Raw genomic sequence first — 139,967 nt, forward strand, 5'->3', positions numbered from 1 at the left:
TGGTTTTGTAGAATTGGTTTACTATCATGCTACCGGAAGACGGCAGTGAAACAAACATTATGGGAAGAAGCAAGGGAAAAAAGAATTGATTTAGTAGAGGGTTGACGGATCACTTGTCCACCAACATTTGAATGTCAGTGTTCTTGATATCCTAAAAGACCTCCCTGGTTCTACTGGATATTACGCCTATCCGGTGTAGACATATGGGCATGTTACAGACGTTTCATATTAGCTTTATCTTTTATATTTTCTTCATTTTCACATTGATTGTTTAATTTCCCCCCTGTTTATTTGGTGCAAATGTTTCATATTGCAATTACTTCATTATCAGCTCCACCCTTTGAGTGCAAGGGACGAGGTGTGGATTTTAAAGTTAAATTGTAATCCTGAGGACTCTCTTTGGAATTTTATTGCATAAGCTATATGAGGACCATGGCTAAAATAATATTTCTCTCTTTTAAGCTGCTTGTTGATGATTGATCAAGTCATGTCTAGGGATAAATAAGGTGTTAATTCTCCTCTTTATGTAATAGCAGACTCAATTGATTATTAAACAGTGTGATTTTGCTTAAAAAATATTACGACTTTATCTTTATTTTAATTCTTTTCGTGACAGCGCAAAGCGCGAGTAAGTACACTAGTAAGTGATACGATATGAGTTTGGGGGTAACTATGCATACAAAGCAACGTGCGTATACATCGGAATCATGATACTATATGAAGGTTTTGGTATCAGTTCAAAATTATGACTTATGTGCATGATTTGGTACATGCTTAATTCAGTAATTGTTCTTAATGTTTATGCTAGTACGGTGTCACCGTTATACACATGTTATGATGCATGTTTAGTGAGAATTCACATATTATAATATGTATGTATGTAAGTGTTTATATATATATATATATATATATATATATATATATATATATATATATATATATATATATATATATATGTCACAAAAGCATTATCAGTTGATTGTGGATGACCAGCATCGCACCTAGTCCAATTACAATAACATATGTGATGGTATAGATGTCCATCCCGATCAATTTATTCAGTGTCATACATGTAGATTGAGTCATTTGACTATCAGATTTGTGTGTGGACTTATGAGTCGCTAAACAATCAACCCTCGAATAGTGTATTGTGTGTACATACAGTACGTACGCAAGATTCAGAGCATTGCATTGCCTTGACATATGTTGGATTCTCCCCCTAAAAAGAATTACTCTCCGCCCTATAATAAGTGTCACCTTAGCCAAAAAAAAATTGTCTCATAATAAGTGTCACCTTAGGAAACCAAGACATAGATTTACTAGTTTTTTTAAACTCTACCCTTAGATAAAAACTGACAAATTTCTGTATTCAAGACAAAAAGCACACTGAAACTTGTTATTATTGGATTCTCAGTGTCAAAAAGATTATTTCTCATGCATGCTCTAATCAAAAGGGAAAAATAATTTATTTTATTATATAGGGGTAGTTTAGTAAACTTAACATTGCATTTTTGATTTCTTAATATGCGTGTTTTCTGCTAAAATAACACTCATTATGGGACGAAGGGAGTACATTTCTCAAATGAATTGATCAAAAATATTTTATCTTCAAAAAGATTTTAAAAAAATTATTTTATGACAAACAGGCTCTAAAACTTATTGTATACGGTGTAAACCGGGGTTCAAGATTTCGGCCTGTTGGCCGAAGTGGTAACACAGCAACAAGTCAGTTTGCGCTCCCGAACCTAGTTATTCGGACGCAGCAGGATCCAAAGAGTTTTTATGCTTCAATTGATAAGTCCGAGAAATTCGGCCCATTGCGGATTCTCCTCCGCACGTCACGCTACATGACGCGTCAACTGCTGTATCCGAGATTTTAGGAATCATTATCCCCATGATTGATTTAGTTATCTTGTATGACACAAACACTTGTACTATAAATAGGGAGGTAAAACCTCATCAGGAACTATCTCATTCACTGCATACAAACGATAAACCCTAGTTCTTCAGCTCTGTAAATGTTATACCCCGCGTTTTCAAGAGCATAAGTATGACATGTACCTCATCGTAGAAATGGAGTGTCGGAGACGTCCCATGATGTTTTGAAAGGCACAAGCCATGGAAAGTACGCAACAACGAAGAAAAAGGGTGAATTACGACCTCGTAAGTCGTAATCGGGAAAGAGTATTTTGAAACACGAGAACATGGCCATTATTAGTATAATGAATGACAAATACCATTTATGGAGAGTTTCGGAATATTTCGAGGTCGAGTAAATTGAAGAGAAATAAGTTCGACGAAAATTTGAGAAATGTTGGCGGATTTTTAGTCAACTTTGGAGGCCCATATCTCCTAGTATATTTGGAGTTTTAAGGTGAAACAAAAGCCTAAAATGAAGTTCGTCGAGTCTAGTTTGTAATGCAACAAACCGTTTGTCGATAGGACATCAGAGTAGAGAATTATAGACGTTACAAACTGAGCTGTCGCGCAGAAACAACACTCACATAAAGTACTGATGCCAACTACGGTACCACTACGATGCGTAGCTACAGTATGCCGACTTAACTGTTATAAAAAGGGCCAAAAATCTCATTTTTCAGCATCAAAATGGTCCAAAATGTTCCAGAATTTTCAGCACACAAAAGGGCTCTTAATCTCACATAAAAGTGAAGATTTTGGGCAAAATTTCAAGCTACGGAATATCAATCGAGGTCCGGCCAACGCGTAGTCGCGAATATAATTTCGTGTGATGTTGGAGTGGCTTGGGAACAAGAAAATAGTGAAGAATTTGCTACCTTCATAAAAATAAGGTATGAATTGTTGAATCTCTTTCTCTATCACTATGAATTAAGGAATAATTTCAAGAATAGTGGTTATGGTGTGTTGTGTTGATGTTGTTGATTTATGGATTGAGGATTGAAGAGAAATTTGGATGAAAATACATATATTTGTCTTGTACGATGTTGAGGATGTTGTTATTGATGTTGTTAGTATTAATTTCGACTTCTTTACGGAAATAAAGTTATTAATTAGTCGTATTCCAAGTTGGTTGGTTGGAAAATTTAGAAAACAGTGTGTGGGCTGTTTTATGGCATACGTTGGTGTTGGAAATGATGTTATTACTGTTGGTTTTGTTGTTGATGTTGTTGGTTGTTGAATTGGAATTTCGGGCTAGGCACATAAACAGGGGAAATGCTGCCCGAATTTCGACAGAATTTAAAAGGACTTTCATTAAGTGTTTAAGACGAGCGTATGACGATAATCCTAACGATATTATGGGTGGTTCTATATGTAGATTACGAGGCTACGAATAATTCTTAAGCGAATTGCAAGACAGGAAATAGGTCGAAAGTCGAGAATTTGTTTTCCAGGTATGTAAAGCTTATCCTTTCTTTCTTTTGGCATGTCTTAGATGTAAGTAAGATACGATACGAGCCTCGGGGTAACTCTATTCATAAGATCCGAGCATGTCTACGATTCTTATTCATTTCTTGATGTTAGCATTCCTAATATAGTCGAGCTATTGCCCTCAAGTCTTTTGTATGATTGGATATTGAATGATGCATAAAGAGCTCCTATTCCTAAAGGATTCTATGTTGAACAATGTCCGTAACTTTCATAGACGACCTCGGATTGCTTTGATACGTTCGTAAAGGATTCTATAATGAATAATGCCCGTAACTTTCATGGGCGGGCTCGGATTGGTTTGATACATGTCTACGATCCCTAAGATTCTCTTTAACGTAGTCCTAATGGCATTTAGAACGGATTTAATATGACTATCGTTTTAATGCTCGAGCGTGATTACTTACTTATCTATCGAGTCTGAAATGATGATTTATATGCATATGGTTTCTCACTACTCTGCTCGTGCTAGTTGTTATTACTTCTTTCACTGCGTCCCGGGCCAGGGCATGTATTCGTGCACAACTCCACTACATTATTCACCGCGTCCCTCGGCTGGGGGCCGGGGCACGTTATATGTATATGATGATATTCACCGCGTCCCTCACTAGAGGGCCGGGGCACGTTATATGATATGATGATGATATGGGGATGGCGGCCAGGATGGCATATGATGATTTCATTCACCGCGTCCCTCACTAGAGGGCCGGGCCACGTTGTATGTACATGTATATGATGATTTTACTTACCGCGTCCCTCACTTGAGGGCCGGGGCACGTTATACATGCATATGTACATGATGATTATTTACTTATGTTCTAAGTCCCATAATGAATTGGATATGATATTGACATGCATGAGTTACATTTCAAAGGCAAGCCTTATGATTTTCTGTACTCCTTGTTTCAGTATGATCCGTTTATCGTATTTCATGCTTTACATGCTCGGACATATTCCGTATCGACCCCTTTCTTCGGGGGAGCTACGTTTCGTGCCACGCGGTATATACAGATGAGTAGAAGATGTTCCAGCTGGATTGGCGAGCTCCATTTCCTCCGGAGTGCTGCCGAGTCAGAGTATCTATGTCATGGTATCTTGGTTCATGTTAGAGACTTTGCAGACAGAGTCACGTGTATAACATGTCAGTCCTGTAAGCGGCTCTGTAATATAATTCTCTATACTTTGGCTCGGGTTCGAAGCTCTAAAAGCTCCAGTCCGGTCCAATCATTGTGTTGTTTCTCCAAATCATTTGAGTTTGTTTCTTTACTTGCTTATCATTAACCTTTATTCATTGTCGCTATTTCTTTACGTAATTAATGAATCAAACTGCATATCCTTTAAACCACATACAAATTGAATTGTTACCTTTTTAAGGGGTAAACAGTTTGGGACCCACCGTGGGGCAAAGGATAATAGTGGTGATTTGTTTATGACCCTACTTTCCCTTGTCCTATTGAGATTTGTAATTTCAGGTCAGCTTCACAATGGCAAGCAACAGCCAGTCGATTCATTTGAACAACAACGGTGAACTAGATCACCACGGCGAGAACAACAACGCGTTACTGGCCAACAATTTGCCCCAAGATCAAAATGGCAATGGTGGTCACCCTGTTGACCCCAATGTTGTCAACAAAAATGATGTTGTCGACCAGAACGTGGGCGTAACCACCAACCTGCAAACCCTGTCAACAGCAACAACCCTGTGATTTCACCTCGGGTTTCTGTGCGAAAGACACCGGGTGATATTGGAGAAGAAATTGACTTACGCTTGATATTTGAAATGTTGCAGGAACAGAGGGCGGCTATTGCCAAGCTCGAAAAGAAGGACGCCGGAATCAGCACGGTGGAACCCAATCGAGTACCGGAGCCAGCCCGTAGAAGAGTTGAGATGAGTGATGATCGTGAGCGGTCGGTTCCCAACGAATCATCCGAGGTGATAAAGATGCTGGAAGCACTGGCTAAACGGATTGACTCCAACGAAAAGAAAGTGGAGGATTATAACTCCCGAGTGGACCAGATCCTAGGGGCACCCCGGGTTCTGACCGGGCCGTAAACCAAGTATATTGTGTGGAGGCCTCCCACCAAGTGCAGCTCCAACTTGATCCCGGAGAGATTTAAAATGTTGGATATCCCGAAATATGATAGGACGAGAGATCCACAAGAACAAATAACTGCTTACACTCGCGCCATAACTGGCAACGATCTGGAAGATAATGAGATTGAATCGGTAATGTTGAAGAAGTTCGGTGAGACATTGACTAAGGGAGCTATGCAATGGTATTGTACGCTGCCCCAACACTCTATTCCATCCTTCGAACTGCTGGCAGATGCTTTCATAAAGGCTCATGCTGGGGCTCGGAAGGTGCAAGCAAGAAAGGCCGACATATTCAAAATCTTCCAAAGGGACAACGAACTGCTTAGAGAGTTCGTGACGAGGTTCCAAAAGGAAACAATGTTGCTACCTCCAGTTCCTGACGAATGGCGGCCCAAGCTTTCACGAAGGGGCTTAATCCCCGAAGTTCTAACGCTTCCCTCAAACTAAAAGAAAATTTATTGGAGTTTGGACCAATTACATGGGCGGATGTCCATAACAGGTATGAATCCAAAATATGAGTGGAGATGATCAGCTCGGGTAGTGGAAACAAAGTTTAAACCATCAAGATATAGATATCATCCATACCACCAATCCAAGAGGTCCGGCTTCAGGCCAGATAAAGGAAGGGGTGGTCCTGGCCTCAGTACAACTAGAAGTGACCGGCGAAGTAATCGCTGCTCGGGAAGCAGGGGTTTACAGTTCAAGAACAACACCGTTGGGACCTCCGACGCCGGTGAAAGCCCGAGGTCGTCTGAATACCTTTCAATGTTGACTGGGCAGCTATTATGGCTGCTATCGGACACATTAAAGACGCAAGATGGCCGAGGCCACTTCAAACCGACTCTTCACAACGGGATCCAAATATGATATGCGACTTACCATGGTACTCATGGACATCGGACCGACTACTGTAGAAGGCTCAAGGATGAAGTGGCACGGTTGTTAAAGAACGGTAATCTCCGAGAATTTCTAAGTGAACGAGCAAAGAATCATTTTAAGAACAGGGAAACTAACAAGAAAGTTGAACCAGAAGAACCCCAACATGTGATCAACATGATCATCGGTGGGTAGAAATACCCCGAGGTCCGATGATGAAGAAGACAAAATTTTCAATCACTCGAGAGAATAGGACCAGGGACTATGTACCGGAGGGATTCATCTCCTTCAGCGATGAAGACGCGGAGGGCATTATTCAACCACACAATGATGCTTTGGCAATCTCTGTCCTTATAAATAAAACTCATGTCAAACATATTTTGATTGATCCAGTACGGTAGGGATACATATTCTATACAACAATGATACATTTTTTATATGTATGATACATTTTTTATATGTATGATACATTTGCGATACATTTTCTATACATAGTTGATCTTCAGTGGCTTTTAAAAAAAAAAAAAAAAGATTGATCTTTTAGTGGCGACTAAAGTCGCCAATAGTCCTTTTTGTTTTTTGCGACGGACTAAAGTCGCCACAAAAAGTCTGTTTTTTATTTTTTTTTATTTTTTTTAAAGAAAGCATTTGGGCTGCTGGGCCGGCCGGCCAGCTGATAGTATTAGGCCCAAATGTGGGATTACTTTGGCCTGTTGGCCACTGTAGTCTTTTTCCCAAAAGAAAAGGGAGCTACTTATAAGGAGTTGGATACTCTTAATGATGTGAGGCCTCTTGAGGAAAACCTTACGGGCTTGGTCCAAAGCGGACAATATCACATCATGTTAAGAGTATCTTTGGACTGTTTAGCCCAACAATCCCCATATTTTGCTAGCTTACATATAAAAGCTTTTGGAATATTATTTTTTACTTACTTACCAAACACTAGAAAATAAGCAAGAAACCCACTTATTTTCCAAGAAAATATTTTATACGAATATTTCCTTCATGCCAAACATACCCTTAAAAAAAGACTCTCGAAGGCATGATATAAATTAAGGAAAAATAACACTCTATGTCTATTTGGAGAAAATATTTATCCTAAATGACTCATATTTTTAACATTACCCGAAATGACCTTTTTATACATTATTATACACTTTTATACAAGGTTTATATATTATCTACAGTAAGGGTCGTTTGTAGGGTGTATAAGAATAATGCTGAATAAGGTGTATTAGTAATGTTGGTATTAGCAATGATGATATTAGTAATGCTGAAATTAGTTATGCTGGAATTATTTCTTATCCGTTGTTTGATATGGTGTATTATAATTAACATGCATTGCATAATGTTTTTTAAAAAATAATTATTTATAAAAATATCCTTCACATTCTTTAGCTTTGTAAAGAAAGGGGATTTGATTGAACCACATACAGCGGAGGCATACATTGGGGAAGAGGACCTTCAAATTTCATTACTGCCACATTTTTAAAGAAAGTCCAAATTTTAATTTGTTGTTCATCTCTCTTCTACATTCCAATTTTCGTTTTCAAGTTATTTGGGCAACAAATCTTATATGCCCCATTGGAAGAATACATCGCCATCTCAGAATGTTGTCAACATATCACTGCTCGAAAAAGAAAAAAAATATTGTCAAGATTCTGAAAAACATAACATTTGTCTCAAGTTTGGATAAATTAAAGTAGGTCCAACTTAATAATTGGGAAAAGGTTTTAAGTGATTTTAGGGTCAATTGTGTCTTTAGACATGCTTATGCATGTATTAGAAACCCTTACATCACTAATATCATGATTTTCTATGCATTAATAATGCATAGGATAATACCAAGTATGGTGTATAATATAACTAATGCTTGTATTAGTTATACATACGTTGAAAAAGAGGACCAAATAAGGTATTAGTAATACACATAGCTAATGCATGCATTATTTCTCTAATAGCTCCTACCAAACCACCCCTTGTATAATGTTGTATATCGTGTGTATAAGTGTTGTTGCAAGGGAAAAAATTGACTATGCTGATATAAATTAAAAAAATGGCTACACGAATGTAATATTTTGTGCTGGAAGTCAGCAGCTTCCTTTGAAGATAGGGCATTTACATAAACTCCGAAATCGTCCCAGGGAGCTTACATCAGGAAACTCCCAAGCTTGCCGAGGAAGGAACAAAACAAAGAAAGTTTTTCTATTTGGAATCGTGTTAGGTCTAATTCCTATTACTTTGGCTAGATTATTCGTAACTGCATATTTACAATATAGGTGTGGTGATCAGTTGGACCTTTGATTAAGTAACATCTCTTTTTTATTCTCTTTCACTACTCTGGTTATCCCGAAGCTGCTAACCTGTCCCCTTCGACTGAACCACGAAATTCTTTCACCGTGCTCTACTTCCTTAATTCGATCAGAATAGTGGAATGGAAGGCAGTAAAAGAATTGTTTACTCCTTTCTATTCCAATCGCCCTGTGAAGAGTATATTATTGAAAATTATCCCCAAAAAAAAAGGGAAAATTTCAGAAATATACAAGTTGATCACTTACATTGCAAAAAAATAGCCCAAAACTTACATTACGAAAAATAGCCCAAAATATACAAACATATACAGGCATATACAAACATATATAGACACTTATACCAACATATACAGACACTTATACCAACATATATCAATATATACAAACATATATACAAAGGCAGAGAGAGAGAGCGAGAGAGAGTGAGAGAGAGAAAAATTTGGGTTATTTTTTGTAAGAATTTTAAAAATAAGTCAATTTTAATAAGATTGTTCCTTGATGAACATACAAATGTAATTTTAAAAAAAAAAAAAAAAAAAAAAAAAAAAAAAAAACTCTCAAAAGGGCATGATATAAATTAAAGCATACACTCCTTCTTTCTTTTCTTTTTTAATCGACATAACTGTAGTACTAGCTCAAATTTACGGTTACACCCACGACATCGTCGAATAAATATCAAACCTACCCAACCAAGCGCCACTACTTGCAAACTGCAAAAACCGCCTCTTTCTTTCTTTCAGTGAAACAACAAGAAGCAGCAGTAGCGATGGGGAAAAGTGACGATTCAATTCAAAGAAGGAAGAATAAAAAGAGTAGAAAGAAACAAGATGATAAGCTCTCTAATCGTATTGCTGGCATTATTGCTGCCAAGAAACGTCGCCTTTCCGGTAAACGCCGTATGTGCGAGGTATAATGAACTAATTTTCCTTTTCGGAATGCTATATTGACAACTGGTTAATGGGTATGACTAAAAGATTCTGAAAGTAGTTTTTTTTAAGGAAATAGGTATTCTTTATTTTCGGTAACAGCCTCTCTGCGTACACTCTACCCTCCTCCCCAGACACCACTTTGTGGGATTACACTTGTTGTTGTATGCGAAAGTTGTTGTGTTGGTTGGTTAGGAACTGAGAAATGATTTAAATTTTAATTTACTTAGTCTGATTATGTTGATGATATATCTCATGGAAGTGCTGGTTGTTAATGAACACATTTTCTTTTTTGGGTTCTGGATTTGTTGATTTCTAATGCGATATTTCGTCGCATATCCGGGAATGTTATATTGACAACTGGATATGAATAAAGATTCTGAAACTAGCGTGTCTTTGAGTACTTTGAGGAAGATTTAGGCTTTGGTAAGGAACTGAGTATTCTTTATTTGTATGCAAAAGTAGTGTCTCGTGAGTAGCTGTTTTTGCGAAACTGTTAAGAGAGGACTTTGAGGAGGAAAGATTAGTGGAGTTTTAAGGAACTGAGTATTCTTTATTTGTATGCAAAAGTAGTGTCTCGTGAGTAGCTGTTTTTGCGAAACTGTTAAGAGAGGACTTTGAGGAGGAAAGACTAGTGGAGTTTTAAGGAACTGGGTATTCTTTATTTGTATGAAAAAGTTGTTTTGTTGGTTTGTTTAGGAACTGAGAAATGTTTTTGAGTTTAATTTACTTAGTTTGATTTTGTTGGCGATGTATCTTATGGAAGTGCATTTGTTTGATTATTGAACTAATCCAATTCTCTTTCCCACTGACTATTTGCTCATGTAAATTCATGTTCAGTTACCATCAAATTTTTGCCCTTGTTTTTAAATCATGTGATACCGCTCAAGGGGAAATGCTGGATTTAGATATGTAGAAGTATTTATATTTTTCCTGCCTGTGTATATTATATACATGGTAACAACTGGCCTAATGGTGTTAACTTATGTGGTGTTGACCTTGGTGTTTTTTTTCTTACCTATCCATTGACAGGGAATGTGCTTTAGCCTGCCTACACTTGAGGATCCGTTCAATGAGAGGCATGGAAAAGCTGATCTTTTGAAGAATAAGAAGAAGAAGATCAAGTCAAAAAAGGACAAGAACCCTGTTAAAAAGACTAGCGTCAGTTCGAAAATCCGAGCTACCGGTCGAGAAGAAGATCAAGTCGATAATCACATGGATGCTCCAACTAAGTTTTTAATTCTGTGCTTGAAAAACATTCAGGATGGCCTTCAGCAGGATGGAGCGTTCAATGATGGAGAGGACAAACCTTTCTTCGTCCATACATGGGGAATTGAATTCTGGAAAAATTTTACCTGTGGCAAAGATATAATTGGTACAAATCAAGCTCATGCTACAACTGAGCAAATTGCTTGGGTTGCAGCAATGGCTGCTGATGCGATCTCACGAAAGGAGAAAGAAGGCCTGTCAATTAACAATCCCTTCCTATTATTCCTTGTTCCTTCCCAAGAGAAAGCTACCAAGGTCTGGTACAATATTATCAAAAATTTCGTTGCTTCCATTTATGTTATATGCTTAACACAAATTGCTGAAATTAGAGCTGTATGGTAAAATTGATTTCTAATGGTTGCTAAGTAGATACTTCCTCTGGTGCAAAAAGAATGTCACTTCCTATATTAGTAACTCTTTACACTCAACATCCTACAGGGCATATTTAAGACCATAAGATTCAAAGGGAATTTTGGTACATAACACATTTTTAGTTTAAGACCACAATATTCAAAAGTCTTCTTTATTTTCTTAAACTCCGTGCCCAGTCAAACTAAGACAAATATATTGAAACGGAGGGAGTATTTTCTTAAGCTAGTTGGACTTTTGAGAGCAAGTATTTCAGCTGAAAGTCTTGATTATTGGATAAAGGTCTATAGAAAATCCTGTGTTGTACAGAATTTCTTTGTGCATCTCCTACTTTTTGTAAAATGATTAAGATTCATTATCTAGAGCAGTCTATCCTTCTCTATGTATGTAAATTTATGTAGATGTACATTGTGTTGTAAATTTACATATTCAAATCTTATATAGATATCTATATGTATCCTTCTGTGTCTTCTTGTATCTTAATAAGCATTTGAATTGTTCCTTAGGTGCGGAAAATATGCAAGCCTTTGAAAGCTCTTGGAATACATACAGTGAGTCTGCATCCTGGTGCTTCTATAGACCACCAGATTCAGGGGTATAATTTCCTTGTTGGTCTTCTCCCCCCCCCCCCCCCCCCCCTCCCCTCCTATCTCCCTCGTTTCTGTTATTTCTTTCGGTGAATATGTTGTAACTTCTCTATAGTTGAGGCTATATTAGCTTTTCAAGATGCAGATGATTTTTTTTCCAGAACCTTGAGTTATGCATTTGATTTGTCTAACTGCATTCATGTGCCATTAGCCCTCGTTGCAACTTCTGGTTGTGTGAATTTACATGTGGCTATGTGTTTCTACTTGCTTGAACTGGTCATGTATTTTATTGGTGTTTGCTTGACATGTGAAAGTAACCTCTCTTGGCTCCCAAGTTTCTTTTCCTTACTGAATTGGCTGTAGTTGCAATTAGTAACAGCGGCTTACTGCTTTGCTTCCATGCATCGCCTTTTATTCCCATTTGCTTTCACACATGCTGAATTTTGTACTTGTGTGCTTTCCAGCTTTCTATTTTTTTTTTTTTTTTGAAGTAAGAAGTTCAGAATCTTCCTTGTTTTTATTTGATTACACTTTATTATTGACAGCCTGAAGAACTGTGAGCCCGAGTTTCTTATATCCACTCCTGAAAGACTTCAAGAGCTCCTCTCATGTGGTGCCATTGAAACTTCTGATGTTTCTTTCCTGGTAATTTTGGCTATCTTGTATTTTACTTATTTATTGATTTTGTCTTGGATCTTTTGTCCTTCCTATCATTGTTTTCGGATGTAGGTAGTAGGAGTAGGAGTGAAACTAGATTACTGTGCTCTCTAGTTAACACAAAGTTTCTAATTTCAAACTTTTGTTTTGTCATTTTTGGCAAAAGTTAGTTAGACAGTGGGAAAATTGCTAGCCATTCTAACTAACTTTTGCCAACAACATACCCAAAGGAAATCTCACAAAGTGGGGTCTGGGGAGGTAAGGTCTGTGTACACTCTACCCTCCCCAGACCCCACTTTATGGGTTTTCACTGGGTATGTTGTTGTTGGCAAAAGTTAGTTAAGAGTGGCTAGCAATTTTCGCATTGTCTTACAGTTTCAAAGAAAAACAAAATTCCTTATTGTCTTCTCTGTAAGGGGAAGAAAGAGAAATATCTATTCTCACAACGGTAAGCTGAGAAAGCAAAAGGAATTGCAGTAACAAGTAAAAATAAGAAGAGCAGGTATCATTAGGTGGAATAATATGCTCCATGTTTACATTTTGTGCTGAAAACGTGGAAACATCTATCAGGTGGTTTCCAGTTTACTCAAATTACGAATTGCTTTGTGGAAAACATGTAAAGGAAACTAAAATATAAGTATACAATACATATTTTCCCTTTTTAATGCAACATATAAGATTTAAGGGCCTCTTTGATTTGGTATGTCTGCCACATTTTCAGTTAACCACATATTTTCTTTGGTGAAAGTAATTGATTTTAAATTAGTTATTCAACAATTACTTGTTTCAATAATCAGAATCGATTTTACATGCAAACCAAACATGCACTTCATTAGGGACTTAATCATGCAAACCAAACATGCACATCATTAGGAACTTAATCAAACGATGGGCGTAGGTTCGACTCCCACCATCCCCCTTCCCTTTCTTCTTTCCAGTCCCCAGGTCTCTCTCTCTTCTCTCATTTGGTTTTATTTCCAATTCTACGGTCGGAATTACTTTGTTTTCCCCCCTCCTTTTCCTCTTTCTTTGTAACTTGGACGTTTTCTGGCTATGATCCATTCAGTTGGGTTTTCAACATTTTCCCTTGTTTTTTTTTTTTCCTTTTCCAATTGTGGACAGAGCATTTGGGTCTTGCCTGTGTACTGATCTATAAAAAAGAATGAGTCTTCCCTTGTAATTTGAGATTGTTATTCATTACCTCTGGTAGAGAGATATAGGATTTTATAGGTCACTAGTACGTATTCTCTTATTTGATTATTGGTGCAGTCAGATGTCAGACTGTTTTTTGGAACTTATACCATGCAAGATATATATAACCATATATAAGAAATTAAGAGAATAACCATATATATATATATATATATATATATATATATGGCATTTACATCACTAGCATTACATGTTCCCATTTGGAGATTACTCACAGTAGTCTTTGTATTTCAGGTTATTGATGGACCTCTTACTGAAGCTGGTTATGTTGATGCGGTTGAATCCATTGCAAAATCTATTTCTGGAAAGCCACAAATACTGGCTTTCAGTGACTGCTCAAATTCTTCGTCCAATTTTCTTATAAAGAAGAGTTCTGGAGAATCAATCTGTAGAATACCGCTTGATGATCCAATAAATGGTCATAGCATGGCTTTAGATATTTGTGCTTCTAAGTTGTCAAAGGTATGTCTTTATCAGTGAAACGTAAACCTTGCACTTCACATTTTAGAGTGGTAGAGACTAGAGATATTAATATTTAGGTCCATCTCTCAGTTACGATGTGTGTTTTAGCTCAGCCTAATAATGGATCTTTTTACCTGGAACTCTTGAATAATTGTTGTCGGCTACAACTCTCATTTTGTCTGGCTCTATTTGTGTTTACCATGATCTTTTGTGCAACAGGTTCTCTACTTCTGATTTCTCACTTAATGAGATTGAATTTGGATTAACTTAATAGTCCTATATGCCCATCTAACTTCACAGAACTAGGAAAGATTGAGTTTGCTCTCTGTTGTTCCTAGAGCTGCCTAACTACCTAAGTTAGCTGTCTGAATAAATGACTTGTGATATCGGTTCAGTACGAGTTATATAGGAACTTTAACAGAGGATAGGCGGTGAGAAAAATGGAACAAAAGAAAGAAGGAAAGGGGAAAATGCCAAAAAAGGATATTTTTTTCAAGGAAAGGAGCAAGACTTGGAAAAAAATCATACCTATGAAAAAAAATTGTCAACTTGCTTCGTTTTTCTAGCTACCAGATAAGCAATGTTGATCTTTTGGCTTAAGAATACATTAGCTCCTGTTGCTCCAAAAGTAGTCTAGTTCAAGGTGGAAGTTAGCTTAAGAGACTAGTGTAATCTATTTTACTATCGTGTTTTGCAAGCAGAACAAAAATATGCTATTGGATCGACAAAATAGTAGTGTAGGTATTTACCAGTTATCTATTAGATCTTTCTTGTGGTTCAAAGCACCTTGAGCTAGAGCGAATTTTCCATACTTTGACGTATGCGTTCCTTTTTATGTTTTAACTTCTCGTTCATATAATCTGATATTTTGCTCCCACTTCATTCCACAGACAAATGGGGCCTGCTGTCCATGCAGTTGATTTGCCACAACTCCATCCTTCCTTGCCAAGGTTGAATTCTCCTGGCTGTAGTTCAAACTAATTACAATTTCAGATCCTCTGGCGTCATTCAGCCTAATAGAAGGTAGTTCTATAATTGTAAGCTTCCATATCACTGGTGCTGCTTCTTCACATTCGTCTGCATAATTCTTTGTTATAGATGTACTCAAGATATCTTTTGATTTAGATGGTAGGTTCTTTAAAAGAATGCTACTGTTTCAATTTTGTTATTGTTGTGTTAGCCAGTGATATGAGCAGAAGTCAATTGTAACAAGAGTGTGTTCTGGGATTGGCAAGAGCTACTTCACAAATTGAAATCTTTTACTAGTTTCTAATAGCGTCACTTTTTTCCTTTATTATTATTTGCCTGAGAGCTTGCTTATGAGGGAATGGAGGATATTTTTCACGGACACTGTTTTACTCTGGGAAATCATTTTCCGGTTTATCGTCTAGTGTTAGGTTGTAAAAAGAAATCTGTGGCATATGTTAATCCTACGAGGCGTAGTATTAGGTTAGTATGAGAATACTGTTTTGACGATCTCTCTCTCTCTCTCTCTCTCTCTCTCTCTCTCTCTCTCTCTCGGTGCATCTAGTGCCAACTATATACTTGTAGTATCTTTTTCAGTTATATTTGTAATGACTACTGCACACTGTAAATGGTAAAAGAATCGATCGAGCTGCCTACATAAAACTGAGGGGAAACGTTCTGTAATATATAATTTGGACATAACCCCAAACTTCAATGGATTAGAACCTAATTTTTTTATTTCTTGCATTTCCTCCTTAAAGATGCTAATTGATAGTTCACCAGAGATATATCCACAATCCAAAAGTCAAATTATTTTACAACTTACGTGCTACGAGGGCAAGATCGTTGATAAAAGCGTATTGTATAGTGTTGAGGCCTTCTAAATATGAGACGTGACTGGTTTTGATGATTGATAATACCTAGTGTGAGCAAGGTCCGAGACAACAAGTTCTGGTTCTGATTCCTCTGGAAGCCAGTTTTTATTATAAAGAATATATATTGAGCGAAAAAAAAAAGTCACCCCAACAAGCCAGCTTTTATGAGGGTGAAGTGCACATACAGTCGTTTTTAGACCTCTATTCAAAAAACAATCGAAGTTCATAGACGTTGGGGTCTGCCAAAACCTAACTTTCAAGGGGTCATTTGCACTTTTGACCTTGTTTTGTGCTGGTCTTTGATTTTTTTCCCCTCATAACAAACAATTTTCACCGGGCATAAGTTTACTTTTTTGTGTCATAATATCTCATATTTCATTCTTGAAGGACAAACCATGCAATTTCTTCACTTTCAAGGCTTTGGTATGCCCCTATTTCATTCTTGAAGATTTGAATTTTTGCTTCTTAAACTTCAGATTTTCGGGGTATGAAGTTAAGACTCTGACAAAGCCAATTTTAGACCCGAAGATCTAAAGAGCAAGCAGCAAGAGCAAGAGTTCTGATATGAAGTTTGGCTAACTTTTAAATACATTTTGAAAATTGATTATATTTTGAATAGAGGTGCGAAGCGCGTACGTAGTGTCATGTCTACCTGTAAGATATGATAGATATTAATTTCTGTTAGAAGTGGCAGGTCATTTATTAGTAATCCATCTAGTTCTTTCAAGTTAATACAGATTAAGTCACGTCTGTTAACTTGAGCTAACTGGTCGAAACTGAGATGACACATCAAACTATTAGGCTAAAACATGCAAAAGAGTGTAACCCGATTAGTTAATATGCAGTCCAAATTCAAATGTAAAAAATCAGATTGGAGATGGAATAATGTGTGTAAATTTAGAAGAATTTAAGCTAATAATAATTTAATAAAACAGCTTTCACCATTTTTTCCAAAAGAAAAAGTAGAAAACGAGAATTTGTGTCATTTTGGATGGATTGGTTATGACCTGTTATTTGGGGGCGAAGCGCTCAAATATTCGATTAGTCTGAAGTTAGGCTTTGTCAGATTAACTTTAGACATCGTATATATATCCGAAGTTCAACCATTTCTGCCTAAAGTTCAAACAGTTTTGTCTGACTTCAGCCATTTCTACATGAACTTCAGATATTTTTGCCTGGAGTTCAACCTTTTTTTTTTTTTTTTTTTTTAATTTATTTACAGAACTTCATGCATAAATGCCTAAACTTTAAACATTTCTTTTGTCCTGTGACATTTTTACATTGTTTGTCTTGTTTTGATCCAAACAAACTTCGGACGACTCATGATCCACATATTAATTCTAACATTTGACGTCCATTTCCACATGTGATTCGCGTCATAATTAGTTTCTTAATGCTAGGCAAATAATGTATTTTCCATTCCATTCCGTAACGAAACTTGATGTAACAACACAGAAAATAAAAGTTGCAAAAACGAATTGCTAAAGGTACCACCTTTTTGATAAGTAAAACTATTTTGAGTATTGACTATAAAAAAAAAGTTTGGTGCAATGAATCTCGTGACAATATGTGCATAAATATGTGTCACTATTTGTGGCATGAAACACTCCAAAGCGCATCCAAAAATATTACTCCCACGTTAATATTTTACTGAACATGAAATTTTAATTTTTTTTTTTTAATTTGCAACTTACAACTAGTTTTAGATATTTATGTGGTGATAAATTATTCTATTACAGCTAAAAATTAATATTGTTTTTTAGAATATATACTAGAAATGTAATATTTTTTAAGTACATACTACTGGTTACATGTCTGGAAGATATTCTCAAGATTTTGGAGCTTGTCATTTAAATTCTTTACGTTTTGTACAGTGTTTTTCACATTTTTCGCGTTATTTTTAGGTAATAGGAGTACTATCATATTTTAGTATCTCTGACGAACTTTTCAGCTAAAATACTTGTACAAATGACGATTAGTGGGTAGTAAATTGGAAAAAAATTTATTCTTGGGCTAGACGACGAGAGTCATAATTGTCATTTCTCATCATCAACTATTTAGAGTTTTCCCTCATAGTTTTTAATGAGGTTGTTTTTCTATTAAATTGGTTAGACCTTTATATATATATATATATATATATATATATATATATATATATATATATATATATATATATATATATATATATATATATATATATATATATATATATATTACTATTAGTATTTTCTTTGTTTTCATTATAATTTTGTTAGATATTTCTAGTTTTAAAGTTTTTACAAGAGGGAGATCTCGTGACCATTGTTTAGCAAGAATCTCGTGAAAGAAAATATCAAACGAAATAAAAAGACCAAGACTTTTACTTTTACATACCTTTGAAGTGTTAATGGTTATCTGCAGAGACAAGAAATCTAAAATGTATGTAATAAATTAACAATCAGAGAGTGTAGCACCACCATAGAATGTGGTGCGACGGATGAGCTGCTCTTCCCTTAATCAGAGGTCTCAGATTCGAGCCTTTGGTATGAAATAATCTTTGGTAGAGAGCGCTTCCCCCGAATCGGCCTACGTGGCGCTAATTCGGATATAATCATGTTTTTAATGAGGATACCGAACACCAAATGGAAAACCAAAAAGAAAAAATAACAATAACATCAAGTAAAAAAACACAAAAGCTAAAAAAAACATAGATTCACCATAGGATTTTCACTTGTGTTACGTGCAAATGTGTTCAGTTCCTTCAATAGCGAATCCAGACTTTTTAAGGCTGTAAATCTACTTTAAATCTAAAGTTACTATTAATCACAGAAGGGTGAGTATTTTTGTATGTACTATGTATTATTAAGTTCAAGGTTCCATCAATCAGTGAGAATTTTATAGTTGACATATGCTCCCTCCGTTTTCATATCATTGTCATATATACTAAAAATAGTTGTTCAATTTCCAAATACTTGTTATTTTAAAAAATTAATTGGAAGAATTCTTAATTTGGCAAGAACAAGCTAAGTTCTTTCTTTGACCTACTCACAAGCTTATTCTAACTTGTCTAGAAGTCGGAATTGGTATTTGAATACTTTTTTGTATTAATGATCATACAAAGTATCGATGATTCATTCTTAGAATTTCTAGGATTTTCTAAATGATGTAGAAGAGATTAAAAAAAATTAACTATCTTGAAATGCTGATTCTAATAGTAATAAGAGATAATAAAAAAAAGTGATCTAATCCAACCAATCTTGCTTGTACAATAAAGAAGGCCATTGATTTATATTTCTCCAACGAATCATACTGTTCAAAGGTATGCATTCGTGAGCCTATGCTAAACTTTGTCTTTTGAAGCATCAGTTGTTGTAGTTTTGACCACTTCAACCCTTTCGTTGTTATGCTCCGGATTCGGATCTATATTGACCTCCGTGCAGTGCAAAGTAAACCTCTTCCGTAGAAGCTTGTAACCATTTTAAACTTTATCATTTAATACTAATTGTTCTAGATTTAAGAGGCACGTAAATAGACAAAAATTAAAGAATATATAAGGGGTAGATTGATCAAATTACTTTATTTATTTCTACTAATTTTTTAGTAGATGTGTAACACTAGAACCTTATCGTGACAACTCCATGGGACATAGGGGAGTATGTATTAATCAGTGCGTTTTTTTTCCCACCCCAGTCCCCACCTTATCAGGAGGATCAATAGTGTTCCTCTTATCCTCCCATGTGACTCGTACACTCAACCAACTGATTGTTGGTGGAGGTGCTCAACCACTTGAGCAAACCTTTAGTTCAAAGTTACAATTTTTATTTGGATGACAAGGGAACGACCGCTACCCTTTAGGTACTCACTGGGTAAATCTTGCTTTAGTGTAATACCGCAAATCGCACAGAGAGGTAAATCGCACTAGGTAGATCCGTGCGATGAGTACGATCGAGAAAGCATGCAGGAAATTTCGAACATGAGACTCCCAATTTGAGAGATTCCCTACTCAATCAATTTGGCAACCCCTGCAGATCAATAGTTGATATATATGTATTAATCAATGTATATTTTCAATTCGTCACATTCCTTTAGGAAAAAGGTCTGAACCAACATAGAATAGAAATTAATGATGCACGTAATATCTCATTTTCGATGATAAACTATTAATATATAGACAAAAATTAGCAAGTGGGTGCATTATTATTTCCATTGTTCTTAATTTTTATTTGGGCTTACTATCCCAACTAAGCTGTATTTTATAACCTCTTGTTTTTGAAGACGGTACAATACTTTTGATTAAGTTATTAATAATACTCTTTTGATTTAAAGATTGATACAAAATTCAACTCTTCAAAACTATACTTTAAGCTAAACAAGGTGATTTTTCTCAAGTTTTTGACTTGCTTTTTCCTTTGTTCATACAAAAAGTTATTCACAAGATAACTCTATGACCAATCTTGACGGCTTAAGTACTTAAGATTTTGACGAGTTGAACCTCATTAATAAACAACCAATTGAAAAATGATAAAATTTCTCAATTTTATTCTGTGTCAAAAATTACTAGCTACGTATGTATTAGTTTGATACTTTGATGTACTTTCACACTTCATGCTAATTGGCCATGAATTAGTTATAATCTTTATTTAATTTTCTAATTTCTTTTCTTCAATATTGAGTTTAGCCAGTTTATCCCAGTAGCCTTTTCTGTACTCAAATTAAATTGTTTATGTTTTCTCTTTTGTCTCATTATTTATCTCGTATTATTTTGCTTTATAATTTTTATGTTTGTCTTTAATCAAGTGTACTTCCTGTTAGAACAAGTTAAAATCAGAATTAACCCATCTGATTCCCAGTTATTTAAATTAAGTTCAGAAAAGTACACAAGACTTTTGAAATAAATCATAAATAGTAGAAACTATAAAAATAGTACATCTAAATGTGAATTCTTGCTAATTTTCCTTATATTTGTGAGCAGTTTTGTTTGTTTAAGTTTTGCCAAAATTTAACACTTTTAGTCTCTGTCAAATATTTACCGAATTTTGTTTGTTAGATTTAACAGAAACAGTGAAAAAATAAGTTTCTTTTTTTTTCTTTTTTTCTTTCAATGTTTCCATTTCAAAAACTATTTGGAAAGCAAAATCTCGTATCATGTTCTCTTATCAGAAATTATGTATCATATTTTTAGTTAACTGGAAAATGGAGGAGTCTTAGCCTCAATTTGCATAATTTAGCCCGAAAATATCAATTTGTGCTAAACAAAAAGAAAGTTTTCCAAAATGATAGTTGGATTAAAATAATTAATTTAAATTAAACGTTTAAAAGGAAAAAGAGAACGTTTAATAGACACCTTCAATAGGGGAAAAAACGTTTTATGTATCAGCCTTCTTGCGCTTTAATTAAGCCATTCTTTTTTGTCACTTCATTAACGTATTAACCCAATCATCAATAAGTTCGTAAGAAAAAGAATTGATTTTGTCGAGGAAACTTATAAAATAAGTTTTGGCTCACAGCCATAATAATTACAAACAAACAAAAAAAAATTGGCACATTAAAAATTCCACTGGAATATGACTGTAGATGCTAGTTTTGAGCTCTCCAGTTTGTTCTTTGGCTATTCCTATACGTAACTGAATTTACCTTCTTTTGCACTGAGAATGCACATAATTTTTACTCCATTATAAGGTTATGTTGACTTACAAGGACAAAAACTGTCCTAATCTAGTAACCTAAAAAATGCAGTAAATAATACAAATACTATTAAATTCTGATAGTATAAATTTTGTGTGGGCACTATTTGCTTAGTAGTCCGTTTTTTAAAAAAAAAAAAAAATCTTTTATATTTGAAAACAATTTAAGTTTAAACTTTTCATATTACCTATATTGATCGATAGTCTTTTATACAAGGTTGGAGGTAGGGGACTGACTGACTCCATTTGTTGGGAAATTACACTATACATACAAGATTAAAATTATTTTTATGTGTATATATTACATGTATAATCATTTTGGCTTCTTCCTGTGTTTACTTTTTTAATGTTTTGAATAGTCTTAGTGAAAATCCTGACCCTGTACTTTGTATCCACAAAAATCTCATGCCATGTTTAAAATTATAAATTTTAAAAGTATTTTAAAACTTCGTATCCAATCAATCTACACCACGTATATCGAAATGGAGGGACTAATAAAGAATTTCCCCTTTTTTTTTTTTGCTTATACAATACATGAGGCTTTGAGTCTTTATCCATCAAATTTAAAGAAGAGAGAAAGTTCCTAGCTTTAACAAAACCAATTAGAAGCATACTTGTATATATATTGTTTTAGTTTGGTTGAATGATCATTATAATTCTGCATGTGGGGTTAGTTCTTTCTGAAAGCCTTCATCCAAAGTAAAAAACAGAGATACTAATTTCAAGCTCTTGTTAATTTCTTTCTTCTTAGTCAACTTTTGCTTGGCATAGAAGCAAAAATCAAAGGCTTCTTCCCACTCAAACCTAAAGCACGAATTGCATATTTCATTGGTGTTCTTTCATTAAAGCAAACATTTTATATTCTTACACAAATTAAATTCACTCTCACTCATTTATAGCACCTTCTCCTGGTTCTTAATCTTTGCCGCCTCCGCTGAAAAGCTAGAATTAGCTCAAGTGAAGGTGCACTCAACTAAAAGATCATAAGTTTCATTCTCGACGTTGTTAACTCTTTTATTACCTCTTGCACGACGACAATTCATTTTGGTTCTGTCGACAAATCGTCTTCCTTATGGACGTGGTTTTCTCTTCCTCCCAGGCTTTGTTGAATGCTCATAGTGGCATTACTAGCCATGTTGGGTTCATTTGGCAGCAAACTAGAGCTGCTTTGGTTGTGCCATTGTTAAGAATAGTGTTGTTTGTTTGCTTGGCCTTATCATTTATGTTATTTGTGGAGAGGCTTTACATGGGGATTGCCATAGCTTTTATAAAGTTGTTTAGGAGAAAACCAGAGAAAAATTACAAATGGGAGCCAATGAAGAGTGATTTGGAGCTGGGAAATTCTTCCTATCCTGTGGTCTTAGTGCAAATACCAATGTACAATGAAAAAGAGGTGCTCATTTTATAAGCATATTTTTTAGCTGCACTTTTAGTATATGGCTGGTATTAAAGGGATCTTTACAAAATAGCAGGCCGGATAAAAATACGGTTATACACAAATTATACATCCGTAGAGACTATTTTTAGTGTAAGTGGTTGGATGGGCGGGTATTTAGGTTAATTGCTCTATATTTTAAAATTGCTGAAATCTTATGTGTTCTTTGATGAATTGTTACTCTGCAGGTGTACCAATTGTCCATTGAAGCTGCCTGTAACCTTTCATGGCCAGCAGATAGAATCTTTATCCAAGTCCTTGATGATTCTACTGACCCTGCAATTAAGGTCCAATATTACCTTCTAAATCTACCAACAAAATAAATGTGACTGTCATCATTTCTACTAGTTAAAATTGGAACTTGTACAAGTGGAAAGTCCACAAAATTGTACTAGTAATTACCAAAATTAGCACAGCCTATTACTAGAAAAAGAAGTACTAAACAATGATCTTCTTCTTAATGAAATTACTGGAATGGAAATTTTATGTAACAAATAAAAACAAGATTTTAACTGTTATATACCGACAAAAAAGGCTTTTAAAAAAGGCTCCAGCCTCGGTGCATGAAAGTATCCCTTTTAGTGTGCATGTAGGGTCCAGAAAGGTTGACTGCACCCCAAAGGATATTATGTAAAGTGATTCCTTAAGAAATCGTTATACCGGGCGTCATCATCTATAGTTTACATGAAGACAATTTTACCATTGCCTCCAGGCTTCCATTTTAGTTTCTATATACTGACAGTACCTGACCATAATTACTGAGATTGGAAACACAGAAAATAAAGCACCTAACCTGCTATAACAAGTTAAAACACACTATCAGCGTCGATATTTTTACACTGTATCCTAATTTAATTGTTGAACTTACTGTGATAAAACAACAGGCTTTGGTGCAGCAAGAGTGCAGGAGATGGGCAAGCAAAGGAGTTAACATAAAGTATGAGATAAGAGGCAACAGGAAAGGGTACAAAGCTGGAGCTCTGAGAGAAGGAATGAAGCACAGTTATGTGAAGCTGTGTGAATATGTGGCCATCTTTGATGCTGATTTTCAACCTGAGCCCGATTTCTTGGATCGCGCCATCCCTTTTCTTGTACACAACAAAGAAATCGCACTCGTTCAAGCTCGTTGGGAATTTGGTAAATATCTCTAATTTCCTTTTCTTTATGAGAACGCGAAACAAATAAAAGCAAGAGTGAAGGAGCCAGTGGTGGAGACAGAGATTTCATTAAGAGGATTCAACTTTTTAAAAAATAGACTATATCACGCTTGTGTTTCAAGTCAAGGAGATTCAACCCTTATATTTATCATGCACTTTAGTACTATTTAATTTGACTTGTAATATACATGTATAATAAGTAATTTTTTTTAGCAGCAAGAGTGGGTATCAAATGAAGCCCCTTATGTGAAGCTTCAATATGTGGCCATCTTTGATGCGCCAGCCGATTTCTTGGAGCCTTGGTGCAAACAAAGAAATCGAAGGTAATCGCCTTTTCTTTATGTGTGATCAAGAAATCACAGGTTCAAGCTATAGAAATATCCTCCACTTTAACTATTTATTTTGACTTATAATATTATGGTTACGTACAAATGCATAAACCCAATATGGTCTATTGTACAACCCTTCTCGACCTCGAGCTTAGTCGGAGGCCGTAAAACTTAGTGCACCAAGCTCAGGAGGTAAATTAATTATACTAATCAAATAGGATAACTATCTTTTATGGGTGTATATATATAAATTGTTCAGCCCTTTTGACATGAGAAATGTGTCTGGTGTACCCGCGAAGGCGTTCAAAAATTGCTGTAAGTCATTTGTCCAATTCAAATGTGGCATCTTGGCTTTTTTGAATTTCCATTTTAGAATGCGTGACCTTGATAATTTGTGAAATAGAGAAAAAATAACTGGTTAGTTGCACATAATTAGCTTGGGGGAAATTCAAGACTTGGATGGTCCTTAAAGATTGACATTAGTCAAATTCATCTTTATTACTAAGTTTGACGTTAGTCAAATTCATCTTTAGTAATCATAGACCAAATCAAACTTTCCAGCCATGCCCATATGAAATAACCTACTCAATAACACTTTGGTTTTTCTCTCACAGAAATTTATCAGTTAAAGCTCAGTAAAATTTCATGTAAAAATTGTTAAACAAGAGCTTCTTTCCATAAAAATAATGCTCGTTTTGCAGTGAACGCTGAAGAGTGCTTGTTGACAAAAATGCAAGAAATGTCATTTGGTTATCATTTCACAGTGGAGCAAGAAGTTGGATCTGCAGCCCATACATTTTTTGGCTTCAATGGTAGGGCTATCCACACCCAAAAATACTGGTTTTGTAAAAGAAATCAGCCAAGATATTATTATTATTATTATTATTGATGTTGTTGTTGTCACCGTTGTCACAAGTAGATTATTCCGAGCATAACAATTACAATTAGATACAAATAGCTTAACATTGAGGAATCAACCACTGATAATTGCGTCAGGATAGACTACCTACATCACACCGCCCTGGGATACGACCCTTCCCTGAATGCTGCGTGAACGTGGGATGCTTTGTACATCTGCCTGTCCTTTTACTTCCAATTCTAATGCAATATGAAGTTGCCACATAATAGAGAAATAAATATACGTACAGTTATTAGTATATGTTCAAGGAGACACCAAATGTTAGCACTTCGGTTATGCTACTTTGCAAAGTCTCATTTGCTTGAGAATTTGTTAATAGAAAATGGATAATTTGAATGTTGCAGGCACTGCTGGTGTTTGGAGAATGTCAGCTCTTAATGAGGCAGGAGGATGGAAAGACAGAACAACTGTGGAAGACATGGATCTAGCAGTCCGAGCTGGTCTCAATGGCTGGAAGTTTGTTTATGTTGGGGACGTTAAGGTACAATCACACATATCTGCTAAAAGGATTTAACTTAAAATACACAAACAACGTACATAATTTTTTGTACTATCAATATATTTCAAGGAATAATTACCTTTTTGGATCGCTCAAAAGAATAATAGTCATCAAATGTATAGGTTTTGTATATTAAATACAAATATGCATACCATATACATATATGTAATATACATATAATATACACAGTCAGTGTATATGTTTTGTATATTTTGGCAAACGCCTGTAATTAATTTCGATCAACAGGCCAAAAATGGAAAAAGCCCATATAATCTGTTGTAAAAAGTGACAGTATTAGGTAAACAAAAGATTGGATTTTAAAATTGAAATTGAAGGATAGACGGTAAAGGGTCAAGGGATGTTCTTTTTATCTCATCGATATGAAGAATATCTCAAGATAGTGGAAGTGAAATGATGGTTCTACATCCAACATTGTTGTTACCTATGATGCTCAAACTCTACAAAAATGTCAGATACATGCGTGTCGGATCCTCAAAAAGTAGTGTATTCAGATCGGACACAAGCGCGGCAACATTTTTGGAGAATCCAACTAGCAACATGGGTTAGAATTAAAAATTTCTTCTTCTTTTACCCTGTTAGGTGAAAAGTGAATTGCCAAGCACCTTCAAGGCCTATCGCAATCAGCAACACAGATGGTCTTGTGGACCTGCTAATCTTTTCAGAAAAATGGCAATGGAAATTGCAACTAACATGGTATACTTCAAACAATCCCTTCTTGTTCGAGATTCACTTAACATGACAATGGAAAACTTCTAACAACTAAAAGATGGTTATAATTTGGTTTTTGATCATTGCAGAAAGTTTCTGTATGGAAGAAATTTTATCTGATTTACAGCTTCTTCTTTGTCCGAAAGATCATTGCACACGCCGTGACATTCATCTTGTATTGTGTTGTTATACCTGCCACTGTTTTCTTTCCTGAAGTTCAAGTGCCTAGATGGGGAACTATATATGTTCCATCAGCTATTACTATTCTCAATATACTTGGCTCTGCAAGGTAGAGTAAAAAAGAAAACTTTTATCTTGTATCGGCATGTATTTAGTTCATTCTTTGTTTCTTTCTTATTTATGTGTATTGAGTTTATTCAGATCAATGCAATTGGTGGTTTATTGGATCCTATTTGAGAATGTAATGTCCCTCCATCGGACGAAAGCAACGTTCATTGGCCTGTTTGAGTCAGGAAGAGCCAATGAATGGATTGTGACAGAGAAACTCGGAGATGCTCTTAAGACCAAAAAAGGCTCAAAAGCACCCAAGAAAATTCGTTTTCGAGTTGGAGAAAGGTACAACTTCTCCAAAATCTTTAAGTGAAAAAAAAAGAGAGAGAGGAAATAGAGGTTTTGGAATTGAACTGTTGGTAGAACTAACTTACTATATTGTTTAACATGGCAGGGTACATGTTCTTGAGCTTTGCGTCGGGTTGTACCTACTGTTTTGTGGGTGGTACGACTTTTCTTTTGGGAAGACTAGGTTCCATGTATACCTCTTCCTCCAAGCTATTGCTTTTTTCGTCATTGGTTTTGGCTATGTTGGTGTGTTTGTTCCCAATTCTTAATTCGAATTGGGGACTTCTTTTTTGGTGCAAACTTGGATTGAAGTTAGGAGTATTACTTTGTAAAATTATGAATATTAGCTTGAAATTCTTTTATACCAATGTGTAAAAGCAGCTAAGTGCATGCTTCATTTGTATTTTTCTTTTTCGTTCTTTATGTGTATTAGTCGATGAGTAAGTCATAAGAATTGTGAAGTGCCAAAAGGATTGGTTGTTTTTTTATACAAAAGATATATGGTAAGCATTTTAGTTCCTTCTGTACTATGCTGTAGACTCATCAAATTTTCTTGCTAATGTACATATTAAACTCTAAACAGGAGAATTCCAATAAGTGATTAATTTCATAGAGAGACTATAGACTACAGTCTATTCATACATTTAACTGGTAAAAAGAAATCCAAGGTCCTACTGATAAACGCAAACGCAGTCCCAATCAAAATTCCAGCAGCTATTCAAGCAAAATGCTGAAATGCAGCAGCAATTAGATAGCCACATGTTTATCAGCACTCAAGGAATCTGCAGTTTCAAATACAATCAGACCTGTCTATAACATTCATCGTCTGTAACAACATTAACCATAACAGCCAAGTTTCCTTTGGAAGCGATTTTAAAGTTATGTTATATTATATGTTCTCCATAGTAGCATTTCGCTATAGCATTCAAACAATATCCAGGAAAACGACACCATTATAGAGAAATTTGACTGCATGAAGAACACACCTCTTGCACTTCATTTTTTGGGACTTCTCCAATTCCTCCAGACAATTTTTATCAGCAAAATAAAAGAAAAACATTTCAACAACAGTGAAACAGCATCTCTGGAGGAATTAAGATTAATCTATTGAAGAAAATCAGAACCCTCTATGTCTAGCAAAATGGTTCAATGTCATGAAGTCAAGAGAAACTGCTGGACTCTTATGAGAAAGAGATAAAGAGATGGAACCAATCAAGAAACACAAACTAAACTGAAATTCCGAGCAGTCACGTATAACCAGTGGCGGAGCCAGAAATTCTAACAAGGTGATTTGAAAACCATATAATGTCACAACAGAGATTTAAAATTGTAAAATAAAGTAATTCTTGAACCACCTCTGTCAGTAGGCTAGAATCTTCCTGTATGTCAAGGGGATTCCACGATTTATTCCCTACTTACACAGTATAATTTGTTGACGAAGGAGGTTTAATTGAACCCCTTTGCATCCACCTAATTCCGCCCCTGGATATAGGGAGATCACAAAGGCCATAGACTAGAAACAATGGAACTATTTGGGAGAAGTTTGTTTAAGAGAGAAGCTTAACTAGCCAACAGCTCCCTCCGGAACAAGTCCACTAATGTAAGCAGATCCAGACAGCACACACAAATCCATAATCCATCCAGTGATCACTTGATAAACACGGATTCATTCACAACATTCAGAGAATTCAGTGTCATATTTCCATTGCTGCACATTATTAATAAATCAACATTCAGTCTGGAGCCAAACTCCAAGTACATCCAGAATTATCAGGTAATTAATAAATACTGAGGACTGACTCTAATTTCTTCAACTAACATCCTGGACAAGGCAACAAGAGAATCTACAAAATTAAAACAAGCTTTTTAGGAAAACGTCATCTCAACAAATTGACTGCACCTGAAAGAAGATGTTTGTTAATGGGATAACTGAACTTCTTATCAATTTAAATTGATCGTCGTTGCTAACTACCTTTTATGAAAATTTAATCAAGACTATGTCTCTAAGGGCATCATACCCTGCTTTTATTCTTCTAATTTCTGGTGAACCTTCTTTGAAATTGTCTCCAATATGTCATAGTGACCATAACCATGAAACAGGACATTAATCGGACTCTCCCCCTCCTTCCTATATTCTTCGCCATAATTTGATATATTGATTAAACTGCCAGAGCTTCTATCTACCATATAGACAGAAATCGAGGACCTGCAACCAAAAATTAGGAAATGTATCAACAAAATTGACAACATATTCTAGAATCACAGCCTTAACCAGTGTCATGAAGTGAGAAATTAACATAGTACATTAACAAAATGGTTCCATGAAAGTTCAAGCAATTGTCCTACTTGATTGACTTGAAAGTAACAAGAGTAAAGTGGATGTCAATGGTGATAACTAACAAATCTTAATTACCATAAATGAACCTTCTTTCATTATCCCACAGCAGAAATGAGATTGTTAAGAGCAAACCAGCCATGTGATTCTATCTTATATTATAAACCTTGCCTAGAATCAGAATTTAATGTGCTTTAACTCTTTTCTCCTCCCCGACGAGAGCTTAGTTTCTTTTCCTTGTCAATTTTCTCATAATAGCATTACTGCCTTTCTCGTGAATTTCACAACATCAACACCCAAAAACATATTTAGTTGGTTATATAAATGAATAGTGATGAAATGATCAACCATGAAACAAAAACATCACTCACTTGAGAACATGAGAAGCCATTAGTAGCTCTGGTTCACCTCCCCACACATATGGCTTTTCAATTCTTTTTACGTATGCATCAAAATCCCCTTCAATAAACCTACGTAACATGAAAATAACACATAATCATAAACATTTGGCACTGCATATCGAGAAGGAAACAAATACAAGTATGAAAGCCGTAAACAAAGATATACCATTCAGCTTCTTTTCGCCTCTTTAACAGCTCGTCAACAACCTGTGCAATGGAAAAATTAAATATTTCAAATTGTTTCCAATATCTATATCTTTAATACACAAACCAAAAGGGATAGAAAATGAAAATACCTGAGCTCTTAATTCATCAGCAAGTTCTCTCTGTCGATTCTCATCAGGTGCTTCCTCCCCATTTCTCAAACAAGCCATGTGTGCTATCGCTCTAAATAGACATCTCCCATCCGCCGGAACCCCTGTTACAGTCACCATTCAATTTGTCAATTCTCCAAACAACTTGAAACTTAGGAGTCGTTTAGCCATGAGAGTTATTAACTTCTTCTATTTCGGATACTTTTTCACTTTATTTCAAATCAGTGTTTGGTTATAAAATTTCCAAAATTCCAAATTTGGAAAAGTGCTCCAAACGCGTTTTTCCAACTCCATCTTCATAAATTTCAAATAAAGTAATCTCTTCTCTCCTTTTTAAAAAGTAGAACCAAACACAACTCCAATTTCATAAATTCCAACTTTGTCAAAAATATTTGGAATTTATGACCAAACACCTACTTAGTCACCCGAAAACTGAGCCAAATCCCTAATTTCATTATTCCAAATTAGTTTTTCAATTCAATCCAAATAATGCACTCCTCTAATTCACACTCATCCTCATCAACTTACCTGAAATTTATATCCATTTTTCACACAGAATGATAAATACAAATTCAGCAATTGATATCTTTGAATAATAAAACAAAAATAGTATAATGAACATATGTCATGAAAAAAAAAATTGTACCAGTGACTCTATAGTTAGCAGAGTTCTGATCACCGTCATCTAAATTTACAGACTTCTTATCAGTCGAAACAGCTACATCAGAATTGACGTCCTGCAGATCAATAGATGGCGCTGCTAAACACGAGCAAACACCAAACAATAGCCAAGCAGAATCAGGATTATGTAACCATCTCGCTGGTCTAGAATCCCAAGCCACATTCCAAGACCCTTCACCTTTCTTAGCAAGCTCATAATGATGGTGATGATGAAACACCGTATTATTATTGTTATTATTATTATTACGCCGCTTTACATCCTTATTTCTCCTCCCAGCAGGTAGAATCGCATGCCATATTGAGGCAGCACCACCTCGATTTAAAGATGCTCCAATAACACAATGACTAGAATGATGTCGACTCTGTAACTGATCTAATCCGACTAATACTGATTTTGTAGGACTAGTAATGAGTCTGCTATAGCCCGATGGCGCTGAGCCGTGGGCGTGAGATAAACAGAGTGATGCAAAGAGCCAAGGCTTAGGACGTGCACAGAATACTCCAAGCATCACCGAATTGAATGAATAATTTTTCAGATTATTGGATATAATTTAGCTTTATAAGCTAAATTGGGCGTTCATTTTTGTTGATTTAGGTGACTCTTGTTGAGAAGATAGAGTCGCTGTTTTATTATAGGAGAAGGAGATGAAGAAAATTCATTGTTTTGAGTGGTGACGGCGAAACTTAAACCAACATTTTTAGTGTGAGAAACAATGATAAAAAAAAATGGTACAAATTGCACGAATTGTCCTTCAAATGGGCTGGTATTTAATTTTCGCCTTTAGCAATTAATATTAGGGATAATTTTATCATAAAATACTACATTCATGTTGTTATATTTTTAATTTACATCTATATAGTCAACTTTTATTTTTTTTACAGTGGTATTTGTACACACGATATAAATAATGTTTCAACCTTATATAAAAGTGTATAATAATGTATAAAAGAGTCATTCTGGCTAATATTAAAAATATAAGTCATTTTGGGTAAATATTTTTTCCAAATAGATATAGACTGTTATTTTTCCTTAATCTTATGCATAGTATCCATAAGTTTTTTAATGGTGCGAAATATAACTTGTGAGATATTATGATGTAAAAGTATAAATTTATACCTCACAAAAAAAAAAAATTGACGGACAAAAATTAAACAACACAAAATAAGGGCATAAGTGACAATGACCTCAAAAAAATGAGGGATTTTTAGAGAGAGAAAGTTTTGGTGGGACCCATATAAGCATGCTGCTTGCTGAGGTATCTGCTCACATATGATTCGAGGTTGGTCACCTCGGCCGTGCGGTTTGAGTCTTCTGACCGCTGTTCCCAAAGTACAATAACGAATTGACGATATTAACCTTAAACGGTGACGGTCTACCGTTGATTCCGATTAATGGAAGGGTAAATTGGTCATTTGATAAGGTGGTTGGGTGAAAAGAGTGTATCACGTGCATAGCACGAATATTCGCTGGAGTGAAAAATGCTTTGGGTTGTTGAGTTTATTTTTTAAAGTTGTTGTAGCTTGCAGGGAACTTTCATGCAGCTTCCAATAATTTAATTACACGTGGATTAAGACCATTTTTGTTGTGAGGATATTTTACTGATTTAAAGTATTTTTGAGAAATAACACTAACTTCACTTTATTTTTTTAAAAAAAATATTCTGGTTGTCTTTAATGTTAGGTGGCATGTTTTTTATGAGTTCTTTTGGAATCAACTAAACAACTCAATCACTTTATCTGTTATATCTTCTTGTGTAGCCTAACTAATAGGTCCTTAAAGCAACAAAAAAAGAAAAAGAAAAATGAATGAAGCTTACATTTATTTAGAAAAAAAAAAATGTCATGTCAAACTGTTAATTGAGATGAAAGATGCAATTACGTTTGAATTTGTCATCATTTGTCTGTGAATCTTTGTGATACCACCAAAATTAGTTACTTAAACTTATAACCAATTACATCATATATTGGTTTAACCATTGGATGTTACGGAGAACCCTCCAATACAACACATATATCGTGAAAGCCAATATAATAGTGCACCATCTAGCCAGTTATGAAAGCTCAAACATACCTCACGAGCTAGCTATGACAGAAACTTTTTTTTTTTTTTTTTTTTTTTGTGGTGTGTTCCTCCTTTATTTGTTGTACCGTTGTTGAATAAAAATTATTTAGATAACATCGTTTAGTCTATCACCGTTTTAATAAACTATTTTACTTTCCTGCTTTTATAAAGTTTCTTCGGTTTTCCCAAAAAAAAAAAAAAAAATACCATCATGCATTTGCTACATGTGTGAGATCGATCCAAATAATGTTACGGAGTTTCAACTTTTTTACAATGGAGAGTTTAACTTGATTCATTTATATATAACCTTTTAAAAATATTCAGAGTGATTTCATATTGATATCTTATTTGAAAATGCTACATAACTTTATACGGGTAAAACTGAGGGCATGGATATCCTCGGTTTCCCGACATAGAAGCTAGGTTCGGTTGGGGTCGGACCGATCACATCAGGTCCCGGGTTCCGAGCTCAAATTGGAATGAGATACCGAGACACGATGAGAATGCAGTTAATCACCATAATGGGGAGACCGAAATATCCGCCACCAGCCGGATATTTCGGCACCGATCTCGCCATCAGTTATTGAGGAATTTTGTGTCGTATTTAGATTTGTACTAAAGTCAGGACTCCTCTACGATATAAAGAGGAGGCCCTCATTTATTTTCAGCCACTTTTTGGACACACACCCGTGTACTAAGCAGGCAATATAATCATCAGAGTTCATTCATCTTTTCTAAGTTTTCACCATTGTTCATTGTTCATTATCCGACCGCAGTGGATAGACCTCGGTTCTCAGTGCCCAAGGCCGATTGATACTCATCGCGGTCGGATATGTTATATTTCATTCTATTTCATTGTTTGTCACGTAATTCAATATTGTGTCAAATCAAACCGCATATCCTTAGCACCGCATACAAATTCAATAGTTATCCACTTTAGGGAAAACAATAACTATTTTGTTAGATTTGACTGTTCATGGGGGCATAGAGCAATTATGTTATATTCTACAAATTCAAGTTGGAGTCAAGCCACTATATTTCCTCCTTTTTTTTCTTTTTTTTTCCTCTTTCTGTCGTGGCCTATCACACCCACCAAAATATTTTCGTTTTTGAAAATTAATTAAAGTCAATTAATTTCATGAGGCAAGGAACAAGACTCGTCTAGATGTTTAGCAGAAGGAACAGCTTGGCATTTGACGCATGCCGTTACGGATAGTAATTTTATTAAAAGGAAAATCAGTATCAAAATTGTGTAGCGTTATTATATTTTTTTTTTCCTACACAGTGTCCGGTACTGCGTAACATTATTATACGTTTATGTATTCGAACATAAATTCTTGAACGTTTTTTGAATAAAATTTACATATTTGAAAACTACGTAAAAAGTAATATAAGTCACAATAATTAACAATTAAAAATATTTAAAAGGCATATAAAAAAATTGCAGTCAAGAAAAAAAAAATTGCCTCTTGAAATCCGAATGCTACTACATAAATTATGACGGAAGGAGTATTACTTTTGCCATTACAAATTAAAGAAGTCTTCTTTTGCCCTTTAACCCTAACGCAAGCTTCAATTTAAGGACAAGTTTAAACTATAGTAAAAAATTGACGTATAAATTTGATATGTAATTCACTCATTTCACAATTGGCTTTACCAATGATAAGAACAAATACTAAACGATTTGCTAAGAAAAGAATATATGTACTAAAAGTTAGATGGAGGATAAAACTGATTCGGATAATATATATCGACCAAACTGATTCGGATAATATATATCGACAAATTTGATTCTTTTCTCATTTTATTAATCATACAACTGTCTCTCATTTTTCCCTATAAAAGAATAATAACTTTATGGAGGCTGATAATTAATTAAGGGTCTGACTTTTGAGAAGAGAATATACTACAAAAAATCCAAAAAAGAAAACAAAAGTGAAGGACTATTCAATGGTGGAGAGGGTTTGAACGTGGACATTTAAGAACAGCTAAATATACTTAACGAACATCGGTAGGAAAGAGTAGTAGTAGGTCCAAAACCCTCCAAAGGCAAATAGGTGATGTTGACAAAGATACATTGTTCCAAATATCACCAGGCAAAGTTGAACACCTTCACTAGAAAATTGCTAAATGGTACTTATCTGATTAACTAGCAAAACATGCTCGTGCGATGCACGAACCGAACATGTATATTCACTTTAATTAGTCAGTCTTTAAAATTTGTATTTTATAAATAATTTTTAAAAACATTCTAATTGTTATTATATATAGCAACATATACAAAATGTATTTTATGTACCATCACTTTAGTTATAATTAAAAAATGGAGTTTAAAAATTAAAAACATATGACGGAATTAAGTTTTTGAGATGGAAAGAGTCTGACTTTTTTCTCATTGTCATGACAATGAAAGTTGTTCATCGATGTGAAAAAGAAAATTAATAAGAATATGAGCGAAAATTAATATTTTGATTCTAGATTTTTTCTTTTAAATTCTTTAATATCTTATATGTATACCGACGGGTTGATATCCATCTCAATTAACTAACTGTTCAGATCCAAACATAAGAACCATTGTTGTATATATTGAATTTTTTTTAAAAGCAAAGCTAATAAAATATTTTTATTAAATTAATTAAAAAATATGTTAGTAAGGGGTAAATTAGTTACATTATAATTTTTTATATTAACAATTATAGATCAAAAGAATTGTTACAAAGAAATCAAAATTAGAAAGATTATGTTATATCGTAAATCACCAAATTTCAATTTCGAAATGAAAATATAAAGTAATGCATTTTATAAATGTAAAGAAACAATAATAAGAGAATGCAAAGGAGAGTAAAGTAAGTAAGGTATTCACAAAGAAGGAAAACGGGGATAAAAATCACTCCCTCCCTCCCTTCACTTTTACTTGTCCACGTTAACATATCAAGAAAAAGAAATTTTTCTTCTTAGTATTTTATCCCTCACATTAATTACTCATTTTCAAAGGCTATTGAGACTATACACTAATAAATATGGATATTATGATAAAATATATACTTCATTTATTAATTCTTAAAGAACATGAAAAGTCAAAAGTGGACAAATAAAAGTACATGGAGGGAATAAATATGTGTAGGAGAATTAAAATTGAAGTGCATACATGTATACATGAGAAGCTGCAGCACTATGACATATGTCCAAGTAGGATAAAAAAGTAGTGGGTAAAGTGTACAATTTATATAACTTTTGGTACAAATTTACATTTCTATTGTTCCTCCGTTCTTCACGTTTAAAGTATTGACAAAGAAGGAAAATAAGGATAAAAGCCACTCCCTCCGTTCATTTTTACTTGTCCACGTTAACATATCAAGAGAAAGAAATTTTTCTTCTTATTATTAATTTTACCCTTCACATTAATTACTTATTTTCAAATCATTTTCTAAGGCTATTGACACCTACACAAATAAATATGAATATTATGGTAAAATATATACTCCCTCCTACCCCACTTTCCCTTTTGCACGCCCCTTAAGAAATCATAAATAAAAGATATATTTTATTATCTTACCCCTATCTCTCTCCAATAAATACATTCTAATCAAAATTGACTATTTTCAAGAATATTTATTACTAAGGGTAAGATGGGAAAGATTTAATTAATTTTATCTTGATTTTGTAAATGAACAAGTAATTTGGACATATATTTATAGTAATGTGGCCAAGTAATATAGGACAGAGGGAGTACTTCATTTATTAATTCTTAAAGAATGTGAAAAGTCAAAAGTGAACAAGTAAAAGTGCACGGAGGAAATAAATATGTGTCGGAGAATTAAAATTGAAGTGCATACGTGTATACATGAGAAGAGAATAAATATTCAGTACTATGACATATGTCCACGTAGGGATAAAAAAGTAGTTTAGTAATGTGGCCAAGTAATATGGGACGGAGGGAGTGCTTCATTTATTAATTCTTAAAGAACGTGAAAAGTCAAAAGCGAACAAGTGAAAGTGCACGGAGGAAATAAATGTGTCGGAGAATTAAAATTGAAGTGCATACGTGTATACATGGAAAGAGAATAAATATTCAGTAGCCAAGTAATATGGGACGGAGAGGGTAAGATGAGAAAGATTTAATTAATTTTATCTTGGTTTTGTAAACGAACAAGTAATTTGGACATATATTTTTACTAATATGACCAAATAATATGGGACGGAGGGAGTACTTCATTTATTAATTCTTAAAGAACGTGAAAAGTCAAAAGTGAACAAGTAAAAGTGCACGGAGGAAATAAATGTGTCGGAGAATTAAAATTCAAGTGCATATGTGTATACATGAGAAGAGAATAAATATTCAGTACCATGACATATGTCCACGGGGGATAAAAAAGTAGTTGGTTAAAGTGTACAATTTATATAGCTTTTGGTGCAATGTCTTAAAGAACGTGAAAAGTCTGTCTTAAAGAAAGTGAAAAGTTAAAAAAATGAATAAGTAAAAGTGCACGGAGGAAATAAATGCGTCGGAGAATTAAAATTGAAGTGCATACGTATATACATGAGAAGAGAATAAATATTCAGTACTATAACATATGTCCACATGAGATAAAAAAGTAGTTGTGTTAGTCCCTCTTGGACACTTATATATAGTAGAAATATATATTAGAAAAAGAAAAGTGGAATCTACGTGTCTGTTTAGTAATGAATTGGGCTAAATTCATATCATAGTACAATCTGCAATACTTTTGGTACAAGTCGTTGAAGTTGTGTTCGTAATCCTTAACCACTTATATATAATAGAAATTTGCCATGTTTCCCTTTTCCAGAGAATCAGTTCGATTAATTTTTGAAGTTAGAATTAGATTAATTTAATATTTTAAATTTAAATTTAAATATTCAAAAACTACACAGTAAATACTATAAGTTTTTTTTTTTGGTAAACAGTAAATAGATAAAAATACTATAAGTTGTAATTTTTCTCATATCAATATGGTGAGAAAATACATCTTAAAATATTGATTATAGTTCATGTAAATTGAATTTCGAGAAGCGAAAAGTGACACATATTTTGGAACCAAAGGGGGGAGTTACTTGTATGACTAACAACCTGTTTGGCCAAACTTACTTGTATGACTAACAACCTGTTTGATCAAACTTCTAAAATTTATTTATTTTAAAAATTATTTTGTCATAAGTGTTTTCTGATAGAGTGAAAATAGCAGTTTGTATTTGATCAATTAATTTTAAAATACTTTGTCAATATTAGAGTAATAATTTGTGTTTGGCCAAGGTTCCAATGCTTCTAGAAAATAGCATTTTTTAGTTTTACGAAAAACAACTTATGCTACTACTCAAAAGTACTCATTTTTTTCCTAAATATTTGGTCAAGCATCTCATCTCTCTAAAATAAGCACTTTTTGCTTCTCAAAAGTTTGGCCAAACAAATTATAATTCATATTCGTACTACATATGATTTATTAAAAGAGAATGTGTTCTTCAAAAAAAGTTTCTATATTTTCAAAGGGGTGAAAATGATTTTCAACCCCCAACTATAACAACAACAACAACAAACCCAGTGTGATTCCTAACTTTGCTTTAAAAATCAAACTCCCCCCTCAACTATGAACAATAGACATTCTTCCGCCTTTATCCTATGCAATGTCTATTTTACCCTTGACGTTTTCAATCCTCCATCTATATAACACATTTTTATATTATATAAAATTTATTTCTTTAACCTAGGTATTTATAGATTTTTATTTAAATTCATATTATAAGTAGAATAATACTTTTATGAATTTGTCACAGAGTCTAATATTACTTTTTATGATTGATAGTTTAATACACACACACACACACACACACACATATTACCTTGTTACATCCCGAATTTTCACACGTTAAAGTCGCATTATGAGTTAGTCGACTTTAGTTCGAAAGAAATTATCTTGAGGTTAAAAGGGATTGAGTTTATTAATATAAATGGTTATAAGAGTCTATAAATAAGATTAGTAAGTGGCAGAAGGTTTGGAGGGTGAATGAATCAAAGAAGGATGAGTTTCGTCAAAAGTCGAAAAATTGGGAATACGATAACTTGTACTTTTGGGTGAGATTAGGAGTGCTTCACATTCTAAGCAAGTAATGATATGAAGTATTTGAATTGTATAATGGTCTCTTATTAAGTTTGGAAGTCAAACGATTTGTAATACGAAAGTCGACAAAGGGCGTCGCAAGTTAAGTTTGTAAATTTCACTGAAATTTGGGTCAGATGTTGCGGAGCTTTTCTCTCAATGTACTTGGAGTTATGGGGTAATCCACATACAAAATTGAAGTTCTATGAGTCTAGTTTCCACAGCATTTTATCGTTCATCGATATGACATCGGAGTAGAGAGATATTTGCATTTCCGTCCAAGGGTGCAAACTGCCACGGGAACAGCGAGCATAGTCGGTGGCTTAATTTTTGCCCTTGTATATATATCACCTTTTTCATGATTTTATCTCCATTTCTTCAAACTTCAAAGACCAAGGAAACCCTAATATACTCTCCAAACAAATCCTCCATGAATCCTAACCAATCCAAGTGCAAATCAATCAACTTTAACATAAAGAACAACATGGCGATTACGGAATTGTGATTTCTTCACTATTTTGCTTCTCGGATGAAAACTTCACCTTGAAGTAATTTATAGTTTGAAGTATTCTACATCACTTGAGGTATGTTTTAACCTTCTTTGCATCTCCTTGAACTTTACAAATGTTTAGACCTAGAAAATTGGAGAAATCCCATAAGAATAAGACCTTGTTAACTCTCATGAATATAGCTTAATTATTGGACTGTTTTGTATGGTTATGGTGGGTTGTTTGAAGCTGTGGTGATACGTATGGTATCGTAATGATGAGGAGGATCAGAAAAGTGGGATATGGTATCGTCTTACGGGAGGATTAAGCTACAAATAAGCCTACTTATGCTCACAAGTTGCTCGATTAAATGTCTAAATGAAGAATTCTATGACCTATGAGCTTGATTTTGATCCCGAATGGTTCGTATTATGTAGGAAATCGTTTGTAAGGCCTTCAAGGACTCGGGAAACATATATAACTCCATCGATGAGGTATGTAGGGCTTTCTATTCTCTTTGTGGCATAACTAGATTTCATATGACCTTTCATTGAAAAGTTATTCCGTTAACTTGGATCGATCGCGTTCTCTGATAATTGAGCTAACCCATACTTCATCTATGACTTGTACCAAAGTTTGCTCCACGTTCCATATCTCCTTTTGGTTATCGATTAACAGACTTTCCGTTCAACTTGTGTCGATTATGTTCCAAAATGTTTAAGCTTACCCTTTTCTCATGAATAGCTTGTATTTACCTTTCGCATTTCATATCCCTCTTGTTTATCAAATGAAGAATGATATTCATTACGGTACTCTTCACGACAAAGTTGAGTTGATTGTACTTCCTTTAATTGAGTTAATCCTTATCTTCTTGTCTATAGCTCAAAGGTGACGAACCTCCCGTTGGTATACTTTTTCAGATAAAAGTTGTGTCGATCATATTTCATAAGAGTTTAGCTAACTTTGGCTTCGTGTATAATTCATAATAAGATGTTTCCCTATACTTTTATTTCTTTGGGCCTATTGATTAAAGAATGATGAACGTAGCGACAATAACGATAGTCGGGGGATAAAGATGATAAGTCACTCCGACTATTTATATGTTATCTCTTCTGAGGTCGGTCTTGCATCGCACTTATGTATATGTATTTATTTTTATTACCGAGCCGCGCTATAGTCGACCGGATAGGCACGTAGATGTGCACATAGATGGATTTATTTCTTTACCGAGCCGTGTTGTAGGCGGTCGGGTAGGCACGTAGTTATGCATCACCACTGATCAGTTGGGCAGAGATGATGATATGATGATGAGCTCACCCCACAGAGGGATATATATTATTATACGATATGATATGTTATAAGCCTCCACCGCGAGGAACGATTTTTACAAGCATTCAGTTATATTCATGTTGTGCTTATGATTGCCCTCAGCGGCTTGTTTCAAAGTTCAGGTTGCCTCTATATCTCCGTCTTGTTATTTATATTTCTTATGCTTACACTTACCGCCCCATATATTTCGTACTGATGCCTTTCTGTGTGCTATGATCATGCCCACAGGTATAGATAGACAGGTTGGCATGCCACCCCAGTAGGGTACCAGATGTTCAGCGGTTGGTTGTTGCACTCCATTCACTACTAAAAAAAAAGACATTTTCGACCTAGCTATTTCGACCACATTTTTGGTCTAAAAAAAATCGACCACACGCGGTCGAAAAATCAAGAATTTATTTTTTATAGGATTTCGACCACACGGGGCCAATTTTTTAAAATGAAAATATAATTTCGACCACGTGTGGTCGAAATTAAATTTTGTCGAAAATTGGACCACATTTAGACCAGATCTGGTCTTTAATTTTCGTTTCAGCCTTTCTCTTTCTCTTTCTCTTTCTTTCCTCTCTCCCTCTCCTCTCTCTACCCACACAACCTCTCTCCCTCTCTCTCTCTACCCACTAGCCCCACCGTCCCGGACGCTCAACCCCACCGCCTTTCCGACCCACCGCACAAGCCCACCGTCGGCGATGTTGCATTACCTTATATATTTAGTTTTTCATTTAGTGTACGTTATATTTTCTTTTCTTTTTTTCTTTTTTCCAATGTCATGAACACAAGCCCCAAATTGAACTAGTTCTCAAGCATGCATTTCAATCTCATATTATTAGTTGCATTACCTTATATATTTAGTAGATTTGATAACTTTATTTAGTGTTCAATTTGTTTTAGGGTTTATTTAGTGTTCAATATTTGTTTTAGGGTTTATATTATGTTATTTTCTTTTGAATTTTGAATTGAAATTGAATGTTGTGTTGAAATATTGATATTGAATGAAATCAATGCGATAGACTTGTTTGAATTGGGCATGAGAAAGATCCTTGTTCTAAATTTATTTCCTCCAAAATGCAAGGATTCCGAACACTACTTCCATAGTTCGGATTATACTCAAAATTGTTTCTTATGTTTTGGTCCAATTTTTGGACTATTTTGGTGTATTTTTGGGGCTTTTTTGGTGCATTTTTTTGGACTGTTTTGGTTCATTTTTTTGGGATTGTTTTGGTTCATTTTTTGCGATTGTTTTGGTTCAGATTTTTGGAGATTTAGGGATGGTTCAATTTTGGACGATTTATTTTGGTTCATTTTGTTTGGAATATTTCGTTTTGGTTCGATTTTATTTAAGTTTTTTGGGACTAGTTTTTTATTCATGTTTTTGCTCGGTTTGGCATGGAATCTTAGTTTGAGTAATAGTAAATTCACATTTGAGTTTGAGTAAGTTGTTAATACATATATATAAGGTGGTTATTATGTAGTTATTAATGGAAGTTAAAAAGATTTAGGTACTTTATCTATCGAGTTTCAAAGAAGGTCCTTGTGCATTACAGATAGGAAGGTTATACTTTGAAATAAAATTCTTTTACTAATCATATAAATTAAATATGGTGTAACAAGTTCAAACTTTCTGCAATTTGTGTAGATGGAATCTCGTAGTTGGATGTACGATAGACTAATCCTGTTGTCGATTTGGGTTGAAAAATGAATTTGTTGTCGCTACAATGGCGTTTATGATTTTGTTGACTATGCTAAAACACTTGAGGATTTTACAATTCATGGTGTGATTAGGTGTCCTTGTTCTAAATGTGAATGTATGAAATTCAAGACCCCAGAGATTGTTAGGCTACATCGAATGGATGAAGGTTTTAAAAGTAATTATATAGTTTGGACCTCGGTTCATGGAGAAATGTTGGTAATATGATTGTTGGTATGGTTGTTGTTGATTTGGCGCGTAACAATTTAATGGTGGATTTGAAGCGGAACTTTGTTGTGGGTGAAAGTAGTAGGATGGTAGAACCTAATGTCCGAGGTATTCTAGAATGCACGACATGATTCGTGGTCTTTATGCTTATGACATGCATTGGGGCTTTGAATCGGGTGGCCATATTGAAGAACCTCACAATAAAGAGGCCGGCCACCCGTTTTCATAAAAAGTTAAAAAAAAGCTAGTCGGCCACCCTATGATTACATACGATGGTTCTACCCACTCTCAATTATCTGCAAATCCGATTATTTTGTTAGATTATTGAGTATCAAAGCAGATAATAATGTTTTCCAAGAAGCAATGGATTCTGTGATTGACCTCATGCATAAATTAGTTGACCCGACTCTAGAGATACCCGACAATTACTATAAGGCAAAGAGATTGGTATCTAAGTTGGGACCCTCGTCGGTGAGAATTGATTGATGTGAAAATGGCTGCATGTGTTAATGTGACAATCGATACTATAATGATGACGTCGATCTAGAATCTTGTAAGTTTTGTGGTAGTATATATATATATTCGGTTTAGGGATACACGTAGCGGTAAAAGAGTGGTTGTTAAGGCGACGCATTATTTACCTCTAATATGATCTAAGGTTAAAAAAAAAAAAAAAACTAAGTTGTATGCATCTAATAGCTACTATGCTTTCCTCATATAAGATGGCACGGTATATATAATATAAGGCCACAAGTTATGACTCTCAGGTGTTATGTGTCATCCATCGGATAGTGAGGCCTGGAAGCATATTGATAGAACCTATCCAGACTTTGTAGCTGAACCCCGTAACGTTACGTTGGGTTTATGTTCTGATGGATTCACTAAGCATTTTGTTTGATTTGAAAAGATATAAAGCATGCATTATGCTCCATATTCTTGTTGGCCTGTGTTTATAACCTCGTATAATCTTCCCCCAGAGATGTGCATGACTAATCCATATATATTCCTTAATTGCATTATTCCTGGCCCGTGTAATCAAAAAGTTTTGATTGATGTGTACTTGCAACCTCACTAACTCTTGACAAAGAAATCTTGTGTATACTCATTCCTTCCCTTGTCTCCATTTTGCAATCTCAGGAAGAACTATTATGTAAATGGTGCATGAATCATGGTACATAACATAAAACTAAAACACATTACTTTTTTAGTTGTTAATCTTGATTTGTTTGCAGGAGCTCCAGAGGGGTCAGGCAGTACCTCAAGATAAGATCTTCAAGCTTACTCACACGAGGAAGGAAAAGAACGCCAATGGTACAAACTGATGCGTTGAGCCAAGGGCTGAGTAAACTTGGGTAAGTTGTTAGTTAACAATAATAATATAATTTTTTGTACTAAATTAAACTATTAACATTGTATCCTTCAATTTCAAAATGAATTTCAACAACACTTTGGGGAGTTTCGAGCCACTCAGCCAAGTAGCACGCCGATGACCGACGAGTTAACACAACAATAGTGGATTGAGAAGGTTGCTCCCCTAACAAGGCAAGGGACAGTTTATGGGATGCCTAATCGAGCCTTGCGTCGATACACGTCGGCCTTGGAGCCGTAGGTGTTACTGATGATGGAGCAGTTGATCCTAAGAAGTATGAAGCTATGAAGCATCAAGTTGACCTGCTAACAAGAACACTTAATTCCTCGGAGGCTAGGAAGTTTGGGTATGCAAGCCCAGATTAATAGCTTACTTAATTCGCGACTATTTTTGATTCCCCCGTATCCTGGGGATGTTCGTAGGTCACAGCCCCCTAGCCAACCCCGTCCTTCCCAAGGTAGATGACGTAGGTCACAAGCTGACATAAATCATGCTCTTGTCGATGAGTCTAGTGGGGAGGATACGGATCATGTCTCTAACACCGAACGTTGACCTTTTTTATTAGTGTGCTTTTGGATTCTAATTCTGCTATGTTTAAATGGATATGTATATTATGTTTAAGGGTTTGAATGTAGTTTTAATTTGAACTAAAAGTACTTTTAATTTTAAGATGTTTAAGTGTTTGAATGTAGTTTATGATGTTTAAGTGTGTGAATGTAGTTTATGATGTTTAAGTGTTTGAATTTGATTGTTTATAAGTGTTTGAATGGACAATGTTTAAGTGTTCAAGTGTTTGAACATTATTTATGGTTGTTGTGTTGCATTGTTGATGAATTGGATGGCTGTTTTGGTTGATGAATTTGGTTATTTGGAAATTGGCAGGTGGGCTGCCAAAAGTGGGCAAATGCTGGAAAAAATATTCCTGGTTGAAAATCAGCCCAGATATTTCACAATTTTGACCACAAGAGGTCGAAATTGTACCCAGAAAAATACAATTTCGATCACGTGTGGTCGAAATTTAGCAATAGTGTTTCCAGATTTCGACCACATGTAGTCGAAAATCTGGGCCCAATTTACAATTTCGACCACATGTGGTTGAAATTGTGAAAATAAATTTCTTTTTATATTTAAATATAAATAATGTTTTCGACCACACATAGTCGAAAAAGTCAAATATAATTTAATATAAAAATAATTTTTTTCGACCACATGTGGTCGAAAACAATTTTTCCCTTAATTTCGGTAGAATGTGATTTCGACCAAGTGTGGTCGAAAATTTCGACCAACCTGTTAGCGACCTACGCTTGTGGTAAAAAAAAATTGGTCGAAATACAGGCTTTTCCGACCTCGTGTGGTCGAAATTTTGGTCGAAAATCCCTGCTTTTGTAGTAGTGATTTCTCCGGAGTTGTTGGTCAGAGTCTTGAGTAGGAATGCATGTATGTATGTATGTATATATATATATATATATATATATATATATATATATATAGTATGGCTATGGGTACGTTGGGACCCTGTCCTGACCAGATGATGTATATTAGTGCTCTCTTGAGGCTTACGGACTATCAATCGATGTACGGAGTGTTGTGTTTGGCCTTGCTTGCCCCGACTAATTGTCTTTCTTGGTTGTGGCCTTGTTGGCCCTAGTTATGCATATATGTGTTGTTGGGCCTTTTCTGCTTGCAGGTTGTCATGACATACTTCTTACAGTTGTTATTCAGCGCACTTGTCGGCCTATGATTCATGTTACAAAGTTCAGATATCACAGTTGGTTCGCTCGGCCCTTCCGGTGCCAGGTGCCGGCCACACCCCCCAAGATTGGGGTGTGACATACCTGTTATTTTTACATATATATGTATATGTAGATTTAAGTTTCACTTTCTCCTATTCTGGATTGTCAATTTATAAACGAGTTTTGCTTGTCATTAATGGAATATTTTAAATTATAATATAAAATTCATTTATAATATAAATAGATAATCTTTTAAGAATTTGTTATAGAATATACCTCTATCTTTATTAATTATTTTGCATTACCTGCACTGAAAGATATTTATGAAGTTATTATTACCTGTTATTTTTACTTGTATAAATAGATATCAGAGTTTTGATTGTTATTAATAAAAAGAAATTCTTTTTCTTCTCATTTATTTCATTATAGAACGGCGTTAAGTTATATACTTAACTAGTATTTCTCACTTTTCTTTTTCAATCTCAAAAGTAATATTTTTTTTTATAGGAAATTTGTTACATAGATTAGAGAGATAAAAAAAATCATGATTTAAAGAAGTAAAAGTAAAAAAGACAAGTCGATAATGTAAGGGTAAAATAGGAATTTAAAAAAGTTAATTAGGATAAAGTTAATTAGGATAAAGGGGGGAGAATGACTATTGTTCAAAGTTGAGGGGGAGTTTAATTTTTAAAGCAAAGTTGAGAGTGATAATGATTTTCACCCATTTTCAAAGTTTAAACCCAAAACGTTTAATTTTGAAGAACCTCATCCACCTCAGCTAGTATCTTGATGATGTGTTTCTTCTTTTAATTTGGACTACCACATCTTTCATGACAAATGACATTTATAACTCTTAACCAAATCTCACAAGTCTTAACTTATGTTGTGTTTCTTGGTCTATCTACCTACCCTAATATTTTTTGTCACACAGCTCATTAAATTGAACTTAGACATTAATTATTTTGTCCTTAACTAAACATCCTTTCCGTGGGGAAGGATTCTTGGTGACAATACCCGAAGATATAAAAATGGGAATACTGATATAAATATCGAAAAATCATGTGAATTAAGAATAGCCTGCCAATGGTAAGTCTTCTCCATGCATTCAATTAATCTGTGCAGAATGGAAAATATATTTTGTTGAAACTGTTCTACATAATAGAATGTCTTTTGGTGTTTATTAGTTGAAGTAAGCATTAGTACGCCTTCTTTTAATTATTATTTTTTATTATTATTATTAGAGAAGTTTACTGTTATTTTGGTGTAGTTCTCTATACTTCGCGACCAATATTTGGTTCATGCAGTCAGGAGTGAATTAGACACTCAATTTTTTAATTAGCTACTCCCTCCGTCTTAAATTATTTATCGTGGTTATTAAAAATAATTGTTTCAAATTGTTTGTTGTTTTAGAAATTGAAGGCACAATTAATTGTTTTCTCCTATTTTACCCGTAGTAGAATTTTGTCATTAATTGAGATAACACACAAATAGATTAAATATTTAATGGAGAGAGATTATAACTTAAACATAAATAAAGATAAAATTAGTCAGATACCTTTCCTAATTAATACTCTATTTCTTAAGGGACGTGTAAAATAAAAAAGCGACAAATAATTTGAGACGGAGGGAGTGTTACTAAAGACACCATATATCTTTTTTTTTCATAAAACTATATAAGAACATTTAATTATTCTATTAGCAAAGTTGTTTGGTTTTGATTTTAGAAATTCGTGATATTTTGGTCTGTTCAAGGTCCCGTAATTTGGGTTGGAAAGGCCCAAGTATATGATATGCGCCAGATGGAGACTATCAAACCTTCAATTAATTCGCCAGTTTTCACTAATAACAAGACATTTAATTTGACGCTCTGAGTCAAAGGTCACGTAATTCTTGTCTCAAAGGTCACGTGATTCTAGCTACATCTTTAAGAAAATCAAATAAGACGCTCTGAGTCTGAGTTACACCGATCAAAAACGAGAAATTTATTTGTGACCCTGATGATGTTTGACAAATTAGTGAAATAAATTATATATTTTGCGGGTCCACAAATTTTGGATCCATCATAAAAAATAAAATAAAAAATCAAATAAGTCGTGTCAGTTGTGTTTATGATTTTATACTTTATACCCTTTGGTGTTATTGTTTTAACCGAACAAATTCAGTACAAAATAATAATCTATCACGCCCCTAAACTAGGGTGGGACGTGATTGGCACCCAACCCTTACTATCCGTTGAGCGAACCCTATGCTATCTAACTGAATGTACATATGAACTCAACCTTTACTGAAAAAGCCAACAAACTATTTATTTAATGGTATTTGAAAACTAAATAATAAACTCAATTAAATATTGTCTAAAACGTAACCCAATGACAGTCATGCGCCTCTAAGAAAGCGATATCTAACATAATACATAGCCAACGGGGCATTCCACGGGAATAATATGAAATGTCTAAAATAGGTAAAAGATTGAGAAGGATCCGCTACCGCTGGGATGAATCAACGGAGCCTACTAGCTGATTCTAGAACGTCTGCCTCTAGCCACGGGTTTTGTCACCTGCCCACTCAAAATCTGCCACACGACGTGGCAGGCCCAAACGGGCTAAGTATCACCAAGGGTACCCAATAAGTTTCACAGACTACCGCCTAAGAAGGCGGAGCGAGACCTTCTGCGGTAAACATAACAAGAAGAAAATACCTTTACGGAAAGCATGTAAGCAATTTAAGGTCTGAAAACTTATAGTAGACTGAAGACTGATACTGTAAGATGAACATATAAGCAGATAACTAAAACTTGGAACTTAACGTAATAGTTAAATTGTAACAGAAACTTAATTATACATAGTGGCCCTACGTACGTGTGGTTTAGAAACATTCACGGGGAAGTGTCGGCCTGTCTCCCCAGCAAACACTAGCCACTACGAGCGTGTGGGTAGCTAATCCTTGCCTTCGTGGCACTCACGCAAGAGGAGATCGGCTAGCTCTCCTATCTGTATGTGATCACATTAATGCATGAATGAATGCTGAAACTGAACATAAGTATCACAACAAGGCACATAACAAGTGGTGATACACATAAGCATATAATACTGTCACAATTTCATGTAAAGTTGTACTGAATAAGAATAGCGTGAACTGAGTACTGGAACAGAAGAAGACATGGCTTAGGGATTTATAAAACACATGATGCACGTGGGTTCTAATGAAATTTCGTATTAGAAGAGTAAGTCTTAACTTACCTCAAAAGTACAAATCAATCCCAAGTCAAATATCCCTTAAAATCGAAAGTTGTCCATCAACACTGCTAATTGTGATTAACAACACTTGATAATTCTTCTTGAATAGTAAATAAAATCAATGAGTTTAGAAGATTGCATATTCATAAAATCTGATTCAATAAGCTATATATAAAATATTGCTCGTATAGTGGAGGTCTAAAACATCCCAAAAACGAGATGGAGGATCACTGTTTGTATGAACTGAAGACTAGCTTTTTATATCATGTAAAAATAAAAAATAAAAAATAAAAATAAAAAGACTAGCTTTTTATATCTCTATTTCACATTGCAGCCTTAAAATTTCATTGAAGCAGCATGGTCCTTTGCGCTTTGTTGGCTTAATTACCAAGGAATTACTTGGTTTCCCAATCCCTCTTTAATTTCATAACTTTACTCCTAAAACTCCATTGCCTTCTCTCTTTAAATTTTCATATTTTTCTTACGTTTTTGCCTTTTTGGTAGCTTTTAATAAAGCTATTTGATGCCTACAATTAGCTAATGTTGATAGCCTTAGACGACACGTCATCTTGAACCCTAAACACTTGTTTGTCAGGAAGTGTTTACAATTCATTTGTCTAGTTGCTACCCATGTAAAGCCACCTTTGGCATGTGGGCTTGGCCCAACTCTTGTGCAATCTTGTTCAAATCCCTTTTGGTTCATTCTTTTCTATTCTACTTCATTTATTTAAATTATATTGGTCCTTATAACCCTGACAGATTACATATCCTATTAAATCCGTTATACTCAAAATTGCAAGCCTAAAAATCTGTGGGGCTTTACATTATCACTTTAGAAAATAAAGATGAGTTTTTTTTGTTGTAACATCTGATCTTATTAGTGACCTCAACACAAAATTCAAAGGGCCTAAAATCCCCTCGAACTATTGAAATTGGTGCAAAAATATCCTCCATTCACATTTGAGCCCCCAAATAACCTTACCGTCTACCTATGGGGTCTAAAATACCTTTATTGCTAACAGACCCATTTCATTAAACACGTGGCAGCTTTTAATTAGTTGCCATATATAATTAACTAATCTAATTATTTTTTAATAATGTTGACCGGATCAACCCACTTTCCCCTCAACCCGACCCGACCCCATCAACTAAAACCCCAGAAAAACGATTAGAACCCATTTTATTAAAAAAAACATTCAACGCCGCACAGAACCCTCTAACGTCGTCGTCTTCTTCTTATTAGGGTTCTTAGAAAATTATTCACTTTTCTTCTTAGTTTCCTACCGACACTGGTCTTCAAAGTTTCCATTCACTGCAAAGGCTGCAAAAGAAAAGTCAAGGAACTTCTACAACAAGTACCTGGTATTTATTTATCCCTCTTCTCAAATATATACCCTCTTCTTTCATTTAATTTCTATTCTTGAGCTTCATGACATGGTCTAGTTAATTTGTCTGATGAAAAAAATATTATCTTTAGAAATTTTACGTATTTGGTTAAAATCTTAAATTTTCATGTTTGTGAATCTTGAAAACTTAATTTTGTTTCCTTTTTTAGGAGTCCGGTAAACACGACGAATCAATCGTTGTTTGTTGCATTCTCTTTGTTAAAATTGTCAAGCACATCCTCGTTCGTTTCTTCTCCTCAACAAGTTCAGTCCCGTACTTGTAAGTGCGGATTGATTGGAAGACATTTTACTGCTACGACTCTGGAGAATGGTGGACGTCGATTCTACAAATGTCGTCTTCCTGGGTCAAACTCTTGTGGTTATTGGGATTGGATCGATGGTAAACTTCCACCTCTTGTGGAAAGTGGGTTGACCCAGTCAACATTATTAAAAAATAATTAGATTAGATTATATATGACAATTAATTAAAAGTTGCCACGTGTTTAATGAAATGGGTCTGTTAGCAATAAGGGTATTTTAGACCCCATAGCTAGACCGTCAGGGTATTTGGCGGCTCAAAGGTGGATGGAGGGTATTTTTGCACCAATTTCAATAGTTCGAGGGTATTTTAGGCTCTTTTCCGAAGATGGAAATCTAATCCAACGTCATCTTGAAACTACAACATGAGATTAAAAAGGATCCAAACGAGAAGAAATAGTCTTTGAATATACCGTCCAACATTTTTATAACAATCATCCTTTTATAATAATATTGTACTCTAAAGGCTAAGTTTTATTTGGAGCGAACTATCATATTATGTTATATTATATGTTTCATATAATAACATTTTGCTATAACGATAAAAAAAATATCCGAACAATCAATTTCTATATCAACATCTTGCTATCAAGAAATTTGACTGTATATTCATAGTTATTGGTCATCCTGGGCTAAAGTAACCTAATTAAATGGTCAATAGTTTTGAAGTCATGACACTACAATTCGAATAATATTTACTTTGTTTAGAAAATATATCAAAAGTAACACAAATTACAATTTTCTACACTCAAAAATATTTTCAACGTATCTGAAAGGCCATAGTAAAAGATTGTTTTAACTCTTAAAAAAAAAAAAATAGCGTCATGTAAAAAGGAACAGATAAAATATTATCTTCTCTCTAGGGAGAAGGGATACTAGAGTCTAGATGTCGATGATTGAGGGTTAAGAAATCAAAAAATTGCACGGAATTCCCTTCATATGGACTGGTATTTAATTTTTGTCCCTCAAATCATTGGTCTTTAATTTTTGCATCTACTTCTCATTTAATGAAAATTTGCGGGCCAAAGTATCCTTATTAGGGGCAAAGTTATGCCTTAAGACATAGTTCTTTAGTATAACTTAATTTCTACAGAACTATGTCAGACAAGGAATAGTTTTACATATAACTTAATTTCTACAGAACTATGCCGTACAAGGCATAGTTTCTATATAACTACATAGAAACTATGCCTTGTCCAGTATAGTTCTTTGAAAATTAAGTTATACTATAAATCTATGCCGGAAAATGCATACTACAAAATTAGGCCTTAAGGCATAACTTTGCCTGAATAGGCATAGTTTTTATGAAAATCTTGCTTTGCGTTTTTTTTTTTTAACTCTGCTGGGGTTCGAACTCAGAATGTCAGGGATGTTTTAGGCCACTTTTTTATTACTTAAAGTGCCTAAGGGCAAAAAAAGACCAGCGATTTGAGGGGTAAAAATTAAAGACTACCACCGAAATAGCTCATCTGTCCGAATGACCCATGAGAAATGTTTTTCAAAAAAATTGTTTTTGAACTCAATCATGGGCCTTAGTTAATTCAAATCCAGAGTTTTAGACATTTGTAACATTGTGTATAAGGCCCTATTAAGACTCAACACGACCCTTCAGAAAAATGTTTAAGAGAGGTTCTCGTGAAATTTTCGCTCAAAAGAAAGAAGAAAAATACTAAAATGTTATCTCAAGTTACTACGATGGAATCAGCCTTGGGTTGTTCGTACGACGTGAGACCCTATTTAAGGAGAAAGCATTTCCTAGCAATGATTTCTTCATACATTACTTTTAAATATCAAGTGTGCCCGACATCACCTTTTGTGCAATTTGTACAGGTGCAAGCAGGGGCGGATCTACGTGGGTGGCAGTGTGTTCACCCGAACACCTATAAAAATTATAGGGTAAATTTTACGTGTTTATATACATATATTAACTTTTCGAACATCCTAAATAAATCTGAAAAGGTTACCTCCCAGTGATGCGGAGCGTTCAAAATTTTGTCTCTAATGTCCCGGGTTCGATCCTCATTGACAACATTATTTATTTTTAATATTTAGCTTTTATTATTTTTTTTGACTCCCCTAAATAAAAATTCTAGATCCGCCACTGGATGCAAGACTGCCAAAAATGTTCAACATTGAAAAGATAATTTCAAAAAATTTCAATTGCTTAGCAGGATTGTCAAAAATGAAAGTAATACTATCAAACTGATTATTTATCCACATCATATTTAACATTTCATACCGTGTACATTCATCTGAGGACAAAATAAAAATATGAAACACGTATTTGAAATGACACAACTGGAAGTGAAGACAATGTAGGAATTAAATTGTGGTCCACCTCCCTTTATTCACACGCTACCCAAAACTTGGTCCATGGCGTATTGAGTGGGAAGAAGTAATTTGCCACCAGTCCAGTCAATCTAAATTTTGGTGAAGTGTACGGAGTTATCTATTAAAATTACAAGGAACCTTTTCTATATTTTACACGTCACTTCCATATAGGGCTCTTTACATAAAGCCGAAAAGTCGAACGAAATCGAAAATCGAAGAGAAAAAACAACACCTTGTTGGTTTGGTTTGATTTTGGTTTTGAATTTTAAAAACCAACAAAATTTGATTTAATTTTGATTTGATGAAAAAAATAATCGAAAAAATTTAACCAAACCGACTATATAAAGATCTATTTAAAAATTATAATTTCACACACATATATGTATATTTTTATATAAAAAATTTACGGTACATATTATTTACTTACACTCTTAGCTCGTAATTTAGGTGTTTGTCTTTCTAGTTTCTACTTTAATTTTTTGCCTTTACTTTCTAATTTGATTTATAATTTTTATTTGGATAACTCTGAGAAATTATTGCATGTCCAAAATAACTTGTCTTGCCTTTAATTATACATAATTGTTTAATTCAATTATCGTCAAGATATTTTGATACATAACAACTAGATCTTTAAACTTTTGCATAAAAAATAAATTCATTGTAAGAAATATTATTATGTTTCTTGAAAATGGCTAAATTATGGGATAATGAAGACGGTTCTTTGGAGAAAGCTACATATATATAACTTGATTATATATATAATCGATAAAAAACTAAATAAACCGACAAAAATCGAAGCGATGAAAAAGCAACATTCGACTTAGCTGGTTTAATTTGGTTCCTACATTCGAAAAATGACTTAATTGATTTGGTTATCTTTTATAGAAAAACCGACTCAAACTAAACGATGAACACCTCTACTTCTATATATTACGCTAATTATATATTTCTTATGTTCAAATTAGGTGATATACCCTTTTTAGTCTTTTTAGCGAATTTACTCCACTAGACAGTGCGTCTAGCAGCTTTTTAATATTAATAACAACCAATCCTCATAAAAAAGAATGATAATTTTTATATTAAAAAATAAAATAATATTTTTTATTTTATTTTGATTGAGATAATTTATCATCACACAGGTATCAACGATTTATTTTAGACCACAAAATTGTAAAGGAGGGAGTATATCTACTGTATTGTTCTATTCGAAAACAAGTAGTTGGAGTTTAAAGACAACACGTCGGATTGTAGTATCTAGTGTACATAGAATTTATATTTTCTTTTTTCACGTGTAAAGATGAGATGGCTGGTTAACATCATTATTTTTATCAAAATAGACAAATATCAGTATGTCACTTGTCTAATACACAATTGATTTCTGATAAGAAAACAAGAAATTTCGAAAATCATGTTTTTATCTTCTTTGTTTCGTATCTCATGAGTGCTTATTGATTACACGGCATCTTAGTTTAGTACTATATAAACTACAATATATATTATATTATATTATATTACCAATAAGTGCTAAATATCAATTAACACAGAAATCACGTGCTGGAGCCTTTTTTTCTCCCCCTTCTATATCATCTATCTACTTTAAGTTATCGCTTTTCTTTTGGGACTAATTGAGATGAAATTTCAAACATTGCACAAAAAATATAGTCGAGACACACACTTAGCTTTATTCGTTCTGCCTTACAACCTTACTTTCCATTGTAATTTTCTATTGCACGTGTGGTTGCTCAAATCATAAGGCCATGCAGATTTAATATCATCCCACTTTCCTTGTCAATTCATTTGCAAGTATGACGTGCATCTTTTTATTTGGTTTGAAGTTGTTTGTTTGGGTAAGAGGTACTATATTAATGCACTACATCCTATAACATGAGATGACTTTCTTGAATTTCGAGTATTTTCCATCTTCATCTCGTTGTAGTCACAAAATATATAAGGCCAAAAATTTAACTTTACTGAGGAAGCGAGATATATTATATTTTATCTTATTAGTCAATTTTGTCTTTTCTCTTATAAAACTTGTTACTCATTTCGACAGAAAAAACTTCACAAGTTTTATCTACTAAATGGATGTCACAAGTTAAGAATTTCTAAATATTTTTGGAAGTCTAATGCATTTGATGAATATTGCTCGGCCTTACATAACATATATTGTTTATAGATTGATTAGGAATACCCAAATCCCGAGTCATAATCATTCGAATGCATTAGCAAAAGTAATAAAATATTTGAGGAATACCATGAACTATGATATTAAATTATAGTGAATTTTTCACTATATTAATTAAAAGGATACATCAATGGTAAATGGATCTTTGACTCAAATGAGATAAAATTCACTATTGAATATGTGTTCGTCCTTGATGACAGAGATGTAGCATGAAAAATCAACTAAACAGATAATAATAGTGATATATACTATGCAGAGGCGGATGGAGCACTATAACTTGGGGTTCAATTGAACCCCAAACTTTCAATGCAGAGTATAAATTTATGTGTAAAAGTTTATTAAAATTATAATAAATAGTAGATATGAACCCATAACTTTAGAAATATAATGGTTTAGTGCTAAAAATTTAAGATGTTGAACCCCTGGAATTTAAATCCTAGATTCACCTCTGCGACTATGAACTATCAGTTTGTGATTAGATTTGGCTGTCAATGAGGCTGAGTGGCTGAGGAACCTCTGAGCAAGTATCCGTAGGAATAAACCGACCATTTCTATTTATATACATTATGATTGCCAAGTTGTAATAGTCATTACAAAGAATAAAATTTTCAATGAGAAAAATAGACATATTCACTAGAGACATATTATGATAATGCAGTTATTTAGAGATCGAATTGTTTTCATAGATCACGTGAAATCAAAAGTGAATTTGGCCAATTCGCCTACTAAACACGTGGGAAGAAAACTAACAAGTGAAATATCATGGGAATTATGAGGCTTTAGCAAATTTATAACATCAATAATGATGGTAATCCAAACTATGTTATTGATGATCATATATATGAAGTAGGTTCATATAGATAATAACAGGTCACTATTGGTCTGGTAAGCATCATTAACTTTGTTTCTCTTATATATGGTGTATATAGTGCAAGACTTCAAGGAAAATGAGGCTAGTTATTAAACTCTCAATGTAATCCATATTCTTTATTAATGGTGTATTGAGCTACAGAATATACTTGATTGGTCAATGAATCTATATGAATGGGGCGTGGGGCTGCGTCAGTGAAATTTATGGCAAAAATTTCTAGATCACTAATAAACAACTAGTTAAATCTTATTTTATTTATATATAGTTCTTAGTCTAAAAGACACCACGCGAACTGTATTATACTAAGAAAACTAGCAAACTATATTTTCTTTCTTTACTTCTAAGGATATCCCTTTTGAGATATGCGGAGATTGTTGGAAAAAGTGATGTTATTTGAAAAAGTATTGTCCATCATTGGTTGGAAAAGCTTTCTTCTTTTTGAAAATATTATTTTTCAAAATCTAGTTATTATTTAGTAATTTAGGTAATCTTACATTTAAAGGAGTCAAACTAGGATTCCTCTATCCTTATTCAGAGATCTTGAATTCGAACTCTAAGTATTAAAGAAATCATGCTAGGGCAAGCTCTTCCTCCAATACGGATATCCGACACTAAGTGAGAAACCAAATAGAAAAGTATCTCTCTTCCAAGGTGGGTTACTTTCTTCTAGAAATTTTATTGTTTTTGTTCCCCGATTAATATTGGAAGAGCATATATATTCAATCTTGAGGGATACATCTAATTAAATTATTCACCGTGCAGAGCGAAATATCATTAAGCACTACTGCGTATTAACACACCTCAAGCTTTCCAGTAATCTTTTAGATTTATATTTTCTACAACATATATTGTGTATATTGGCATTCAAGAATCCATATATAAGAAAATTAATTACTGTTTATGTCTCTAATTGTAATCGATTTGTCAATTCTCCTTAACAGAAGGGTTTATCTTAATTAATTGACGCGATTTTTGCTCTCTTTCCCAAATATTGCAAAAGCATTGAGCATATGCTTTTGACAAATTTGGATAGAGGGCAAAAAGTTAATGCTTCATTGTTGTTTCTGGATTATGATCATAAATCATAAAAGATTAACAAGAAACTGGCAAAATTAATGATACGACAGATAAACAGAGACATGCATGAAAAAATTCATTAGCGTTTTAATTATCCCATAAATTACATACATGTTTCTAATCTTTGATCATTCAAATAATTAATTCATCGAAAAGATACCCTCACCAATTTAACATTTATATTTATATGTTGATCAGTCGATGAAGGGAAGAAATTAATGAAAATATTACAACTTACACGTGATTATGAGGGATCAAAACGCAACGTTCCCTAATATGTTAAAGTATTTCAAAAGCAAATTCATGAGGAATATGATACCTACCATAAAAGAAAAGATAATGTACATATAGAGATGCCTAATATAAAAGCTTTATGTCAAAGTTAGACGCAACCAAAACTCTTTGCTTTAAGTGCCAATAAATTAAAGAATTTCTCTTATAGAACTTTTCATTGGGAGGAAGAAAAGGAGAAGGGGGGACCAAGTCGTTGTAGCCCCTATTTTTTGTTATCTGACATTGTGTAGTACCAACTTGTATATAATTAAATTCGTGTTCATTATGATTCAACATTCTTAGATGTTAAACAGTAATGTACTAATAGATCTACCATTAAAAGGGTGCATGATTTTTTTTGTTTCCTTCTTTTGCATTGATTTTTTTTTTTTTTTTACTACTTCTATGTTATGTATCTAATATAGCAATTCCGATGAATATATTATTGTAGACATGAACCAAAAGAAGAAATCTTATTCTGAACATCATTTACAAACTAATACAGTGAAAAAAGTAGGGGAGATGATTTTTGGGTACATAAGGGAAAATGTGACAGTATGATTTAATGCTCTAAATTGGTTAAGTCATGCTCAGCACATGTGCCATACATAAGCGTATACCTTAATTAGAATATGATATCGATAAATGGAGATAAATAGTCAACTTGAGTAAAAAATATTGTTTTATTATTCCAATTTTATCAAATGTCCCAGGAAGGAATGTAACTATCAATTATTGGAAGTCAAATGTGTTTTGATTTCAAGTTGCAAATGGGATTATACATTTATATACATTATGTTATGTTTGGATTTTGTTTAGAACTATATTACTGGTTTGCATTGGTAATCGCAGACGCTCCTTGCTTCATAATTACTCTTAATTTTTGTGCTAATTCAAATGTTTAATCTATTAATGATACCTAAGGTATTAGTCCCTTATCGTCCTTTAAATTAAACTATATACTCATTTTTTAAAGAAAAAATATTTTATTGTGTGCACAAATTCTGACATTTTCTATTCTATAGTTTTACTTTTTAGATATAGAGGTGGAAATATTTAATGAAAAATTAGTTTAATCTTAACTGATTAACAAATAGTTTAGCACTGAAGAACAGTTAATTGATTGACAGATTATCTATTGATGCAAATTGCAAATAGAAAACTAAGTAGTCCTCAAAACTGTTGAGAGTAGTATTTTACTGTCTTGTAGATAAATGATTGAGAAGATGAAATCCCATGCCAATATCAACATATTATGGTGGAGCTGGAAGCTTATCTATTCGTTCGATCGAATTTATATTTTAGGCCAATTGTTATATTTATATTTAAAAAATAACTAGATAATTCAATAATTAAATTTAGAATCTAATTACTAATACTGAATATCGCTATTTTAAAATTTAAAATTCATAAAATTTAAATTCTGATTCGACCAGTGAAATAGACTATATTTAAGGAATAAATATAGAATAAAGATTATGGATCCCGTTTTCATTTTCTTTTATGTAGACGAATAGTGCAGAGTTTTTTAAGAACAAATACAGAGTAACTTTTTTTTTTCTTCTAATTATTAAAGTAACTTTAATATGAGTATTCCCTACGTCTCAAATTATATATCGTGGCTACTAAAAATAGTTGTTTCAATTGTTTGTCGGTTTAGGGGTTAAAGACACAATTAATTATTTTTTTTCATTTTACCCTTTGTAAAATTTTGTCATTAATGGAGATGACACATAAATAAAGTACATATTTAACTTAAACATAAATAAGGGTAAAGTAATCAAATATCTCTCCTAATTAATACACCCTCCAGTTCATCATAAGTTTTCACTTTGCCTTTTTATTTTGGTTCAAAATAAGTAGTCACTTACATAATCAAGAAGAAATTAATTATTTTCTTTCAAATTTATACCTATTAGATAAGTGAGTTTTTATGTAATAAAAAAGCTACATTGATTAGATAGTATTTAATTAATGATTGTTTACTCAAAATATCTATTTTTCTAAGAGTGAATATATTATTAAGGGGTGTGCAAAAAATTAAATAGACACTAATTTTGAACTGGACAAAATATTTTTTTAAGGACCTGAAAACAAAAAAAGGGATTAAATGTAATCATTGGGCTTAACGATAATACTAAACCCTTTTGTATCAACCATATACTTCTGTGCCAAACCCTTTTAAAAAACGTGGACAATTCATCAGCGACGTGTATTCATGCCTACTTTGCATTTATGTCCTTTTAAATACTGTACATCATGTCAGTATTTTCTTAGACAATGACGGCAAAAGCGTTTGGACATGATTTGATTAAAAAGTAAAATAAAAAATTAAACTTAAGTCTAACAAATACTATATGAAAGCTGACGTCACGATAAATCATTTACACCTCCTAGTTTTATTTTAAAAATTAAATTTCACCCTCAACTTTGAACAATAGACATTTTTTCCCCTGATTTTCTTAAATGCCTAATTTACCTTTACATTATCAACTTATCTTTTTCTTTTTACTTCCTTAAAATCATGATAGTTTTTATTTTCTTTAATCTATTTAACAAATTTCCTATAGAAATAATAAACATCATTTTCGAGACGGAAAAAGAAAAGTGAGAAATATTAGTTGAGTATAAGTTAATTTCGTTCTATAATGAAATAATGAGAAGAATCAAAGCAGTTATTTTATTAATAATAATCAAAACTCTAATATCTATTTATACACGTGAAATAATAGGTAATAATAACTTTATAAATATATTACAATGCATGTCATACAAAAATAATTATAAAAATAGAGGTATATTTTATTACAAATTCATAAAAGAATATCTATTTATATCGTAAATGAATCTTAAATTATAATATAAAAAATATTTCATTAATGACAACTAAAACTCGTTTATCTATAAAGACAATATTGTATAAGAGAGAATAAAACTTAAATACACGCATACACATGCATATACATACTTAACTTAATGCATTTAATATTAAAATAACAATCATAAAAAATAACTTTACATTTTGTGATAAATTCATAAAAGGATTATTCTAATTGTAATGTTAATGAACTTAAATAAAAATTTATAAATAGACAGGTTAAAAAAAATTGTATATAATATAAAAAGGTTTACATAGATTTAAGGATTGAAAATATCAAGGATAAAATAGATATTGCATATGATAAAGGGGGGAGAATGTCTATTGTTCATAGTTGGGGGGAGAGTTTGATTTTTAAAGTAAAGTTGGGGGGTGAAAATAATTTTCACCTGTTGGTTAATATATCTTGAATTTAAATCTTTTCCCAAGCATCTACTCTCTCCGTTCACTTTTACTTGTTCATTATTGACTTTGCATGCCCTTAAGAATCAATAAATGAAATATATATATTTTACTATAATACTCATATTAATTGGTGTTAGTCTTAATAGACTTGAAAAATGATTTGAAAAGGAGTAATTAATGTCAAGGGTAAAACAATAATTTTTTTTTTATCTTTTTCTTGATATACTAAAGTGGACAAGTAAAAATGGGAAAAAATACACCCACAACAATTTAGACTTTCCAGCTATTACTTTCATAACCTTGGTGGAGAACCGGCCTTGTCTCGCCTCTCCTCTAGCGACTATGGCGATTTAGGGCAGCCATGGTTCTCACCGTCTCTCCCTAGCCTTTGGTTGCGGGAGAGCCTCTCCAAAACCCTACAAACAAAGCTACAAACACCAACACAAACCCAACTTATGCCGATAGATTGAATCAAACACAACCAATCGTTAATCTTTCTCAAACTAGTTTGATACTTATTGAAGTTGTTCATGGAATTCCGACATTAAAATTTACGTTGGATGAACGACAAGATTTCATTAAGGAGGAGGGACTTCATCAAGCCATCGGGGTTAAATTATCCATGGAATCACCGGATTTATCAATTTTAAGATCGATTTTATGCCTAAGTTCCTTGGCATTAAGTGACATTGTCTCTTTGGGTTGCTTGCTCAAAGGCAAATCCTTATTCGTATGGATCAATATGATGATTTTGTGGGTGCATTATCAAGAGGCGTGAATTATTTCATGCACAACGGCAAACAACATCGAATTAGGATTTTTTCGTGGACTATTGGATTTAACCCTAAGGAGTAGACTTCACGTGCGGCAGTATGGATTTCGTTTCCAAACCTGTCGACGGATTTGTTTACTAAAAGGGCTTTCCTTTCCATTGCTTCGGCAGTAGGGAAGTCTATTGCTATGGATAAGGCTATGCAAGTGAGATCAAGACTTAGCACGGCTAGGGTTAGGGTGATCCTAGACTTATTGGACAAACATCCGGATAGCATTCGACTTCAAAGTGTGGACAAAGTTACAAGAAGAATTCAAAAAGAAGATGTTGCGACGATGGAGATTGAAGGAGCTTCGGTTGAGAAATTGCAAAGAGATGCATGTGAATATCTAAACACTAATAAGCAACAAAAAGGAGCTAGCATGGGAGATATTCCAGTAGATCTAGCAGTGGCTAGGGTGTCATAAAACTTAGCTAAAAACTCACGAGCTGGAAAGGAAGCTTCTTTGGATTTGTGTCCTAATCCGAATGGGAATGAGGATAGTCACTCGGGTAATAGTAAGACTAATGAGGAAGTCTATTCTCTTAGTGACAACGAAAATCAGGAGGTTTTGATTGGAAAGCGGCAAGAGGTGGTGAAACCGGCCAAAATCAACGAGTTGCCTAGTTTTGTGGATACGGGTGTCACGTCTGGAAGTTTGATGGTTTCCAAGAAGGCTATGGATTTGAACAATGCTATACATGATGCTAGAGACGAGGGCTGGAAAATGGTCTCACACAAACAATCCTTTAGTCCTCAAATTGGCAAGAAACTTAATGTGACAAAGGAACAAGGTCTTGTAACAAAGGATATTGTGTGTCCCAATATCTTTAGGCTCTTTCAGGTATAGAGGAGCACCAATCTAGCTCGAAAAGTGCTAAATGTCAAATTGCACATTAGGAATTGACAAACATGCTAATGCAACAACAAGTTGCAAGTTTGGTTTGTCTCATCCCCCTCTTAAAGCCGTTGATGGTCACATTGAACACTTGGGCGTTTGAGATCCCTACTTAGTCTATGGAGTCATTTGGTGAGCAACATGATGACTCTGGGCAGCAACTAATGACCATAGGAAATTACCCAGATATGGAAAAGATTGTGACCTCCACTCCAGCACATTCAAGCAACAAGGTTGAAACGAAGAATGACAAAAAAGGTGGTACGAGTGTGAAGAGTTGGGCGGACATGGTGGAGGATGAAGGGCAGGTCTCACTCCCTCCAATGCGCAGCAAGTTGAGTCCAGTAGCTCCGGCATTTGTGCTATGCCATGCCATGATTCTTAAATCTTTATTCGCGGGGCAGCTTATGGCTCAAACGAGTGCACCTTTGAATGCTATGAATAATCCTAGGAAAAGGAAGCCTATTGGAATAGTGGCCAAGAGTTATCATCCTGGAACTTTAGTGGAAGATCCATTGGAAGCTTTTGATGGTGATTTGGGCTTTGACATATTTGATGATGAAGATGAGAATGAAATACTGGATGAATGCTTTGCTAAGGTGGCTAGGGTTGGAGATCTTTCACCTACGCAACAAAGGAGGGGATTCAAGACAAAGAGAACTCATAGAAGAAAACATAGTTGGGATGGTTAAGTGTCTGAGGAAGTTGTTCTAAGGCAACTACCAATGAGAGTGGAAAAACAAAAGGAGACAAGGTACAACTACATCAACAAGGTCCAATAGATCCAAGAAGAGTTGATGAAGTATTAAGAGGTTTTGGAGCTGTTGCAGGAAGAAGACAAGGTGAAGATTCTAATTTTTATCGGGCTACACCACCTTGAAGATTTCGCAATTTCAATGAAACAAAGGTCTGACTCTTACCTTCTTGCTTATTTTAATTTTTCACTATTTAAGTATTAATATTTGTAATATCATCTTAGAGTGTGTTATAAACACTGTGATGATCATAGAATATTTAGTTCTCTCTTCTTCTTATCTTTTACATGCATGTTAATCAGTAAAGGTTTTTTATACCTGAATAGGATTAGTAAGGTAAGGCATAGCCCTCCTTGCTTGTACTTTTTCCTTTCAGTTTTGTTCTCATTATATAAATAAAAATTATCCCTAGGCACCTCGCCTAGTGGATTTACTTAACAAAAAAAAAAAGATAAGTAAAAATGATAATTTAATTGAAGTACAGCGGACAAATAAAAGCGAACGGAAAGTATGTGGTTAAGGAGTCAAATATACATTAGCTGCTACTTTCGAGCTTAACATATCCATTATTGTATTTTTATTGGATAAAAAATAAGTTGGGCATTTCATATGATTAGTTGGACAGTTTTGGACAAGAATATATAGAATAGAGACGTACATTGAATATGTGTCGTAAAAGATACTAGTAAGTCATTCTCAATTAACTAGGCTCAGCCTGAGGCGGACCCACGTGTTGATAAGGGGGGCACGTGCCTCCGTTAACTCCAAGAAAAATTCTCTATATATGTGTGTGTGTGTGTGTGTGTGTGTGTATACCTTGAAAAAGTTATATATACTTGACCCGTGATCTGTATATACTTGGCGCACTGGCTGAAGGCGTGGCTTCCCACGACATTTACCCGGGATCTAATCCGAGATAGTGCTTTTCAATAGATTTTTTGTTAATCCTCCTTTTTTTGCTATGTTAACGTCTAAGTATTAGATTACAACCCATATTTAATCTATATACTTGTATTTTTGCCACTGTTAACGTCATCATTACCAGTCTGACACGACCATTATCCCCAGTTGCCGTTGATCATTTAGCGAGCATCTATGTTAAGATAATGGCGCGCCGCGGTCTTCAAATCCTGAGTCCGTCTCTAGACTCAACGTATTTGTGATATGATAGAATCAATCTGTAAACAGTTTATAAAATTTCACATACACATACCATAGTTATTTCTTACAATTGAATAAGAATTGTAATCGCTGATTCTACTTTGATCAATTTCATTCTATGATGGTTGCGAGTCGGCCGTCTCCAAAGCTTTCTCTTTTTAGTAGTTTCTCTTTCTTCCAAAATCTGATCTTCACTTGATCATTGGTTTTCAAGGACCCTTCTGAAATCAAGTATGTTTCTTCACAAAATTGAGGGCGCATTAGATCCTCAAGTGAAGTTATTGTTATTTTTATATTCTAATGTTCTATTTTATGTAAAGGTATATGATTGAATATGAGTTTAAGAAACTAAAAAAACTACTTTTGACATCTAAGTCAGTTCTGTTTAAAGCATCAAAATGATCCCTACAAATGACGAGAGTTTCACATGTGTTTTCATTTTCTCTCTCCAAATAAAATAAGAACTATTAATGAGTGGTTTTTTAAGTGTACTTGTACGTACGTCGATATTTTCTATTTTGTCTTACTTTTCCACAAATACGTCATTTCTTGCATGCTAATGATGGATTGTACCCTATTCATGATTGATGGTATGGAAGTGACTCTTGCTATTTAATTTAAAGAATTTACCTACAAAGTTTCTATCATGATATTCTAATAGATTAAGTTAATGATGAGTAAGTGAGCTCTATAGATATGACCCAAAAAATTTAATTATCAATGATCGATAGATGTATGCCTTTTATTGACCTTAAGAGTTTGACTCGTATACAATAATGATCTCATGAAATTGATCGAAATAATAAGTAAAGATAAAAACCTAAATCATCAAAAATGAGGATATCAGTTCACTCTGAAACAAGGGCGATTCATTAAAATTAGTGGCGTAAAGCCATATTTAGTAATAGGCTTTTTTTCATACTTCTTGTTTAGAACGCAGTACTCTTAAAAGACATTAAATATTGAACTTCACATAAGAGTATTATTATTTATATTGAAAGAATTTATTCAAGTTAATAAGATGTTAGTTATGTGTTTGCGATACATTACCTGATATTGTTGTAAAAAAATTAATTTACTAATATGAAGATTCAAGAAGTTTAATTCAAGATCTAAAACATTTATAATGTTAAAAAATATTGAGTCTTTTTTCTTTCATCTTTTTTTAAATATCTTTTTACCTTTCCATTTTTATAAAGTTTTAATATTATCTAAGCAAAAATAAAATTATAAAAAATTTGGAGCCTGAAAATTTTGGAGGCCTAAAGCAAAGGCTTTACTAGCCACCCCTGCTCCGAAATATTTGCGCAATATCTGATTTACAAATATCATTTGAATTAGCATATCTTTTAATTGATATTATCAAACATACTAATCATTTAAGTCATGACTATTTTCTTCATTTGGGCAAATGCATTGTAAGTATTAAGTGCCAGGATATTAAAGAATTTATTTTTATCTAATATTTGTGCAGTAGCCAACTTGCTTTCTCTTTCTTCCGTATCTAATTCTTCATTTCTTTTTTCAATGTCCTTCTTTCTACTGTAAGTATTAAATTTTTGTTCGCGATGATTCACTATTTGTGTCTTAAGTAGTAATGCTAGAAGGGTGATTTAATTAGTTTCTTTATTTTGCTTTGACTTAACTTTTTTACTTGTTCCATGCGCTGTATCTAAAATAGCAATTCACATGAATCTATTTATTATTAGTTACTGCTGTTATACTCACCCTTCTAATTTTAGGCATCGATCATAAAACTTATAGTTAAAAAAAAAAAAAAAGGAGGGGGACTGATTTTTGTGTATAAGGGAATATGTATATAGTATGAATTGATAAATGTTCAAAATTGATCAATTCGTGCACAAAACACATGGGACAATTCTTGATACACAGTCTTATACCTGAATTAAAGTTTGATTAGCAATAAATGGAGTGTTGGTGCCAAAGGAAGCAAGTAGAATCAGCCTTACCTTAGTAATTTAGTCAAATTATTCTTTTAATTAGTTTTTTTTTAAGGGACGTGGAAAAAACAAACAAGACAAGTAAAATGGGCAAGAGGGATTATCTTTCTATAGGATGTGCCAAAACTCATAAAGAGACTACGAGAAGAATTTAGACGATATTTATTTAGAAGCAATTTTCTTCTTCAGAATTAAACAATTATGTATTTTTAACATAAATTGATACACCCTTGTCTCTCTAACAGTATATTAATAATTATATTTTAATATATTTAGTTACAAATATTGGTCAAAGGGTGTATGATTAGGATTTCCACAGTATATGTGTGTGTATTTGATTTTAAAATATAGGGCGTGTGTACTCTGGGCAGATTCTTTCAAAATTGCCCTTATTTAAACAATCAAGAATTATTAACTACCTTTTCTTTTTTCTAGGTATTTAATTATGTAAGCACAATTTGATTAGGGGTAAGTTAGTAAAAACACTCCTAATTTTCTAAGAGTGAGCAATTTCTTAAAGGGTGTGCATAGCGAAAAAAATCACTTATTATGGAACGGAGGGAGTATGTCATATTTCAGGGGTTATTTTTAAGGAATCAAAACTTTGAGGACCTTTTTTGTCCAATCTTTGAGTACACTAAATTTCATTGGAAATGACAAAGGCTCTTACAAACATGTGATCTTCACTAAGATCATAGAGCATCTTCCGTTAAGCTTTCTTCGTAATTAATGATCTTAAATTTTTGTGTTGTTTTAATATTTAATCTATTATTAATAACTAAGATATCCTCCTGTCTTTTTAAATATTTAATTAATCTATTAATAGCGACTAAGGTATCTGGCCCCTTGTCCTTTTTTAAAATTAATTTCATGTGCCGTGAATAAGTAGTTTCAAAATGTAACCCCTTTCCTTAAATTTTATAAAATCGTCGGTGAAATTCTGTTAATGTAAAATTAGTCCAATTCTAGTGAATCTATAACAAATTTAGGATTAAAAAATAGTGATTGACAAACGGATTACGAAACTTGATTATCTATTGGTGCAATTATTATAAATAGAAAGGTAGAAGCATGGGCAAACTTATCTATTTTTTTGTGGAATTACACTGGGTATGTTGTTGTTTTGTTGGCTGAGTAAAAGCACTCTGAACCAGGATCACATCGAGTGCCCAAATACAAAAGTATGATAATGATATCATTTCGGAATTGACATTTTTCCAATTACTTTTAAAAAATTTAAGCAATTTTAACTTTTGTCATATTTGAAAAAGACTTTTAACTGAGTTCTAGGCTGTTGATCACATTAACTCATTTAAATTTAAATGTGATCTTGTAAGTCGCCTTCTTTGAAAAGTGCATACGACATGTCATTCTTAACATGACCTATGCCTTTTCAAATATAATAAATTTTAATATTAAACTTTATAATTATAATTACACTCACCCTCCTCAGGTTCACTTTGTGGAATTTTACTGGATATGTTGTTGATATTGTTGTACTAAACATCTGTAATTTCTAATTTATGTAATGCATGACTTATGTACCACGAAAAAAATAAAATGCAAGAACATAAATTGCGGATGATTGCTCTAGCTAGTTATCATCATATTTTACAAAAATGTCGGCCTTTTATGAGTCACACAAGTCATGCTTATTTTACCTTCGTGTCTTCCATTGAAACACATAGATAATGTATTTCTTTAGATGATAAAAAAATAATTACTTTTTAAGAAGAATAAGAGGGGGGCTGTAATTTTGATGTTAAACATTTTGATTTTATGTAACCCTTTTCACAAGCTAGTAATTAGTTGAGGGATATTAGGGGTGGCTAGTGAAGCCTTTGCTTTAGGCCCCTAAAAATTTGAGGCCCCAAATTTTTTTTGAATTAATTATCGATTTTATGATTTAATTTTCGCGTAGACAATATTGTAGTTTGTAGAAAAATAAAAAAGTTAAAGATAATTATAAAACAAATCGAAAGAAAAACTCTTTACTTTTATAGTAGAACTATTTTAGAATATTGAATTAGACTACTCACATCTTCATATTAGTATATAAAAATTTATACAACAACATCCAACAGATTGTACTACAAACACATGATTAACGTCTTATTAACCTGAACTAATCCTTACTAATATAAATAATAGCAATAATATTATTATGAGAAATTAAACACTTTATGTTATTAAGAATACTAACAAGTATGAAGAAAAATATATAGGCCTCTTATTTGACTTTAGACTACTACTTTTATTGAGCCACCCTTGAGGGATACAAATCTATCAATTAGTACTTCTAAACTTAAGATAATCACAAATATATATATATATATATATATATATTGGACTAAAGGCGACGGGAGCACTCATCTATAAGGTTACTTGGGCACTTTGGAACTAGAATATAACGGAATAGTATTGTGAATATTCGTTCCATTAAACGGCAACACTCAATTCTTAATGAGATAAACTTATCACATCTGTAACTGATCTAATCAGTCAGTGTTTTACTAAGTGAGATATTTTTTTATATTTACTGTATTTCATTTTAAAAATTAAGAAGAAACAATCAATTGAAATCAAACATCATGATATGCATACTAAAAGTCGGACACCTACGATGCTTTTCTTTTTCAACAACGGCTCAAGCTTTCAAGGTCCTTTTTCGCTTGAATTTGTTTTTGGGTTCTTTCATAACTTCATCATATCACATGCATATTTCAAGTAACTAGATAAGAGGGAAAACTTGATCTTCATATAACACTATTGTCATTCTCGTATATTTTTTGCATTTTTGCGTTATGTCTAGATTTTCTTCTTGTGCTATTTTTTTTTTTTTTGTTTTGTTGGTCTCAAGTAACAATTCCTCCTCCAACCACCTAGCCCAACCACATCTTTATCTGATTCTTCACATCTACGATATATCTTAGGGCTAGGAGATTGATAAAAAAAAAAAAAAAAAATACAAAATCAACATCATGTTCAATTATGCAGTTAGATGGCTTTCATTCTTTTTTTTTACTTTAATGATTTATGACTTCCTATGCCTAAAATAGGAGAAATTAATTATATTTTTGAGTTGAACAAGATAACAAATTAAATCTAGTTTATAGGTCTTAGTATTCGTTATGAAACTAAATTGTCTTCAAATTTGAGGGGACAAAGAGTCGTGAGAAAATTATTAGACATTAAGTTATAATGAAATTTGTCATAAAATTGAAAATATCATTAGGGATATATTTCATTAAACCGGAACTTAGTTTGATGGCTTAAAGTAGTAATATATGTGAAAGATAATTGAAGTAGAAAATAAATAAAAAGATAAAAAAGGACATCGACCGACAAAATCCAATGAGAGTTATCGAAAATTTCAAACAGACCTTCAGTACTATACGCAGTCTAAATATATCTCTGACGTGTTCATTTGTCTCTTTCTTCTCAATCGAATGACTTTCAAATAGAAGTATGTATTATTTCATAAGAATAATTTTGTGTTTTGCTCATAAAGTGATGTTTCCTATATTGTCTTTAATTGTTCACATAGTACATCGTTTTTGCATGCTATAATTGATAATATCAATGTCACTCTTACAGATAAAAGAATATAATCTAAAAAAAGTCTATCATGAAAGTTCAAAGAGATTAAGTTAACAATAAGTAGGGGTCATAAGACGCAATTTTGAATAGCTTAACTAATGATCCATAGAGCTTGACGTTTATTTAACTAGAGAATTTGACTCACATGTAGTGACACATGAAATGGACCAGAATGACGATCTATGATGCAGAACTGAAAATATTTGCATAATATCTAATTTACAGATACGATTTAAAATTACGAATCTCCTAATTAGACTTCATTAATAATAACATACCCAGTGCAGTTCCACAAATGAGGTCTGGGTGGGTAGAGTGTGTGCAAACCTTATCCCTACCTCGGGAGGTAGAAAGGTTGTTTTTGATAGACTCTCGACTCAAGATAAAACAATATCAAAGTAGGTCAAAAAGGAAAAGGACCACTAACTACAACCAAATAAACATAATTATGACTATTCTTTTTTTTATTTGAGTAACTACACCGTCAACACCTATTTCTACCAACGGTCAAAAGAAATGCATTAAAATCACGAATCTCTTAATTAGATTTCTTGAAACATATTCATTAGGTCATGACTATCTTTTTCATTTGAGTAACTGCACTGTAAATGCCTATTTCTACTAACAGTCAAAAGAAATACATTAGAATCACGAATCTCCAAATTTGCCTAGTTCTACCAACGGTCAAAAGAAATGCATACCGCCAATGCCTATCTCTACTAACGGTCAAAAGAAATGCATAATGTTAAGTATATCTCTACCAACGGTAAAAAAAAATGCATTAGAATCACTAATCTCCTAATTTGCCTAGTTCTACCAACGGTCAAAAGAAATGCATACTGTCAATGCCTATCTCTACCAACGGTCAAAAGAAATGCATAATGTCAAGTAGATCTCTACCAACGGTCAAAAGAAATGCAATAGAATCACGAATCTCCTATGCCTAGTTCTACTAACGGTCAAAAGAAATGCATACTGTCAATGCCTACCTCTACCAACGGTAAAAAAGATGCATTAGAATCACGAATCTCCTAATTAGATTTTTTCAAACATATTCATTAAGTCATGAATACTTTTTTTTTTTTCATTTAAGTAACCGCATTGTCAGTACCAATCTGTACCAACGGTAAAAAAATAAATGTATTAGGACAATTTACCACCACCCTCCTCCTTGTATAGAAATTTTGGACCACCAAATATTATAAATACCAACACTAAACAAGGTTACTAAGCTCAAACAAATTGTTATTATAGTATTATCAAAACCTTTAGCAACCAATAAATAGTTCTTTCCAATAAGAAAAAATTGTTATCTCAACATACTCTTTATGGGTGGCTATATTAATCTTGGTAGCAAATGAAGATTTTGTGCTTTGAATGTAGTCTGACCAATTTTATTATATGAAATGGTACAAGCATAAACATACAACATTTTCTTAACGTATACAAAGGGGTACTATTTCTGATAGTATTTTTTCCCACATTTTTTCTCTCTCTCTCTCTCTCTCTATTTGTCCTTCATTTTCTCTGTTTCTCTCGCCTCTCTTTTAACGAAGACTGACTTTGGCTCTCCGGCATTGACTGGTTCTCAAGCAACTTCACTCCGGTAACTGAACTCAGCTAAGATCGGTTAGTTAAACTGTTAAAGATTAAATTTTTATTATTTTCTTTGCTTGTTTAATTGGTTTATTTATTTTATTTTATTTTATTTATGCTGTAACAACAACCCATAAAACTAGGTGATCATTTTCAACTCAGAATTCCTTTTAAGATTCTGTGTGAAGATTTTGTGAGTTTTTCATTCACCTGGGTGCATTTCAGTCAATCCTGGGAATTAAATTCCCCAAAATTCACTGTGATTTCCAAATTTGTGTTATCAGAATTTGTTGTTCCAATTCACTTGCTTTTTCCTCTGTCATTCTTGGCATATGTTATATGGTGGTGGAAGTACTGAGCAAAAACTGAAAAATGTACTATTCATACATATTCCTATATGAGATTCTACAATTAACATGTTTTTCAATTTCCTGTTATCTGATTGATGATTGTGTGATTTTCATGTGGGCTATAAAATGCTATTGAGTTGTAATTGTATTTGTTGGTATTCCCATTGGTACCTATATAGATGAATTTTCTATGATTACAGAGGAAAGTAATTCACAGACTCGATTTAGTAAAGTGCATACAACTCAAGGACTAAGATTTTTTTTTTTTTTTTTTTTTTTTTGCTGCAAGTACTAAGAAATTTTATGTTTAAATTCACTACTCGGCGAGAACACCTGTAATGCATAAGTTTATATTCTTATATTTGTTTCAATGATATTTTTTTTTTCATTTCAAAAAAGTAAATTGAAAACTGATCCTACTTATTAATTGGTCCAGTTATTGTTGCTTGTTGACCCGAGTGTTACATTTTGGATCTGCCTATGTTTATGATATTTCCACGAATTTCCTGTCATTAATTCTTATGCTTTCATGTCAAAGAACTGTTTTGGATTAAAAAAAAACTCATTTATCGGTTTTACAGTGAAGTCCTATCTGAGAGTCAAAGTATAGTCAGTTTCGAACAGTTAAAAGCGAAGACGCAACGGATGAATAGACAGTGAGAAGAATAGACTTACGATTTGAGGATGAATCTGGGGAGAATATTTTCAACTCCCCAAGAGAATAGAGTTACCCAAAATGGGGATCCTTGGACTCCTATTACACCGCAAAAGCCGGTTTTGCAAATACCTGATCTTGTTCCAGCTGAAATGCAAGGGAATCAGATGGAGAGGACAGATTGGCAAGACCTGCTCGGGATGTATGGTGACATTTTACAGAAGCCATCTCATGATACTGGAGCAGTTCAGAATCCTGTCCCGTCAGGGAGTTTGAATAATGGGTATATTGGTCACCGGAATGATGCAGCAGTGGTTAACAGACACTCTGATATAGATATCAACCGCTGTGAAAATGTAGCAGACCATAGTAAGGCTGCTTGCACGAGAGTTAATTCGTTAGCGGAATTGTTGGGCATGAATCAGTCGTATACGCTCTCCACCAACGGAAGATCAAGCAATAGCATCCATCTCGGTGATTTACCGACCTTTCAGAATTCATATTCTCAAGTTGAAAGCAGATATGAGCAGCAACTCAACTCTGCAGGTCAAAATTTGCTCGACGAGAGTCAAGTGTTTAGTCCAAATCAGGCATTTGATCGTTACAGCAACCACCGCCCACCACTTGGTGAGTTAAATCTTATGTTAGTATTTGTAAGAACTTAACCATCTATGAGGTTTCACACTTGTGTTTGTAGAAAAGAAAATGCAAGGCAGGAACACTTTCAGATATTGCATTGTAATGTAATGCCTAGTAACAGTAAAAAGGAAGGAAAAAAAAAAAAAAATGCTATTTTTTCACTAACAAGAAACCTATGCTAAGAACAAGCCTCAAAATTCTCTCATATATTACACGCCCTGATTGATACCTATAAAACCAATTACTATGCAGAAGCAATACTAAACATCTAAACATAATAATTCCTGTATTTTACTATTTTCCACTATAATTTGTCACAAATACATGTAATTTGTTACATATATATTAATTAGTTACACCCTGTCCTTCCCTGGACCCCACACATAGTGGGAGCTTGGTGCACGGGGCTGCCTTTTTACACTGTTTAATTTAAGAGTGACAAGAAACAGCAGGTATGATATTTTATTACACTAGTCCCATTTGACAGGTATCATGATATTTTATTCTGAATCACAAGTTTATGTCCAATTTCCTTACAGATGGAATTCGAGGCCCTTATCAGATCAATAGATCCCTGTATTCACCCTCGGCACCAGATGCTGGCACAAGTCCAAGCACAAGTAGTTTCTTCCCGTTTGCACCAGTAACACCAGAACAGAACCACTTCAAGGACAACCAGCATTTTGAGCCAATACAAGAAAGCTCTAGTCTTGAGAAAGATAAGCAGGAGAATATTGTCGGGTCTATGCAATCCAAGGATAACCACTCTGATAAACTGTTACAGAAAGTCCCAGATTCAACGGTTGCCGTATCACCATTGAGTGAAAAGATCAATAGTGGCAATATAGGTAATGGGGACATTGACCTAAACAAGACGCCAGCATCGAAACCTCCCAAAAGGCGAAAACACCGGCCGAAGGTAGTAATAGAAGGGCAAACCAAAAGAACTCCGAAGCCTGCTGCCCAGAAAGATAGTTCTCATGTTGAGAACCCATCAGGAAAGAGGAAGTATGTCCGCAGAAACGGCCTCAAAGCTTCAACAACTGAACAAACTGAAGTTGTTGAGTCAGCTGGCCCAGGAAATAGCATTCGAGATGAGAACCCATCAGGAAAAAGGAAGTATGTCCGCAGAAAGGGCCTCAAAGCTTCAACAACTCAAGAAACCGAAGTTGTTGACAAGGACAGAGTTCCTGATACTGGAGACACAGCAAAAACATGTCGGAAAATGCTAAATTTTGACCTGGAAGACAGAACAAAAGATGAAAGCCTGGCAAGTACCAATATCAGCCACGCCGAAAAACATCAACCAAGAAAAGAGTTTTTTGATTTGAACTTGAATTCTCAAGACATGGAATCAGCTTTGGCTATCATGGAGGCTCCTGCAATGTCAGCTGGGCAGAATCAGCAGAATGGAGAAATTGCAGAGAAACTGCTAACAGAAACTGCATCTGATGTAATCAGTTCCTTCACTCAAAAGCCAAAAGATTTGGCATTGCCGCTTCCTTCAGCAAATAAAGTTTCAACAAAGAACCAGGCACTGAATGCCATTGCAAGAAGTCTGAGTATGCGAAACGTTAATCAGTATCCAAACAGCATTCAGCTTGGGCATGATCAAGTGCGAATTGATGAAACCAGAATAGGCCAGGTTGTCTTTCAGGCAAAAGATAGTACACCAAAGAGAGACGAACCAAGACAGCTGGCACTGGAAGGGACACCTCTGCTTTTGAAAGACACAGCTTGTGCAGACGACAAAAGAGGATCCAAGAGAGATCAGTGCCCTAGTCCTGCATTTCAACCTAGAATTTTTAGCCAGATGGGATCTCTGTGCCCAGAAATGTCGGGGATTGACTACATCAGAAGAAATTACAGCACATTTGGTTTAGAAGGTTCAGAGATTCACAAGAAAACAAAGTTTGATTCTGAAATATATGGTAATTCATCTGGTATTCCTTCCTGTACTACAGCTGCAATAGATGGCTCAACAAAGTTCCAGTCAAGCAGCTTGAACATAAATAGATATAATGGATTCCTAGGTTCTAATCACAGTGGAGCCAATGGGGAGGGCAGTAGGCATTGTGCTAGTACCATGGTTGTTAAACATAACTTTCAAAAGCAACCAAACCCATCTCAATTTCATTCTTATACACAACCAATATCACAGGACATATCCCAACAAATGACTGGAATCCATGAACCCCAAGCACAGGCCACAAGCAGTAACTGGAATCTTCAGTGTCAACCCCAAACTCTCTCTATGGTGGCACAAGAGATTCTGAGAAGATTTTCTAAAAATAAGATACAAGCAGAGCTGAAAAATGTGGGGCGGACATCATCCAATGAACTATTCAGTCATGGGGAGCTGCTTACAAGAGAGAACAAGAATTCACGAGCTGGCCAACATCACCCAACAAAAGCTAGAGGTATCCTTTTGCACCTATGACATCACTCTTGCTTTCATGTTTTTATCTTTTTCAGCAATGCAGCATCAATATTTGAAGAATGATATGAGTCGTTTGTCCATGATTTTTTTTTCCTTTTTTGATTCAAAACATTGTTTGGTTATACATTGGGCTGATTTTTTGGGGAAAAAAAAAAATTGAAGATGAGATTTTTCCTTTTTTCAAAATTTGAAAAACTGATCAAGAAGAATCTATTCTACTCACAAAATTTCAACTTGTTTTCAAGTTAATGCATGTCCAAACACAACTCAATTTCCAAATACAATTTTTCAACTTAACTTCAAATACTACTTTTTTGCAAATATCACATTTTTATGTCCAAACGCCTACTTAGATTCCAATAACTAAATCCTTCCTGTCACACAGGCTTACAAGGAACACGCAGAAATGCAGCATCAGTCGATATGATCACACGGCGATTGGAAAGCCTTGTTATCAGCAGTGGCAAGAAAGATGTTGCTGAAGAGGATCAAAAGGCCCTTGTTCCATATAAGGCAAGTGGCACAATTATCCCATATGAGGGATTTGATCCTGTCAAAAAACGTAAGCCACGGCCCAAAGTGGACCTTGATCCAGAGACAAATAGACTGTGGGACCTCTTGATGGGGAAGGAAGGAACTGCAGATACAACGGACAAGGACAACGAAAAAAAGTGGGAAGATGAAAGGAAAGTCGTCCGTGGACGGGTCGACTCTTTTATCGCACGAATGCGCCTTGTTCAAGGTAACAAAGAATTCCATATACCATTCATTATTCAATTTAGAAGTCGATAACTGCTTCTGAAATGATTCTCTAGTCCCACCATGTACTTGTATCAATGAGATAGCCAAAGGTAAAGCCTGAATAAAAGATCAAAACATGAGCTGCAAAACAAAATAGGTACAGTAAGACGATTGGATCTACGGCTGTTATACTATTGCTCTGCTCCACTATTAGAATAAGACAACTCTAGGTTCACGTACAAAGAGAAGCTGCATACTGGATATGCTAGCATCCTGTCATAAATGGTAAATTTTCCAAAAATATATATATGTATGTTTGTTAGACAGTAAATACAGAAAATAATCTAAATCAGGTGGAAAGTACTGAGTCATGAAGCTAAGCCATGATTATCAACAAGGGAGATCCTATGAGCAAACTTGTCTCTTTAACATTTTAGAGAGGCTCAAGAAACTAATATGTATATCTTCAAGTCCCCATAATTAATGCAGGAGAAGTCTGTAAGACTGATACTCCATTTGCTAGATCAGTTAATAATGATCAAAACTATCAAAAGAGATTACCATCTGAATAGTAGACACTAAAGGCAGTTGAACAAGTTTTGTGGTAGACGTACCAGTTAGGATTCATTTCCACAACCACACCTATCTGTCTTGTATGATCAGAATTGATGTTATCGTGATGTCACCAACTCCAACTAGACAAATAATTTGAAAAGCTTTGCAGGAGATAGGAGGTTCTCGCCTTGGAAGGGATCAGTAGTCGACTCGGTAATAGGAGTATTCCTCACACAGAATGTTTCAGATCATCTCTCAAGGTAATTGATGGTCGATACCATCAGACGAACATAGTTATTAATCAAATTAACAATAGAAGTTGATAATTCAATAACATACTTCCCTTTCTTGCAGCTCTGCTTTCATGTGCCTTGCAGCCAAGTTCCCCTTGCAGCCAACGAGGACCAAGAATACCCTCTCACGAAATGGATGTAACATAGCAGTGGAGGAACCAGAAGTCGAAATAATAGATCCAGATGGGACTACCACATATCATAAAGCTAGACTACAGCTGCCTACATGTCATCAACGCTCCATAACATCCAATGAATCATCTGAGCACAGGATGGAGAATCACATACAAACAACTAGAGCTTATTTAGTAAGTGAGCATGGCAAGAGAACAGACGAGGAAGTCATTTCATTACAAAACTCTCCTGACTCTCTCATTCTTCAAGCCAATGAAGAAATCAGGTCAAGCTCCGGATCCAACTCAGAATGTGAAGACCAACCAAGTTCACCCAACTTGAATGAGAACAGTACTCGAGCAAACCATTCTCCACCGACAAAGTGGACTGCTGCATTCCCGGAATATCAGAGTCACTTTATGAGGAATACACTTTCAGGAAAGATGCCCGTCTTTGGGAATCAGAAGTCAGAAAATGTAAGGCATAATCGAAATCTTGATGCAGAGGTGTATTTACATGGCTGTCCAATCAATCCGCATGCTCATGTCCAACAAATATCAGTAAGAACTACCAGTAATTCTTGGTTGACCATGAGACCAGAATTTGGAAAACGTGAAACAGCATGCCATGAGAAAGAAATTGCCTCTTCTTTGACTTCAATAACTCCAGGACTCAATGCAGCAAAAGGAGTAGATTTAATGAGCCAAAGCATGAAACAGATAGCAGGAAGTTCAAGTACTTTGACAGCTCAGCGAACCGCACTTCCCGTTATTCATCAACCAAGGATGGGAGAATATGCATTTGCAGAGCACAGAGAACAGACAGGAACTATGCAAATGCAACCTCACAATGGAAATAATCAACATTCTGAGAGTTCCCAGCAAAAGGAGATGACAATGGCCTCACACCTAGAAAGCGCTTGCATCCGACAGTCAGTAAACCATTCAGAAGCCGCTGCTAAAGGACAAGAAGGTAATCCTGATATCCCAAAATCTGCAAATAAGAGTTAATTTACATGCTAGATCTGTAGTTCTTACCTCGTAGTACATGCAAGAAACTGTTACAATATAACCATATCACATGCAGAAGGTCAAGCATATCTTTCAAGCAAGCAACCCAGAGTAACAGGCACCAGCATCTCAAATACAAGAAAAAGAAAAGTAGAGGAAGGAGATAAGAAAGCTTTTGATTGGGATAGCTTGAGGAAGGAAGTCCAACCAAAGAGTGGGAAAACAGAAAAAAGCAAGAATGCAATGGACTCGTTGAACTATGAAGCAGTTAGATGTGCAGCAGTTAAAGAAATTTCTGATGCTATTAAGGAACGAGGGATGAACAACATGCTGGCAGAGCGAATTAAGGTACTAGCGCACTAAACATGTTTTCATTAGCCACGAGGAGAAAAAGAGGTCTCGCAATATAGATTCATAGAAAACAATAATTGTTTATCGTGCAGGACTTCCTCAATAGACTGGTAAGGGACCATGGAAGTATTGACCTAGAATGGTTGAGAGATGTGGCCCCAGAAAAAGCAAAGTAAGTTCATTGCAATAATTCGCTAAAATTTACCATCTTCTTGAGTTTATCTGCCCCTAAAAAAAATTCCTTATTGCAGAGAGTATCTACTAAGTATCCGCGGACTGGGTCTGAAAAGTGTAGAATGCGTGCGGCTATTAACACTTCACAACCTTGCTTTTCCAGTAAGTTCCACTTGCCAATGTGCAATGATCTACATACTTGATCTAGAACTCAAAGTTGAATTTGTTAGGTTGACACAAATGTTGGACGAATCGCTGTGCGATTAGGATGGGTTCCTCTCCGACCACTTCCTGAGTCACTGCAATTGCATCTTCTTGAACTGTAAGTTATTAAAGCAAAACCTCGAAAATGTACTTTGTCTACTATATGGCTTATCATTTATGCTTCCATACAGGTATCCAGTTCTGGAGTCAGTTCAGAAGTATCTCTGGCCACGACTATGCAAGCTCGACCAGAGAACACTGTACTTTCTCAAACCTCATAATAATTTTCATTGGTTACACATGCAATTTATAAGCTAAAGGACGCTCTAACATACCCATGGATGTATCGCTAATAAGGTGATGTTTGTTGGCAGGTATGAGTTGCACTACCACATGATTACCTTTGGAAAGGTATGTTTAATTGCACTATTCAAGTTGTATATGCCCTCATATGACTATTTTTGTGGAGGTTGTTCTCCCTCATCAGAAAGAATTATAATTATGGCTGACTTCCATTATTGGCACATTGTGGGACTCACTGGGTATGATGTTGTTGTTGTTCCAATATTGGCACAGGTTTTCTGCACCAAAAGTAAACCTAACTGTAATGCATGCCCACTGCGAGCTGAGTGCAGACACTTCGCTAGTGCTTTTGCAAGGTTAGTCATCCATGTCTCCAATCTTAATTGCTAGTGAAACTCATAACATTAAGGTTACCTTAAAATTTGCTTCATTCCTCTTTTTAACAACTTCAAACTAGAAGAGTTAGCGTTGACTACAAAATTGGGGACCAAAAACATGGTTTGAAGTTTAAGAATGCAATTCTAAGAACAGAAACCAAATTTTTCTAATTCAAATTATAATAATAATGATGATGATGATATTAATGATGATACCGATGATTAACAATAATAATAATAATAATAATAATAATAGGAAGAGGAGGAAAACTATGGGAGTGCACATACATAATCCTTTTTTTTTTTTTTTTTTTTGTGAGATAAGGAAAAGAAAACTAGGTAGTACATAATCCTTGTTAAAGCACATCCTAAATTGTTCCAGTTTACCCTGTCGCTCGAGCATATGTATGGATTGATTTCAGCTGCACAACTGCTCTCTCTAGGCTATTTCAAACACCAAAAGTTCCCACCTGTTAAAGTAAATCAACTTAAGAGCTCTTTAAGAACTTTCATTAGTTAAAATAAACAGCTCGGTTGCAAAATGAGATAAACGAGCGAATCTCAGCTTAAATGCTTCATATGTACCATTCCTCAGAAAGTATATATCCATTCATCTCAACCATCAAAATACTTACATGAGTCAACCACTCAAGTGATCCTTATTATCAAGCTCAAATCACAAAATAATTTGAATAATTGGCAAGTAGAGCTCGAAAACTGTTCCTCAGATGGTCGCTCAATTGTATGACTCTTACATTAGAGGGAAAAAATCTGGCAATCTTTTACTTTTATTACTTAGTCAATTTCGAGGAAAACTGACAAACTTGTTAAAAATTACCTGCAGTGCAAGACTCGCCCTTCCTGGCCCAGAAGAGAAGAGGATAGTGAGTTCAGCAGTTCCAATCTCTGGTGAGGGAAATGCAACTGCTCCATTCAAGCCTATGCTGTTACCCCCAGCAGCCGAAGGAAGAATGATGTTCCCGTGTGCTTCAGTTGAAGCTGGTAACATCCCTGCTTTCCTAAACAAGCCAATGCCAGTACCTCAAGAGATAACCAACTTATCCGATAGAGAAGCAACACTCATTACCAGCAACTGCGAACCTATTATTGAGGAACCAAAAACACCAGAGCCATTGCCAGAACTATTAGAAAGTGACATTGAGGATGGATTTATTGAGGATCCTGATGAAATTCCGATGATCGAACTCAACATGAAAGAGTTTACGACCAATTTGGAAACTATTTTTCAAGAGCATAACAAAGAAGGTGACTTATCCAAAGCTCTGGTCGCCTTGAATCCAGATGCGGCTTCAATTCCTACTCCCAAGCTGAAAAATGTCAGCCGTCTACGGACAGAACATCAAGTGTAAGTTCCTGAGTTCTTGTTTGATGTTTACCTGTGTAAAGATGTGAACAAGATAAGTAAAATTTAAAGTCAGGAATAAAAGGGACTTGTACAATATAACATTGCTGTTGTAGGACTTAATAATGTGAATATGAAATTGTATGGATTTAAGAAGACAATCAGCAAAGCATGTGCAATGTAGATATTTCCACAAATTTAGGCTGTGCTGAAAAGAGAGAATTAGATGTATAAAAGCTGCAATACCAGTTTGTATTGCTCGTCCACAACACCTCTCAACACCATCAATTATGAGACACCAAATGGCCTTCTAATAAGCACCTACAAAATACTGAGTCTTCTCATTTTTTACCTGTGAAGCCATGCCAAAAGGCTGTAGCAGTTAATCTCAAAACTAATGGCCAATACTCTAATATATTGCAGGTATGAACTCCCAGATTCCCATGAATTGTTGGAAAAGGTCAGTTGTCTATCTTCTGTTGCTCAATTAATAAAATTTGGCTAGAACATAGCTTTATTATGACCCAATAATCTTCAAACACAGATGGATAAACGAGAACCTGATGACCCAAGTCCATACCTTCTGGCAATATGGACACCAGGTCTGCAACTGAATTTTCTTTGAATAGTATCATCTTCTCTGGTATATCAACTAACGCACACATAGTACAGTTCATGAATGGAGAAAACTTGTATCCCTGATTCTAACCATAGTGCTAATCTGAAGCCAAACCATGCATTAGCAATATTTAGCTCTTTGAAACCAAAATTTTCCCCATATAGCATGGGAGGACACACTGACCAGTTTTTTTCTCTTTGACCTCGTCACTGACTACATATAACAATATAATGGTTAATTCGAACTCTAGTCTGCAGTATATTATCATGCTGTAACTCCTCTGCCTAATGTGGTACCAGGTGAGACTGTAAATTCAATTCAACCTCCTGAAACAAAGTGTGATCCCAGTGGATCGGGGAGCCTGTGCAATGAGAAGACATGCTATTCGTGCAATGGCATAAGAGAAGCAAACTCACAAACCGTAAGAGGCACACTATTGGTGAGTGAGACAGGCATTTGTTGTGTTTTAAAGTCACTACCTGTAGAAGAAATATAAGCTAGCATTGCCTTTTTTTTTTTCTGAAACACCTAGCTTATTGTAGATACCATGCCGAACAGCGATGAGAGGGAGCTTCCCCCTCAACGGCACATACTTCCAGGTTAATGAGGTAAACTCCGGACCTTGTCATCTGATCACTATTTTCAGGAGTCTGTCTGGACAACGATACTTCAAAAATTACAACTGCAGCTGTGCTTAATGAGACTTGGGAATGGATGTTATGATAGCAATCATTCTGATCGTTCAATTCGATGTGATCTTACACTGTGCAGGTATTTGCGGATCATAAATCCAGTCTTAATCCAATTAATGTTCCGAGAAAATTGCTATGGTCTCTACCAAGAAGGACCGTGTACTTTGGGACCTCTGTAACAACAATTTTTAAAGGTACAGCCAAATGCTCAGAAAAACATTGTAGTTTGATCTCTGACTTAAGAATTGAGTCTAAGTTACTGACTACATAAACATTAATGTTTATCAGGCTTGTCAACAGAACAAATTCAGTACAACTTCTGGAGAGGTAAGGCCAACTATTCTTGCTTCTCGTATTTAAAAAAGATACAGAAAAAGGATCTGAATTAAATTGTACCACTACTAAAAGAAGTGGAATGTAGACAAGACTCATGTAACTTAACTGTTACTACTAATGGTACCTAACCCATGGAAGGGCAAGGAGAAAAGCCTGGACTTGTCACCAATAATACTAAAGTTTATGAATGTGACTAAGGAAATTATCAATGCAGTGCAAAGTTATACTTCTAAAGTGATGCTTCTACCTGGAAGAGATAGACAATTAGAGATGGTACAAATTCACAGGTAGACAAATTGTGATCTAGAGAGAATGTATGCAGTGGTAGGACTTAAACTTAGTTTTGATTATGGATGAAAATCACCAAAGTTAAGTGCTCAGCTTACTAGTCCAACAAATAATTTAGAAGGAACATTTGATTTGACACTGGATGAGGACATCCAGGAAAACAAAGGGACAGACAGAATTTGGATGAGAGAAGTCTGTAGGTTTTTGCAGAACCTTACCACTGTTATAACATTAAACTGGATGTCAAGGACAAAGAATTGACCATAATATACACCTCTTTTTGGCTTTTGAAAATACTTTTAACAGCACATCCTACTGAAGTATTTCCAGGTCCTGTTAGTGCAATAACTGTTTATAGCTTAAGGTAAGTTGTTCAGATACTTGTAAAAGTTTCAAATAGTTCAAATAGCATGGATCAGCAACTAAGAGCTAGATAACTTGTGATTTATTTGGCTAAATTCATGTGAACATACAAGAAGGAAGCACTTGTAGCAGGTTACAACTGTTCAAGAATTACTTAAATACCAGCACCTTCCCTTCTCTTACTTTGGGAAAATGTGTACATACATATTCATCTTTGTCTTTAACAAATTAAAAGATGTGATTTGAGTTACCTAGCTTCTAGAGTCGGATTATGTAATACTGTCCTTGCAAATGTCATTCTCAAAAAGCATTTTGCAGGTTTTGTCTGCGTGAGGGGATTTGATCAAGAGACAAGAGCCCCACGACCTCTCATTGCTAGACTGCACTTCCCCACAAGTAAGTTGGTCAAAAATAGAAGTGATGACAAAAAAAAGGAGGGAGCAGCTGCTGAGAGAGTTGCTGGTTACAACTCACCAAAATCTGCTCATACAAAGTAGAGAAACACAGAGGAATAGGATAACAATTTGATGACTAACGCATTGTTGACATTCAATAACCTCACAGGAGATACAGATTTACATGTTACGGCAGCAGAACATTTGAGGTCACCCCTTAGGACATTACAAGGGTGTAGTGTACAATAAGCATCTCCTATTCTTTCATTTATGCTCCAAACTGAGCCATTTTTCAAGAAAATAGCATACAGCGATAGATGTAGGAAAATTGATATGTAACATTCATTGTTTGAATATTCAAACAGTTGATGTCATTGTAGTGGACAATATTTTTTAATTCATGCCCGAAATTACTACTGCTTTTACATGTTGTTGATACACTCATTTATATGTGGAAGAAGTGGTTAACTGGAGTTGTATACTATTGAACCTGCACCTAATAACTTAATAGGGATGGCCTGCAGTTTAAGCAAAGGATACAAAAGTATATAAATTAAGATAGGAAAAAGGATCACCTATCAGCAATAGGCTCTGCAAATTATGCTTCAAATCAATTAAAAACGAAAGAACTTATTTAAATCTGGAGAGTCTCAACCATAAACATCTGCCTATGTCCCTCTTGGCACTTAAGGCATAATGTCCTTAAACTACAAATCACTTATGTTTACTTATCGATATGCTAAAGAGGATGGATGATCCTATTTTTCAGTTAAACAGAAGCCCCGAGGCTCAGAAATATTCTCAACTTCCACATTGATCAAAAGGTCCATGCTTTACTAGCTCTCTGATAAGGTCTTTTACGCAACTCAAAGTGGTGTTGAATGAATCTTCCTCACCATATTATACTTGAGATACTATCAGTTTTTCTTTTTAACTCAGTTCAGTTAAGAAAATTAAACTAAGACCAAATTTCACCCTGTCTTGAAAGTATACAGACATTTCTGCTTTTTTCTCTTTCCAAAATTTTACATACTCCATGCTTCTAAGAGAACAAAACTTACTATTTTAAACGAAAAATTAAAACTTCACATCTACCTATATACATAGATTTGCAAGAAAGATGGAGTTCTTCAGACAAGTTACTTTAAAAATATAATGCACTACTACTCTAAATTTAGTAGCCTGTAGCTACTGCTGGCATAAACTAAAATGCTAACTAAGAAGCTCTAAGAGCTTAGAATATATCTTTCTGATTATGCACCTCTAATACTCACTCAAAGTCCAAAACATCATACTAATCAATAATCTTCCATATGCAAACCAACTAATAGCCCTAACATCCATTTTATTAATCATTTCTATTTGCGAAATATCAATGATACATTACGACAGTGTCATAAAAGTTAGTCCATAGGAAGACTGAAATAGCAAACATCTCGTGTTGTCTCTCACCAAAACAAAACAAATCAATTCGCGTCCATACTAACAAATCAGCTAATAGCCCTAGCATCCACTTTTTTTTGTAATTTTCATTTACACAATCATCAGTGATACAATACAACAGTCACCAAGCAAAATAACAACAATGGTGAGGAAGTTTGAATTAAAATTAAGACTGAAGCAGCAATCATCTCATCAATCATAGATTTAATTTGACGCGACAAATAGTGTATGCTTCATCAGAGGCGGATCTAGGATTTAAATTCTTGGGATTCAACCTTTTAAATTTTTTAGCATTGAACCATTATATTTCTAAAGTTATAGGTTCATATCTACTATTTATTGTAAATTTAGTAAATTTTTACATATAAATTTGTACACCGCATCGAAAGTTTGGGGTTCAATTGAACCCCAAATTATAATGCTCCATCCGCCCCTGTGCTTCATTGCTAAAATCGGATGATTCTACGGTTCTATGTTGATAACGAATAAGCAAATATGAGATTTAAGATTGCCAGATACAGAACGATTCAATAATCACGAATTCAAACGGCGCTAAGTAAATCAATGGTGAAAAAAGGAGTACCGGAATAGCTTTTGATAGGAAACAACAGTCACCAAACAAAATAACAACAATGAGAAAGTTCGAATTAAAATTAAGTCTAAAGCAGCAATCATTTAGTCAATCATAGTCAAATAATAACAACAACAGCAATGAGAAAGTTCGAATTGAATTAAGACCGAAGCAGCAATCATCTAGTCAATCACAGATTTAATTAGACGCGAAAAGTAAAGTATGCTTCTGTTGCTAAAATCGGATGTTTCTATGGTTCTATGTTGAATGCTGATAATGAATAATCGAAAATACAGTAAGACTTAAGATTGCTAGATACAGAGCGATTCAATAATCATAAATAAAATGGTGATTAAGGAAATCAGTGGTAAAGAGTGGAGTAGAGAGTACCTGAAGAGCCTTTGATAGGAAACTGTGGCAACGCCAGTAGGCAAGTTTACGATACAACGGCGGAAGGTAATGCGACGGTTGTGTTTGGAGAGCTTTTATTTTGTTTTTGTTTTTCCCTAGGGACTGAAAAGTTATAATGTTTTACCGCCTTTTATCTTATTACATACATTCCCGCCTCCTTTTTCCCTCTCCGAAATCTCTTTTTTTTTTTTTTTTTTTTTTTGGGTTCTCCTCTGGATGGAAAAATGGGTCATTTGCACTTTTGTCCCTCAAGGCAATAATTTCTGTTGTAGATTAAATTTATATTTTCACATTATAATATCTCACTGGTTAAATCGCTCTTAAAGTTCTGAGGGCAAAAATTAAAGACCAGCTCATTTGAAGGGCAACCGATGCAATTTCTTCTCAAAAATAGAAACGTTTGGCTAATTCTCTAGAAAATCAAATCAAACACCACTTTTATAGTACTAGTACTTTTATAGTACTAGTACTAGTAGCTTCTTCATGTGAGAAGTGGTTTTAGACACTTTAGGGGGGAATTTTTTTGGGGAGCAGTCAAAGAGTTTCTAATATTTGTTCAAACATATTTTTCTCAAAAAAAAAAAAAAATCAATATTTGTTGATAAAGGCTTCTCGAAAATGTTTTACAACCGGATTAGTATTTTCATATGAGAATTATTGGTCAAAAGTCACTGTTTGTGGAAGAAGGAGATGAAGGATCGCAGGAAATACCCTTCTTTTGGGGCCACAAAAGAGAAGATGAAAAGAAAATGAAAATGAAAATGGGTCGGATCGGATTAAAAACATTTCTTGTTAATGAAGCCAAAACATGCCAATGTAACAATTATTTGCTAGAAGCACTTTCACATTTTTTCCATATAGAGTACAACATATCGTCTGAGTGAAAATGTTGGCGTCGCACTACTTGAAACGTCTCTGTACATGAATGTGGTGGGAAACAAGAGGCACTCAGGTTTCCCCACGACTCATGTTCCAAAACTCAACTTCATACTCCAGAACACGTACAACCGTTGCCTCAGCTTTTGAAACGATATCTTCTGGTGACTTCTCAAGACGACGATTAGCTATAGTTTGAAGAGAACGGCAATACTGACCAAAACCATCATTGGCCCATCTTTGACAAGTCTCTTTTAGTTCTTCTGGGGTTTTAGAGCCATCAGATAAACAATGGGCATAACTTTCTTGATAGACAGCTTCAATTGCCCAAAAGGCTGCAATAGCAACTCTATATTCTACTTCAGGGCTCGTTAAGCTTTCCAAAAATCTGTTATCAAAAGAGCACAAGTTAATCAAAAGAAAATCTCCACGGCCGACTTGATTAAAGTTCACTCACCGTATATACACAGGACAAAAAAACATGTCTTTGATGTCTTTGGTTTAGTTTACTAGCAGTGAGAAGGTAAGGACATTGTTTAGGCACAAGTAAAACATGATCTGTATTCATATCTTTTCCTTTTTAAGATTAAAATACTGCAAGCCAATTCTAACACAATGCCTGAACCACTAGAAATTTGCTTATTGTCCCGTATTAACAGCAAAAACCACACACAAAGTCGATAAACTTTAGCAGAGAAGATTGACAGTGAAACAGCACCACTAGGATCATGTATACAAGTTTAGTGGATTCCAAAAAGTCTATATCAGTTTGACCAGTTAGCCAGATTACATGATAAAAAAAACAATATCGATGAACTTTAGCAGAGAAGATTGTCAATAAAACAGCACAGCTAGGAGCTTGAGTACAGGTTTATAGGATTTTAAAAGGTCTATATCAGCTTGACCAGTTAGCCCGATTACATGATTAAAAAACGATATCGATGAACTTCAGCAGAGAAGATTGTCAATTAAACAGCACAGCTAGGAGCTGGAATACAGGTTAATAGAATTTTAAAAGGTCTATATCAGCTTGACCAGTTAGCCAGACTACACGATAAAATTCTTCAGGGGGGGTGAAACGAGCAAAGCAAAATCTGTTTTGTTTAATAAGATATGTAGAAATACTGAAATAGTAGTTGAAAAAAACCAATCAGGGGCTGAGTGCATCTTCAGATACTATCAAATTAGAATTGTTGAACTTTAAATTCTAAGAAAAAGGATGACAATAGCAGATAGAAATAAGGCAACCAATTTCATGTTGAACAGGAAAGCATGATAAAGGAGTAGACATTGCAATAGTGGGACAACTTTGAACCACAAAAAACGAGTTTAGCCTAATTATAGAAATGCGCAAGATCTTGTATATGTATATAGTCCACCTTATACCTGCAATATTCCAGGTTAGCCTTTTGAGGGACAATACTAGACAGTGAAACACTCCACTTAGATGCTTCTCTCTTGAACCATGATATCTCATCGTTCAGCGCAGCAACACCACCTAAAATGACCTCTACGTCTGAATCATCATCCGACTCCTTCCAAGCTTTCAGCAGTAAACTTGCTACGAAAGGGACAAAGGCTCTAACGAATATATAATCTTGCCCCTGCATCAAACTTTTAATATTTAACTGATAGAAAGCTGCATGAGCTTGCAAGATAGAAATTGTACAGAACAGGGCACCATAGAAACCAAAAAGACAAGCGAAGTGTCACACCATAGAATATGGTTAAAGCTCAAAAACAGAAACAATCAAAACCATCAAGCTCTGATTGAGAGTTTGTTCAACATGTGGCTGCAACACCAAGCACTAATCTGAATATGTGGCAGCAACTATGGCTGCCTAGTGATGTATGTTGCTGGGAGTTTGCAAGGAGATATGTTGTGCAGGGGCGAATTTATAGGCTATTTTATTGTGCATTTTATTGTGCATGTGAACCCATGGTCTCTCCTCCAAACAATGTATTTTATGTACATATTTCTTAAAATTGATGTGAAGAGGAGCCTTGGAGTAACTGGTAAAGTTGCTGCCATGTGACCATGAGGTCACGGGTTCAAGCCATGGACACAACCTCTTGCGTAAAATGCAAGTAAGGCGCGCATACGATAGACTCAGCGTCCGGCCCTTCCCCGGACCCGCGCATAGGGGGAGCTTAGTGCACCGGGCTGCCCTTTATTTCTTAAATTGATCTAATATTATCTGCTGGCAGTCTGGCACCCATGATTCAAAAAGGCTACATGGTGCCCTTGGTTGAAGGCTGAGTTATTTACCTAAAGAAACAGGGATCAATTCTCACTTAGTACCTATTTTTCCTCCTTTTTTATTAGTGCACCCATGTTGTAGAAATCCTAGTAATTATTTTCAGGTGATGAACAAAACACACTGAAGTTAGCTATCATTACGAACAATTGAGCTAAAAGAGAATTCCTTTAAATAATCAAATTGCTAAACTTGAATGTTTCGGAACAGCACTTGGAGTCATTGATAGAATGACACTAAGAATGCACTATGATAGTGTTTAACACTGTATCTTACACCTATTATTTACAGCTTTTACTTTCTGTTCACCTAGTCAGATCTTACTCATAGAATATTGTTACAGCTCAAATATAGAAACAATCAAAGCCCCATCAAGCTCTGTATATGTGACTCAAGCACCAAAGCTGAATATGTGGCAGGAACTATGGCTTCCTAGGAATGTATGCAGTTGAGAGTTTGCTATGAGGTATGTTGTGTAAAAGTCGATTACATCGTTCAAATTAACATAACAGTAAAGTGCCATCAAGCTCGCATCAGAACCAATTATTTTCAGGTCGAAACAAAGCACATTGAAGTTAGCTATCATTACATTCAATTGAGCTCAAAAGAGAATTCCTGTAAATTATCAAATAAGTCCAAACTTGAATGTTTCAGAAAAGCACTCGGAGTCATTGACACTTTGACAGTAAGCAAACACTATAAGGGAGTTTTTAATACTGTATCAAACACCTATTATTTACATATTAACTTCTTGTTCTCCTAGTTAGATCATTGTTCCAATTATCTTTTTTTATTTGTCAGTAGCAGTGGATAAATTTTCTCTCCTTAATTGAAAGATTTTCTCTAAGTGGTTTTAACATTAGGATATCTTGTTCTTACTCTATCCTATATATACAAATTTGCATCAGATGTAACTTCTTATCAACAAATATAAAACAAGTCTTTTCTCCATCAACAATTCCTTCTAAATCATGAAACTTACCCGATTAGCATACAGTTTAGTATCGTTACAAGTAACAGAAAACCTTAAACCAAGAAACAGAAGAACAATATATTTTAACTTGCTTATAAATTTGGACAATATATATATATATATATATATTTTTTACCAGCCATCGCTTGAAGGCAGAGAGGTCAACAGAGCCATCACGGATGCTAAGAGTAAATGGGTGTCTTGTGGCTGCTGTATATAATTTCTGGTGTTGATTTAGCCATTTTTCGATCATTGAAATTTCTTTCTTAGCTCCTTCCATTTTCTTTTCAACTTGTTCTTTATTGTTTGGTACGAAGAGTATTTGCTTTTTTCTATGGGAAAGGTGGAGAACACGAGGCGCTGTAACGGAAAAAATGACAAAAATGGTCTCTTATGTTAGAGGGCAAGTTTAAAATAGTCCTTTTAAGTAGGCGTTTGAGCATTTTGACATGCAATTTCACTCATAGTTTGAAATTATAATTTCAACTTTTTAAATATAAAATTTAACCCATAAATTTATATTTTATAAAAAAAAAATCATAAGTTGATAGATATTTTTAACAATTACCTCCATCAATCATTTACCAATCGCATTAACTTCCACCAAATTTTATTTATGTCTACCAACCTTTTAATTTATATATGTCTCCCAATTTTATTTATGTCCACCAACCGTCCAATTGATGTTGTATTTTTAGAAAGGTGCTAGTATTAATTTTGAGCCGGTTGTTATGAATTAGAGTATTAATTTTGTTATGAACTATGACTTGCTCATTTGGTAAGATTGTATAAGAATTGAGAATGTTTTGATAGTTTTCATAACTTGTGGGGTTTTTATGTTTATGAGAGAAAATACTCCTTAAAATATCCAAATTGCATGTCCAAACATGGTTTCAAACCATGTCCAAACAGGGCCTAAGTATGCACTTAACAGTTTTGGTCTTTTAAGTTGCAAAAGTTTAACACTTTTAGTCTCCCACGAACTCTAGATTTGACAGATACTGTAAAAAAAAAAAATGTTAAACTATGAATACCAAGAAAATTCAATCAAATCGTGTAATACGCAAAAAAAAAAAAAAAAAAAAAAAAAAAAAAAAACACTAGACGCTTAAAAGATAGTATGAAAAAAGAGCAAAAATTACACCTCAAAATATTGCATCAGACTATCAAAATAAATTAAAAATAGCAGAAGCTTCTAAAATTGTCTGCCTAAATATAAGTTCTCGCTATTTTTTTTATGATTTTTATAGTTCCTGTCATATCTAACGACAACATTCAGTAAATATTTGACGAAGATCAAAAGTGTTAAACTTTTGACACACTTAAAGGACCAAAATTGTTAAGTGTATATTTAATGGACTATTTTGAACCTACTTGTTTGAGATCAATTTTACTCCACTGTAGCGATATGGAAATGGGCCGGGTTTGGGGCAGGCGGTTGCCCCGCCTAAAACTTGATGGGTCGAAACTCTTTTTAGAGATCGAATTTTCCTTACCAAGGATGAGGAATGTTTAATTAGAATGATCATATTTGTTAATTTTACCTCTTAGTCTTGGTTATAGTTAGAATAGCACAAACTAATTTGTGGATAATTGTTCAAGTTCCAAGTCAATTTTCTGAACGACTAGTGTGAAGTCTTGGTCGCTAGTTAGAATCATACAATAATTATCTTGTTTAAGAATTACTTAATACAATTTTTAAAGAGATTACTAATACGAATTATAAAATAATTGTCTTGTTCAACTTCGAATAAGAGCGATAACAACATAAAATCACTAATACAATTGTGACGGAGCAAAAAAGAAGTGTCATTCGATATAACATAGATTTCAAATGGGTCAAAACAAAAAAAATCGATTTTTCATATCAAAGTTTATGTTTCTTTTCCGATTGATGAGTAGTAAATTTTACCTCTTGCTCTTAGTTATAGGAAGAACTAGCAAGAATTTATTTGCATGCAATTGCTTCCAAAATACGAATCATACAATAATTTCTTGTTCAACTTTAATAAGAGCTGCAATTGGAGAACTTAATAGTCATTGATACAATCTTAATAAGGAAAGGAAAACCTCATTTAATTAATCCTATTTGGTTCTTGCTAAACATAAAATATGACTATATTAGAAACTTAATTATAACTCTAGCATTTTGAATTTTAAAATTTTGTATTCATGTTAACAGGAAGAAGACATCGTGAAAAAAAGAAAGAAAAAAACTGACAAATTAACCAACACATACACCAACAGAGTAACTATACAAAACTCAGCTCCATGTTACATTACACATCCCACTATTTTTATTTCAACATTGAAATAGGAACAAGTAACAAAAACTCAAGTTTCATCAAGATTCATACTCCAGAAATGAACAACATTTTCAAGAAACTCGAGGATTAAAACTTCAGTCTTCGATACTTCTTCGTCCGATACCTCTTCTAGCCTTCGATTAGCTATGTTTTCAAGTGATTGACAATATTGTTTGAAATTGTCATTGCCAAATCTTTTACAAGCATCTTTCATTTCTTGTGGAGTGTTATTTCCTTCTTCCAAACATTGCCCAAAACCATTGTGATAAACTGATTCCACTGCCCATAAAATGGCTACTGCCTCTGCATACTTCACCTCTGAACTTGTCAACCGTTCAAAAAATCTGTACCATCAATTTAGATGAAACTATGTAGTTAATTGGAAAGAAAAAACAGAGCATAAAATTAAGCACTTCAAGAAGTGAATGTTGATGGAATACAGGCATATGCAGCGGAAGCAAATAGCCAGAATCGAACTTGCATTTAATATAGATAACATATAATCAAGATATTAATTAAACATAAAATTGATACTTATCTCTTGAAGCGTGACCGCGACCAAGAATCGAATCTTCAACCACGAACACACACCATCCACGAGATCGTCGAATAATACTAGAATTTGTGAAATTCGTGCGGGCGAATTTCTATGGAAAAAGTGTAGAAACTTGTAAAACCCTTAGCCTCCTTATAGAATAAGACCCCTATTTTATAACTACAGGTTTTAGGGTTTTCACCCTTTTCCAAAACCTGTTGGGTCTTTATTTTCCACCAAGAAATAATATTCCATTTAATTCTTTATTATTCGGGCACAGCAGGGACCACAAAATTTAATTAACGAGGCTTCCTATTATGGAATTAATTCGAAATATCTTAATTAATCCTACCATAATAAATTACGAATTATTCCACTAAAAAATCGTAAGTGCACTCGTCAGTTCGATTTCGAAATCATACATTAAACCTGATTTAACTCCCCATGTTAAGGTTACAGATACCAATCAATTAAATTAAATTACTGACAATTTAATTCATTGACTAATTGAATCCTTTATATTTTTGCTTAACTTACATCACGTGACAGATACAAAATCCACCTACAGGTTTTCACGTGAGACTTATAAGCATCCATAAAAGGGTATCATGAATCTCAAGGTCGAGACATGGATTCTATCAACTAATTATTATTTCACAAATGTAATTTGCCATTATCCAATTTACCAGGAATACATAGACCCGCAATTGAGTCGTACCTTTTAATAAATCAAAATAATGAACAAATCACATCGATCATAATAATTATATCAAGATTAAGAGTATAAGTACATTTAATGAACTAGAGAATTTGTTTTATATATTCGCAGAAAAAACACTTATCTCTACTCAAAACGTAGCACAAGAAGACGGAACTCGTCCGTTCAATACATACAAATGTACTTAATTTTCACCTTACAAGAAGACGGAACTTTACCGTTCCCATAATGAAGATACATTATATTAATCTTGTGCTACAATCATACTGATGGATTTGTCCAATTTTCACCTTAGATTGTGAACATAGATTTTATACTTATAAGAACCGACGATTTAATCTTCCGTGTATAAGCTTAACTCTATACATTAAATCATCTACTATATAAGTAAATGACACACATACTAGTACATGATCTATTTAAATACTATAATAAATATTATATCCAAACACATGATTAATAGTATATATCTCAACAAATGTAACATACTTTGCCCCTAGATCAAGTGGATCATGAATATAGTAATTTTTGCCTAGTTAAAACAAGTAATATAATTTATTGTGTAATCTGTGGCTGAACTTTAGGCTTGAAAATCTAAATCAAAAATGCAAATTTTCAATAATTAAGATTTTCTATGTACTAACCATAAGGAAAAAATATATATTCTATGATAAGAGTTGTGGCAGCAGATGCTCCTTCATCCTTAACCTGATAAAAGTTGTCCTAGTATCGAGAGCACCCTTAACCTGAGTTTGAGACTTGATCATGGAGTAGCTGCCTTTATTAGGAGCATTTTACTAATTTTCAGACGCGAATCCAAATAATTAGGTCAGACACCATGTGAAAAATAAAAAGAGAACCTGTACCGTGCTAAAAAGTTTACACTATAAATCACCTAAAAGATTAACTATCGTCATAAGAAACTGAGACCGATAACTTGGAAAACAAACTAAATAAGTAAAGATAATAGCTGTCCATGAAAATAATGAGAAGAGTGACCTGCTAGGCTGCTATACGTATCAAAGGACACAAACGGTGTAAATTTCTGTATATTATCGAGGTATATATAGAAGCTAAATCCTTACCAAAATAGTTATTGCTGCAAGATTATTAGTAGTAGTAAATACCTAAAGTAATCAAGGACGGGCTTGTGATCAACAACAAGACTGGTCAAGGAAATGTGCCACTTGGGAGCTTCTTTTTTTAACCAACAAATCTCATCATTTAAATAGCCCAAACCAGCCAACATTACTTCAACATCAGAGCTATTAGTCGACTCTTTCCATGCTTTAAGCAAAACACTAGCTGCAAATGCTGCCAACGCCGTTTTCACGAACACATATTCCCTTTCCTGCAAAAGAAATTAAAAGATATTTTTTTTTACATGTTAAGGTAATCGACTATATAAAAACGCGACAATTCGTAATTTTACTTATGATCACTCGAACTTTTATTTTATTATACCAAAATCATACTATTTCTGTAATAATATTTCAATAGTATTTGTTTATCAAATTAGTCTATTATTTCAATTGCAAACTTAAAACATACAACAACTATATACCCAGTATAATCCCATTAAGTGCGGTCATTTATGGGGTCTGGAGAGGGTGGAGAGGGGTAGAGTGTATAAGATGGGTCTGGAGAGGATAAGGGTGTACGCAGACCTTAATTACCCCTTAATTTAATTTAGGGAGGATATAAATATAAAATTTAACGTTTGAAAAGTAAAATTAACAATTTCTCCGGTTTTCACTGAGAAAAATTTATCAACGTCATTTTCATGTTCAAAACATAACTTCAATTATCACATACAATTTCTTCTAAATTAATTTTAATAATTTAATATTCAAATATTAATCAACTCATGTCCAAACGCCTACTTAGTAACCCGAAATAAAAACAACTAATTAAAACTACACCAAACAATGTCAAAAGAAATTACACTAGATTAATTACCAGCCATTTCTTGAAAGAAGAGAAATCGACAGAACCATCATGGATGCTATAAACAAAAGGGTGTTTGGTGGCTGCAGTATATTGCAACTTGTGCTTCCTTAGCCACTTTTGTATTTGTGTTGGTTTCTGCATATTGCCTTTTTCAAATGTTACTCCTTCATTCTTTTTCTCCATGCCTGATTAATTTCCTTAACTTAGAAATTCTTGAACTATTTACAATCATTATTTTTCCTTCTATAGTCCTAGGTTATTTATATGTTGGGTGCTCTAATCAGAAGTGTCGAGTAATATAGACGCGTGTTGATAATTTATGTTGCTCCGTTTTGACAAGTTTTCGTTGTTCAGCTTGATGTTAAGGTTGAAACTCATCTTATATGATATGATGATATTTGATTAAATACAAATTGGAAGAACATAAAGAAAAAGTTAAAATTTGTAATTTGAAATATATTATAAATATTTAATGATTTACGTGATTATAAATTTTATTAGTAAAGATAAAACTTCATTTTAGTTAATTGAAAGTTAAAAATATGCTTATTTATATATTATAAGGATCAAAATGAGGTTTTATCAATAATTGAAAGGTGATTATCCCTTTTTTTTGTTCTTTTTTCCGAATAAGGTGTTCTCGTGCTTTCATCCTTCCTTTTGTTCTTGTGCTTTCATCCTTCCTTTTTACCTTGTAGCTTTTCCTCCTATTTCTTCAAAAATGTCGTTGGATGCAACTGCTTTTCAAAACCATAATTCCTTCCCGCTACATTACCTTCACAATCCCAAACCCTTTGCTTCATCTCAAATTACTTCAATTCTTCTCAACTCCGCATTGCCGTCCTCGATTTCCCTCTCTCTAATTCTAAACCGAGCTTGCCGCAATGTTAGTTCCTATCAAGTATCAACCGCGAATTCAACTGAAATTATCAATTCTAAGGTATAATTTTAGTTGAAGACGAATGGTTACATTTCTTGCCTCATAATTATTAGATGTCTTACGATCAAAATAGTTTTTTAAACAATTATCAGTTCTAAGATATAATTTTAGTTGAAGACAACCGTGATATTTTTTGCCTCATAATAGTGGGACATGGGTGAATTGTGACTAATATTGTTTGTACTAGTTATTTGTTAAAACGAGAATGTGTATACTACTTCGCTTTATATTATTGTATATCTTCCACTTTCAGCCCCCAATTCAAGAGCAAAATTGACCCTTTTTTCCCGTTTTTGGAACAACCGCTAGTATGAAGGGTATTTTTGAGCCAAAAACATAATGACGAGCATTTTTAAACCAAAAACGTAACGGATGGCAAATTTGACATGTTTCAGAGATATTTTTGACCCCTTTTCCATTTTTTTTAGGCTTAATGCATATGCGGCCCCCTAAACTTGCCCCTTTTATCCATTTTGCACCTTAACTAAGTGTTGTTCCTATTGAATGCCTGAACTTGGCCTCAAGTGTGTCTATCAAACACAATCCGACTTCATAGCATATATGGTGAGTTTTATTTTTTTTAGCGTTGCTCATGAATGTCATCGCATCCTATGTGAAAAATTCAACAAATTAAAACACCATACCCATTTTAGTTATACACATCAAATATTAAATTTTGTTTTTGATTTTTGAGTTTTCAATTTTGGTTTTTTAATTTTCAATTTTTGATTTTCCAGTTTTAGTTTTCAGTTTTTATTTTCTAGTTTTGGTTTCTTAGTTTTTAGTTTCCAATTTGATTTTTATTTCCAGTTTCTGATGCGTCTAATTAAAATGGGTGGGGTGTTTTAATTGACATTCACGCGTAAGGCTAAAAAAATGAAACTAACCATATATACTATGTAAGTCGAATTGTGTTTAATAGACACACTTAAAGCCAAGTTTAGAAATTCAATAGAAACGACATTTAATTGAGTAGCCAAAATGAAAAAAGAGACAAATTTTGGGGCCACATATGAATTAAGCCTTTTTTTTTTTCAAATAAAGTTCTTATAAAAGCCCAAAAAAGCATTTCATTCTTCCTTTTTCACCTTGTAGAACTTTCCCTCCTCTTTCTTCAAAAATGTCGTTAGACCCAACTGCTTTCAAAACCATAGTTCCTTCCCGTTACATCACCTTCACAATCCCAAACCCTTTACTTCATCTCCATTACTTCAATTCTCCTCAGCTCCGCATTGCAATTCTTGATTCGCCTCACCCTTCAGATCAACCCACTCAAATCGCTGCAACGTTAGTTCCTATCAACCGCGAATCCGATTGGAATTTTAGTACCCAACAAGGCCATTTACAACTCCTCCTAAATTTCCCTCACCTATCTCGCCTCATTTTAATCGGAAATACCCCGAATTCGGAACACCCCACGTCGTATAATTCCAATGGGGTTGAGGATTCGTCTGTTGTTGAAGAGAATTTGATGCCTTTCTTGATTGAGGCATTTTGTCGAACAGTTGGTGGGTTACCTGAAATTATTCTGTTCTTGATTAAAATCATTACTTTCATTCTACGTAATTTATAAGATACTGTTTCTGTTTGGATAGTCCAATTCGTTTTTTAGTAGTAGTATAATTTTTGTAAATATTTTGAACTACAAAATTTTGTCACTTATAAACTATAGTGCTACTTTTTATGCAGTTTTTAAATGTGGCCGTTTTATTTATTTTTAAGAAAAAAATTGAAAGAACTGATGTTCAAAATTGCAATGAAATTTATTGGTTTGAGCATTTATACTCTGATATCCGTTTTCTTTTTGATCGAGGCATTTTGTCAAACAAGTGGTGGGTAACCTGAAATTATTCCGTTCTTCGTTAAAATCATTACTTTCATTCTAATTTATAAGATACTATTACTATTTGGATTGTTCAATTGGCTTTTTAGTAGTAGTAGAACTTTTTATAATATTTTAAAATATTTTGAATTACAAAATCTGTCACTTATAAACAATAGTGTTACTTTTTATGCAGTTTTTAAATGTGGACATTTTTTTTTTTTTTTTTGAAAGAAGTGATGTTCAAAATTTGCAACGAAATTGAATGGTTTGAGCCTTTATACTCTGATATCTGTCATTCTTTTTGATTGAGGCATTTTGTCGAACAGGTGGTGCGTTAACTGAAATTCCGTTCTTGGTTTACGAAGATGAGGTGGTTCGGAGTGTGGTGTTGGATAGATGTATCGGACCTTTTGTTGGAGAAATCTTGATTGAAGATGTAGAGTTGGAAATGGAAAATGGAGGTAAAGAGTTTAGGAGGAGATTGAGGTTTAAGAGAATGCCTAATTTGGTACAAACACAGATAAAGATGCGACCCAAGAAAGTCGATTTTCTTGAATTTGAGATAGTTGATGATGGGGTTTTAGTTCATCCTTATTTGAATCCAATGGTGGCAGGTCTTTCAGTTATCGGTCCATATTTAGACGCGCAAATTGGGAATGGAGTAAAGCCGAAAGCTTTGTGTTTGGGTGTTGGAGGAGGAGCACTTGTTGGTTTTTTAAGCTCCCAACTTGGTTTCCAAATCTTGGGTATTGAAGCTGATAATGTTGTTTTACATGTTGCAAGGAAATATTTCGGGTTGGAAAATAGTAAGTCCATACATCTACGCGTTGGAGATGCACTAGAAATGATTCAAAATAGCGAGCATTTGGATGATTTTGATGGTAAATTTGATGTGATCATGGTTGATTTAGATTCGAGCGATGCTAGTATAGGTATGAGTGCTCCTCCTATACAGTTTGTGGAGAAATCAGTGTTGTTGGCAACAAGAAAATTGCTTGAGAAAAATGGTGTTGTTATCATAAATGTGATTCCATCAGATCAGGCATCGTACAAGTTAGTTATTACTGAATTTCAACAAGTTTTCGTAGAGTTATATGAGATAGATGTTGGGAATGGAGAGAACTTTGTTCTTATTGCCTCTGCTTCAGAAATTGAACATGTGGAATGTCATCATCAAAGTAAATTTCTTGACAAGTTGAAACAAGTATCAGGATCTTATGTGAACTCTATTCAGAAATTGGACTCTTAGAGATAATTTAGTGAAATTGTGCAGCATATAGAGTAACTTTTTTGCTTTAAGTTTCTATAGAAAGGATGAGACAGGACAAAGATGAAGCTAATATTTTTTTTGCTTGATAGAGGGAACAAATTGTATATAGTTCATTTGTTGGTAGCTCGGAGGAGTATAAACATGATTCTTACTTTCCAATTGATTGTTACTTCATTAATCTTTGAATTTTGGAGCTAGCAGTCGATTAACCCTCCCAGTATGTGGAGAAAGGCGCTAACATCTCTCTATTTGCTGCTTTCTTGGTATCGGAACAATTAATCCCAGTATAAAATCTCGCATATAACATTACAATATTTGGTTGATTGCATAAGGAAAACATAATCACCGTATAATATTTGGTTGACTGTATTAAATAATACACACATATTTCTGTGGATCATTAACACATTATATTGTAAGATTCCAGATTCACTTATACATAGTTCTGTGAATCATTAACACATTAAGTCAAATGGAATTTTTTTTCGAATAAGAAATTGAATCTTAACTTGTCTTGAACGAGGAGGTGAGTACCAAAAGAGTGGAAATAAATTTGTTTCACCCAAACACAAGGGAAGGGAACTGTATTTTCGTCCATTTCCTTCGATTAGGAGGGCAATTCCCCTGGTGAACTAACCATGCATACTGATATAGATGAACAAGTAAAGTATACTAGGGCGCGCGGGAGAACTGTATTGAAGAACAAAAGGACCTGGTAACATCGGAAGAAAGAGTGCTCTCCTATCTTTTGATTAGGAAAGTGACACATGCCAGGTGATAGCACATGTTCATTAAGAATATAGTACTCTACTAGCTCGCTGCTAGTTGAACCTTCATCACCTGCTTGCTTGATTACTTTTGTGATAAAACCCTTAAATTTTTTATGGATTATATTTATTTTAGGAACTAAAGAAGCTTAGTGTGTACATAAGAAATTGGATGAGTATAGGGCATATATCAAAAAAGTTTCTCGGTCAAAAAAGAAAAAAGAAAAAGCAGACAAGAACCGTTCGATTCAATTTCCTTTCCTACTTTTGACAAAAAGAAAAGAAAATAGAAAGGTAAATACCTTATTTACATCTTCAGAACAGGCCAAAAAAGAGCTGATTATTTCATTTCTTTTGTCCACCCCCAACCCCCCACCCAACCAAACCAAATTATGCACATACATGCATGAAAATCGACACAAGTGATATCAAAGTTCTTGAAATTAATAATTATACTCATGCTCTTTCCTTGTAAAATGCATCTATGAACATGATTCGCTTGTCAAAGTTTGGTACATACAATGTGAAGTCATTCGTTTATAGTCATAGTCAACAAAAGTGTGAAACATGAGAGCATACAAAAGAAATTAAACGCGATGCCCTTCTCCCTAACAATTAAACCAAGCTAGAAGAAAGGTCATATACATTCCAAAAAAGGCACAACAACAGGCATTTTTTTTTTTTTTTTTTTTTTTTGGTAAAAGAAACTGTACACTTCAAAATAGAAAAAAACTGACTGGAGTTGACATTAAGCCCCAAACAACTAGACACTATCTAGTGGATAAAAAATCATGTTCTATAATACTCTTCCCAACCTTGTCTTCTTACCTGCTCTATGCAATATCTCTTGAATCACCATTATGACTATAGTTTCAAGTCTTCTTTTACACTTTGGAACACTATGATTCCTTTCTTGCCAAACATAGTACACACAACCTGCAAGCACCATTCTATAAACTTCAGCTTTTGCATTCAAATCTTTTCATACATGTACCAGCCCAAACCACTTCATATTGCCAAGCCATAGGTTGTCTAAGGAAACCTTGCCATTGTAATAGTTTGTTCCAAACTCTAAAAGAGAAGTCCCACTTGAAAAACAAATGTTCCATAGTTTCATTCTCATTAAAGCAGATAGTAGCAATGATTGCAGAACAAAGACTGCATTTTCTTATCTTTCTCTTCATTTCTTCATCTCGGTTCGCCATATCCCAACAGTGGTGGGTTTTCAACGGCGCTGTTGGGAATTCCACTGCCGGACTTGCCACTATCTGGATCAACAGGCCATTTGGTACGACTGTTAATCCCACCAACGACACCTCTACCTTGACACCCGTCCTTGTAAGTGGAGTTTCTGGCCCTCAGTACCTCTGTGGCTTCTTGTGCAATTACAAAGCCACGGAATGCCTTCTCGGTATCCTCATGGTATACCGCAACAGATCAATTGGTTATATAGATGAGCATCAGTTATTTTGGTCTGCTAACCGAAACCATCCTGTCAAAGCCAACGCGACCTTGCAACTAGGCCAAGATGGCAACTTGGTCTTGGCAAACTCTGATGGCACTGTTGTATGGTCCACTAATACTATTGGCAAATCTGTTTCCGGCTTAATCTTGACAGAAAAGGGGAATCTTGTGCTCTTTGATAAGGCCAATCGCACGATTTGGCAATCTTTTGATCATCCCACGGATTATTTGCTTCCAGGGCAGAGTTTGGTTTCCGGGCAGAAGCTCACAGCAAGCGTTTCAGCATCGAATCGGAGTCAAGGTTTGCTTTCTCTTACTATTCTCAATGGAAGCTGGGTCACTTACGTAGATTCTGACCCACCTCAGTTTTACTATGCTTCATCTATGTCGTACAGTCCCTATCTAAGTTTTGACGGTCAAAGCATTACTGCTTTCAAATACTCTGATACATCAGCAGCTCATTTCATGAAGCTTGGGCCTGATGGACATTTACGGGTATACCGATGGGACAACCTTGAATGGAAAGAGGTATCTGACATTTTGACCCAAGACATCGGGAACTCATGTGGTTATCCAACGGTGTGTGGAAGATACAGCATTTGTAGAAATAATGGTCAATGTAGTTGTCCAAACTTCTTCATGCCATTTGACCATCATGGATGTACAGAGCTGACGCCCATTTCTTGCGACTCTTTGCAGTATCATAGTCTTGTAGAGCTCAAAAGCACCACATATTTTGTGACCCTTCTCAGATACAACAGACATATAAGTTCGAACTTATGGTCTGAGGCGGAAAAATTGGAAGATTGCAAAAGGGCCTGTCTGAGTAACTGTTCTTGCAAAGCTGTTGTTTGGGATGAGACTCGAATAAAAAACTGTTTATCACTTAGTGAAGTCTTCTCTATCATGGACAATGTGGGGGAGGAAAGGGACAAGACCTCAGTTTTTCTTAAGGTACAAAATCAATCACCAATCAAGAATTCAAGACCTTTCAACAAAGTGATAATAGGATCTACTCTTGCAGCTTTTTTCGGAATAATTTTATGTATCACTGCTTGCTTTGCTCTTTTCAAAAAGAGGAAACAGTCCAGCAAGGCCGGGGATATTCTGGATCTAGCAACAATCTTACCGGGAATACTAACTGGGTACTCTTACAATTACTTGAAAACAATTACAGAAGATTTCAGCAGAAAACTCGGGGAAGGAGGATTTGGCTCTGTTTATGAAGGAACACTGAGTGACGGCACCAAAATGGCTGTGAAGCGTCTGGACGGTCTAGGTCAAGTAACGGATTCATTCTTAACAGAAGTAAAAACAGTTGGTAGCATTCACCATGTCAATTTGGTAAAACTCATTGGATTTTGTGCTGAAAAGTATCACAGGATTCTGATCTATGAATACATGGTAAATGGATCACTGGACAGGTGGATCTCTCATGAAAGGCAAGAGAATGGGCTTACTTGGCATACAAGGCAAAGGATAATATCAGATATCGCCAAAGGGTTAGCTTATCTTCATGACGATTGCAGCCAGAAGATAATTCATTTGGATATCAAACCACAAAACATCCTTCTAGATCAAAACTTCAATGCTAAGATATCTGATTTTGGGTTGTCGAAACTAATTGAGAAAGACAAAAGCAAAGTTGTAACTAGAATGAGAGGAACACCAGGGTATTTAGCTCCTGAATGGTTGAGCTCGGTGATCACTGAGAAGGTTTATGTTTATGCATTTGGAATTGTGCTCTTGGAAATTCTCTGTGGGAGAAAGAATTTGGATTGGACCCAGGCAGATGAAGAAGATGTCCATTTGGTTAGTGTTTTAAGGAGAAAAGCAGAACAACAACAGCTCATGGATATGGTTGACAAAAACAATGAGGATATGCAGCTCCACAAAGAAGCAGTGACAGAAATGATGAGCATCGCAGTATGGTGTCTACAAGGCAATTTCGCCAAGAGGCCTTCCATGTCATTGGTTGTTAAAGTACTGGAAGGTTTGGTGACTGTTGAAACCAACTTGGACTATAATTTCACAAATCTACCTGAGGTTGGGTCCAGCAACCAAATGAGGGAAGCCACTATCAGTTCAGTATTGCCTTCAGTTTTATCTGGACCAAGGTGAACAACAATCTTAAGATTTAAACAGTCTTTTCTCTTTCCTCTGCCACTCCCAGGTCAACGACTTTAATGGGAACAAGACGTTGATCTGAGTAGCCATTAACCAAAACTTGGCATCTTCAGCAGCTTCGTCTTCCAGCCTTCAGCTTGCATCAATTTCTTCTTCTAGACTCTACATACATCAACGGAATCATCAACTTCGAGTTTTCCCGAGATTCCCAGGATCTTATCATCCAGTTCATGCAGGACACGGGAGCTCCAGTTTAGTACCTAATGCAGTGATCATAGCAGCTCAAAGGCCTCTCGAAGTAACTCGAGCTCAGCTACACTGGACAATAAAGTATCTCCTGATAGTGCATCCATACTTGTTTTGGGATAGCTTACATTATTAAAGCATGTGTTGAGTAGTGCATGTGCAATGGAATCTCAACAGTTAGTTATGCTTAGTAGTAGTAGATCGTTTCTTATTATATAATTTGCAATATGATTTGGAGATGTAATAGGTAGTAGTAGATCGGTTACTTGATTATATGATTTGGAGATGTAATATTCGATTATCGATGAATGAAAGCTTCTGATTTCTCTCACAGAACTCATAGTTGTTTGAAGCTCATTGCAGTATTCTCTTCAGATTTTCTAAAATAACCCCAAACTATTAGCATTTTCTTCTGATTTATGTAGCCATTGAGTTCTTATTCTTCAAATGGTTTCTCAAAGATCCATTATTTTGCCCTTTTTAATTAGTGGTTCCTCTGTTAAACAATCAATTGGTTGTAAAAATCGCAAGTAACAACAATAACAACAACATACCCACTGTAATCCACAAGTGGGGTTTGGGAAGGCTAGTGTATACGCAGACCTTACCCCTACCTTGGGAGGCAGAGAGGTTGTTTCCAATAGACCCTCGGCTCAATAAAAGCATTTCGAAAAAAGAAAACAACGGAAGTGAAGAAGAAATGACAAAATTGAAAATACTAAAGAAAGCATGACAGAGTATTCTTAAAAAGTGACAGTAATAATCGAAGTACAAGAGACAGTAAATAGTAACAGCTATCGACTAACAAGAAACAGTAATACTACGACTACTAGTATGGAAGGATAAGCGAGACAACATTCAACAAAGAGAAGTTGGGAATGATATATTACTAACAAAGACAAACAAGAAGCTGAAAAAGAACAACTTTAGCATATAATACCAAAACAAGAAAGTACAATGAAGTTTCAATTTACCTTAAACAAAACGAAAAATGCTATCTTTACACTAAAATTTAGTCCACAAAAAATGGCTAAAGAAGTGTAATAAGGATGAAAATGAGAAGGGCAGCAATGAAGGAGTATTTAAGAGCAGCAAGAAGAATAGCCAATGCTATAACAAATAGCTGCCACAATATACTTACACTAGCCCATGTTAACAAACCCGTTAACCCAACTGCCACAATATTATCCGGATCCGGGTCTAACAAAAGATCCATCCATCTTAAATTCAATCTTGGTTTTCCACCATTATTACCATTACTTTCATTTCCATTGTTTTTCAACCCATTATTATTATCTTGATTTTCACTAACAGTATTGTTGTTCTCATTTTCTGCTGAAAAAACAAGAAAGTGTTTTCTTTTAGGGAAATTTTTTGAGGGTTGAGATTTGAGGGGACAAAATGGTAATTTGGGGAAATGGGGTTTGGTTATTGATGGGTTTTGTGGGATTTTTAGTGATGAATAAAAGGGAGATATGTACATTGATATTGCCATGAAAATATAGCAAGATTGATTTTTGAGGTTCAGGGAAATAATGGAGAGGAACCAAACAGAATGTTGTTTTTTTTTGTGAGAAAAGGACAAAAATTGTCCCTTATGTTTGTGGGTAGGTTCAAAATAGTCCTTAAGCATGCACTTAACAATTTTGGTATTTTAAGTTTATTAAAAGTTAATACTTTTAATCTTGGGAAAGTATTTACTGAACTCCGTCTATTAGATTTGATGAAAACGGTGAATTTTCTTTGATAGACATTGAAAAGATATAAGTTAGCAGAAAGTACACTTCAAATAACTACATCAGTCTCTAGAAATAAATTGAAAATTGCAGAAAGCATAAAAACTGTATCTCTAAATGTGAGTTTGAACTAAAAAAAATTTCCTTTTTCATGGTTCCTGTCAAATCTAGAGTTCGGTAAGTATTTTATGGAGACTAAAAGTGTATTTTTTTGACAAACTTAAAGGATCAAAATTGCTAAGTGCGTACTTAAGGGATTATTTTGAATCAACACTCAAACGTAAGGACGATTTTTTTTATTTTATCTTTTTTTAGTAGCTAAAATTAAGGTTTCACCTCTTGAATAATTTCTTTAGGCACTTTGGTCCTCGGAATTTTCAAAATGTTGCTTCTACTACACCTTATTTTTAGGGCATTTTACATAAATGACTAACATTTGGGGGTTTTAAATTGGGCGTAGCTATATTTTAGCTAATTACATTTCGTAGCTACAGTAGATTGTATTCGTACGCTACAGTAGATTGTATTAAAAAATCAGATTGTATTCAAAATTCGGTTGAGTCAGATTTCACTGTATTCAAGTTCAGATTTCGTTGTATTCAATTCAGATTCCACTGTATTCAAGTTAGATGTATTCAACTAAGTTGTATTCAAGTCAAATGTATTCAACTCAACTGTATTCATTTGTAGCTACTTTTACACTGTATTCACTTTATTATATTTAAAATCGGTTGTACACGAAAAAAAAATATCCTTCAAAACATACCCCCAAACACTGTATTCATTTGTAGCTACCTCAAAACTTCAAAATAGTCAAATGCCCCCTCAACGTTTAGTCGGATTAATTATGACGTACCCAATCTTTATGGCTGGCCTATTACCCCCTAGACATATTTTTAGCGCATTATATTGGCCACTAAAATGTCATGCCCCCAAATTTTTTAAACTCAGGTGCAATACACGCGCTTAAGAATTTCTTGGTCTCTTAACAACAACAACAAAAACACCACCATTAAATGATTTTCTTGGTGTTTGTGTTATATCCCGTATTTTGTACGTTGGAATATTTTAAGTTAGTTGCGACGAATTATGGGTAAAGCTATTTTTTTCGATTTTGTGTAATGCACAAGATGCTTATGAATTTTGTTGGATGGAAATATTAAGGAAAACTTGGGGTTAAAAGTGAAATTATGGAAACTTAGTATTCATGAAATAAGGGCCATGTGGCCATGTGTGGGGTGTGGGCCATGGGCCACTTGGATGCAACTTATATGTGATAAAAGATGACAAATTAAGTCATATTCTCCATCTTCACCACTTTAGAAAATTCAAGAAACTTGGAGAACCAAAGGAGAGGCCATTCGGCCATAGTGAGTAAAAATGGTGCCATGGGAATTGATCAAGAAAAATTATTTTCACCTAGTCTCTCTACTTATTGGAAGGTCCTCTACAACGTGGAGTAGTTGTTGGAGCAAGTAGATCATCCGTTGTTGCCATGTACCAAGCTAGCCGAGAGATGAAGTGGGGTGGGAAAGGTAAGGTTCAATCTTATTTTTCATGTGTTATGGATGGTTTGTGTATGTTGTGGGGTGTGGAAATGAATGAAATTCATGAAATTGTGGTGTGGAAGTTGTAGCCGTGTATATGCTACCTTGGTGTAGGCATGATGAACAAATTTTATTTAGTGTAATTTGGTTGTTGTGTTGTGGATTATGTGATGAAAATGAGAGTGTTGGATGATATAAGTTGAAGTTGGAATCGGTTGTGAGCTAATGTAGAAGTTAGCGTATTGGTAATATAGTTTCTTGCATTTACATGAATGATATTGTAATATGTGGTTGTCGATATAGTTTATGAATTTGGAAGAAAGAAATGTGTTATTGCTGTTTTCTTGAACTTGGAAGGTTTCGGGTTGCATTGTATAGTGGATGGGCTGATTTGAATATTTTTTGGATTGTCCGAAGTGTTCTTGAATATAAATGGAATGTCGTCGAATTATGTGGAAGAAGAGTTACTAATGTTAGAACGCGTTTTGAATTAATTATTGATGTTGTTTATATGGTTGTTGGTATTGTTGTTGAAGATTTGGCCGAGTTGAATTCTCGGGTTCTTGAATTTATAGGGGAAATGCTTCAAATTTCTCAGATAAAATGATGGCTTGAATTGAATTCTTCGGTGCTTACGACTAATGTTTGATGTCCAATGCCGTTGTTGTAGATTTTGAGAAGCGAGACTTCATTCGATTAGCGTAGGAAGCGGACAAGGTATGTAAAGCTATCCCCTCCTTCTTTTGGCATGTCTTAGTGTAAGTAAGCTATGACACGATCCTCGGGGTAATTCTATTCTTATGATCCGAGCGTGCCTACGATTCTTATTCATCTCTGGATATTGGTATTCTTAATGTAGTAGAAATATGGTCCTTATGTCTTTGATATGATTGGATTTGAAATGTTGTATAAACGGTTTTGTTCTAAAAGGATCTTATGTCTAAAAACGTCCGTAACTTTCATAGACAGAACCAGATTGCTTTGATACGCTCGTAAGTGATTCTATAACATATAATATCTCTAACTTTCGTGGACGGGCCCGGATTGGTATGATGCATATCCGTGGGCCCCGAGACTTTCTTTGTATAGTCCTAACGACTGTTTGAAAGAACATAATATGGCTATCATCCCGACCCCCGAGTATGATTACTTACTTATCCGGTAGTCCGAAATGAGGATTTTTATGCATATGATTTTGATACGTAACTATGATTTCTAAAGTTCTATCGATATGTGCACGAGTGACGTTCGGAGAAACTTGATTTGGCTATTGTCTGGTTTGTAAATGATAGTTCGTTTTGATTACTCTATTGAGTCTTTGTGAATGTTTTAAATTGCATATAGTTTCTCACGACTCTGCTCGTGCGTATGGTTGTTACATCTTTCGCCGAGTCCCGGGCCGGTATGTTATCGTGCGCACTATGCTATATTCTGAAGTATGATGTATTTTCCGAAGTATGATGTGATACGAAGTATGATGTGTTACGAAGTATGATGTGATACGAAGTATGATGTGTTACGAAGTATGATGTGATACGAAGTATGATGTGATATGGAGTATGATGTGTTCGGAGGTATACAATATTCTGAAGTATGATGTGTTGTGGCGCCAAAGATGGAGTGGAGACCACGTTCTGTCCACCGGGTCCCATTATGGACCGCATGTGATATATGATATGATATATGATGATATGATGATTCTGTTCACCGAGTCCCTCACTAGAGGGCCGGGTACGGTATATATATGATGATGAGATGATGATATGATGATCTTATTTACCGAGTCCCTCGTTTTGGAGTGCGGGACACGTTATATATGCATATGTATATGATGATCATTTACTTATGTCACTCAGTCCTATTATGGGCCGGTTATGATACATGACATTGATATGCATGATTTGTATTTCAGGAGTAAGCATTTTGGCATTCTGATTATTATATTTGTCTTCTGTACCTCTTACGTACGATTTGTATTTCAGATGCAAGCACTTTGGTATTCTGGTTATTATGCTCACTTTCTGTACTCCTTACTTCGGTTATGACCTCGTTTTCTGTATTCCATGCTTTGCATACTCGGTACATATTCCGTACTGACCCCCTTTCTTCGGGGTCGCGTTTCGTGCCGCGTGGTACCTACTGGATGAGTAGAGACGTTAGGCGAAGATAGTCCAACCGGATTGGCGAGCTCCATTTCCTCCGGAGGCTTTGCCGAGTCGAGTATTATGTTATGGTATCCGAGTTATGTTAGAGACTTTACGGACGCAGTCACGTGTATGATATGTCGCTTTGTAAGCGGCTATAAGTCGATGTATCATTATGCATTACGTTACGATTTCATATGATCACAGAATTTATTTGATTTGAAAAAGACGAAAAGCATGTTGTTCTTTGAAAGGTTTTCATCTTGCGCTCATGTCATGATTTAAGGGCCCAGCATGACTATGAGTATAACGAGAGTCAGCGGGTTCGCTCGGCCGTAAGGGTCGGGTGCCCATCATGCCCTATCGGGTTAGGGTGTGACCAATCAGAATTCCGGATTGGCGAATGGGTATGGTTGGAGATATCACCCATGAAAAGTGTAATGAGATTCGACAAGAAGAAAAAGTTTAACCCGAGATCCTTATAATGTTTTATGAGACTAGTTGAACATTCGAGGATGAATATTCTAAAGGGGGGAAGGATGTTATATCCCGTATTTTGTACGTTGAAATATTTTAAGTTAGTTGCGACGAATTATGGGTAAAGCTATTTTTTTCGATTTTGTGTAATGCACAAGATGCTTATGAATTTTGTTGGATGGAAATATTAAGGAAAACTTGGGGTTAAAAGTGAAATTATGGAAACTTAGTATTCATGAAATAAGGGCCATGTGGCCATGTGTGGGGTGTGGGCCTTGGGCCACTTGGATTCAACTTATATGTGATAAAAGATGACAAATTAAGTCATATTCTCCATCTTCACCACTTTAGAAAATTCAAGGAACTTGGAGAACCAAAGGAAAGGCCATTCGGCCATGGTGAGTAAAAATAGTGCCATGGGAATTGATCAAGAAAAATTATTTTCTTCTAGTTTCTCTACTAATTGGAAGGTCCTCTACAACGTGGAGTAGTTGTTGGAGCAAGTAAATCATTCGTTGTTGCCATATACAAAGTCTAGCCGAGTAGAGAAGTGGGGTGAAGAAGGTAAGGTTCAATCTTTATTTTCACATGTTATGCATGGTTTGTGTATGTTGTGGGGTGTGAAAATGAATGAAATTCATGAAATTGTGGTGTGGAAGTTGTAGCCGTGTATATGCTACCTTGGTGTAGGCATGATGAACAAATTTTATTTAGTGTAATTTGGTTGTTGTGTTGTGGATTATGTGATGAAAATGAGAGTGTTGGATGATATAAGTTGAAGTTGGAATCGGTTGTGAGCTAATGTAGAAGTTAGCGTATTGGTAATATAGTTTCTTGCATTTACATGAATGATATTGTAATATGTGGTTGTCGATATAGTTTATGAATTTGGAAGAAAGAAATGTGTTATTGCTGTTTTCTTGAACTTGGAAGGTTTCGGGTTGCATTGTATAATGGATGGGCTGATTTGAATATTTTTTGGATTGTCCGAAGTGTTCTTGAATATAAATGGAATGTCGTCGAATTATGTGGAAGAAGAGTTACTAATGTTAGAACGCGTTTTGAATTAATTATTGATGTTGTTTATATGGTTGTTGGTATTGTTGTTGAAGATTTGGCGAGTTTAATTCTCGGGGTTCTTTGAATTTATGGAAATGCTTAAATTTACGTAGATAAAATGATGGCTTGGAATTGAATTCTTCAGTGCTTACGACTAATGTTTGATGTCCAATGACGTTGTTGTAGATTTTGAGAAGCCGAGACTTAAATTCTGATTAGCGTAGGAAGCGGACAAGGTATATAAAGTTATCCCTCCCTTTCTTTTGGCATGTCTTAGTGTAAGTAAGCTATGACACGATCCTCGGGGTAATTCTATTCTTATGATCCGAGCGTGCCTACGATTCTTATTCATCTCTGGATATTGGTATTCTTAATGTAGTAGAAATATGGTCCTTATGTCTTTGATATGATTGGATTTGAAATGTTGTATAAACGGTTTTGTTCCTAAAGGATCTTATGTCTAAAAACGTCCGTAACTTTCATAGACAGAACCGGATTGCTTTGATACGCTCGTAAGTGATTCTATAACGTATAATATCTCTAACTTTCGTAGGCGGGCCCGGATTGGTATGATGCATATCCGTGGGCCCCGAGACTTTCTTTGTATAGTCCTAACGACTGTTTGAAAGAACATAATATGGCTATCATCCCGACCCCCGAGTATGATTACTTACTTAACTGGTGAGTCTGAAATGAGGATTTTTATGCATATGATTTTGATACGTAACTATGATTTCTAAAGTTCTATACGATATGTACCCGAGTGACATTCGGAAGAAACTTGATTTGGCTATTGTACGGTTTGTAAATGATAGTTCATTTTGATTACTCTATTGAGTCTTTGTGAATGTTTTAAATTGCATATAGTTTCTCACGACTCGCTCGTGCGTATGGTTGTTACATCTTTGCCGAGTCCCGGCCGTATGTTATCGTGCGCACTATGCTATATTCTAAAGTATGATGTGTTTTCCGAAGTATGATGTGATACGAAGTATGATGTGTTACGAAGTATGATGTGATACGAAGTATGATGTGATACGAAGTATGATGTGATATGGAGTATGATGTGTTCGGAGGTATACAATATTCTGAAGTATGATGTGTTGTGGCGCCAAAGATGGAGTGGCGACCACGTTAAATCGTCCACTGGGTCCCATTATGGATCGCATGTGATATATGATATGATATATGATGATATGATGATTCTGTTCACCGAGTCCCTCACTAAAAGGCCGGGTACGGTATATATATGATGATGACATGATGATATGATGATCTTATTTACCGAGTCCCTCACTGGAGGGCCGGGACACGTTATATATGCATATGTATATGATGATCATTTACTTATGTCACTCAGTCCCATTATGGGCCGGTTATGATACATGACATTGATATGCATGATTTGTATTTTAGGAGTAAGCATTTTGGCATTCTGATTATTATATTTGTCTTCTGTACCTCTTACGTACGATTTGTATTTCAGATGCAAGCACTTTGGTATTCTGGTTATTATGCTCACTTTCTGTACTCCTTACTTCGGTTATGATCTCGTTTTCTGTATTCCATGCTTTGCATACTCGGTACATATTCCGTACTGACCCCCTTTCTTCGGGGGCTGCGTTTCATGCCGCGCAGGTACCTACAGATGAGTAGAGGACGTTAGCTGAAGATAGTCCAGCTGGATTGGCGAGCTCCATTTCCTCCGGAGTGCTGCCGAGTCAGAGTATTATGTTATGGTATCTGAGTTATGTTAGAGACTTTGCAGACAGAGTCACGTGTATGATATGTCAGTTTTGTAAGCGGCTCTATAAGTCGATGTATCATTATGCATTACATTACAGATTTCATATGATCACAGAATTTATTTGATTTGAAAAAGACGAAAAGCATGTTGTTCTTTGAAAGGTTTTCATCTTGCGCTCATGTCATGATTTAAGGGCCCAAAGATGACTACGAGTATAACGAGTCGGCACGGGTTCGCTCGGCCGTGGGTCGGGTGCCCATCATGCCCTATCGGGTTAGGGTGTGACCAATCAGAATTCCGGATTGGCGAATGGGTATGGTTGGAGATATCACCCATGAAAAGTGTAATGAGATTCGACAAGAAGGAAAAGTTTAACCCGAGATCCTTACAATGTTTTATGAGACATCCTTCCCATCCCTCCCCTCCACCCCCCAAAAAAAATTTAAAAAATTTTGATATATTTTTTTTAAATTTTTTCACCAGCCCCCATCCTCAAAAATTGCTTTTTTTAAAAAAGTTTTGAAAAGTTTTCTTTTTGTTTTTTTACACACACCACCCCCACCCTTCCAAAAAAAAAGTTTTGAAAAGTTTTTCTTTGTGTTTTTTTTTCACCACCCCCCTCCCCCACTCAAAAAGAATATTGGAAAGAAGTTTTGACATTGTGGTGTGTTTGTAGTGAAGTAGATGGTTTTTCTGTTGTTGTCCTGGTATGGTTCAGGGTTTAGGAAAAGATATCCAATAGATGATTTTTTTGTTCTTGTCCTGGTATTTATCTGGTTCTGTTTATAGAAGATATCCAACGGATTTATAGTTGTTGCAACAAGTTCTACACTTGTGGCAACAAGTAAACAATCTGTTCCAACAAATACAAATCTGTTGGACATAGGTTCAGTTATTTGGTTCTGTTTATAGAAAATATCCAATAGATTTGTAGTTGTTGTCCAAGCCAAACTGCTCCATAGTTGTTAAGTGCACTGTGTTGTAATAATAGTTATTTGTTGGAACTTTATGACATTTTTAATGTTATTCTTTTTTAGAATGGTAATTTCTGTTCTTGGTGCTTATGAACTTGATTTATATGATATGTTGATTTATGATATGTTGATCGTGTTCAAATCACAAATGTGTGTATTGTTGTTAATAAATTGCTGAACAGTTTTCAACAAGTAATGAATCTGTAGCAACAGCTCTGTAACTTGTTGGGTTTTATCCAACAAGTAACAGGACTTGTTGCAACAACTAGTAACTTGTGTTTTATCCAACTGCTAAAAGATTTCCAGCAAATAAGCAATCTGTTGCAACAACTGACAGGCCTTGTTGCAGCAACTAAGTTACATGTTGGGATTTTTCCAACAAGTGGAGTGACTTGTTGCAGAAAGTGGGTAACTTGTTGTGTTTTATCCAACAAGAGTAAGGACTTGTTCAACAACTATGTCATTTGCTGCAACAGATACTACAGTTGTTGCAACAGATACTACACTTGTTGCAACAGATATTACAGTTGTTGCAACGGATGCTACTTGATTCACCCATATTTAGTGATCAACAAAAGAGAATCAATGATATTTAGTGATAAACAAAGGAAATCAATAATAAGTAGTGATTAATATATAATACTTAATCAATTTGATGGTAATTTGAGTCGGGGAATATGCACTAAATCCAATGATCATTAGAGTGAATTGATGTGAACTACTTGATTCACCCATATTTAGTGATAAGCAAATGAAATCAATGATATTTAGTGATTAATATATAATACTTAATCAACTTGATAGTATTTTGAGTCAGAAAAGATGATCTACTAAGTCAGTATGTACTAAATCGAGTGATTGTTATAGTGAATTGATGTGAACTTCTTGATTCACTCATATTTAGTGATAAACAATGGAACTCAACTATATTTGTTGATCAATATATATACTTAAGCAATTTGATGGTGTTTTGGGTCAGGATAGATGATCAACTAAGTTCAATACGCACTAAATGGAGTGATCATTGGAGTGAATTGATGTGAACTACTTGATTCATCCATCTTTAGTGATAAATAATGGAAATCAACCATATCTATTGATCAATATATATACTTAAGCAATTTAATGGTGTTTTGGGTCAGGATAGATGATCAACTAAGTCCAATACGTACTAAACGGAGTGATCAATGGAGTGAATTGATGTGAACTATTTGATTCACCCATATTTAGTGATAAACAATAGAAATCAACCATATTTATTGATCAATATATATACTTAAGCAACTTGATGGTGTTTGGGGTCAGGATAGATGATCAACTAAGTCCAATACGCACTAAATGGAGTGATCATTGGAGTGAATTGGTGTGAACTACTTGATTCACCCATATTTAGTGATAAACAGTGGAAATCAACCATATTTAGTGATCAATATATATATCTACTAAAATAATTAGTAATTTGTTACAACTTTTTCCACAACTGTATGATCTGTCATTTTTCTTCCACAACTGTATGATCTGTTGCAACAGATTAGTAACTTGTTTAAACAGATTATTTATTTATTAGTAACTTGTTGAAACCTATTAGTAATTTGTTGCAACTTCTTCCACAGTTGTACTATCTGTTGCAACAGATTAGTAACTTATTTAAACATATTAGTTACTTATTGGAACGTATTAGTAACTTGTTGAAACAGATTAGTAATTTGTTGCAACTTCTTCAACAATTGTATGATCTGTTGCAATCATTTAGGCAACTTGTCTAAATAGATTAATAACTTGTTTAAACAGATTAGTTACTTGTTGGAACGGATTAGTAACTTATTGCAACTTATTCAACAAGCTCGTATGATGCGTTGAAGCAGTTAGTAACTTGTTGCAACTTCTTCAACAAAGTGTATGATGCGTTGATAATTAACTCATCTATTGCGACATATTTTTTAGTTTTTACAATAATTTATGCAATTGTTTGATTTTTTCCAACAAGGTGAGTAATTTATTGCAACAACTAAGCAACTAAGCAATTCTACTGTATGCATCTATTGCAATAATTAGTAAGCAAAATAAATAAGTTCATAAATAGAAATTGTTCAACAACCACCTTGGCTCCAAATACCACAACTAATCAAAATAAATAAGTTCATAAACATCATTCACAAATAACATAAAGGACAAAAAAAAAAAAAAATTGTTCAATGACCTCTCCAACTACCACAACTTAAGTAATAATTTGTTCGACAACTACCTTCCGGGTGTAGCATTTCCTTGATCTACTTCATCTCCTTCATTTCCATCATCACTTTCTTCATCTTCTAGTTCTTCTTCACTTTCTTCATTTGTATATACTGCTTCTTGGCTCTGATCTTTATCTCTTTCTGAGGATTGATTGTCAGTTTGACTGCCAATTTGACTATATCTTTCCTCAACATTTGCTGATTCATAAATAAATTGTCTACTTGTTGCAACAATTACAAATCTGTAGGATATCCTCTACAAACAGAACCAAATAAGCAAGCTATGTCCAACAGATTTGTAGTTGTTTTATGATTGTCTACTTGTTACAACAAGTGTAGAACTTGTTGCAACAACTAAAAATCTGTTGGATATCTTCTACAAACAGAACCAAATAACTGAAGCTATGTCCAACAGATTTCTAGTTGTTGCAACAGATTGTCTACTTGTCAACAAGTGTAGAACTTGTTGCAACAACTAAAAAACTGTTGGATATCTTCTACAAACAGAAGCAAATAACTAAAGCTATGTCCAATAAATTTATAGTTGTTGTAACAAATTGTCTATTTGTTACAACAAGTGTAGAACTTGTTGCAACTAACTAAAAATCTGTTGGATATCTTCTACAAACAGAAGCAAATAACTGAAGCTATGTCTAACAGTTAGTGAGTCGTTGCAACCAGTTGTCTACTTATTGCAAAAAGTGTAGAATTTGTTGCAACAACTACAAATCTGTTGGTTATCTTCTATAAATAGAACCAGATAAATACTAGGATAAGAACAAAAAAACTATTGTCACGACCCAACCGAAGGGCCGCGACGAGCGCCCGGTGCTAGCCCACCCGGACACCCCTTAACATACTTATACATCACATCTAGGTGAGCCACATAGTTAAATCATGCTTTTCGTTCATCATTATTCTAATCTCATTGGGCAACAACCCATCTATATCATCAATAACATCTAAGCCCATATAAATGTACATAAGCCGACAAGGCTATCAAAATAATACCCCAAAATATAGGCCTACAAGGCCGAACATATCTAACCATATACACATGTCTACGAGCCTCTAAGAAGAATACGTCATATCATAACATATGGGCGGGACAGGACCACGCCGTGCCCATGAATATGTACACAAAAGAATCTATACCGAAAGCTGTATCTCCGAATGAAGTGGAGCTCTGCTATGTAGTCCCTGAGAATATAGCTATGGATCAAGTCTGTCTCCTTAGCCACCTGCGGGCATGACGCAGCGTCCACAAACAAAAGGACGTCAGTACGAAGAATGTACTGAGTATGTAAAGCATGATCAATATCAATATGAAAGCATAATAGACAACACATGAGATAACATAGGATGGGAGATAATAGCATCTTCGTCATAGCACTTACTTGCTTCCCATAGGGATGTTCCATTTCTATTGCGTATTCGTGTACATACATCCATATCCGTACTTATTTACCTTTTGTATCCATTTTCGCATTCGTATTCATATTTCCTTTCATACTTATGTTCATATCATATACGTTGCATATACATAGCCTTTACTTGGCATTTACATAATCTTAACATATTCGTACTCATATTGATGTCATATACATAGCATATTCGTACTCATATTGATGTCCTATACATAGCATTTATATAGCATACCCGACCACAAAGGTTCGGTGTTTCACGTACCTGGCCCTACCAAGGCTCAGTGTCATATGTACCGCCTACCTACCAGGCTCGGTGTTATTCGTAACTAACCGCAAAGGATGCGCGCGCGTCATCATATATAGATATACATATATACATATTCACTATATTCCACCCGACCATATACGCTCGGGGTTCACAATAGCCTCTCATGGGCACACATACATATAAGCTCATATTTATCATTAGCCTTTTTACTATCGTCATTCATTACATTCTACCTTTAAAGGATTACTCGTCGTGTAAGAGACTTAGTACAATCGTATCATTTGAGCATCATAATCTTAGTAGCTTCTCGAGATAGGATCATTGGAGAATATCGTAGACTCGTAGAAGGATAAATATTTGGCCAAAGAACCATGCCTTATGAAAGAAGGGTTAGCCTTACATACCTTTCCGTGCAACTATTCTATCACTTGTACGTTCTTCTTCAAGGCTCACGTTCTACCTTCATTGAAGTGCATACTCATATTAGAGAATGGATAACTTAGCATTCATGACTTATTCTAGAGAAAATCAGATAACATCTCCTTTATTTATACAACTTCCTTCATATCATACATCAACTCCCAAACATCAATAGCAACATTTACAATGTCATCACAATAGCCTTTATTCAACTACATTATCCTTACCTCACAATTCACTTCAATTCATCCATATTCATAGTCATATCACATAACTCCGTTCATTCATATTCAAGGTCTATCCCACGTTCTCAACACCATTTATAACATGATTATATTCATAAGGTATCAAGAATCGTAACTCATTCCAAACATTTACTCAAAAGTGGCACTATTGCACATTCATGACCCATTTCTTATATTCTTTTGCAATCCAAGTGTTTCAACTTACAAATACTTTAAACAACATGGAAACATCATAAAACTTACCTTAGATGGTGTAGGATTGAACCTTGGTTGCAAATACCTCACTTGAGCAAAACCCTAGTTTTTCCTTCACTTGAATTCTTTGCTTTTGATGAACTTTAATGGGTTTTCTTACTTTTGATTCACTTGTTTTGATGATAAGAACCTTTGATTTCCTTTGGATTCTTGTTCATGAAATATATGTGATGCCTTAGAACTTTAGAGAGAAGTGGGGAAGTGTTGGAATGAAATAATGAAGTTGGAATCACATTTATAAACTTAGAACATTTCAGCCCGTCGGGAGTTCCACGGACTGTTCCACGGTCCGTGGAACCAAGTGCTGTCCGTGAAACTGGTCGTGGTTCACGATCAGCCAGCCATCTTCTCTGCTGGCAGTTCCACGGACCCATCCACGGTCCGTGGAATATTATATGGGCCGTGGAACATGGCCGTGAAACCCATTGTTCACCAAAGTTGATCCCGTTGTCTCGTTTGATCTCCAATCCTTATGGAACCTTCTTAGCACTTGTTTATCACTTCATTAACAATCTAAGGGGCGTTATAACTCTTCCCCAGTACATCCTTAAGTTGTCATCAACTTGCTACTCATAAATCCTTTCCGATACTTATCGTATAGATTGCCTTCTCTTGGCAACTTTCTCGTCTAACATCGAATGCCTTTCAAATCTTATTTAGAATCATCAAATGCTACTTCTTACTTATTGGAACATCATATACTTCGTGCTCTTCATTAGCTTATTCACTGTGCACTAACGGAAAATTTTCCGAGGTGTAACAACTATCTGTTGGACATATTTTCCTAAACCCTGAATCATACCAAGACAACAATAAAAAAACCATCTATTTCACTACAAACACATAACAACAACAACCTGGATTTTATCCAAACTTTTCCTAAACTCAAAAAAAACTAAATTCAAAACTTCCTTTCAAGATTTTTTTTTTTTTTTGGAGTGGGGGGTTGCAAAAAACCAAAAATAAAAACTTTTCAAAACTTTTTATAAAAAATCAAATTAATGATTTTTTGGGTGGGTGGGGAAGTAAGAAACCAAAAAAAAAAAAAAAAATTCAAAACTTCTTTTCAAGAAAAATCATTTTGTTAGAGGCGGGGGGGGGGGGGGTGGGGGTGGTGCAAAAAAATAAAAAATTTCAAAACTTTTTTTTTTCAAAACAATTTTTTTTTGTGGAAGGGTGGGGGTGCAAAAAAACAAAAAGAAAAACTTTTCAAAATTAAAAAAAAAAAAATTGGGGGGGGGGGGGGGTGGGGGGAGGAGGAGGGGGGGGGGGTGAAAAAACAAATAAAGAAAATCAAACTTTTTTTAAAAATAAAATAAAATTTGGGGGCGAGGAAGAGGAGTGGGGGCTAGTAAAAAAAATCAAAATTTAAAAAAAAATATTCGGGGGGGGGGGGGGGGGGGGGTGGTGAAAAAAAAAAAAAAGAAAATAAAAATTAGGGGGGAAGGGGTGAGAGGAGGAGGAGTGAGGGCTGGTAAAAAAAAAAATCAAAATTTTTTTTAATTTTTTTTTTGGGCGGGAGAGGGGTGGGAGGGGGGAGAAGGGAGGCGGCGGGTGAAAAAGAAAATAAAATAAATTAAAAAAATTCAAATTGTTTTTCTTTTTGGTTGAGGGGGGGGGGGGGGGGGGGTGACCGTGAAAAAGTAAATAAAAAAAATTCAAAACTTTTTTTAAAAAAAATTGGGGGTGTGGGGCGGGGGGAGGGGTGGGAGGAGGAGAAGGGGGTTGGTGGGTTTTTTGGATTAAGTTAGGGTCTTTTTATATTTTGTAAAAGATTAAGAAATTTGAAAAAATACATTTTGGACCCCAATTTTCTTAATCTCAAATTTAATTGGGTTTTACTTTCAAGTGGTCCCCATGAATCACCTATACTAATTTCACAACTAAAAGTTCACCTATGGCTAATTCTTTTTAGTTACCTTGTGTAATTAACATACAAAATTTAGTTATGAGATGTAATTTGGGCAAAGTATAGCTACTAAATATAAATAAGCCCTAATGTTCTCTATACCATGTAGATTTTCCTATTTTTATCTCGTAAAACAAATGCGAAAATAACTTCTTTCACTAATGGAGGGCAATTTAATACTACAAATTATGGATGAATATGTTTGTCAATGTGTATTTGGTTTGATTGAGTATAATTTACATGCAAAATATTTTCCACCAAAAATATTACTTGTTTGACTTATGGGTGATAATAAACAACACAAAATATCTCTAATATGCAAAATATTTACCTGTTTCATGTCCCCTTCCAAATTAATTCCGCTTTCATCCAACAAGCCAAAAATATTTATTTTCACCCAAAATCCTTTCTCCATGATACCATCTAAGTATATTTATATACATGATGATATCATGGAGGACTAACAAATTGTCTCATTGAAAGATTGAAGTTAAATACCATCTATGATACTATCTCAGTATATGGTGTATATCATGATGATACTATGAAAGACTGAAGAGTGTCTCATTGAAGGATTGAAACAACTCTCCATGATACCATCTCACTATATGTATATAAGATGATGATACCATAGTGATTTTTTTTTTTTTTTTTTTTTTTTAAGAAAAATGTGTTTTTTGAATAAATTAATATAATCCTCTATAATACCCTATTAGTATATTATTATATACCATATGGGTTTGGATTGATGAGTGTTTTTGAAGAAATAAAACGAGTCTTCTATAATACCATCATAGTATATACGAGACAGGGTGATACCATATTGGTATTATAATTTTAAAGACATTTCGGATAAATAGTTTTGGGAGCATGAAAATAAGAAGGTACGGAAATTATTTTGTTTTCAGATATCTACGGTCTTTCCCCTCGTTCTTTTTACAATGTTTCAACTCTTACTTAATTAAAATAATAACCCAGGGCAATAACCGTCTAGACTTTGTTGTCAATCCTTTAAATTTAATAGTATGACAGAAGAATGATACAAAAAATTATGTTCGTAATGAAAAAAATGTTCTTATTGTTTCCACAACCAAAAAGCAAAAAGGCCATCTCAAGTACCTAGCTAACGCCAAAGTCAGGGCAACTGAAGCTATATCACACATTTTTTAAGTCTATTTTAAAATAGTCATATTTTGTACTTGTTTAAAAATAAGTTACTTAAATATTATTTTATCTTTACTGATATAATTTTAGTCACCCAATTAAATAGGAAATAATTACTTTCTATATCAATTGGGGCAACAATGCTACTAAAATTGTCTCATACTTTACCTTCTTACCCAATTTGACCCACTTTGAATATGACTTGATTTTTCGAATTTGCACGATTGCCCTTCAAAGGCATTGGTTTTTAATTTTTGTCCCTCAAATTGATGGTCTTTAATTTTTGGCCTTCGTCTAATACCCCGAGGTCCTGGGTTAAACCAGGCTCAATCAAAAAAAAAAAAAAATCGCAAGGCAGAGTTTCGTAGCAAAATTCGGCCTATTCGGGCAAAAATTAGGCCTTAAGGCAGAGTTTTGCAAAATTTCAACTGAATAAAAAAAATGCCTTAATCCAAACCTTAAGGTAGAATTTTGCCTTTAGGGACATGCTTGAAGGCAAAACTCTACTTTAAAACTCTTCCTTGAAGGTCGCAAAACTCTGCCTGAAGGTAGGCAAAATTCTGCCTTGCGAATCCAAGCTCTATCTTGCATTTTTTTTTTCAATTTTTGACTGGGCGGGTTCGAACCCGGAACCAAGGGGTTTTTAGCGAAGACAAAAATTAAAGACCATCAATTTGAGGGGCAAAAATTAAAGACCAGTGCCTTTAAAAGGCGTTCCGCACAAAAAAATAATTTTTCTTTTCATTCCTTAAGCCCAACGTTTAAGACCTACTTCTAAAGTTTAAATCTTCTAGGAACATCCTCGTTGTAGTAGTTTGTTGAACAACTGTTGATATCTTGTGATGGTATACAGAATGACTGTTAATATCATATAATGTAATTACCCAACAACAACATTTATTTTGCGAAGAAGTTCGGACGGAATTTTTTTGACTCTACTGCTGGGTTCTCTTAAAAACAGAATCAGCTATTCTTTTTTTTTTAAATTCAAATGGCATTGTAAGTTCGTGCTTTAATCTAGATGGGTGTTGATTAAAAATGGTATTATTGATTGGGTGAGGCAAAATCCTGGAGTTTAGGGTCCATTTGGACTTGTCTTGAGCTGATTGAATCTTCTTCTTGTTCTTTGTGGTAAGTTGGTAATTTTGGTGGTGGTGATGGACATAAGGTATTTGCTAGCGTATAATATTGTATATGGGTGTATACACACCTCTTATACATTATTATACATGTTTATACACCCATATACATAATGTAATCAACCCAGATTTATGTTTTATATACCTACTAATACAATATTGTACAACTGTGTATAAGTGCGTATTTTCGTATAAAATATTGTATAAGTATATTTTTTAGTGTATCTACCTCACATTATACAATATTGTATAATTGTGTATATATGTGTATATGTGCGTATTTTCATGTATAATTTTATTTTTTAGTATATATACCACATATTATACAATATTGTATAATTGTGTATAAATGTATATAAGTGCGTATTTTCATATATAATATTGTATAATTATATTTTATAGTGTAAATATCTATAAATTATACACTTTCATACACCTATATACATATATAATGTACCTGTCTTTTGTATATAAGTATATAAAATTGTATAAAAGTGTTTTTGGGCTATATTTTTGCAATATAAGTCAGCCAAGTATACGTTTATGAAATTTCCCCATTAAATATCTATAACATATTTATATTACAAATTTTAATTCGCTTTAATCTTATATTAGTAAGGAGATATACCCAACCTTAACAACAAGCTGGATAATGGACACTTCTCGAATCGGTGCCAACAATAGTACTCAACACCTACGTGTCAATATTGCTCTGCACTTACGAGAGAATTCGCGTCTTCTCACCTATGATATAAAAGGGGGAGAAAATGAGTAAATATATAGTTCAAGAACATGCAACAACATAGCCAGAGCAAAAACCGTGTAGAGTGCCTATAATTTCAAGAAATTCTAAGTTAAGAAAGCAAAAAAAAAAAAAATATAGACTATATGGAGAAAAAGAAAGAAGCCAAGGAGATCAAACCAACACAAATAGAAAGGTGGCTAAGGAAGCACAAGTTGCAATACACTGCAGCCACTAGACACCCTTTTGTTTATAGCATCCATGATGGTTCTATTGATTTCTCTTCTTTCAAGAAATGGCTGGTAATTTTAGTGTAAATTGTTTTTATACATTGTTTGGTGTTTTCTAATCTGTGGTCGTTTTTGAAGGACTAATTAAGTAGGTATTTGGACATGAATTGGTTGATATTTGAAGAAAAAGATGTAGTATCTAAAGTTACTTTCAAAAGGGATTTTTGAAAGTTATGTGTGAACATGAAATTAGTGTTAGTATTAGAAGTTTTGTGAGTGAAAATTTGAGAGATTTAATATTATTTTTTTCAAATTTAAATTTTAAAAGCAAATACTTATTTAAAATAATCTCAAAAATATTACTTCAAAGTTGGAGTTTTTTTGTTTAGAAAAAATTGTTTATTAGGTAAAGTTAAGTGATTTTTTATACTACGAATTTCTTTTACCTTCATACTTACGCAAAGTTAAGTGAATTTTTCTAATTAATATAGTTTTAATGAGTTCGATTTAATAAAATAAAAGTTATTGACCTTCCTTTTCTTTGTTTTTAATATATCTAAATTGAACCAAATTAATTGAACTGCAGGAAAGGGAATACGTGTTTGTGAGAACGGCGTTGGCACCATTTGCAGCTAGTGTTTTGCTTAAAGCCTGGAAGTCAGTTGATAGCTCTGATGTTGAAGTCATGTTGGTTGGTTTGGGCTATTTAAATGATGAGATTTGTTGGTTAAAAAAAGAGGCTCCCAAGTGGCACATTTCCTTGACAAGTGTTGTTGTTGATCACAAGCCCGTCCTTGATTACTTTAGGTAATTACGTGGTAATTAAAAGATGTTACTCTTCCCGTTCAAAATAAGTGCTCACTCAACCTTTTTCACACCCCAAAAATAGGTAGTTTGATCTACCCTTAATTAGTAAGACCCTTGCTTATCTATGGGATTGAGTAAATAGAGGTAAATCTGGGAAAATAAAGTTAATTTCTTCTTGACTTTGTAAGTGGACATTTATTTTGAACCAAAATAAAAAGCAGAAGCTTACTTTGAGGAGTACTACTAATAATCTTGCTGCAATATATAACTACTTTGGTAATTAGGGATTTAGCTAATGTGCCTTAATAGTATTACACAGTGTATTTTAACATATGTCATAACAGGTTATTCATATCCATTTTATGGCTTATTTTTCAGTTGTCTCACTTAATATGGACGGTACCTAGTCTTCTGGGTGATTTGTTAGTGTAAAATTCTTTATACCGTATAGAAGTAAACTCTTAAGGGAGATGAATTTAATAAGTAAGTTGTATGGACGGATATGTAAAGCTTCTTTTTTCTTTTTAACACTATCAGTGTAGTTTAACCTTTGATGGTAGGTTATTACTATTTTTATTAGGTCATCTTCTCTTGTTTGTTATAAGAATTTACTCGTAATTAACTAAACAAGTAAACAAGTGATCTGATTGTCAAAATATTTTTTCCTACTGTTGGTGCATAGAATATTTTCTTCTATTCCTAGTGCATAGGACTTGAATTTGGGAAAAATTTCCACATACGAATCTACATTGAAAATTACATTTCGAGGTTTAGATTTTTAAACTCAAAACGTAACGCAGCGACAAACAACAATAAATTGTTTTGACTAGGCAAAATTGTCATATGTTAAACTACAATCATTAGTAAATGACATGACAAATAGTATATGTTCATGATCCACTTCATCTTGGGGATAAGCTAAGTATGTTACATCCACTTCTTGAAGTGGTTAATTTTATCATATATATATATATATATATATTTTTTTTTTTTTTTTTCAAATTAACAATATGGTTTCATCTTAAATTGATGGCACAGGTTTTTTGAACGGCTGACAAGCTCAGACGTGAAATATGCCGAGGCAGTAACCATTTTATGGGCAGTAGCATCAGTTTATCACTACGGTTTTGGGCATTGTTTGGAAGAAGGAAATAACACTCCAGAAGAAATGAAAGAGGGTTGTAAAATATGGGGCAATGAGAGTTTCAAACAATATTGTCAATCACTTGAAAACATAGCTAATGCAAGGCTAGAAGAGGCATCAGAAGAAGAAGTGTCAAAGGCTGAAGTTCTAATCCTCGAGTTTCTTGAGAATGTGGTTCATTTCTGGAGTGTGAGTCTCGGTGAAACTTAAAGTTTTTGTTTAGTGGTATTAGTCCGTCCAACGTTTAATATGGTTCCTGTTACTTATAATATGTGGTCTTTAATTCCCTGTATGGCTGTATACCATGTGGAAATCTGGTCTAGTAAAAAAAAAATGTATATTAATGTAAATGGAGCATGAGTACAGTAGTGTACTTTGTTATTGTTGACCAATGATGATTATGCTTTTGCTTGTCCCTTTAATCGATAGCGGAACTTGTGTTCACTTACTCATTTGTGTCCAAGTGTTTGCTTCTTAGTCCAGTCTTACCAAAGACGAAAGCTTAGAGTTGAATCAAGCACTTTTATAGATAGATGTACAAAGAAAGAGCATTTTGTAACTTTTTTTCTTTTCAATCGATACACAAATAGGTGAGCGCAAAGCTTTTCTCGATGTGCGCTTTTAATAATTTCCCTATCAAGAGCAATGGTCTTCATTAGTTAGGCTAGTGAAATATTTGAGAGGTACTCTTAATATACAACTAATGAAATATTCGAGTGGTACCATTAATTATGGTATCCTATATAGTGAATTTCTTTCTATTTTGAAAAAAAAGTTAGAATGATGCAAATTGAATCTCTAAATCTCCAAAAGTCAACGGTGGTTCAGGTAGTCTTATAGAGTTGTTCTTCTGGAAAAGTAACTTGTGACCCCAAGTACTGCTGGCAAGGTTACGAGGGCCATTAAATGAAATGGTTCTTGGGTTATTAGTACCATATACTAATTCCAGGGAATGAAATTAAAGGCGGTATTACGCCTTTGCTCAAGAAGTGCATTTGCACCACTTTCTTTATGTACGAAACTTTTGTTTGTATTTCATCAAGGTGGTACTTCTTTCAGAAAGTATGGAAAACATCAGAACTCCACAAATTCATCCAGTTATATATACAACACAAAATATTCTCTTTGCACCAAAAAGTATCAATGAAAAAAGGAAAAACAGAGCTTTTAACCCTCCATAAGGGGTTTTCTATGCCCTAACAAAAATTCAATTATTTTCTTCTCTCTAAATCAACCTAAAAATACAAACAGGAGCACTATTAAATTTCTTTTTCTAGTTTCAACTTCCTCAGTTTCAACTAGCTAAAACTTTGGCCACCGGTTTAGGTGATACTCAGGACACATAGTATATACTGGAATAAACCAAAGCTCATAATCCCCGTACAGTATTATGGTGCAACAACAGATGATCTGCATCCTCCCGATGCTTCTTACACAAGAAAAACGAACTGACAACTATGCCACACTCCGCCTCCTTAAATTATCCGCTTGTTGGGATTGTACCCGAAGCTGTGGACCACATAACAAAAGCTACTTCCTTAGATGCCTTAATTTTCCATACCAACGTTCACGTGGCCTCATTTCACCTCCATTTATAGTACTATTTCACGAAGAAATGTTTCGACAATGCTACCTTCCAACTTAACCTCTCAAGGTCCGCAAATTGAGTGCGAGTATAAAGTTTGAGGGAAATCCGTAACTGCCTCCATTCCTGGTCATGAATGGAATTCCAGAATGATAGGCACATATCAGCAAATCTACTTCAATTTGCCAAAAAAGGCATTTCACAACTGTCGTGCTTCAACAATCATCAATTATAACCATCAGACAGGCACAATAGGGCAGCTATTACAGTGAAAGACACTTGTCTTTCACCTAAGAGACACTTACAGGAAGCATCAGTTGATCAGATGAATCTTTTCTCATGAATCTATCACCAATAATCTCCACAAGAACAGAATCCCTGACTAAAATAGTGAAATCTATTTCCATCTCGAGTTATAATCTTGCAATGTGTAGCTTTGGACAAGAATTTCATAAAAATGTAACAGTCACCACATATGCAGAGGTTTAACTGATAGTAACCAGAGAATAGATAACACAAGAACTAGAATAAGAAACTGTGATTTATTGGTAATAGATCGTGCAAGAATCTTAAACACAATTACACCAATAAAGATGTCCGTATGGAGAGGACAAGACTCCAGAATATAGTAGTTTTAAATCTGAAATTGCATCTCCAACTAACTAGTCTTAATTGCATATTTATAGATAATACAATAGGATAAGATTAACATCAGATAACTATAAACTAGGAATAGTAAACTGCTGGTGCAGTTGGTTGACTGTTTCTCTAGGTGTACACTAAAAACTGTAGAAGTTACACTTCATCAAGACTCTATAATTCTTTATCTATTTGCCGATATTTTCTCCTAGAGTAAGTCTTGAGAAGTGGGTCTCTATCAGTGCACCCAACCTGAAAAGTCGCCTTGTGAAAAGAAGAAAATTTCAGCAATGCCAGTTTCTTGAGGGTCACCAACGACTGTTGCATTGACCTTGTCAACATCTTCCAATTGATCTCCTCCTGTAAGTTCTATGAGGGATAATTTCGGAGATTTGCATCTATGACCGGGTGCAAATTTCTCATAGCAACAATAACAAAGTCCCTGTGCCATAAGATTTCTCCTCTCTGTATCCCATCTTCGCGTTTGAAGAGGTTGGGAACTGGTTGGGTTGGAAGAAAAACTGCTGCGTGAATTTTGATGTAGAGAAGAAGCAACAACGAATGTTTTTAAGAGGGCAATGGGTTTTGTACTGTGGGTCTGCTGGTTGGTGTCCAATTGGGACCTCTATTGCTGCGAATTGGACCTATTCAAGTGCCAAACTCATAGCCCAGTAAACTGTTCGGGGCTTGTGAATCCTAACATCAGATTTAAGTTCCTCCTTTAGCCCATTCAGAAATACCCCTGAGAGACAATGATCTAGCCAGTTTGTGACCCTAGACGAACGTTTCGTAAGTTCTTGACGATACTCCTGTATAGAATCTGTTTGCTGAATGCTACAAAGATGCTCGTCCGGATTTTGGAACTCCGCAAGACCATAATTTCCTGTAATGCTTTAACAAGCTCTTCCCAATAAAGAAAAGTTTGCTCTCGATTTATCCAAGAGAAGATATCAAGAGCATTGCCTTCCAGATACATCGCTGCAATGTCAACTTTGTGTTCCTCTGAAGTTTGGTAGTAGCAAAAATATTTTTCTGCTTTCAAAATCCATCCCCTGGGATCACCTCCTTCAAATCTGGGGAATTTCATCTTTGTGTGTGGCCTCCAGGAAGGATTTTTGGGCCATGCTGGACTCTCAAGGTCTTCTTCCTCTTCTTGCCAAGCGGATTTTCCTCCATTACGCGTTTGGTGACTGGTTTCCTCTTGTTGGGTATGGCCAGTCTGGGCTTTTAATGTAGCAACTTCTGCTGCCAGCGAATCAATAGTCTTTAACTTTGATGCTATGGCAGATAATTGTTGGGCAAGAGATTCAACATTGGGAGCGTCTTCTTGAGAATTAGAGGATCTGGTATTAACCGTGTTGGATCGATCTGCTCTGATACCAAACTGATAGTAACCAGAGAATAGAGAACACAAGGACTAGAATAAGAAACTGCGATTTATTGGTAATAGATCGTGCAAGAATCTTAAACACAATTACACCAATAAAGATGTCCGTATGGAGAGGACAAGACTCCAGAATATAGTAGTTTTAAATCTGAAATTGCATCTCCAACTACCTAGTCTTAATTGAATATTTGTAGATAATACAATAGGATAAGATTAACATCAGCTAACTATAAACTAGGAATAGTAAACTGCTGGAGCAGTTCCAGGAAGCAGCTGGTTGACTGTTTCTCCGGGTGTACACTAAAAAAAGTTACACTTCATCAAGACTCTATAATACTTTATCTATTTGTCGATATTTTCTCCTAGAGTAAGTCTTGAGAAGTGGGTCTGTATTATTTTCATAATCTCGAGAGGAGATCTATTCGGAGTGTTTAAGATACCAAAGACAACAGCGATCTTCTCACTTGGGTACAAAAGCTCATTTTGCTTTTGCTCTTCTTCAACATCACGGAGAACAAATTTTGTCCCAGGGATGTAACCCTCTACCTGAAAGCTCATGTAGAAATCCCTAAGCACCGAATAAATCTCATCAACATGGCCATATGTCCTCTGGCCCAAGAGGAAAGAGTAAAGGCATGTTTTTAATTAGTGACTCAGCTTCAAGGAGTCGTCCACCCTGCCCAAGAAGATCTACCATTGCAGTATAATGATTTATCATTGGTACAATCCCATAGCACTGTCTCATGGAATTGAAATACGCCAAACCTTCATCGACTAGCCTCCCATGTCCACAAGCACACAAGAGGCAACAAATGTGATTTGATTAGGAGCAAACCGTTCAGCTGTAAATTTCTCAAAATAAGAAATTGCCTCTTTACCTAAACCATTCTGAGCACAGCCAGTTATAAGAGCATTCCACGTTAAAATATCTTGCTCTACCATCTCATCCTGAATGCCATCCAAAGATCCACACTTGAAGTACATGTATATGAGCGCATTACCAATAAACAACCGTGAATCCATGCCAAGCTTAAATGTTAAGACATGAAGCTGTTGAACTAGCTTCTTTGCACTGAGGCTCCCATTTGCACTCAATAGACTACTGACTGTCAGTTCATTTGGCTTAATTCCATGATACCACATGTCCAGAAATAACTCGAGCAATTTCTTCTTGCCCACCTTGCACATAACCTGATATCACAGCATTCCAAGACACAACATCACGATTAGGCATCTGTTTGAAAACTCTAACAGCATCCTCTAACCTGAAATTATCTGATCTTGTTAAGCCAAATGCCTCTGCATCCTCTTCCAAGTTCTTGCATTTAGCATACATGGTTATCAATCCATTCCCAACATACGGATTATATTGACACCCAACTTTGAATGAAAGAGAATGTATCTGTCTCCCCACTTCACTATATCCGATGTTTGCACAAGCCAAAAGAGCACTCATGAAGCTCGAATCATTTGGAACGTTACCTAATCTATGCATCTGAGCCATCAACTCCAGAGATCCCATGCTTTGCCCATTATTCATTAGCCTAGAAATCATTGCCGCCCAAGAAGCTATATTCCTTGTAGGCATTTGCATGAACAACTCCTTCGCCTTCGCAACCATGCCATTATGCATATATCCAGCTAGCAGAGCATTCCAACTAAGGACATTTGGGTTCCTAAAGTCATTAAACACTTGCATCACCTCAATTATCCTCCCACTCTGAACATATGCTGTCATCATTGCAGTTTGGGTCTCAATAGTGTATTCGGGGACTTGTCTAAAAAATGCAACTGAATCTTCCAACCTTCCGCATTGTGAGAGAGACGAAATCATCGTTGTCCAGGAGTACTCCTACTTCTCAGGCATATTCTCAAAGAATTTCAATGCCATATCCAAATTCCCAATCCGTGTAAAATGCATTCAAAATTGCAGTTCCTACCAATACATCGTCACTGTATCGCATCTTCACTGCCAGGTTTAACAAATTCGCAAGCATCGCCAAATTATCCAATCCGATAATTACCGAGAAAGCCACCAAGAACATCTTTTTATCCGGACTCACCTCACCCCTCCTATGCATATCGACAACCCACCTCCACGATTTCTCAAACTCACATATCCCAACATACACAGAAATCATAATCGTATACGACACCTCATTTCTCTCAGGCATTACATCAAACACCTCGCATGCCTCTCACATTCTACTAGCTTTCCCATACCCAGAGATCACCGAATTCCAAGACGCAACATTTCTCTCAGGCATTTCATCAAACAGTCTCCGGGCACTAACAAAATCACCATTTTCCAAGTACCCACTTAACATGGCATTATAAGAAACACCAATCTTCTCAGGAATTACATCCAAAACCTTGCATGCCTCTCACATCCTACGAGCTTTCCCATAACCAGAGATCACCGAATTCCAAGACGCAACATTCCTCTCGGGCATTTCATCAAACAGTCTCCGGGCACTAACAAAATCACCATTTTCCAAGTACCCACTTAACATGGCATTATAAGAAACTATATTTCTCTCAGGCATTACATCAAACACCTCGCATGCCTTCTCTTTCCCATAACCAGAGATCACCGAATTCCAAGACGAACTTTAGAGCATTTCATCAAACCAAATAAAATTGAAGTCAAAGTTATAAGAAACTACATTTCTCTCAGGCATTACATCAAACACCTCGCATGCCTTCTCTTATTCTACGAACTTTAGCATACACAAATAAAATTGAAGTCCAAGTCCTAGAATTCTTTCTTGAAAGGCATCGAAAAGAGCTCGAGCACCATTAAGTCGCCCGTTATGACAGTAACTAGATATCATAGAGTTCCAAGAAACGGCGTCTCGTTGAATCATTTCGTCGAACAGTTTACGGGCATAGTTGAAGTTGCCGATTTTGAGAAGGTGTTGGATTCGTTGGTTGCATTGGAACAAATAATTTGTGGGTTGAGTAATAAGTGTTGAAAGAGAGCCAAATGGTCTTATACTAATGTTTCTAGTCTAAAAGGATAGTTTCTTTTGATTATAATTTTTTTAAATATTTTAAATTTTTCTATTTTTATTTTTTTAAAAATAAAAAATATTATATATTCAAATTTACACCGAATATTAGTTAGTTTAATCCTTGTAATATGAATCAAGACAATCTTTTTGGGACCGAGGGAGTATGTTAATAATCCTTCCGTTCCAATTTATTTTTCACTCAAATAAACTATTCTTAGAATATCTTTTTAATATTATTGATTGCCAATTATTGCGGTTATCTGCGGCTTATAAAATTTAAATTCAATATCGACTTTACGATCAAAATTTGAAAGTTTGACTCTCAAAATCCGAAAAATACCACATAAATAAGGAATGTAAAAGTGATATTTTTTTACAAGAGTTGATTGTCTGAATGATTTACAGTAATTGACCAGCAAATTCATTTATTTTTATTTTTATTTTTTCTTGCAAATGTCATCTTATTTTATCTAATTAACCTTTATGGTTATCTTAACTGGATTTTGTATTTCCAATTAGAGTTGTTTAACACACTGTTGTCAGTAATTTTTTATTTTAAAGAGGACTTGTGTTGGATTGGCACCGCAAATCTAATCCAACTAAGTAAATTGCTTCCAATTGTTCAATCATTTGATAATCAGAGCGGGGAATTGAGCCAATAATTCTCTTTCTGAGTTGAGAATCAAAGGACAAAGGAATAGAAAACTAGATTTGCAACCTTTTTAACAAAATGAACAAATGTCCAAATATTTTTATCCATCAGGCATGAATTAAATGGTATGACACAACTTTAATGATTGGAAAAATCCTTAATAGTATCATAAAGCTCGAAAAGGGGTTCTCATGAAAACGATCTCAGAATTTATTAGATGGTTTTGTGAATGTCAACTAAGCTTTCGAGACTTGAGACTTAAATAATCTTTTCTCTTCTTTGGTTATATTTGAAAAATCGAAATAAAATGAACACAATTTTAGGTATTCAGTCATTCTTGTTAGGTATAGGTGTTTTTCTTCTAGTATTCAAGGCTCTTTATTTTAGGGGCGTGGCTGATTCAATTTTAAGCAAAAATATTTCAAAACACTTAGCAGGCGTTTGGGCATGTGGTTTGAAACCATGAGATGAAATCAACGTTTGGACATGCATTTCATCTCATGGTTTGAAATCCCAAATTATCTAAAAAGACATGATTTGGGGTTTTAAACCATGGTTTCAATAATTTTAAATATAAAATTTGACCCATAAATTTATATTTTGTAAAAAAAAAAACTCATAAATTAATAGATATTTTTAACAATTACCTCACCAATCATTTACCAACCTTTATTTTTTAGCATCCGGACCAATTTAGGAGCCAACTCACTCTAACTAGACCAGACTAATCCCTTTTTGTTCCGGTAAATAAATAAAAAAAAAAACCTCAGTATCAGCCGGCCGTCATAATTTATTACAATAACCTACGAGATTATTATTACAACACAAACAAAATAGGACCACAAGCATGAACATTTTTCAATACACGAAGGAGCAATCGGGTCCCTATCTCTCTGTCCTAAGCCTAGCAATTTCATATTCAACATTTGATTTTACTTTTCAAGTTCATATAAGATAACAAAATTCCTGGCTATTCCCTCTGTTTCTAAATAAATTGTGTTTTACGTTTTTCATTTTATTTTAAAATAAGTGATGTTTTAAGAAGAAATTAATCTTATTCTTTCAAAATTACCCTTATTTACATAATTACGTAGCTTTTCTAAAAAATAGATAACTTAGAAAGAGATTAAAATTTTATTAGGGGTAAGTTAGTAAAAATACTCATAATTTTCTAGGAGTGAGCAACTTCTTAAGGGGCGTGCATAAGTTAAAAACGCCACGGAGGGAGTATTCTTTAACCAAATCATTCTTACCCTTTCTAGTTAACTCAAGTGGACTGATACCAAATATTTCGGAATATCCCAAAATAGAAAGATTATCACGAAAATATTGAGACTGCTATATTCATAATTACAACTGCTGCCGATCTTATGAAACATATTCCCTATAAGAAATTAATGTTCAAAATAATATTACAAAATTAAACTTCTATTACATAAATTCCATTTTTGAAATGCTAAAAATCCTGATACCACATTTTTTGTCGGTTTTCAATTCGTAAGTCAAAAATATTGATTGCTTTCTATCGATTTTTACTGTCGATAATGGACCATTTTTCTTAGTAGTAGTTGAAGTTTTAATTTCGAAAATAAATTCCTTTATAGCACTCTCGGGAGGAGGATCTATTGCCAATTTTCACGCTAATAACTAGGGGAAAGCTGAGTTGACTGACTTGCTTTAATTATATGTGTAGAAAAAGACGACAAAAACAACCTTTCATTTTCATTACTATATATATATAACAAAATTTACAAAAAAAAAATGAGAAAGAACTAAAAGCTGATACCTAACAACGAATTGAGCAGCTTGAACATAAAAATGAGAAAGAACTGAAAGCTGATACCGAACAACGAACCAAGTTCAACCATAAACCTGTTTTTTTTTTTTTTTAACGTAACAACATAAAAAAAAAGAAATAGACAAATGAAAAAGAAAAAAAAAGACTAATTACAAATAGTACCCTTTATGCTTGAGATTACTTGGTATTTAAGTTACTAAAAGGTGATAAAGCCAACTAGGGGTAGTTTGCTAAAAGGCTACTTCCAAAACTTAATTAGCTAGAAGGTCACAAGTCTCAAAGAATTGGAGTAAAGGCCACCATTTATGACGTCATCATTGTCAGATGCGTCACGACAACCCTAGCCCCAAAGTTTTGAAAATTACATTTTGGTCCCACACCCCCAACATTTTAATTACCTTAAATAGAAATAAAAAAATAAAATATTTCCCTCCAAAAGCTCCCGATTTCTGCAATTTTCAGATCCCGTTTCCGGCAAAAATTTCGGCTTTTCACCGAAAAATCAGTCCCCAATGACGGAAAGCTTCTACGTTTCAGCCATTATAAGTAAAAGCTAGTAGAAATCGTTGAGAAGGAGCTTTCCTCATTGTTGTAAAAGCTCACTTTTCCGGCGAAAATTGCGACTTCATTCTGACATTCCGTCAATTCTCCATTCAAATACCTCAAGTCGTAACTGGTAAGAGCTTTCTCCCCCTTTCTTTTTGGTTCTGCATCTGGTACAGCTCGTCGGTCAGTAATAGACCACAGTCATTAACGAGTCATCGATCAGCCATAGACCAAGGTCATAGTCTATTATAGATTTATTATGGCGTCGATTGCAGAATATATTATAGTAGGTGGTGATTACATGGGTGAATGGGAGGAGACTCCAAAATGTTGGAATTGGAATTCTGTGAGCAAGGTGACAGTCTTAGGTGCCGTGCGTCGCAATGGTACGTATAATGACTTGGTCATGAGCATAATGGAAAGGGGGAGTTAAATTGTGAGCCTAGTGACTTACGCATTAGTTATATGATTAATGCTCTGCCCACTAAGGGAAAAACCCATCCTTCTTTCATAACGATAGGCAGGTGGGATTGTACTGATGGTTCTAGGCCTATTTTAAGAATAAATGTTGTTGAAAGGTCTCAAGTTGAGTCTACATCAGCAGCACTACCCCCACCCACAGACCCACCATTGCCACAACATTTAGCCGATGATGCTTCAATACAATATGAGGGCCTGGGTGATTATTTAATAGATATGGATGATCCTGATAGTGATGAAGAAGAGTGTGATGGAGATAATGTGGGTGATGGGCATCCAAGTGGTTCACAAAGCAACCACAACTTCAATGATGGAACCGTTTTTTACAATGGGCAAACGTTTGACAACAAGGATTATTTGAAGGTTTTATTGAAGAAAATTTTGAATAAAGACCCCTTTTGTTTAAAACCGAACAAGAGTAATAACAAATATTATAAGGTGGAATGCAAATCTCCTAATTGTGGTTGGATGTTGCGGGCCAGTAAGTACGAGAACTCAGATAGATTTCACATTTACAAGTACGTTGGTGATCACACTTGCGGGGTTGAACATGTTACGAGCACTTATAAGAATGCCTTGGCAGTTGTCCTTGCATCAGTCTTGATGAATGACTATATTGACAACAAAGGGCCAATGACAAAGGAAATTCAGAGGACGGTTTTCAGGGAGTTTCATTGTAAACCAAGCTACTGGAAGTGTTGGAAGGCGGGTACAATGGCTAAGAACATGGTTAGGGGGACACCGGAGCATAGGTATGCTTGCTTACCGGCTTATTCTTACATGGTTGAAACTCTAAATCCAGGTTCCAGAATTTGCATTAGCCTTGATGATGTAAACATGTTTAAATATTATTTTGTAGCTTACGCAGCTTGCATTCGAGGATATACCCACATGTGAAAGGTTATTGTCGTTGACGGCACTGGCAAGTACGAGGGTGTATTGTTGTCTGTCGTCGCACAGGATAATGAGAGCCATGTCTATCCAATTGCTTTTTGTGTGGTGGACAAGAAGTGTGATGAATCTTGGACCTACTTCTTCGAGCAACTGAAGCATATAATCCCCCATGAACCAGACTTGTGCATCATCTCTGATAGGCACAAGAGCATAGCTAACAGTGTTTCCAGAATTTTTGAGCATGCTCATCATGGACTATGCATGAAGCATCTCGGTGATAACCTACATAAAAATTACCAATGTGGAGAATCTTTTCATGTATGCTATGATGCAGCAAAGGCATATGGTTATCGGGAGTGTAGTGAACATTTTCATCAATTCAGGGATAAATGCCCCGAAGCAGTTAATTCCCTCGAGTTTGATATTGGATTTGACAAGTGGAGCGAAGCACATTTTCCAGCAAATAGGTACGATGTTTTGACCACAAACATTGCTGAGTTGCTAAACTCAATGTTGAGGGGAGAGTACCCTGTGACTGCCTTATTCACTTCCATTTCTAGGAGGTTTGCTGAAATTTTCATGTAGAGGCGTGCAAATATCAACTGTTCAATCAATTTATTTGTGCCTTCGGCTGAAAAGACGATAAGAGAAAAGATGAATGAGGGTGACTCCTTGTTTGTCGATAAAAACGGGAATGCCAACGAGTTTGTCGGCAGTGGCCTAACTACCAAAGTCAATCTACTGAAAAAAAAAACATGTTCTTGTAGAGAGTATGGCTTGCTGAAATTATCACACGCTCACGCGATGGCAACCTTGAGATTGAAGTATGAATATGATTATGGTTCAAGCATCTACGACTATTCCTTGCCTATGTATAAAGTTCAATCTTACATTCCTGTATTTGCTGAAACTATTTATGTAGTCCCTCTAGAGTCAGAATGGGATGTCCCAGAGAAGTGTGCAAACATCTACATTCCTCCACCCATTTACTACCCCAAACTTGGAAGAAAGAGAGTGAAGCGTATTCCTGACATCGCGAAATCTTTCAAGTCCAAGGTAATTAGAAAAGGGAAGAGAAATAAGTGCTCGATTTGCAAGGGAACTGGCCATAAGAAAACAGCATGCCAATATTTGAGAGAACATCCACTTGATTGTTTTCCATTTCAATGTAATTTTGTTGTATTAATTCTGAACAATGAATGTAGTTCAATATTAATCAACTTTGTTTTAGTCTATCATAGATTATAAATGGATTTATAATTACCAGTCGGTTGTTCTATAATATTTCATTGTTCCGATATTAATCATCTATTGGGAGGTCTATACTCCCCAAGTAAAACCCTTATATATGCGGAACTGACACAGTTTAAAACACATAATGAGTAATTTTAAAAAAGCTGCAAGTTTGACGTCTAATCACACCGATCAAATACAAAATTAAATGCCACCTCCATGGCCAATGTCAAGTGTCTCTCCATCCATTGGCCGACGGTTTGCTAAACTGATGTAACCAGTCTATATATCTTATTCAGTTCATATTTCCTCCATTTGAAAAATAACTCAAACCCCATAGAAACTCAAAACCTTCATATCTCAAATGGCAAGAATAATCCGAGTTCGCGTTGCTAAGCACCAAGCTTTTCAAACTCCATCACCTGGTCTTCTTTTGCTCCGCAACGACTTTGAAAAGCTCTTTAGGGGTCTTTGGAGAGGACAGAGAGAGGCTTGAGAGGGCTCTCCACAGGATCATACGATTTTTGCGTGTTCTGTTGGATATGAACAATGTTGATCTCGATACCTTCACCCCCCTGCAACCCCCTAGTTTATTTGTTTAGTGTTTTAGTTTTAATTTTTAAATATATTTTCATTTTAGTGAAAGTTTTTTGCAAAGCTTTCATTTGTGAAAGTTGTAGATGGAAATTTTGGGCTTTCATATATGAAAGCTTTTGGCTATTTTTGCTGTTTTTTTGGTGGGTTGCACTGAAATGAAATCTATGGTTGCTTATATATTTCTTGTGTTGTGTTTCATTTATGTCCTCTCTTGATTTATTATGCTGGGTCAGTCAAAATAAAGCCAAGTGTTTTGGGTCGATTATAAATCCTAATAATAAACCACTATAATCGATAATAACTCATCGTCACAAACTATTATAGACCGTTGCGGTTGATTATAAACCGTAGTAATAAAGGTGGCTGTTGGAATGAGAAGCCTCCTAAATTTGCACAAGTCCAACAAACCCCCCACCCCCCAAAAAAAAAGTGAACCCCAAACCCCAAATCTAGAAAAAGGCATAAATAAATAAAAAGACTTGATACTATTAAAACATTATAATATCACTTTAATACATCATGTGAGAGTCCCTATCCATTATACACATGATCCAAGGAGTTTAAGCACACATAATTGTCCTTAAATCACTAATATTTGTCTTAAAAAGTCATAAAAAAAATAAAAAGACTTTATACTATTTAAACATTATAATAACACTTTAATACATCACGTGAGAGTTTCCATCTATTAGACATATGATTCAAAGAGTTTAAGCACACGTAATGGTC

The 139,967-nt window shown here is 34.7% G+C and overlaps 11 protein-coding genes, 3 long non-coding RNA genes and 1 pseudogene across 24 annotated transcripts; 8 read left to right on the top strand and 7 right to left on the bottom strand.

Annotated features, from left to right (window-relative positions):
• The first annotated feature begins 9,391 nt into the window (after window positions 1-9,391).
• On the top strand, window positions 9,392-15,443 carry LOC132059148 (uncharacterized). Its single transcript, XM_059451669.1, has 6 exons — window positions 9,392-9,595; window positions 10,647-11,138; window positions 11,759-11,847; window positions 12,385-12,484; window positions 13,943-14,170; window positions 15,061-15,443. Exons 1-6 carry the CDS (start codon window positions 9,455-9,457, stop codon window positions 15,088-15,090), a joined length of 1,080 nt encoding a protein of 359 aa, XP_059307652.1. The 5' UTR covers window positions 9,392-9,454; the 3' UTR covers window positions 15,091-15,443.
• Window positions 15,444-22,235: 6,792 nt separating this feature from the next.
• On the top strand, window positions 22,236-27,848 carry LOC132059149 (glucomannan 4-beta-mannosyltransferase 9-like). Of its 2 annotated transcripts, XM_059451670.1 has the most exons (9): window positions 22,237-23,067; window positions 23,298-23,396; window positions 23,994-24,246; window positions 25,297-25,407; window positions 25,859-25,995; window positions 26,614-26,727; window positions 26,832-27,031; window positions 27,124-27,318; window positions 27,428-27,848. In XM_059451670.1, the coding sequence occupies exons 1-9, from the start codon at window positions 22,747-22,749 to the stop codon at window positions 27,588-27,590; spliced, it is 1,593 nt and encodes a 530-aa protein (XP_059307653.1). In that variant the 5' UTR covers window positions 22,237-22,746; the 3' UTR covers window positions 27,591-27,848. The 2 variants fall into 2 exon arrangements, with proteins under 2 accessions (XP_059307654.1, XP_059307653.1); XM_059451671.1 differs by lacking the exon at window positions 25,297-25,407 and having other exon boundaries at window positions 22,236-23,067.
• Window positions 27,849-28,999: 1,151 nt separating this feature from the next.
• LOC132059150 (uncharacterized) lies at window positions 29,000-31,752 on the bottom strand. 8 transcript variants are annotated; one of them, XR_009415510.1, is made up of 7 exons: window positions 31,018-31,752; window positions 30,354-30,475; window positions 30,224-30,264; window positions 30,028-30,126; window positions 29,340-29,527; window positions 29,111-29,165; window positions 29,000-29,029 (listed from the first exon to the last, which is right to left on the bottom strand). XR_009415510.1 is itself a non-coding variant. In XM_059451675.1 (6 exons), the coding sequence occupies exons 1-5, from the start codon at window positions 31,559-31,561 to the stop codon at window positions 29,347-29,349; spliced, it is 987 nt and encodes a 328-aa protein (XP_059307658.1). In that variant the 5' UTR covers window positions 31,562-31,752; the 3' UTR covers window positions 29,000-29,029; window positions 29,340-29,346. The 8 variants fall into 8 exon arrangements, 3 of the variants coding, with proteins under 3 accessions (XP_059307658.1, XP_059307657.1, XP_059307655.1); XR_009415508.1 differs by having other exon boundaries at window positions 29,294-29,527; XR_009415509.1 differs by lacking the exon at window positions 29,111-29,165 and having other exon boundaries at window positions 29,294-29,527.
• A 12,658-nt stretch (window positions 31,753-44,410) lies between these two features.
• Window positions 44,411-45,117, top strand: LOC132060609 (uncharacterized). Its single transcript, XR_009415960.1, has 2 exons — window positions 44,411-44,674; window positions 44,951-45,117. It is a non-coding gene; the product is annotated as an uncharacterized LOC132060609 (long non-coding RNA).
• Window positions 45,118-71,647: 26,530 nt separating this feature from the next.
• On the top strand, window positions 71,648-84,488 carry LOC132059151 (transcriptional activator DEMETER-like). 2 transcript variants are annotated; one of them, XM_059451676.1, is made up of 21 exons: window positions 71,648-71,836; window positions 72,735-73,435; window positions 73,987-75,867; window positions 76,273-76,629; window positions 77,353-77,443; window positions 77,538-78,562; window positions 78,677-78,948; window positions 79,044-79,123; window positions 79,203-79,287; window positions 79,356-79,447; window positions 79,521-79,589; window positions 79,704-79,740; window positions 79,906-79,988; window positions 80,854-81,375; window positions 81,796-81,832; window positions 81,917-81,974; window positions 82,291-82,430; window positions 82,534-82,599; window positions 82,763-82,877; window positions 82,972-83,010; window positions 83,989-84,488. In XM_059451676.1, exons 2-21 carry the CDS (start codon window positions 72,838-72,840, stop codon window positions 84,165-84,167), a joined length of 5,826 nt encoding a protein of 1,941 aa, XP_059307659.1. In that variant the 5' UTR covers window positions 71,648-71,836; window positions 72,735-72,837; the 3' UTR covers window positions 84,168-84,488. The 2 variants fall into 2 exon arrangements, with proteins under 2 accessions (XP_059307659.1, XP_059307660.1); XM_059451677.1 differs by having other exon boundaries at window positions 71,650-71,813.
• On the bottom strand, window positions 80,331-80,986 carry LOC132059153 (uncharacterized). Its single transcript, XR_009415511.1, has 2 exons — window positions 80,848-80,986; window positions 80,331-80,479 (listed from the first exon to the last, which is right to left on the bottom strand). It is a non-coding gene; the product is annotated as an uncharacterized LOC132059153 (long non-coding RNA).
• LOC132059154 (uncharacterized) lies at window positions 81,270-84,053 on the bottom strand. The gene is made up of 3 exons (XR_009415512.1): window positions 83,922-84,053; window positions 81,619-81,724; window positions 81,270-81,406 (listed from the first exon to the last, which is right to left on the bottom strand). It is a non-coding gene; the product is annotated as an uncharacterized LOC132059154 (long non-coding RNA).
• A 2,773-nt stretch (window positions 84,489-87,261) lies between the features above and the next one.
• LOC132059152 (probable bifunctional TENA-E protein) lies at window positions 87,262-90,963 on the bottom strand. 2 transcript variants are annotated; one of them, XM_059451678.1, is made up of 3 exons: window positions 90,734-90,963; window positions 88,753-88,970; window positions 87,262-87,754 (listed from the first exon to the last, which is right to left on the bottom strand). In XM_059451678.1, exons 1-3 carry the CDS (start codon window positions 90,875-90,877, stop codon window positions 87,439-87,441), a joined length of 678 nt encoding a protein of 225 aa, XP_059307661.1. In that variant the 5' UTR covers window positions 90,878-90,963; the 3' UTR covers window positions 87,262-87,438. The 2 variants fall into 2 exon arrangements, with proteins under 2 accessions (XP_059307661.1, XP_059307662.1); XM_059451679.1 differs by having other exon boundaries at window positions 88,753-88,980; window positions 90,734-90,913.
• A 1,968-nt stretch (window positions 90,964-92,931) lies between these two features.
• LOC132061060 (probable bifunctional TENA-E protein) lies at window positions 92,932-94,923 on the bottom strand. Its single transcript, XM_059453937.1, has 2 exons — window positions 94,865-94,923; window positions 92,932-93,247 (listed from the first exon to the last, which is right to left on the bottom strand). Exons 1-2 carry the CDS (start codon window positions 94,921-94,923, stop codon window positions 92,932-92,934), a joined length of 375 nt encoding a protein of 124 aa, XP_059309920.1.
• Window positions 94,924-95,249: 326 nt separating this feature from the next.
• Window positions 95,250-96,289, bottom strand: LOC132061061 (probable bifunctional TENA-E protein). Its single transcript, XM_059453938.1, has 2 exons — window positions 96,116-96,289; window positions 95,250-95,507 (listed from the first exon to the last, which is right to left on the bottom strand). Exons 1-2 carry the CDS (start codon window positions 96,287-96,289, stop codon window positions 95,250-95,252), a joined length of 432 nt encoding a protein of 143 aa, XP_059309921.1.
• Window positions 96,290-98,087: 1,798 nt separating this feature from the next.
• Window positions 98,088-100,348, top strand: LOC132059155 (uncharacterized). Its single transcript, XM_059451681.1, has 2 exons — window positions 98,088-98,554; window positions 99,198-100,348. The coding sequence occupies exons 1-2, from the start codon at window positions 98,167-98,169 to the stop codon at window positions 100,118-100,120; spliced, it is 1,311 nt and encodes a 436-aa protein (XP_059307664.1). The 5' UTR covers window positions 98,088-98,166; the 3' UTR covers window positions 100,121-100,348.
• Window positions 100,349-101,439: 1,091 nt separating this feature from the next.
• LOC132059156 (G-type lectin S-receptor-like serine/threonine-protein kinase SD2-5) lies at window positions 101,440-105,065 on the top strand. The gene has a single exon (XM_059451682.1). It carries the CDS (start codon window positions 102,049-102,051, stop codon window positions 104,491-104,493), a length of 2,445 nt encoding a protein of 814 aa, XP_059307665.1. The 5' UTR covers window positions 101,440-102,048; the 3' UTR covers window positions 104,494-105,065.
• Window positions 105,066-124,246: 19,181 nt separating this feature from the next.
• On the top strand, window positions 124,247-126,835 carry LOC132059157 (probable bifunctional TENA-E protein). Its single transcript, XM_059451683.1, has 3 exons — window positions 124,247-124,534; window positions 125,049-125,269; window positions 126,308-126,835. Exons 1-3 carry the CDS (start codon window positions 124,379-124,381, stop codon window positions 126,621-126,623), a joined length of 693 nt encoding a protein of 230 aa, XP_059307666.1. The 5' UTR covers window positions 124,247-124,378; the 3' UTR covers window positions 126,624-126,835.
• Window positions 126,836-127,435: 600 nt separating this feature from the next.
• On the bottom strand, window positions 127,436-136,492 carry LOC132061062 (pentatricopeptide repeat-containing protein At4g02750-like; annotated as a pseudogene).
• A 7-nt stretch (window positions 136,493-136,499) lies between these two features.
• LOC132061064 (uncharacterized) lies at window positions 136,500-137,993 on the top strand. Its single transcript, XM_059453939.1, has 2 exons — window positions 136,500-137,345; window positions 137,415-137,993. The coding sequence occupies exons 1-2, from the start codon at window positions 136,500-136,502 to the stop codon at window positions 137,991-137,993; spliced, it is 1,425 nt and encodes a 474-aa protein (XP_059309922.1).
• The last annotated feature ends 1,974 nt before the right edge of the window (window positions 137,994-139,967 follow it).

The sequence above is a fragment of the Lycium ferocissimum genome, chromosome 6 (assembly GCF_029784015.1).
Source record: "Lycium ferocissimum isolate CSIRO_LF1 chromosome 6, AGI_CSIRO_Lferr_CH_V1, whole genome shotgun sequence".
In the NCBI taxonomy this organism is placed as follows: domain Eukaryota; kingdom Viridiplantae; phylum Streptophyta; class Magnoliopsida; order Solanales; family Solanaceae; genus Lycium; species Lycium ferocissimum.

Bases quoted from the DNA above. Each gene is read 5' to 3' on its own strand.
- LOC132059148 (XM_059451669.1), top strand. From the start codon at position 9,455: ATGGGGAAAAGTGACGATTCAATTCAAAGAAGGAAGAATAAAAAGAGT. The intron at 11,139-11,758 runs GTCTGGTACAAT...ATTGTTCCTTAG, and splicing joins CCCAAGAGAAAGCTACCAAG to GTGCGGAAAATATGCAAGCC. The intron at 14,171-15,060 runs GTATGTCTTTAT...TTCATTCCACAG, and splicing joins GTGCTTCTAAGTTGTCAAAG to ACAAATGGGGCCTGCTGTCC.
- LOC132059149 (XM_059451670.1), top strand. From the start codon at position 22,747: ATGGACGTGGTTTTCTCTTCCTCCCAGGCTTTGTTGAATGCTCATAGT. The intron at 24,247-25,296 runs GTAAATATCTCT...CTCGTTTTGCAG, and splicing joins TCAAGCTCGTTGGGAATTTG to TGAACGCTGAAGAGTGCTTG. The intron at 25,408-25,858 runs GTAGGGCTATCC...TGAATGTTGCAG, and splicing joins TACATTTTTTGGCTTCAATG to GCACTGCTGGTGTTTGGAGA.
- LOC132059150 (XM_059451675.1), bottom strand. From the start codon at position 31,561: ATGCTTGGAGTATTCTGTGCACGTCCTAAGCCTTGGCTCTTTGCATCA. The intron at 30,265-30,353 runs GTATTTTCATTT...TCCATTGCACAG, and splicing joins CTGATGAATTAAGAGCTCAG to GTTGTTGACGAGCTGTTAAA. The intron at 30,127-30,223 runs GTATATCTTTGT...CATGTTACGTAG, and splicing joins AGGCGAAAAGAAGCTGAATG to GTTTATTGAAGGGGATTTTG.
- LOC132059151 (XM_059451676.1), top strand. From the start codon at position 72,838: ATGAATCTGGGGAGAATATTTTCAACTCCCCAAGAGAATAGAGTTACC. The intron at 78,949-79,043 runs GTACTAGCGCAC...TTTATCGTGCAG, and splicing joins TGCTGGCAGAGCGAATTAAG to GACTTCCTCAATAGACTGGT. The intron at 79,288-79,355 runs GTAAGTTCCACT...TGAATTTGTTAG, and splicing joins TTCACAACCTTGCTTTTCCA to GTTGACACAAATGTTGGACG.
- LOC132059152 (XM_059451678.1), bottom strand. From the start codon at position 90,877: ATGGAAGGAGCTAAGAAAGAAATTTCAATGATCGAAAAATGGCTAAAT. The intron at 88,971-90,733 runs GTAAAAAATATA...AGTTTGATGCAG, and splicing joins CTGCCTTCAAGCGATGGCTG to GGGCAAGATTATATATTCGT. The intron at 87,755-88,752 runs GTATAAGGTGGA...TTTTGATAACAG, and splicing joins GCTAACCTGGAATATTGCAG to ATTTTTGGAAAGCTTAACGA.
- LOC132061060 (XM_059453937.1), bottom strand. From the start codon at position 94,923: ATGATCAAGTCTCAAACTCAGGTTAAGGGTGCTCTCGATACTAGGACA. The intron at 93,248-94,864 runs GTTAAGGATGAA...TTGATGGTACAG, and splicing joins ACTAGGACAACTTTTATCAG to ATTTTTTGAACGGTTGACAA.
- LOC132061061 (XM_059453938.1), bottom strand. From the start codon at position 96,289: ATGGAGAAAAAGAATGAAGGAGTAACATTTGAAAAAGGCAATATGCAG. The intron at 95,508-96,115 runs GTAATTAATCTA...TTTCTTTTGCAG, and splicing joins CTTCTTTCAAGAAATGGCTG to GAAAGGGAATATGTGTTCGT.
- LOC132059155 (XM_059451681.1), top strand. From the start codon at position 98,167: ATGTCGTTAGACCCAACTGCTTTCAAAACCATAGTTCCTTCCCGTTAC. The intron at 98,555-99,197 runs GTGGGTTACCTG...TTTGTCGAACAG, and splicing joins GGCATTTTGTCGAACAGTTG to GTGGTGCGTTAACTGAAATT.
- LOC132059156 (XM_059451682.1), top strand. From the start codon at position 102,049: ATGATTGCAGAACAAAGACTGCATTTTCTTATCTTTCTCTTCATTTCT.
- LOC132059157 (XM_059451683.1), top strand. From the start codon at position 124,379: ATGGAGAAAAAGAAAGAAGCCAAGGAGATCAAACCAACACAAATAGAA. The intron at 124,535-125,048 runs GTAATTTTAGTG...ATTGAACTGCAG, and splicing joins CTTCTTTCAAGAAATGGCTG to GAAAGGGAATACGTGTTTGT. The intron at 125,270-126,307 runs GTAATTACGTGG...TTGATGGCACAG, and splicing joins CCCGTCCTTGATTACTTTAG to GTTTTTTGAACGGCTGACAA.
- LOC132061064 (XM_059453939.1), top strand. From the start codon at position 136,500: ATGATTAATGCTCTGCCCACTAAGGGAAAAACCCATCCTTCTTTCATA. The intron at 137,346-137,414 runs GTAAACATGTTT...CACATGTGAAAG, and splicing joins TTTGCATTAGCCTTGATGAT to GTTATTGTCGTTGACGGCAC.